The sequence below is a fragment of the Mytilus galloprovincialis genome, chromosome 5 (assembly GCF_965363235.1).
Source record: "Mytilus galloprovincialis chromosome 5, xbMytGall1.hap1.1, whole genome shotgun sequence".
NCBI lineage: Eukaryota > Metazoa > Mollusca > Bivalvia > Mytilida > Mytilidae > Mytilus > Mytilus galloprovincialis.
This window is the reverse complement of record NC_134842.1, coordinates 59,306,254-59,450,432: the sequence shown is the minus strand read 5'-3', so window position 1 is coordinate 59,450,432 and position 144,179 is coordinate 59,306,254. Positions and strand designations below refer to the sequence as shown.

At 30.0% G+C, this 144,179-nt stretch overlaps 1 protein-coding gene across 4 annotated transcripts; it reads right to left on the bottom strand.

Moving 5' to 3' along the window:
• Positions 1-54,106: 54,106 nt before the first annotated feature.
• Positions 54,107-137,479, bottom strand: LOC143076154 (uncharacterized). Of its 4 annotated transcripts, XM_076251832.1 has the most exons (10): positions 137,311-137,476; positions 135,363-135,690; positions 131,599-131,778; positions 118,636-118,928; positions 113,318-113,350; positions 90,014-90,082; positions 59,956-59,988; positions 59,514-59,558; positions 57,367-57,869; positions 54,107-56,344 (listed from the first exon to the last, which is right to left on the bottom strand). In XM_076251832.1, the coding sequence occupies exons 1-10, from the start codon at positions 137,319-137,321 to the stop codon at positions 55,944-55,946; spliced, it is 1,896 nt and encodes a 631-aa protein (XP_076107947.1). In that variant the 5' UTR covers positions 137,322-137,476; the 3' UTR covers positions 54,107-55,943. The 4 variants fall into 4 exon arrangements, with proteins under 4 accessions (XP_076107947.1, XP_076107948.1, XP_076107949.1 ...); XM_076251833.1 differs by lacking the exon at positions 59,956-59,988 and having other exon boundaries at positions 137,311-137,475; XM_076251834.1 differs by lacking the exon at positions 54,107-56,344 and having other exon boundaries at positions 57,686-57,862; positions 137,311-137,479.
• Positions 137,480-144,179: the final 6,700 nt, after the last annotated feature.

Here is a 144,179-nt window from a genome sequence, read left to right as displayed (position 1 = left end):
GTTGAAAATTAATTGTTGAAATCGAATGTAGAATTTTGAAAAATGTAGTTGCAAGTTAAAAATCGAATGTTAATAATGTGTGAAAATATATGTCAAAATTTGAAAACCTTTGTTAAAAATTGAGAATTAAATGTTGAAAACTAATTTTTAATGTTTCAGGTTGAAAACAAATCTTCCATGTTAAAAAAATGAATGTTGAAAACAAATGTTGAATTTTGAAAACCATTGTTGAAAATTGAAATTCGAATGTTGAAAACTAATTTTGAATGTTGGAAACTAATTTTGAATGTTTGAAACTAATTTTGTATGGTTTGAAACTAATTTTGTATGGTTTGAAACTAATTTTGTATGGTTTGAAACTAATTTTGACTGTTTGAAACTAATTTTGTATGGTGTGAAACTAATTTTGACTGTTTGAAACTAATTTTGTATGGTGTGAAACTAATTTTGACTGTTTGAAACTAATTTTGTATGGTTTGAAACTAATTTTCATGAATTTTGAAAAGGACTGTTAGATGATAAAAACAAATTTTGAAAGTTGAAAATCGAATGTTGAAAGTTGAAAATTGATTGTTGAAATCGAATGTAGAATTTTGAAAAATGTAGTTGCAAGTTAAAATTTGAATGTTAATAATGTGTGAAAATATATGTCAAAATTTGAAAACTGTTAAAAATTAAGAATTAAATGTTGAAAACTAATTTTTAATGTTTCAGGTTGAAAACAAATCTTCCATGTTAAAGAAATGAATTTTGAAAACAAATGTTGAATTTTGAAAACCATTGTTGAAAATTGAAATTCGAATGTTGAAAACTAATTTTGAATGTTGGAAACTAATTTTGTATGGTGTGAAACTAATTTTGAATGTTTGAAACTAATTTTGTATGGTTTGAAACTAATTTTCAATTTTGAAAACGAATGTTGAATGATGAAAATTGAATGTGGAAAAGGACTGTTAGATGATAAAAACAAATTTTGAAAGTTGAAAATCGAATGTTGAAAGTTGAAAATTAATTGTTGAAATCGAATGTTGAAAGTTGAAAATTAATTGTTGAAATCGAATGTAGAATTTTGAAAAATGTAGTTGCAAGTTAAAAATCGAATGTTAATAATGTGTGAAAATATATGTCAAAATTTGAAAACCTTTGTTAAAAATTGAGAATTAAATGTTGAAAACTAATTTTTAATGTTTCAAGGTTGAAAACAAATCTTCCATGTTGAAAAAAAAAGAATTTTGAAAACCATTGTTGAAAATTGAAATTCGAATGTTGAAAACTAATTTTGAATGTTGGAAACTAATTTTGTATGGTGTGAAACTAATTTTGAATGTTTGAAACTAATTTTGTATGGTTTGAAACTAATTTTCAATTTTGAAAACGAATGTTGAATGATGAAAATTGAATGTTGAAAAGGACTGTTAGATGATAAAAACAAATTTTGAAAGTTGAAAATCGAATGTTGAAAGTTGAAAATTAATTGTTGAAATCGAATGTTGAAAGTTGAAAATTAATTGTTGAAATCGAATGTAGAATTTTGAAAAATGTAGTTGCAAGTTAAAAATCGAATGTTAATAATGTGTGAAAATTTATGTCAAAATTTGAAAACCTTTGTTAAAAATTGAGAATTAAATGTTGAAAACTAATTTTTAATGTTTCAGGTTGAAAACAAATCTTCCATGTTAAAAAAATGAATGTTGAAAACAAATGTTGAATTTTGAAAACCATTGTTGAAAATTGAAATTCGAATGTTGAAAACTAATTTTGAATGTTGGAAACTAATTTTGAATGTTTGAAACTAATTTTGTATGGTTTGAAACTAATTTTGTATGGTTTGAAACTAATTTTGTATGGTTTGAAACTAATTTTGACTGTTTGAAACTAATTTTGTATGGTGTGAAACTAATTTTGACTGTTTGAAACTAATTTTGTATGGTGTGAAACTAATTTTGACTGTTTGAAACTAATTTTGTATGGTTTGAAACTAATTTTGACTGTTTGAAACTAATTTTGTATGGTGTGAAACTAATTTTGACTGTTTGAAACTAATTTTGAATGTTTGAAACTAATTTTGTATAGTTTGAAACTAATTTTGTATGGTTTGAAACTAATTTTGTATGGTTTGAAACTAATTTTGACTGTTTGAAACTAATTTTGTATGGTGTGAAACTAATTTTGACTGTTTGAAACTAATTTTGAATGTTTGAAACTAATTTTGTATAGTTTGAAACTAATTTTGTATGGTTTGAAACTAATTTTGTATGGTTTGAAACTAATTTTGACTGTTTGAAACTAATTTTGTATGGTGTGAAACTAATTTTGACTGTTTGAAACTAATTTTGTATGGTGTGAAACTAATTTTGACTGTTTGAAACTAATTTTGTATGGTTTGAAACTAATTTTCATGAATTTTGAAAAGGACTGTTAGATGATAAAAACAAATTTTGAAAGTTGAAAATCGAATGTTGAAAGTTGAAATTGATTGTTGAAATCGAATGTAGAATTTTGAAAAATGTAGTTGCAAGTTAAAATTTGAATGTTAATAATGTGTGAAAATATATGTCAAAATTTGAAAACTGTTAAAAATTAAGAATTAAATGTTGAAAACTAATTTTTAATGTTTCAGGTTGAAAACAAATCTTCCATGTTAAAAAAATGAATTTTGAAAACAAATGTTGAATTTTGAAAACCATTGTTGAAAATTGAAATTCGAATGTTGAAAACTAATTTTGAATGTTGGAAACTAATTTTGTATGGTTTGAAACTAATTTTGTATGGTTTGAAACTAATTTTGTATGGTTTGAAACTAATTTTGACTGTTTGAAACTAATTTTGTATGGTTTGAAACTAATTTTGACTGTTTGAAACTAATTTTGTATGGTGTGAAACTAATTTTGACTGTTTGAAACTAATTTTGAATGTTTGAAACTAATTTTGTATGGTGTGAAACTAATTTTGACTGTTTGAAACTAATTTTGTATGGTTTGAAACTAATTTTCATGAATTTTGAAAAGGACTGTTAGATGATAAAAACAAATTTTGAAAGTTGAAAATCGAATGTTGAAAGTTGAAAATTGATTGTTGAAATCGAATGTAGAATTTTGAAAAATGTAGTTGCAAGTTAAAATTTGAATGTTAATAATGTGTGAAAATATATGTCAAAATTTGAAAACTGTTAAAAATTAAGAATTAAATGTTGAAAACTAATTTTTAATGTTTCAGGTTGAAAACAAATCTTCCATGTTAAAAAAATGAATTTTGAAAACAAATGTTGAATTTTGAAAACCATTGTTGAAAATTGAAATTCGAATGTTGAAAACTAATTTTGAATGTTGGAAACTAATTTTGTATGGTTTGAAACTAATTTTGTATGGTTTGAAACTTATTTTGTATGGTTTGAAACTAATTTTGACTGTTTGAAACTAATTTTGTATGGTTTGAAACTAATTTTGACTGTTTGAAACTAATTTTGTATGGTGTGAAACTAATTTTGTATGGTGTGAAACTAATTTTGACTGTTTGAAACTAATTTTGTATGGTTTGAAACTAATTTTCATGAATTTTGAAAAGGACTGTTAGATGATAAAAACAAATTTTGAAAGTTGAAAATCGAATGTTGAAAGTTGAAATTGATTGTTGAAATCGAATGTAGAATTTTGAAAAAATGTAGTTGCAAGTTAAAATTTGAATGTTAATAATGTGTGAAAATATATGTCAAAATTTGAAAACTGTTAAAAATTAAGAATTAAATGTTGAAAACTAATTTTTAATGTTTCAGGTTGAAAACAAATCTTCCATGTTAAAAAAATGAATTTTGAAAACAAATGTTGAATTTTGAAAACCATTGTTGAAAATTGAAATTCGAATGTTGAAAACTAATTTTGAATGTTGGAAACTAATTTTGTATGGTTTGAAACTAATTTTGTATGGTTTGAAACTAATTTTGTATGGTTTGAAACTAATTTTGACTGTTTGAAACTAATTTTGTATGGTTTGAAACTAATTTTGACTGTTTGAAACTAATTTTGTATGGTGTGAAACTAATTTTGACTGTTTGAAACTAATTTTGAATGTTTGAAACTAATTTTGTATGGTTTGAAACTAATTTTGTATGGTTTGAAACTAATTTTGACTGTTTGAAACTAATTTTGTATGGTGTGAAACTAATTTTGACTGTTTGAAACTAATTTTGTATGGTGTGAAACTAATTTTGACTGTTTGAAACTAATTTTGTATGGTTTGAAACTAATTTTCATGAATTTTGAAAAGGACTGTTAGATGATAAAAACAAATTTTGAAAGTTGAAAATCGAATGTTGAAAGTTGAAAATTGATTGTTGAAATCGAATGTAGAATTTTGAAAAATGTAGTTGCAAGTTAAAATTTGAATGTTAATAATGTGTGAAAATATATGTCAAAATTTGAAAACTGTTAAAAATTAAGAATTAAATGTTGAAAACTAATTTTTAATGTTTCAGGTTGAAAACAAATCTTCCATGTTAAAAAAATGAATTTTGAAAACAAATGTTGAATTTTGAAAACCATTGTTGAAAATTGAAATTCGAATGTTGAAAATTAATTTTGAATGTTGGAAACTAATTTTGTATGGTTTGAAACTAATTTTGTATGGTTTGAAACTTATTTTGTATGGTTTGAAACTAATTTTGACTGTTTGAAACTAATTTTGTATGGTTTGAAACTAATTTTGACTGTTTGAAACTAATTTTGTATGGTGTGAAACTAATTTTGACTGTTTGAAACTAATTTTGTATGGTGTGAAACTAATTTTGACTGTTTGAAACTAATTTTGTATGGTGTGAAACTAATTTTGACTGTTTGAATTTTATTTTGACTGTTTGAAACTAATTTTGTATGGTGTGAAACTAATTTTGTATGGTGTGAAACTAATTTTGTATGGTTTGAAACTAATTTTCATGAATTTTGAAAAGGACTGTTAGATGATAAAAACAAATTTTGAAAGTTGAAAATCGAATGTTGAAAGTTGAAAATTGATTGTTGAAATCGAATGTAGAATTTTGAAAAATGTAGTTGCAAGTTAAAATTTGAATGTTAATAATGTGTGAAAATATATGTCAAAATTTGAAAACTGTTAAAAATTAAGAATTAAATGTTGAAAACTAATTTTTAATGTTTCAGGTTGAAAACAAATCTTCCATGTTAAAAAAATGAATTTTGAAAACAAATGTTGAATTTTGAAAACCATTGTTGAAAATTGAAATTCGAATGTTGAAAACTAATTTCGAATGTTGGAAACTAATTTTGTATGGTTTGAAACTAATTTTGTATGGTTTAAAACTAATTTTGTATGGTTTGAAACTAATTTTGACTGTTTGAAACTAATTTTGTATGGTTTGAAACTAATTTTGACTGTTTGAAACTAATTTTGTATGGTGTGAAATTAATTTTGACTGTTTGAAACTAATTTTGTATGGTGTGAAACTAATTTTGACTGTTTGAAACTAATTTTGACTGTTTGAAACTAATTTTGTATGGTGTGAAACTAATTTTGACTGTTTGAAACTAATTTTGTATGGTGTGAAACTAATTTTGACTGTTTGAAACTACTTTTGTATGGTTTGAAACTTATTTTCATGAATTTTGAAAAGGACTGTTAGATGATAAAAACAAATTTTGAAAGTTGAAAATCGAATGTTGAAAGTTGAAAATTAATTGTTAAAACGAATCTTGAAAGTTGAAAATTAATTGTTGAAATCGAATGTAGAATTTTGAAAAATGTAGTTGCAAGTTAAAAATCGAATGTTAATAATGTGTGAAAATATATGTCAAAATTTGAAAACCTTTGTTAAAAATTGAGAATTAAATGTTGAAAACTAATTTTTAATGTTTCAAGGTTGAAAACAAATCTTCCATGTTAAAAAATGAATGTTGAAAACAAATGTTGAATTTTGAAAACCATTGTTGAAAATTGAAATTCGAATGTTGAAAACTAATTTTGAATGTTGGAAACTAATTTTGACTGTTTGAAACTAATTTTGTATGGTGTGAAACTAATTTTGACTGTTTGAAACTAATTTTGTATGGTGTGAAACTAATTTTGACTGTTTGAAACTAATTTTGTATGGTGTGAAACTAATTTTGACTGTTTGAAACTAATTTTGTATGGTGTGAAACTAATTTTGACTGTTTGAAACTAATTTTGTATGGTTTGAAACTAATTTTGACTGTTTGAAACTAATTTTGTATGGTGTGAAACTAATTTTGACTGTTTGAAACTAATTTTGAATGTTTGAAACTAATTTTGTATAGTTTGAAACTAATTTTGTATGGTTTGAAACTAATTTTGTATGGTTTGAAACTAATTTTGACTGTTTGAAACTAATTTTGTATGGTGTGAAACTAATTTTGACTGTTTGAAACTAATTTTGAATGTTTGAAACTAATTTTGTATAGTTTGAAACTAATTTTGTATGGTTTGAAACTAATTTTGTATGGTTTGAAACTAATTTTGACTGTTTGAAACTAATTTTGTATGGTGTGAAACTAATTTTGACTGTTTGAAACTAATTTTGTATGGTGTGAAACTAATTTTGACTGTTTGAAACTAATTTTGTATGGTTTGAAACTAATTTTCATGAATTTTGAAAAGGACTGTTAGATGATAAAAACAAATTTTGAAAGTTGAAAATCGAATGTTGAAAGTTGAAATTGATTGTTGAAATCGAATGTAGAATTTTGAAAAATGTAGTTGCAAGTTAAAATTTGAATGTTAATAATGTGTGAAAATATATGTCAAAATTTGAAAACTGTTAAAAATTAAGAATTAAATGTTGAAAACTAATTTTTAATGTTTCAGGTTGAAAACAAATCTTCCATGTTAAAAAAATGAATTTTGAAAACAAATGTTGAATTTTGAAAACCATTGTTGAAATTGAAATTCGAATGTTGAAAACTAATTTTGAATGTTGGAAACTAATTTTGTATGGTTTGAAACTAATTTTGTATGGTTTGAAACTAATTTTGTATGGTTTGAAACTAATTTTGACTGTTTGAAACTAAGTTTGTATGGTTTGAAACTAATTTTGACTATTTGAAACTAATTTTGTATGGTGTGAAACTAATTTTGACTGTTTGAAACTAATTTTGAATGTTTGAAACTAATTTTGTATGGTTTGAAACTAATTTTGTATGGTTTGAAACTAATTTTGACTCTTTGAAACTAATTTTGTATGGTGTGAAACTAATTTTGACTGTTTGAAACTAATTTTGTATGGTGTGAAACTAATTTTGACTGTTTGAAACTAATTTTGTATGGTTTGAAACTAATTTTCATGAATTTTGAAAAGGACTGTTAGATGATAAAAACAAATTTTGAAAGTTGAAAATCGAATGTTGAAAGTTGAAAATTGATTGTTGAAATCGAATGTAGAATTTTGAAAAATGTAGTTGCAAGTTAAAATTTGAATGTTAATAATGTGTGAAAATATATGTCAAAATTTGAAAACTGTTAAAAATTAAGAATTAAATGTTGAAAACTAATTTTTAATGTTTCAGGTTGAAAACAAATCTTCCATGTTAAAAAAATGAATTTTGAAAACAAATGTTGAATTTTGAAAACCATTGTTGAAAATTGAAATTCGAATGTTGAAAACTAATTTTGAATGTTGGAAACTAATTTTGTATGGTTTGAAACTAATTTTGTATGGTTTGAAACTTATTTTGTATGGTTTGAAACTAATTTTGACTGTTTGAAACTAATTTTGTATGGTTTGAAACTAATTTTGACTGTTTGAAACTAATTTTGTATGGTGTGAAACTAATTTTGTATGGTGTGAAACTAATTTTGACTGTTTGAAACTAATTTTGTATGGTTTGAAACTAATTTTCATGAATTTTGAAAAGGACTGTTAGATGATAAAAACAAATTTTGAAAGTTGAAAATCGAATGTTGAAAGTTGAAATTGATTGTTGAAATCGAATGTAGAATTTTGAAAAAATGTAGTTGCAAGTTAAAATTTGAATGTTAATAATGTGTGAAAATATATGTCAAAATTTGAAAACTGTTAAAAATTAAGAATTAAATGTTGAAAACTAATTTTTAATGTTTCAGGTTGAAAACAAATCTTCCATGTTAAAAAAATGAATTTTGAAAACAAATGTTGAATTTTGAAAACCATTGTTGAAAATTGAAATTCGAATGTTGAAAACTAATTTTGAATGTTGGAAACTAATTTTGTATGGTTTGAAACTAATTTTGTATGGTTTGAAACTAATTTTGTATGGTTTGAAACTAATTTTGACTGTTTGAAACTAATTTTGTATGGTTTGAAACTAATTTTGACTGTTTGAAACTAATTTTGTATGGTGTGAAACTAATTTTGACTGTTTGAAACTAATTTTGAATGTTTGAAACTAATTTTGTATGGTTTGAAACTAATTTTGTATGGTTTGAAACTAATTTTGACTGTTTGAAACTAATTTTGTATGGTGTGAAACTAATTTTGACTGTTTGAAACTAATTTTGTATGGTGTGAAACTAATTTTGACTGTTTGAAACTAATTTTGTATGGTTTGAAACTAATTTTCATGAATTTTGAAAAGGACTGTTAGATGATAAAAACAAATTTTGAAAGTTGAAAATCGAATGTTGAAAGTTGAAAATTGATTGTTGAAATCGAATGTAGAATTTTGAAAAATGTAGTTGCAAGTTAAAATTTGAATGTTAATAATGTGTGAAAATATATGTCAAAATTTGAAAACTGTTAAAAATTAAGAATTAAATGTTGAAAACTAATTTTTAATGTTTCAGGTTGAAAACAAATCTTCCATGTTAAAAAAATGAATTTTGAAAACAAATGTTGAATTTTGAAAACCATTGTTGAAAATTGAAATTCGAATGTTGAAAATTAATTTTGAATGTTGGAAACTAATTTTGTATGGTTTGAAACTAATTTTGTATGGTTTGAAACTTATTTTGTATGGTTTGAAACTAATTTTGACTGTTTGAAACTAATTTTGTATGGTTTGAAACTAATTTTGACTGTTTGAAACTAATTTTGTATGGTGTGAAACTAATTTTGACTGTTTGAAACTAATTTTGTATGGTGTGAAACTAATTTTGACTGTTTGAAACTAATTTTGTATGGTGTGAAACTAATTTTGACTGTTTGAATTTTATTTTGACTGTTTGAAACTAATTTTGTATGGTGTGAAACTAATTTTGTATGGTGTGAAACTAATTTTGTATGGTTTGAAACTAATTTTCATGAATTTTGAAAAGGACTGTTAGATGATAAAAACAAATTTTGAAAGTTGAAAATCGAATGTTGAAAGTTGAAAATTGATTGTTGAAATCGAATGTAGAATTTTGAAAAATGTAGTTGCAAGTTAAAATTTGAATGTTAATAATGTGTGAAAATATATGTCAAAATTTGAAAACTGTTAAAAATTAAGAATTAAATGTTGAAAACTAATTTTTAATGTTTCAGGTTGAAAACAAATCTTCCATGTTAAAAAAATGAATTTTGAAAACAAATGTTGAATTTTGAAAACCATTGTTGAAAATTGAAATTCGAATGTTGAAAACTAATTTCGAATGTTGGAAACTAATTTTGTATGGTTTGAAACTAATTTTGTATGGTTTAAAACTAATTTTGTATGGTTTGAAACTAATTTTGACTGTTTGAAACTAATTTTGTATGGTTTGAAACTAATTTTGACTGTTTGAAACTAATTTTGTATGGTGTGAAATTAATTTTGACTGTTTGAAACTAATTTTGTATGGTGTGAAACTAATTTTGACTGTTTGAAACTAATTTTGACTGTTTGAAACTAATTTTGTATGGTGTGAAACTAATTTTGACTGTTTGAAACTAATTTTGTATGGTGTGAAACTAATTTTGACTGTTTGAAACTACTTTTGTATGGTTTGAAACTTATTTTCATGAATTTTGAAAAGGACTGTTAGATGATAAAAACAAATTTTGAAAGTTGAAAATCGAATGTTGAAAGTTGAAAATTAATTGTTAAAACGAATCTTGAAAGTTGAAAATTAATTGTTGAAATCGAATGTAGAATTTTGAAAAATGTAGTTGCAAGTTAAAAATCGAATGTTAATAATGTGTGAAAATATATGTCAAAATTTGAAAACCTTTGTTAAAAATTGAGAATTAAATGTTGAAAACTAATTTTTAATGTTTCAAGGTTGAAAACAAATCTTCCATGTTAAAAAATGAATGTTGAAAACAAATGTTGAATTTTGAAAACCATTGTTGAAAATTGAAATTCGAATGTTGAAAACTAATTTTGAATGTTGGAAACTAATTTTGACTGTTTGAAACTAATTTTGTATGGTGTGAAACTAATTTTGACTGTTTGAAACTAATTTTGTATGGTGTGAAACTAATTTTGACTGTTTGAAACTAATTTTGTATGGTGTGAAACTAATTTTGACTGTTTGAAACTAATTTTGTATGGTGTGAAACTAATTTTGACTGTTTGAAACTAATTTTGTATGGTTTGAAACTAATTTTGACTGTTTGAAACTAATTTTGTATGGTGTGAAACTAATTTTGACTGTTTGAAACTAATTTTGAATGTTTGAAACTAATTTTGTATAGTTTGAAACTAATTTTGTATGGTTTGAAACTAATTTTGTATGGTTTGAAACTAATTTTGACTGTTTGAAACTAATTTTGTATGGTGTGAAACTAATTTTGACTGTTTGAAACTAATTTTGAATGTTTGAAACTAATTTTGTATAGTTTGAAACTAATTTTGTATGGTTTGAAACTAATTTTGACTGTTTGAAACTAATTTTGTATGGTGTGAAACTAATTTTGACTGTTTGAAACTAATTTTGTATGGTGTGAAACTAATTTTGACTGTTTGAAACTAATTTTGTATGGTTTGAAACTAATTTTCATGAATTTTGAAAAGGACTGTTAGATGATAAAAACAAATTTTGAAAGTTGAAAATCGAATGTTGAAAGTTGAAATTGATTGTTGAAATCGAATGTAGAATTTTGAAAAATGTAGTTGCAAGTTAAAATTTGAATGTTAATAATGTGTGAAAATATATGTCAAAATTTGAAAACTGTTAAAAATTAAGAATTAAATGTTGAAAACTAATTTTTAATGTTTCAGGTTGAAAACAAATCTTCCATGTTAAAAAAATGAATTTTGAAAACAAATGTTGAATTTTGAAAACCATTGTTGAAAATTGAAATTCGAATGTTGAAAACTAATTTTGAATGTTGGAAACTAATTTTGTATGGTTTGAAACTAATTTTGTATGGTTTGAAACTAATTTTGTATGGTTTGAAACTAATTTTGACTGTTTGAAACTAAGTTTGTATGGTTTGAAACTAATTTTGACTGTTTGAAACTAATTTTGTATGGTGTGAAACTAATTTTGACTGTTTGAAACTAATTTTGAATGTTTGAAACTAATTTTGTATGGTTTGAAACTAAATTTTGTATGGTTTGAAACTAATTTTGACTCTTTGAAACTAATTTTGTATGGTGTGAAACTAATTTTGACTGTTTGAAACTAATTTTGTATGGTGTGAAACTAATTTTGACTGTTTGAAACTAATTTTGTATGGTTTGAAACTAATTTTCATGAATTTTGAAAAGGACTGTTAGATGATAAAAACAAATTTTGAAAGTTGAAAATCGAATGTTGAAAGTTGAAAATTGATTGTTGAAATCGAATGTAGAATTTTGAAAAATGTAGTTGCAAGTTAAAATTTGAATGTTAATAATGTGTGAAAATATATGTCAAAATTTGAAAACTGTTAAAAATTAAGAATTAAATGTTGAAAACTAATTTTTAATGTTTCAGGTTGAAAACAAATCTTCCATGTTAAAAAAATGAATTTTGAAAACAAATGTTGAATTTTGAAAACCATTGTTGAAAATTGAAATTCGAATGTTGAAAACTAATTTTGAATGTTGGAAACTAATTTTGTATGGTTTGAAACTAATTTTGTATGGTTTGAAACTTATTTTGTATGGTTTGAAACTAATTTTGACTGTTTGAAACTAATTTTGTATGGTTTGAAACTAATTTTGACTGTTTGAAACTAATTTTGTATGGTGTGAAACTAATTTTGTATGGTGTGAAACTAATTTTGACTGTTTGAAACTAATTTTGTATGGTTTGAAACTAATTTTCATGAATTTTGAAAAGGACTGTTAGATGATAAAAACAAATTTTGAAAGTTGAAAATCGAATGTTGAAAGTTGAAATTGATTGTTGAAATCGAATGTAGAATTTTGAAAAAATGTAGTTGCAAGTTAAAATTTGAATGTTAATAATGTGTGAAAATATATGTCAAAGTTTGAAAACTGTTAAAAATTAAGAATTAAATGTTGAAAACTAATTTTTAATGTTTCAGGTTGAAAACAAATCTTCCATGTTAAAAAAATGAATTTTGAAAACAAATGTTGAATTTTGAAAACCATTGTTGAAAATTGAAATTCGAATGTTGAAAACTAATTTTGAATGTTGGAAACTAATTTTGTATGGTTTGAAACTAATTTTGTATGGTTTGAAACTAATTTTGTATGGTTTGAAACTAATTTTGACTGTTTGAAACTAATTTTGTATGGTTTGAAACTAATTTTGACTGTTTGAAACTAATTTTGTATGGTGTGAAACTAATTTTGACTGTTTGAAACTAATTTTGAATGTTTGAAACTAATTTTGTATGGTTTGAAACTAATTTTGTATGGTTTGAAACTAATTTTGACTGTTTGAAACTAATTTTGTATGGTGTGAAACTAATTTTGACTGTTTGAAACTAATTTTGTATGGTTTGAAACTTATTTTCATGAATTTTGAAAAGGACTGTTAGATGATAAAAACAAATTTTGAAAGTTGAAAATCGAATGTTGAAAGTTGAAAATTAATTGTTGAAATCGAATGTAGAATTTTGAAAAATGTAGTTGCAAGTTAAAATTTGAATGTTAATAATGTGTGAAAATATATGTCAAAATTTGAAAACTGTTAAAAATTAAGAATTAAATGTTGAAAACTAATTTTTAATGTTTCAGGTTGAAAACAAATCTTCCATGTTAAAAAAATGAATTTTGAAAACAAATGTTGAATTTTGAAAACCATTGTTGAAAATTGAAATTCGAATGTTGAAAACTAATTTTGAATGTTGGAAACTAATTTTTAATGTTTGAAACTAATTTTGACTGTTTGAAACTAATTTTGTATGGTGTGAAACTAATTTTGACTGTTTGAAACTAATTTTGTATGGTTTGAAACTAATTTTCAATTTTGAAAACGAATGTTGAATGATGAAAATTGAATGTTGAAAAGGACTGTTAGATGATAAAAACAAATTTTGAAAGTTGAAAATCGAATGTTGAAAGTTGAAAATTAATTGTTGAAATCGAATGTAGAATTTTGAAAAATGTAGTTGCAAGTTAAAAATCGAATGTTAATAATGTGTGAAAATATATGTCAAAATTTGAAAACCTTTGTTAAAAATTGAGAATTAAATGTTGAAAACTAATTTTTAATGTTTCAAGGTTGAAAACAAATCTTCCATGTTAAAAAAAAGAATTTTGAAAACCATTGTTGAAAATTGAAATTCGAATGTTGAAAACTAATTTTGAATGTTGGAAACTAATTTTGTATGGTGTGAAACTAATTTTGAATGTTTGAAACTAATTTTGTATGGTTTGAAACTAATTTTCAATTTTGAAAACGAATGTTGAATGATGAAAATTGAATGTTGAAAAGGACTGTTAGCTGATAAAAACAAATTTTGAAAGTTGAAAATCGAATGTTGAAAGTTGAAAATTAATTGTTGAAATCGAATGTAGAATTTTGAAAAATGTAGTTGCAAGTTAAAAATCGAATGTTAATAAATAATATGTCAAAATTTGAAAACTTTTGTTAAGAATTGAGAATTAAATGTTGAAAACTAATTTTTAATGTTTCAAAGTTGAAAACAAATCTTCCATGTTAAAAAAATGAATTTTGAAAACCATTGTTGAAAATTGAAATTCGAATGTTGAAAACTAATTTTGAATGTTGGAAACTAATTTTGAATGTTTGAAACTAATTTTGTATGGTTTGAAACTAATTTTGTATGGTTTGAAACTAATTTTGACTGTTTGAAACTAATTTTGTATGGTGTGAAACTAATTTTGACTGTTTGAAACTAATTTTGTATGGTGTGAAACTAATTTTGACTGTTTGAAACTAATTTTGTATGGTTTGAAACTTATTTTCATGAATTTTGAAAAGGACTGTTAGATGATAAAAACAAATTTTGAAAGTTGAAAATCGAATGTTGAAAGTTGAAAATTAATTGTTGAAATCGAATGTAGAATTTTGAAAAAGGTAGTTGCAAGTTAAAATTTGAATGTTAATAATGTGTGAAAATATATGTCAAAATTTGAAAACTGTTAAAAATTAAGAATTAAATGTTGAAAACTAATTTTTAATGTTTCAGGTTGAAAACAAATCTTCCATGTTAAAAAAATGAATTTTGAAAACAAATGTTGAATTTTGAAAACCATTGTTGAAAATTGAAATTCGAATGTTGAAAACTAATTTTGAATGTTGGAAACTAATTTTTAATGTTTGAAACTAATTTTGTATGGTTTGAAACTAATTTTGTATGGTTTGAAACTTTGTATGGTTTGAAACTAATTTTGTAATGTTTGAAACTAATTTTGACTGTTTGAAACTAATTTTGTATGGTGTGAAACTAATTTTGACTGTTTGAAACTAATTTTGTATGGTGTGAAACTAATTTTGACTGTTTGAAACTAATTTTGTATGGTTTGAAACTAATTTTCATGAATTTTGAAAAGGACTGTTAGATGATAAAAACAAATTTTGAAAGTTGAAAATCGAATGTTGAAAGTTGAAAATTGATTGTTGAAATCGAATGTAGAATTTTGAAAAATGTAGTTTGCAAGTTAAAATTTGAATGTTAATAATGTGTGAAAATATATGTCAAAATTTGAAAACTGTTAAAAATTAAGAATTAAATGTTGAAAACTAATTTTTAATGTTTCAGGTTGAAAACAAATCTTCCATGTTAAAAAAATGAATTTTGAAAACAAATGTTGAATTTTGAAAACCATTGTTGAAAATTGAAATTCGAATGTTGAAAACTAATTTTGAATGTTGGAAACTAATTTTGTATGGTGTGAAACTAATTTTGAATGTTTGAAACTAATTTTGTATGGTTTGAAACTAATTTTCAATTTTGAAAACGAATGTTGAATGATGAAAATTGAATGTTAAAAAGGACTGTTAGATGATAAAAACAAATTTTGAAAGTTGAAAATCGAATGTTGAAAGTTGAAAATTAATTGTTGAAATCGAATGAAGAATTTTGAAAAATGTAGTTGCAAGTTAAAAATCGAATGTTAATAATGTGTGAAAATATATGTCAAAATTTGAAAACCTTTGTTAAAAATTGAGAATTAAATGTTGAAAACTAATTTTTAATGTTTCAGGTTGAAAACAAATCTTCCATGTTAAAAAAATGAATGTTGAAAACAAATGTTGAATTTTGAAAACCATTGTTGAAAATTGAAATTCGAATGTTGAAAACTAATTTTGAATGTTGGAAACTAATTTTGAATGTTTGAAACTAATTTTGTATGGTTTGAAACTAATTTTGTATGGTTTGAAACTTTGTATGGTTTGAAACTAATTTTGTATGGTTTGAAACTAATTTTGACTGTTTGAAACTAATTTTGTATGGTGTGAAACTAATTTTGACTGTTTGAAACTAATTTTGTATGGTGTGAAACTAATTTTGACTGTTTGAAACTAATTTTGTATGGTTTGAAACTAATTTTCATGAATTTTGAAAAGGACTGTTAGATGATAAAAACAAATTTTGAAAGTTGAAAATCGAATGTTGAAAGTTGAAAATTGATTGTTGAAATCGAATGTAGAATTTTGAAAAATGTAGTTGCAAGTTAAAATTTGAATTATAATAATGTGTGAAAATATATGTCAAAATTTGAAAACTGTTAAAAATTAAGAATTAAATGTTGAAAACTAATTTTTAATGTTTCAGGTTGAAAACAAATCTTCCATGTTAAAAAAATGAATTTTGAAAACAAATGTTGAATTTTGAAAACCATTGTTGAAAATTGAAATTCGAATGTTGAAAACTAATTTTGAATGTTGGAAACTAATTTTTAATGTTTGAAACTAATTTTGACTGTTTGAAACTAATTTTGTATGGTGTGAAACTAATTTTGACTGTTTGAAACTAATTTTGTATGGTTTGAAACTAATTTTCAATTTTGAAAACGAATGTTGAATGATGAAAATTGAATGTTGAAAAGGACTGTTAGATGATAAAAACAAATTTTGAAAGTTGAAAATCGAATGTTGAAAGTTGAAAATTAATTGTTGAAATCGAATGTAGAATTTTGAAAAATGTAGTTGCAAGTTAAAAATCGAATGTTAATAATGTGTGAAAATATGTCAAAATTTGAAAACCTTTGTTAAAAATTGAGAATTAAATGTTGAAAACTAATTTTTAATGTTTCAGGTTGAAAACAAATCTTCCATGTTAAAAAAATGAATGTTGAAAACAAATGTTGAATTTTGAAAACCATTGTTGAAAATTGAAATTCGAATGTTGAAAACTAATTTTGAATGTTGGAAACTAATTTTGAATGTTTGAAACTAATTTTGTATGGTTTGAAACTAATTTTGTATGGTTTGAAACTAATTTTGACTGTTTGAAACTAATTTTGTATGGTGTGAAACTAATTTTGACTGTTTGAAACTAATTTTGTATGGTGTGAAACTAATTTTGACTGTTTGAAACTAATTTTGTATGGTTTGAAACTTATTTTCATGAATTTTGAAAAGGACTGTTAGATGATAAAAACAAATTTTGAAAGTTGAAAATCGAATGTTGAAAGTTGAAAATTAATTGTTGAAATCGAATGTAGAATTTTGAAAAAGGTAGTTGCAAGTTAAAATTTGAATGTTAATAATGTGTGAAAAATATATGTCAAAATTTGAAAACTGTTAAAAATTAAGAATTAAATGTTGAAAACTAATTTTTAATGTTTCAGGTTGAAAACAAATCTTCCATGTTAAAAAAATGAATTTTGAAAACAAATGTTGAATTTTGAAAACCATTGTTGAAAATTGAAATTCGAATGTTGAAAACTAATTTTGAATGTTGGAAACTAATTTTTAATGTTTGAAACTAATTTTGACTGTTTGAAACTAATTTTGTATGGTGTGAAACTAATTTTGACTGTTTGAAACTAATTTTGTATGGTTTGAAACTAATTTTCAATTTTGAAAACGAATGTTGAATGATGAAAATTGAATGTTGAAAAGGACTGTTAGATGATAAAAACAAATTTTGAAAGTTGAAAATCGAATGTTGAAAGTTGAAAATTAATTGTTGAAATCGAATGTAGAATTTTGAAAAATGTAGTTGCAAGTTAAAAATCGAATGTTAATAATGTGTGAAAATATATGTCAAAATTTGAAAACCTTTGTTAAAAATTGAGAATTAAATGTTGAAAACTAATTTTTAATGTTTCAAGGTTGAAAACAAATCTTCCATGTTAAAAAAAAGAATTTTGAAAACCATTGTTGAAAATTGAAATTCGAATGTTGAAAACTAATTTTGAATGTTGGAAACTAATTTTGTATGGTGTGAAACTAATTTTGAATGTTTGAAACTAATTTTGTATGGTTTGAAACTAATTTTCAATTTTGAAAACGAATGTTGAATGATGAAAATTGAATGTTGAAAAGGACTGTTAGCTGATAAAAACAAATTTTGAAAGTTGAAAATCGAATGTTGAAAGTTGAAAATTAATTGTTGAAATCGAATGTAGAATTTTGAAAAATGTAGTTGCAAGTTAAAAATCGAATGTTAATAAATAATATGTCAAAATTTGAAAACTTTTGTTAAGAATTGAGAATTAAATGTTGAAAACTAATTTTTAATGTTTCAAAGTTGAAAACAAATCTTCCATGTTAAAAAAATGAATTTTGAAAACCATTGTTGAAAATTGAAATTCGAATGTTGAAAACTAATTTTGAATGTTGGAAACTAATTTTGAATGTTTGAAACTAATTTTGTATGGTTTGAAACTAATTTTGTATGGTTTGAAACTAATTTTGACTGTTTGAAACTAATTTTGTATGGTGTGAAACTAATTTTGACTGTTTGAAACTAATTTTGTATGGTGTGAAACTAATTTTGACTGTTTGAAACTAATTTTGTATGGTGTGAAACTAATTTTGACTGTTTGAAACTAATTTTGTATGGTTTGACACTTATTTTCATGAATTTTGAAAAGGACTGTTAGATGATAAAAACAAATTTTGAAAGTTGAAAATCGAATGTTGAAAGTTGAAAATTAATTGTTGAAATCGAATGTTGAAAGTTGAAAATTAATTGTTGAAATCGAATGTAGAATTTTGAAAAATGTAGTTGCAAGTTAAAAATCGAATGTTAATAATGTGTGAAAATATATGTCAAAATTTGAAAACCTTTGTTAAAAATTGAGAATTAAATGTTGAAAACTAATTTTTAATGTTTCAGGTTGAAAACAAATCTTCCATGTTAAAAAAATGAATGTTGAAAACAAATGTTGAATTTTGAAAACCATTGTTGAAAATTGAAATTCGAATGTTGAAAACTAATTTTGAATGTTGGAAACTAATTTTGAATGTTTGAAACTAATTTTGTATGGTTTGAAACTAATTTTGTATGGTTTGAAACTAATTTTGTATGGTTTGAAACTAATTCTGACTGTTTGAAACTAATTTTGTATGGTGTGAAACTAATTTTGACTGTTTGAAACTAATTTTGTATGGTGTGAAACTAATTTTGACTGTTTGAAACTAATTTTGTATGGTTTGAAACTTATTTTCATGAATTTTGAAAAGGACTGTTAGATGATAAAAACAAATTTTGAAAGTTGAAAATCGAATGTTGAAAGTTGAAAATTAATTGTTGAAATCGAATGTAGAATTTTGAAAAATGTAGTTGCAAGTTAAAATTTGAATGTTAATAATGTGTGAAAATATATGTCAAAATTTGAAAACTGTTAAAAATTAAGAATTAAATGTTGAAAACTAATTTTTAATGTTTCAGGTTGAAAACAAATCTTCCATGTTAAAAAAATGAATTTTGAAAACAAATGTTGAATTTTGAAAACCATTGTTGAAAATTGAAATTCGAATGTTGAAAACTAATTTTGAATGTTGGAAACTAATTTTTAATGTTTGAAACTAATTTTGACTGTTTGAAACTAATTTTGTATGGTGTGAAACTAATTTTGACTGTTTGAAACTAATTTTGTATGGTTTGAAACTAATTTTCAATTTTGAAAACGAATGTTGAATGATGAAAATTGAATGTTGAAAAGGACTGTTAGATGATAAAAACAAATTTTGAAAGTTGAAAATCGAATGTTGAAAGTTGAAAATTAATTGTTGAAATCGAATGTAGAATTTTGAAAAATGTAGTTGCAAGTTAAAAATCGAATGTTAATAATGTGTGAAAATATATGTCAAAATTTGAAAACCTTTGTTAAAAATTGAGAATTAAATGTTGAAAACTAATTTTTAATGTTTCAAGGTTGAAAACAAATCTTCCATGTTGAAAAAAAAAGAATTTTGAAAACCATTGTTGAAAATTGAAATTCGAATGTTGAAAACTAATTTTGAATGTTGGAAACTAATTTTGTATGGTGTGAAACTAATTTTGAATGTTTGAAACTAATTTTGTATGGTTTGAAACTAATTTTCAATTTTGAAAACGAATGTTGAATGATGAAAATTGAATGTTGAAAAGGACTGTTAGCTGATAAAAACAAATTTTGAAAGTTGAAAATCGAATGTTGAAAGTTGAAAATTAATTGTTGAAATCGAATGTAGAATTTTGAAAAATGTAGTTGCAAGTTAAAAATCGAATGTTAATAAATAATATGTCAAAATTTGAAAACTTTTGTTAAGAATTGAGAATTAAATGTTGAAAACTAATTTTTAATGTTTCAAAGTTGAAAACAAATCTTCCATGTTAAAAAAATGAATTTTGAAAACCATTGTTGAAAATTGAAATTCGAATGTTGAAAACTAATTTTGAATGTTGGAAACTAATTTTGAATGTTTGAAACTAATTTTGTATGGTTTGAAACTAATTTTGTATGGTTTGAAACTAATTTTGACTGTTTGAAACTAATTTTGTATGGTGTGAAACTAATTTTGACTGTTTGAAACTAATTTTGTATGGTGTGAAACTAATTTTGACTGTTTGAAACTAATTTTGTATGGTTTGAAACTTATTTTCATGAATTTTGAAAAGGACTGTTAGATGATAAAAACAAATTTTGAAAGTTGAAAATCGAATGTTGAAAGTTGAAAATTAATTGTTGAAATCGAATGTAGAATTTTGAAAAAGGTAGTTGCAAGTTAAAATTTGAATGTTAATAATGTGTGAAAATATATGTCAAAATTTGAAAACTGTTAAAAATTAAGAATTAAATGTTGAAAACTAATTTTTAATGTTTCAGGTTGAAAACAAATCTTCCATGTTAAAAAAATGAATTTTGAAAACAAATGTTGAATTTTGAAAACCATTGTTGAAAATTGAAATTCGAATGTTGAAAACTAATTTTGAATGTTGGAAACTAATTTTTAATGTTTGAAACTAATTTTGTATGGTTTGAAACTAATTTTGTATGGTTTGAAACTTTGTATGGTTTGAAACTAATTTTGTAATGTTTGAAACTAATTTTGACTGTTTGAAACTAATTTTGTATGGTGTGAAACTAATTTTGACTGTTTGAAACTAATTTTGTATGGTGTAAAACTAATTTTGACTGTTTGAAACTAATTTTGTATGGTTTGAAACTAATTTTCATGAATTTTGAAAAGGACTGTTAGATGATAAAAACAAATTTTGAAAGTTGAAAATCGAATGTTGAAAGTTGAAAATTGATTGTTGAAATCGAATGTAGAATTTTGAAAAATGTAGTTGCAAGTTAAAATTTGAATGTTAATAATGTGTGAAAATATATGTCAAAATTTGAAAACTGTTAAAAATTAAGAATTAAATGTTGAAAACTAATTTTTAATGTTTCAGGTTGAAAACAAATCTTCCATGTTAAAAAAATGAATTTTGAAAACAAATGTTGAATTTTGAAAACCATTGTTGAAAATTGAAATTCGAATGTTGAAAACTAATTTTGAATGTTGGAAACTAATTTTGTATGGTGTGAAACTAATTTTGAATGTTTGAAACTAATTTTGTATGGTTTGAAACTAATTTTCAATTTTGAAAACGAATGTTGAATGATGAAAATTGAATGTTGAAAAGGACTGTTAGCTGATAAAAACAAATTTTGAAAGTTGAAAATCGAATGTTGAAAGTTGAAAATTAATTGTTGAAATCGAATGTAGAATTTTGAAAAATGTAGTTGCAAGTTAAAAATCGAATGTTAATAAATAATATGTCAAAATTTGAAAACTTTTGTTAAGAATTGAGAATTAAATGTTGAAAACTAATTTTTAATGTTTCAAAGTTGAAAACAAATCTTCCATGTTAAAAAAATGAATTTTGAAAACCATTGTTGAAAATTGAAATTCGAATGTTGAAAACTAATTTTGAATGTTGGAAACTAATTTTGAATGTTTGAAACTAATTTTGTATGGTTTGAAACTAATTTTGTATGGTTTGAAACTAATTTTGACTGTTTGAAACTAATTTTGTATGGTGTGAAACTAATTTTGACTGTTTGAAACTAATTTTGTATGGTGTGAAACTAATTTTGACTGTTTGAAACTAATTTTGTATGGTGTGAAACTAATTTTGACTGTTTGAAACTAATTTTGTATGGTTTGACACTTATTTTCATGAATTTTGAAAAGGACTGTTAGATGATAAAAACAAATTTTGAAAGTTGAAAATCGAATGTTGAAAGTTGAAAATTAATTGTTGAAATCGAATGTTGAAAGTTGAAAATTAATTGTTGAAATCGAATGTAGAATTTTGAAAAATGTAGTTGCAAGTTAAAAATCGAATGTTAATAATGTGTGAAAATATATGTCAAAATTTGAAAACCTTTGTTAAAAATTGAGAATTAAATGTTGAAAACTAATTTTTAATGTTTCAGGTTGAAAACAAATCTTCCATGTTAAAAAAATGAATGTTGAAAACAAATGTTGAATTTTGAAAACCATTGTTGAAAATTGAAATTCGAATGTTGAAAACTAATTTTGAATGTTGGAAACTAATTTTGAATGTTTGAAACTAATTTTGTATGGTTTGAAACTAATTTTGTATGGTTTGAAACTAATTTTGTATGGTTTGAAACTAATTCTGACTGTTTGAAACTAATTTTGTATGGTGTGAAACTAATTTTGACTGTTTGAAACTAATTTTGTATGGTGTGAAACTAATTTTGACTGTTTGAAACTAATTTTGTATGGTTTGAAACTTATTTTCATGAATTTTGAAAAGGACTGTTAGATGATAAAAACAAATTTTGAAAGTTGAAAATCGAATGTTGAAAGTTGAAAATTAATTGTTGAAATCGAATGTAGAATTTTGAAAAATGTAGTTGCAAGTTAAAATTTGAATGTTAATAATGTGTGAAAATATATGTCAAAATTTGAAAACTGTTAAAAATTAAGAATTAAATGTTGAAAACTAATTTTTAATGTTTCAGGTTGAAAACAAATCTTCCATGTTAAAAAAATGAATTTTGAAAACAAATGTTGAATTTTGAAAACCATTGTTGAAAATTGAAATTCGAATGTTGAAAACTAATTTTGAATGTTGGAAACTAATTTTTAATGTTTGAAACTAATTTTGACTGTTTGAAACTAATTTTGTATGGTGTGAAACTAATTTTGACTGTTTGAAACTAATTTTGTATGGTTTGAAACTAATTTTCAATTTTGAAAACGAATGTTGAATGATGAAAATTGAATGTTGAAAAGGACTGTTAGATGATAAAAACAAATTTTGAAAGTTGAAAATCGAATGTTGAAAGTTGAAAATTAATTGTTGAAATCGAATGTAGAATTTTGAAAAATGTAGTTGCAAGTTAAAAATCGAATGTTAATAATGTGTGAAAATATATGTCAAAATTTGAAAACCTTTGTTAAAAATTGAGAATTAAATGTTGAAAACTAATTTTTAATGTTTCAAGGTTGAAAACAAATCTTCCATGTTGAAAAAAAAAGAATTTTGAAAACCATTGTTGAAAATTGAAATTCGAATGTTGAAAACTAATTTTGAATGTTGGAAACTAATTTTGTATGGTGTGAAACTAATTTTGAATGTTTGAAACTAATTTTGTATGGTTTGAAACTAATTTTCAATTTTGAAAACGAATGTTGAATGATGAAAATTGAATGTTGAAAAGGACTGTTAGATGATAAAAACAAATTTTGAAAGTTGAAAATCGAATGTTGAAAGTTGAAAATTAATTGTTGAAATCGAATGTAGAATTTTGAAAAATGTAGTTGCAAGTTAAAAATCGAATGTTAATAAATAATATGTCAAAATTTGAAAACTTTTGTTAAGAATTGAGAATTAAATGTTGAAAACTAATTTTTAATGTTTCAAAGTTGAAAACAAATCTTCCATGTTAAAAAAATGAATTTTGAAAACCATTGTTGAAAATTGAAATTCGAATGTTGAAAACTAATTTTGAATGTTGGAAACTAATTTTGAATGTTTGAAACTAATTTTGTATGGTTTGAAACTAATTTTGTATGGTTTGAAACTTTGTATGGTTTGAAACTAATTTTGTATGGTTTGAAACTAATTTTGACTGTTTGAAACTAATTTTGTATGGTGTGAAACTAATTTTGACTGTTTGAAACTAATTTTGTATGGTGTGAAACTAATTTTGACTGTTTGAAACTAATTTTGTATGGTTTGAAACTAATTTTCATGAATTTTGAAAAGGACTGTTAGATGATAAAAACAAATTTTGAAAGTTGAAAATCGAATGTTGAAAGTTGAAAATTGATTGTTGAAATCGAATGTAGAATTTTGAAAAATGTAGTTGCAAGTTAAAATTTGAATTATAATAATGTGTGAAAATATATGTCAAAATTTGAAAACTGTTAAAAATTAAGAATTAAATGTTGAAAACTAATTTTTAATGTTTCAGGTTGAAAACAAATCTTCCATGTTAAAAAAATGAATTTTGAAAACAAATGTTGAATTTTGAAAACCATTGTTGAAAATTGAAATTCGAATGTTGAAAACTAATTTTGAATGTTGGAAACTAATTTTTAATGTTTGAAACTAATTTTGACTGTTTGAAACTAATTTTGTATGGTGTGAAACTAATTTTGACTGTTTGAAACTAATTTTGTATGGTTTGAAACTAATTTTCAATTTTGAAAACGAATGTTGAATGATGAAAATTGAATGTTGAAAAGGACTGTTAGATGATAAAAACAAATTTTGAAAGTTGAAAATCGAATGTTGAAAGTTGAAAATTAATTGTTGAAATCGAATGTAGAATTTTGAAAAATGTAGTTGCAAGTTAAAAATCGAATGTTAATAATGTGTGAAAATATGTCAAAATTTGAAAACCTTTGTTAAAAATTGAGAATTAAATGTTGAAAACTAATTTTTAATGTTTCAGGTTGAAAACAAATCTTCCATGTTAAAAAAATGAATGTTGAAAACAAATGTTGAATTTTGAAAACCATTGTTGAAAATTGAAATTCGAATGTTGAAAACTAATTTTGAATGTTGGAAACTAATTTTGAATGTTTGAAACTAATTTTGTATGGTTTGAAACTAATTTTGTATGGTTTGAAACTAATTTTGACTGTTTGAAACTAATTTTGTATGGTGTGAAACTAATTTTGACTGTTTGAAACTAATTTTGTATGGTGTGAAACTAATTTTGACTGTTTGAAACTAATTTTGTATGGTTTGAAACTTATTTTCATGAATTTTGAAAAGGACTGTTAGATGATAAAAACAAATTTTGAAAGTTGAAAATCGAATGTTGAAAGTTGAAAATTAATTGTTGAAATCGAATGTAGAATTTTGAAAAAGGTAGTTGCAAGTTAAAATTTGAATGTTAATAATGTGTGAAAATATATGTCAAAATTTGAAAACTGTTAAAAATTAAGAATTAAATGTTGAAAACTAATTTTTAATGTTTCAGGTTGAAAACAAATCTTCCATGTTAAAAAAATGAATTTTGAAAACAAATGTTGAATTTTGAAAACCATTGTTGAAAATTGAAATTCGAATGTTGAAAACTAATTTTGAATGTTGGAAACTAATTTTTAATGTTTGAAACTAATTTTGACTGTTTGAAACTAATTTTGTATGGTGTGAAACTAATTTTGACTGTTTGAAACTAATTTTGTATGGTTTGAAACTAATTTTCAATTTTGAAAACGAATGTTGAATGATGAAAATTGAATGTTGAAAAGGACTGTTAGATGATAAAAACAAATTTTGAAAGTTGAAAATCGAATGTTGAAAGTTGAAAATTAATTGTTGAAATCGAATGTAGAATTTTGAAAAATGTAGTTGCAAGTTAAAAATCGAATGTTAATAATGTGTGAAAATATATGTCAAAATTTGAAAACCTTTGTTAAAAATTGAGAATTAAATGTTGAAAACTAATTTTTAATGTTTCAAGGTTGAAAACAAATCTTCCATGTTAAAAAAAAGAATTTTGAAAACCATTGTTGAAAATTGAAATTCGAATGTTGAAAACTAATTTTGAATGTTGGAAACTAATTTTGTATGGTGTGAAACTAATTTTGAATGTTTGAAACTAATTTTGTATGGTTTGAAACTAATTTTCAATTTTGAAAACGAATGTTGAATGATGAAAATTGAATGTTGAAAAGGACTGTTAGCTGATAAAAACAAATTTTGAAAGTTGAAAATCGAATGTTGAAAGTTGAAAATTAATTGTTGAAATCGAATGTAGAATTTTGAAAAATGTAGTTGCAAGTTAAAAATCGAATGTTAATAAATAATATGTCAAAATTTGAAAACTTTTGTTAAGAATTGAGAATTAAATGTTGAAAACTAATTTTTAATGTTTCAAAGTTGAAAACAAATCTTCCATGTTAAAAAAATGAATTTTGAAAACCATTGTTGAAAATTGAAATTCGAATGTTGAAAACTAATTTTGAATGTTGGAAACTAATTTTGAATGTTTGAAACTAATTTTGTATGGTTTGAAACTAATTTTGTATGGTTTGAAACTAATTTTGACTGTTTGAAACTAATTTTGTATGGTGTGAAACTAATTTTGACTGTTTGAAACTAATTTTGTATGGTGTGAAACTAATTTTGACTGTTTGAAACTAATTTTGTATGGTTTGAAACTTATTTTCATGAATTTTGAAAAGGACTGTTAGATGATAAAAACAAATTTTGAAAGTTGAAAATCGAATGTTGAAAGTTGAAAATTAATTGTTGAAATCGAATGTTGAAAGTTGAAAATTAATTGTTGAAATCGAATGTAGAATTTTGAAAAATGTAGTTGCAAGTTAAAAATCGAATGTTAATAATGTGTGAAAATATATGTCAAAATTTGAAAACCTTTGTTAAAAATTGAGAATTAAATGTTGAAAACTAATTTTTAATGTTTCAGGTTGAAAACAAATCTTCCATGTTAAAAAAATGAATGTTGAAAACAAATGTTGAATTTTGAAAACCATTGTTGAAAATTGAAATTCGAATGTTGAAAACTAATTTTGAATGTTGGAAACTAATTTTGAATGTTTGAAACTAATTTTGTATGGTTTGAAACTAATTTTGTATGGTTTGAAACTAATTTTGACTGTTTGAAACTAATTTTGTATGGTGTGAAACTAATTTTGACTGTTTGAAACTAATTTTGACTGTTTGAAACTAATTTTGTATGGTGTGAAACTAATTTTGACTGTTTGAAACTAATTTTGTATGGTGTGAAACTAATTTTGACTGTTTGAAACTAATTTTGACTGTTTGAAACTAATTTTGTATGGTGTGAAACTAATTTTGTATGGTGTGAAACTAATTTTGTATGGTTTGAAACTAATTTTGACTGTTTGAAACTAATTTTGTATGGTGTGAAACTAATTTTGACTGTTTGAAACTAATTTTGTATGGTGTGAAACTAATTTTGACTGTTTGAAACTAATTTTGTATGGTTTGAAACTAATTTTCATGAATTTTGAAAAGGACTGTTAGATGAGAAAAACAAATTTTGAAAGTTGAAAATCGAATGTTGAAAGTTGAAAATTAATTGTTGAAATCGAATGTAGAATTTTGAAAAAGGTAGTTGCAAGTTAAAATTTGAATGTTAATAATGTGTGAAAATATATGTCAAAATTTGAAAACTGTTAAAAATTAAGAATTAAATGTTGAAAACTAATTTTTAATGTTTCAGGTTGAAAACAAATCTTCCATGTTAAAAAAATGAATTTTGAAAACAAATGTTGAATTTTGAAAACCATTGTTGAAAATTGAAATTCGAATGTTGAAAACTAATTTTGAATGTTGGACTCTAATTTTTAATGTTTGAAACTAATTTTGACTGTTTGAAACTAATTTTGTATGGTGTGAAACTAATTTTGACTGTTTGAAACTAATTTTGTATGGTTTGAAACTAATTTTCAATTTTGAAAACGAATGTTGAATGATGAAAATTGAATGTTGAAAAGGACTGTTAGATGATAAAAACAAATTTTGAAAGTTGAAAATCGAATGTTGAAAGTTGAAAATTAATTGTTGAAATCGAATGTTGAAAGTTGAAAATTAATTGTTGAAATTTGAAAAATGTAGTTGCAAGTTAAAAATCGAATGTTAATAATGTGTGAAAATATATGTCAAAATTTGAAAACCTTTGTTAAAAATTGAGAATTAAATGTTGAAAACTAATTTTTAATGTTTCAGGTTGAAAACAAATCTTCCATGTTAAAAAAATGAATGTTGAAAACAAATGTTGAATTTTGAAAACCATTGTTGAAAATTGAAATTCGAATGTTGAAAACTAATTTTGAATGTTGGAAACTAATTTTGAATGTTTGAAACTAATTTTGTATGGTTTGAAACTAATTTTGTATGGTTTGAAACTAATTTTGTATGGTTTGAAACTAATTTTGACTGTTTGAAACTAATTTTGTATGGTGTGAAACTAATTTTGACTGTTTGAAACTAATTTTGTATGGTGTGAAACTAATTTTGACTGTTTGAAACTAATTTTGTATGGTTTGAAACTTATTTTCATGAATTTTGAAAAGGACTGTTAGATGATAAAAACAAATTTTGAAAGTTGAAAATCGAATGTTGAAAGTTGAAAATTAATTGTTGAAATCGAATGTAGAATTTTGAAAAATGTAGTTGCAAGTTAAAATTTGAATGTTAATAATGTGTGAAAATATATGTCAAAATTTGAAAACTGTTAAAAATTAAGAATTAAATGTTGAAAACTAATTTTTAATGTTTCAGGTTGAAAACAAATCTTCCATGTTAAAAAAATGAATTTTGAAAACAAATGTTGAATTTTGAAAACCATTGTTGAAAATTGAAATTCGAATGTTGAAAACTAATTTTGAATGTTGGAAACTAATTTTTAATGTTTGAAACTAATTTTGACTGTTTGAAACTAATTTTGTATGGTGTGAAACTAATTTTGACTGTTTGAAACTAATTTTGTATGGTTTGAAACTAATTTTCAATTTTGAAAACGAATGTTGAATGATGAAAATTGAATGTTGAAAAGGACTGTTAGATGATAAAAACAAATTTTGAAAGTTGAAAATCGAATGTTGAAAGTTGAAAATTAATTGTTGAAATCGAATGTAGAATTTTGAAAAATGTAGTTGCAAGTTAAAAATCGAATGTTAATAATGTGTGAAAATATATGTCAAAATTTGAAAACCTTTGTTAAAAATTGAGAATTAAATGTTGAAAACTAATTTTTAATGTTTCAAGGTTGAAAACAAATCTTCCATGTTAAAAAAAAGAATTTTGAAAACCATTGTTGAAAATTGAAATTCGAATGTTGAAAACTAATTTTGAATGTTGGAAACTAATTTTGTATGGTGTGAAACTAATTTTGAATGTTTGAAACTAATTTTGTATGGTTTGAAACTAATTTTCAATTTTGAAAACGAATGTTGAATGATGAAAATTGAATGTTGAAAAGGACTGTTAGCTGATAAAAACAAATTTTGAAAGTTGAAAATCGAATGTTGAAAGTTGAAAATTAATTGTTGAAATCGAATGTAGAATTTTGAAAAATGTAGTTGCAAGTTAAAAATCGAATGTTAATAAATAATATGTCAAAATTTGAAAACTTTTGTTAAGAATTGAGAATTAAATGTTGAAAACTAATTTTTAATGTTTCAAAGTTGAAAACAAATCTTCCATGTTAAAAAAATGAATTTTGAAAACCATTGTTGAAAATTGAAATTCGAATGTTGAAAACTAATTTTGAATGTTGGAAACTAATTTTGAATGTTTGAAACTAATTTTGTATGGTTTGAAACTAATTTTGTATGGTTTGAAACTAATTTTGACTGTTTGAAACTAATTTTGTATGGTGTGAAACTAATTTTGACTGTTTGAAACTAATTTTGTATGGTGTGAAACTAATTTTGACTGTTTGAAACTAATTTTGTATGGTTTGAAACTAATTTTCATGAATTTTGAAAAGGACTGTTAGATGATAAAAACAAATTTTGAAAGTTGAAAATCGAATGTTGAAAGTTGAAAATTGATTGTTGAAATCGAATGTAGAATTTTGAAAAATGTAGTTGCAAGTTAAAATTTGAATTATAATAATGTGTGAAAATATATGTCAAAATTTGAAAACTGTTAAAAATTAAGAATTAAATGTTGAAAACTAATTTTTAATGTTTCAGGTTGAAAACAAATCTTCCATGTTAAAAAAATGAATTTTGAAAACAAATGTTGAATTTTGAAAACCATTGTTGAAAATTGAAATTCGAATGTTGAAAACTAATTTTGAATGTTGGAAACTAATTTTGTATGGTGTGAAACTAATTTTGAATGTTTGAAACTAATTTTGTATGGTTTGAAACTAATTTTCAATTTTGAAAACGAATGTTGAATGATGAAAATTGAATGTTGAAAAGGACTGTTAGATGATAAAAACAAATTTTGAAAGTTGAAAATCGAATGTTAATAATGTGTGAAAATATATGTCAAAATTTGAAAACCTTTGTTAAAAATTGAGAATTAAATGTTGAAAACTAATTTTTAATGTTTCAGGTTGAAAACAAATCTTCCATGTTAAAAAAATGAATGTTGAAAACAAATGTTGAATTTTGAAAACCATTGTTGAAAATTGAAATTCGAATGTTGAAAACTAATTTTGAATGTTGGAAACTAATTTTGAATGTTTGAAACTAATTTTGTATGGTTTGAAACTAATTTTGTATGGTTTGAAACTAATTTTGACTGTTTGAAACTAATTTTGTATGGTGTGAAACTAATTTTGACTGTTTGAAACTAATTTTGTATGGTGTGAAACTAATTTTGACTGTTTGAAACTAATTTTGTATGGTGTGAAACTAATTTTGACTGTTTGAAACTAATTTTGTATGGTTTGAAACTAATTTTCATGAATTTTGAAAAGGACTGTTAGATGATAAAAACAAATTTTGAAAGTTGAAAATCGAATGTTGAAAGTTGAAAATTGATTGTTGAAATCGAATGTAGAATTTTGAAAAATGTAGTTGCAAGTTAAAATTTGAATGTTAATAATGTGTGAAAATATATGTCAAAATTTGAAAACTGTTAAAAATTAAGAATTAAATGTTGAAAACTAATTTTTAATGTTTCAGGTTGAAAACAAATCTTCCATGTTAAAAAAATGAATTTTGAAAACAAATGTTGAATTTTGAAAACCATTGTTGAAAATTGAAATTCGAATGTTGAAAACTTATTTTCAATGTTGGAAACTAATTTTTAATGTTTGAAACTAATTTTGACTGTTTGAAACTAATTTTGTATGGTGTGAAACTAATTTTGACTGTTTGAAACTAATTTTGTATGGTTTGAAACTAATTTTCAATTTTGAAAACGAATGTTGAATGATGAAAATTGAATGTTGAAAAGGACTGTTAGATGATAAAAACAAATTTTGAAAGTTGAAAATCGAATGTTGAAAGTTGAAAATTAATTGTTGAAATCGAATGTAGAATTTTGAAAAATGTAGTTGCAAGTTAAAAATCGAATGTTAATAATGTGTGAAAATATATGTCAAAATTTGAAAACCTTTGTTAAAAATTGAGAATTAAATGTTGAAAACTAATTTTTAATGTTTCAAGGTTGAAAACAAATCTTCCATGTTAAAAAAAAGAATTTTGAAAACCATTGTTGAAAATTGAAATTCGAATGTTGAAAACTAATTTTGAATGTTGGAAACTAATTTTGAATGTTTGAAACTAATTTTGTATGGTTTGAAACTAATTTTGTATGGTTTGAAACTTTGTATGGTTTGAAACTAATTTTGTATGGTTTGAAACTAATTTTGACTGTTTGAAACTAATTTTGTATGGTGTGAAACTAATTTTGACTGTTTGAAACTAATTTTGTATGGTGTGAAACTAATTTTGACTGTTTGAAACTAATTTTGTATGGTTTGAAACTAATTTTCATGAATTTTGAAAAGGACTGTTAGATGATAAAAACAAATTTTGAAAGTTGAAAATCGAATGTTGAAAGTTGAAAATTGATTGTTGAAATCGAATGTAGAATTTTGAAAAATGTAGTTGCAAGTTAAAATTTGAATTATAATAATGTGTGAAAATATATGTCAAAATTTGAAAACTGTTAAAAATTAAGAATTAAATGTTGAAAACTAATTTTTAATGTTTCAGGTTGAAAACAAATCTTCCATGTTAAAAAAATGAATTTTGAAAACAAATGTTGAATTTTGAAAACCATTGTTGAAAATTGAAATTCGAATGTTGAAAACTAATTTTGAATGTTGGAAACTAATTTTGTATGGTGTGAAACTAATTTTGAATGTTTGAAACTAATTTTGTATGGTTTGAAACTAATTTTCAATTTTGAAAACGAATGTTGAATGATGAAAATTGAATGTTGAAAAGGACTGTTAGATGATAAAAACAAATTTTGAAAGTTGAAAATCGAATGTTGAAAGTTGAAAATTAATTGTTGAAATCGAATGTAGAATTTTGAAAAATGTAGTTGCAAGTTAAAAATCGAATGTTAATAATGTGTGAAAATATATGTCAAAATTTGAAAACCTTTGTTAAAAATTGAGAATTAAATGTTGAAAACTAATTTTTAATGTTTCAGGTTGAAAACAAATCTTCCATGTTAAAAAAATGAATGTTGAAAACAAATGTTGAATTTTGAAAACCATTGTTGAAAATTGAAATTCGAATGTTGAAAACTAATTTTGAATGTTGGAAACTAATTTTGAATGTTTGAAACTAATTTTGTATGGTTTGAAACTAATTTTGTATGGTTTGAAACTAATTTTGACTGTTTGAAACTAATTTTGTATGGTGTGAAACTAATTTTGACTGTTTGAAACTAATTTTGTATGGTGTGAAACTAATTTTGACTGTTTGAAACTAATTTTGTATGGTGTGAAACTAATTTTGACTGTTTGAAACTAATTTTGTATGGTTTGAAACTAATTTTCATGAATTTTGAAAAGGACTGTTAGATGATAAAAACAAATTTTGAAAGTTGAAAATCGAATGTTGAAAGTTGAAAATTGATTGTTGAAATCGAATGTAGAATTTTGAAAAATGTAGTTGCAAGTTAAAATTTGAATGTTAATAATGTGTGAAAATATATGTCAAAATTTGAAAACTGTTAAAAATTAAGAATTAAATGTTGAAAACTAATTTTTAATGTTTCAGGTTGAAAACAAATCTTCCATGTTAAAAAAATGAATTTTGAAAACAAATGTTGAATTTTGAAAACCATTGTTGAAAATTGAAATTCGAATGTTGAAAACTTATTTTCAATGTTGGAAACTAATTTTTAATGTTTGAAACTAATTTTGACTGTTTGAAACTAATTTTGTATGGTGTGAAACTAATTTTGACTGTTTGAAACTAATTTTGTATGGTTTGAAACTAATTTTCAATTTTGAAAACGAATGTTGAATGATGAAAATTGAATGTTGAAAAGGACTGTTAGATGATAAAAACAAATTTTGAAAGTTGAAAATCGAATGTTGAAAGTTGAAAATTAATTGTTGAAATCGAATGTAGAATTTTGAAAAATGTAGTTGCAAGTTAAAAATCGAATGTTAATAATGTGTGAAAATATATGTCAAAATTTGAAAACCTTTGTTAAAAATTGAGAATTAAATGTTGAAAACTAATTTTTAATGTTTCAAGGTTGAAAACAAATCTTCCATGTTAAAAAAAAGAATTTTGAAAACCATTGTTGAAAATTGAAATTCGAATGTTGAAAACTAATTTTGAATGTTGGAAACTAATTTTGAATGTTTGAAACTAATTTTGTATGGTTTGAAACTAATTTTGTATGGTTTGAAACTTTGTATGGTTTGAAACTAATTTTGTATGGTTTGAAACTAATTTTGACTGTTTGAAACTAATTTTGTATGGTGTGAAACTAATTTTGACTGTTTGAAACTAATTTTGTATGGTGTGAAACTAATTTTGACTGTTTGAAACTAATTTTGTATGGTTTGAAACTAATTTTCATGAATTTTGAAAAGGACTGTTAGATGATAAAAACAAATTTTGAAAGTTGAAAATCGAATGTTGAAAGTTGAAAATTGATTGTTGAAATCGAATGTAGAATTTTGAAAAATGTAGTTGCAAGTTAAAATTTGAATGTTAATAATGTGTGAAAATATATGTCAAAATTTGAAAACTGTTAAAAATTAAGAATTAAATGTTGAAAACTAATTTTTAATGTTTCAGGTTGAAAACAAATCTTCCATGTTAAAAAAATGAATTTTGAAAACAAATGTTGAATTTTGAAAACCATTGTTGAAAATTGAAATTCGAATGTTGAAAACTAATTTTGAATGTTGGAAACTAATTTTGTATGGTGTGAAACTAATTTTGAATGTTTGAAACTAATTTTGTATGGTTTGAAACTAATTTTCAATTTTGAAAACGAATGTTGAATGATGAAAATTGAATGTTGAAAAGGACTGTTAGATGATAAAAACAAATTTTGAAAGTTGAAAATCGAATGTTGAAAGTTGAAAATTAATTGTTGAAATCGAATGTAGAATTTTGAAAAATGTAGTTGCAAGTTAAAAATCGCATGTTAATAATGTGTGAAAATATATGTCAAAATTTGAAAACCTTTGTTAAAAATTGAGAATTAAATGTTGAAAACTAATTTTTAATGTTTCAGGTTGAAAACAAATCTTCCATGTTAAAAAAATGAATGTTGAAAACAAATGTTGAATTTTGAAAACCATTGTTGAAAATTGAAATTCGAATGTTGAAAACTAATTTTGAATGTTGGAAACTAATTTTGAATGTTTGAAACTAATTTTGTATGGTTTGAAACTAATTTTGTATGGTTTGAAACTAATTTTGACTGTTTGAAACTAATTTTGTATGGTGTGAAACTAATTTTGACTGTTTGAAACTAATTTTGTATGGTGTGAAACTAATTTTGACTGTTTGAAACTAATTTTGTATGGTGTGAAACTAATTTTGACTGTTTGAAACTAATTTTGACTGTTTGAAACTAATTTTGTATGGTGTGAAACTAATTTTGTATGGTGTGAAACTAATTTTGTATGGTGTGAAACTAATTTTGACTGTTGGAAACTAATTTTGTATGGTTTGAAACTAATTTTGTATGGTTTGAAACTAATTTTGACTGTTTGAAACTAATTTTGTATGGTGTGAAACTAATTTTGACTGTTTGAAACTAATTTTGTATGGTGTGAAACTAATTTTGACTGTTTGAAACTAATTTTGTATGGTTTGAAACTAATTTTCATGAATTTTGAAAAGGACTGTTAGATGAGAAAAACAAATTTTGAAAGTTGAAAATCGAATGTTGAAAGTTGAAAATTAATTGTTGAAATCGAATGTAGAATTTTGAAAAATGTAGTTGCAAGTTAAAATTTGAATGTTAATAATGTGTGAAAATATATGTCAAAATTTGAAAACTGTTAAAAATTAAGAATTAAATGTTGAAAACTAATTTTTAATGTTTCAGGTTGAAAACAAATCTTCCATGTTAAAAAAATGAATTTTGAAAACAAATGTTGAATTTTGAAAACCATTGTTGAAAATTGAAATTCGAATGTTGAAAACTAATTTTGAATGTTGGAAACTAATTTTGTATGGTGTGAAACTAATTTTGAATGTTTGAAACTAATTTTGTATGGTTTGAAACTAATTTTCAATTTTGAAAACGAATGTTGAATGATGAAAATTGAATGTTGAAAAGGACTGTTAGATGATAAAAACAAATTTTGAAAGTTGAAAATCGAATGTTGAAAGTTGAAAATTAATTGTTGAAATCGAATGTTGAAAGTTGAAAATTAATTGTTGAAATCGAATGTAGAATTTTGAAAAATGTAGTTGCAAGTTAAAAATCGAATGTTAATAATGTGTGAAAATATATGTCAAAATTTGAAAACCTTTGTTAAAAATTGAGAATTAAATGTTGAAAACTAATTTTTAATGTTTCAGGTTGAAAACAAATCTTCCATGTTAAAAAAATGAATGTTGAAAACAAATGTTGAATTTTGAAAACCATTGTTGAAAATTGAAATTCGAATGTTGAAAACTAATTTTGAATGTTGGAAACTAATTTTGAATGTTTGAAACTAATTTTGTATGGTTTGAAACTAATTTTGTATGGTTTGAAACTAATTTTGTATGGTTTGAAACTAATTTTGACTGTTTGAAACTAATTTTGTATGGTGTGAAACTAATTTTGACTGTTTGAAACTAATTTTGTATGGTGTGAAACTAATTTTGACTGTTTGAAACTAATTTTGTATGGTTTGAAACTAATTTTCATGAATTTTGAAAAGGACTGTTAGATGATAAAAACAAATTTTGAAAGTTGAAAATCGAATGTTGAAAGTTGAAAATTGATTGTTGAAATCGAATGTAGAATTTTGAAAAATGTAGTTGCAAGTTAAAATTTGAATGTTAATAATGTGTGAAAATATATGTCAAAATTTGAAAACTGTTAAAAATTAAGAATTAAATGTTGAAAACTAATTTTTAATGTTTCAGGTTGAAAACAAATCTTCCATGTTAAAAAAATGAATTTTGAAAACAAATGTTGAATTTTGAAAACCATTGTTGAAAATTGAAATTCGAATGTTGAAAACTAATTTTCAATGTTGGAAACTAATTTTTAATGTTTGAAACTAATTTTGACTGTTTGAAACTAATTTTGTATGGTGTGAAACTAATTTTGACTGTTTGAAACTAATTTTGTATGGTTTGAAACTAATTTTCAATTTTGAAAACGAATGTTGAATGATGAAAATTGAATGTTGAAAAGGACTGTTAGATGATAAAAACAAATTTTGAAAGTTGAAAATCGAATGTTGAAAGTTGAAAATTAATTGTTGAAATCGAATGTAGAATTTTGAAAAATGTAGTTGCAAGTTAAAAATCGAATGTTAATAATGTGTGAAAATATATGTCAAAATTTGAAAACCTTTGTTAAAAATTGAGAATTAAATGTTGAAAACTAATTTTTAATGTTTCAAGGTTGAAAACAAATCTTCCATGTTAAAAAAAAGAATTTTGAAAACCATTGTTGAAAATTGAAATTCGAATGTTGAAAACTAATTTTGAATGTTGGAAACTAATTTTGAATGTTTGAAACTAATTTTGTATGGTTTGAAACTAATTTTGTATGGTTTGAAACTTTGTATGGTTTGAAACTAATTTTGTATGGTTTGAAACTAATTTTGACTGTTTGAAACTAATTTTGTATGGTGTGAAACTAATTTTGACTGTTTGAAACTAATTTTGTATGGTGTAAAACTAATTTTGACTGTTTGAAACTAATTTTGTATGGTTTGAAACTAATTTTCATGAATTTTGAAAAGGACTGTTAGATGATAAAAACAAATTTTGAAAGTTGAAAATCGAATGTTGAAAGTTGAAAATTGATTGTTGAAATCGAATGTAGAATTTTGAAAAATGTAGTTGCAAGTTAAAATTTGAATGTTAATAATGTGTGAAAATATATGTCAAAATTTGAAAACTGTTAAAAATTAAGAATTAAATGTTGAAAACTAATTTTTAATGTTTCAGGTTGAAAACAAATCTTCCATGTTAAAAAAATGAATTTTGAAAACAAATGTTGAATTTTGAAAACCATTGTTGAAAATTGAAATTCGAATGTTGAAAACTAATTTTGAATGTTGGAAACTAATTTTGTATGGTGTGAAACTAATTTTGAATGTTTGAAACTAATTTTGTATGGTTTGAAACTAATTTTCAATTTTGAAAACGAATGTTGAATGATGAAAATTGAATGTTGAAAAGGACTGTTAGATGATAAAAACAAATTTTGAAAGTTGAAAATCGAATGTTGAAAGTTGAAAATTAATTGTTGAAATCGAATGTAGAATTTTGAAAAATGTAGTTGCAAGTTAAAAATCGAATGTTAATAATGTGTGAAAATATATGTCAAAATTTGAAAACCTTTGTTAAAAATTGAGAATTAAATGTTGAAAACTAATTTTTAATGTTTCAGGTTGAAAACAAATCTTCCATGTTAAAAAAATGAATGTTGAAAACAAATGTTGAATTTTGAAAACCATTGTTGAAAATTGAAATTCGAATGTTGAAAACTAATTTTGAATGTTGGAAACTAATTTTGAATGTTTGAAACTAATTTTGTATGGTTTGAAACTAATTTTGTATGGTTTGAAACTAATTTTGTATGGTTTGAAACTAATTTTGACTGTTTGAAACTAATTTTGTATGGTGTGAAACTAATTTTGACTGTTTGAAACTAATTTTGTATGGTGTGAAACTAATTTTGACTGTTTGAAACTAATTTTGTATGGTTTGAAACTTATTTTCATGAATTTTGAAAAGGACTGTTAGATGATAAAAACAAATTTTGAAAGTTGAAAATCGAATGTTGAAAGTTGAAAATTAATTGTTGAAATCGAATGTAGAATTTTGAAAAATGTAGTTGCAAGTTAAAATTTGAATGTTAATAATGTGTGAAAATATATGTCAAAATTTGAAAACTGTTAAAAATTAAGAATTAAATGTTGAAAACTAATTTTTAATGTTTCAGGTTGAAAACAAATCTTCCATGTTAAAAAAATGAATTTTGAAAACAAATGTTGAATTTTGAAAACCATTGTTGAAAATTGAAATTCGAATGTTGAAAACTAATTTTGAATGTTGGAAACTAATTTTGAATGTTTGAAACTAATTTTGTATGGTTTGAAACTAATTTTGTATGGTTTGAAACTAATTTTGACTGTTTGAAACTAATTTTGTATGGTGTGAAACTAATTTTGACTGTTTGAAACTAATTTTGTATGGTGTGAAACTAATTTTGACTGTTTGAAACTAATTTTGTATGGTTTGAAACTAATTTTCATGAATTTTGAAAAGGACTGTTAGATGATAAAAACAAATTTTGAAAGTTGAAAATCGAATGTTGAAAGTTGAAAATTGATTGTTGAAATCGAATGTAGAATTTTGAAAAATGTAGTTGCAAGTTAAAATTTGAATTATAATAATGTGTGAAAATATATGTCAAAATTTGAAAACTGTTAAAAATTAAGAATTAAATGTTGAAAACTAATTTTTAATGTTTCAGGTTGAAAACAAATCTTCCATGTTAAAAAAATGAATTTTGAAAACAAATGTTGAATTTTGAAAACCATTGTTGAAAATTGAAATTCGAATGTTGAAAACTAATTTTGAATGTTGGAAACTAATTTTGTATGGTGTGAAACTAATTTTGAATGTTTGAAACTAATTTTGTATGGTTTGAAACTAATTTTCAATTTTGAAAACGAATGTTGAATGATGAAAATTGAATGTTGAAAAGGACTGTTAGATGATAAAAACAAATTTTGAAAGTTGAAAATCGAATGTTGAAAGTTGAAAATTAATTGTTGAAATCGAATGTAGAATTTTGAAAAATGTAGTTGCAAGTTAAAAATCGAATGTTAATAATGTGTGAAAATATATGTCAAAATTTGAAAACCTTTGTTAAAAATTGAGAATTAAATGTTGAAAACTAATTTTTAATGTTTCAGGTTGAAAACAAATCTTCCATGTTAAAAAAATGAATGTTGAAAACAAATGTTGAATTTTGAAAACCATTGTTGAAAATTGAAATTCGAATGTTGAAAACTAATTTTGAATGTTGGAAACTAATTTTGAATGTTTGAAACTAATTTTGTATGGTTTGAAACTAATTTTGTATGGTTTGAAACTAATTTTGACTGTTTGAAACTAATTTTGTATGGTTTGAAACTACTTTTGACTGTTTGAAACTAATTTTGTATGGTGTGAAACTAATTTTGACTGTTTGAAACTAATTTTGTATGGTGTGAAACTAATTTTGACTGTTTGAAACTAATTTTGTATGGTGTGAAACTAATTTTGACTGTTTGAAACTAATTTTGTATGGTGTGAAACTAATTTTGTATGGTGTGAAACTAATTTTGTATGGTGTGAAACTAATTTTGTATGGTGTGAAACTAATTTTGACTGTTGGAAACTAATTTTGTATGGTTTGAAACTAATTTTGTATGGTTTGAAACTAATTTTGACTGTTTGAAACTAATTTTGTATGGTGTGAAACTAATTTTGACTGTTTGAAACTAATTTTGTATGGTGTGAAACTAATTTTGACTGTTTGAAACTAATTTTGTATGGTTTGAAACTAATTTTCATGAATTTTGAAAAGGACTGTTAGATGAGAAAAACAAATTTTGAAAGTTGAAAATCGAATGTTGAAAGTTGAAAATTAATTGTTGAAATCGAATGTAGAATTTTGAAAAATGTAGTTGCAAGTTAAAATTTGAATGTTAATAATGTGTGAAAATATATGTCAAAATTTGAAAACTGTTAAAAATTAAGAATTAAATGTTGAAAACTAATTTTTAATGTTTCAGGTTGAAAACAAATCTTCCATGTTAAAAAAATGAATTTTGAAAACAAATGTTGAATTTTGAAAACCATTGTTGAAAATTGAAATTCGAATGTTGAAAACTAATTTTGAATGTTGGAAACTAATTTTGTATGGTGTGAAACTAATTTTGAATGTTTGAAACTAATTTTGTATGGTTTGAAACTAATTTTCAATTTTGAAAACGAATGTTGAATGATGAAAATTGAATGTTGAAAAGGACTGTTAGATGATAAAAACAAATTTTGAAAGTTGAAAATCGAATGTTGAAAGTTGAAAATTAATTGTTGAAATCGAATGTTGAAAGTTGAAAATTAATTGTTGAAATCGAATGTAGAATTTTGAAAAATGTAGTTGCAAGTTAAAAATCGAATGTTAATAATGTGTGAAAATATATGTCAAAATTTGAAAACCTTTGTTAAAAATTGAGAATTAAATGTTGAAAACTAATTTTTAATGTTTCAGGTTGAAAACAAATCTTCCATGTTAAAAAAATGAATGTTGAAAACAAATGTTGAATTTTGAAAACCATTGTTGAAAATTGAAATTCGAATGTTGAAAACTAATTTTGAATGTTGGAAACTAATTTTGAATGTTTGAAACTAATTTTGTATGGTTTGAAACTAATTTTGTATGGTTTGAAACTAATTTTGTATGGTTTGAAACTAATTTTGACTGTTTGAAACTAATTTTGTATGGTGTGAAACTAATTTTGACTGTTTGAAACTAATTTTGTATGGTGTGAAACTAATTTTGACTGTTTGAAACTAATTTTGTATGGTTTGAAACTAATTTTCATGAATTTTGAAAAGGACTGTTAGATGATAAAAACAAATTTTGAAAGTTGAAAATCGAATGTTGAAAGTTGAAAATTGATTGTTGAAATCGAATGTAGAATTTTGAAAAATGTAGTTGCAAGTTAAAATTTGAATGTTAATAATGTGTGAAAATATATGTCAAAATTTGAAAACTGTTAAAAATTAAGAATTAAATGTTGAAAACTAATTTTTAATGTTTCAGGTTGAAAACAAATCTTCCATGTTAAAAAAATGAATTTTGAAAACAAATGTTGAATTTTGAAAACCATTGTTGAAAATTGAAATTCGAATGTTGAAAACTAATTTTGAATGTTGGAAACTAATTTTTAATGTTTGAAACTAATTTTGACTGTTTGAAACTAATTTTGTATGGTGTGAAACTAATTTTGACTGTTTGAAACTAATTTTGTATGGTTTGAAACTAATTTTCAATTTTGAAAACGAATGTTGAATGATGAAAATTGAATGTTGAAAAGGACTGTTAGATGATAAAAACAAATTTTGAAAGTTGAAAATCGAATGTTGAAAGTTGAAAATTAATTGTTGAAATCGAATGTAGAATTTTGAAAAATGTAGTTGCAAGTTAAAAATCGAATGTTAATAATGTGTGAAAATATATGTCAAAATTTGAAAACCTTTGTTAAAAATTGAGAATTAAATGTTGAAAACTAATTTTTAATGTTTCAAGGTTGAAAACAAATCTTCCATGTTAAAAAAAAGAATTTTGAAAACCATTGTTGAAAATTGAAATTCGAATGTTGAAAACTAATTTTGAATGTTGGAAACTAATTTTGTATGGTGTGAAACTAATTTTGACTGTTTGAAACTAATTTTGTATGGTTTGAAACTAATTTTCAATTTTGAAAACGAATGTTGAATGATGAAAATTGAATGTTGAAAAGGACTGTTAGATGATAAAAACAAATTTTGAAAGTTGAAAATCGAATGTTGAAAGTTGAAAATTAATTGTTGAAATCGAATGTTGAAAGTTGAAAATTAATTGTTGAAATCGAATGTAGAATTTTGAAAAATGTAGTTGCAAGTTAAAAATCGAATGTTAATAATGTGTGAAAATATATGTCAAAATTTGAAAACCTTTGTTAAAAATTGAGAATTAAATGTTGAAAACTAATTTTTAATGTTTCAGGTTGAAAACAAATTTTCGATGTTAAAAAAATGAATGTTGAAAACAAATGTTGAATTTTGAAAACCATTGTTGAAAATTGAAATTCGAATGTTGAAAACTAATTTTGAATGTTGGAAACTAATTTTGAATGTTTGAAACTAATTTTGTATGGTTTGAAACTAATTTTGTATGGTTTGAAACTAATTTTGTATGGTTTGAAACTAATTTTGACTGTTTGAAACTAATTTTGTATGGTGTGAAACTAATTTTGACTGTTTGAAACTAATTTTGTATGGTGTGAAACTAATTTTGACTGTTTGAAACTAATTTTGTATGGTTTGAAACTAATTTTCATGAATTTTGAAAAGGACTGTTAGATGATAAAAACAAATTTTGAAAGTTGAAAATCGAATGTTGAAAGTTGAAAATTGATTGTTGAAATCGAATGTAGAATTTTGAAAAATGTAGTTGCAAGTTAAAATTTGAATGTTAATAATGTGTGAAAATATATGTCAAAATTTGAAAACTGTTAAAAATTAAGAATTAAATGTTGAAAACTAATTTTTAATGTTTCAGGTTGAAAACAAATCTTCCATGTTAAAAAAATGAATTTTGAAAACAAATGTTGAATTTTGAAAACCATTGTTGAAAATTGAAATTCGAATGTTGAAAACTAATTTTGAATGTTGGAAACTAATTTTTAATGTTTGAAACTAATTTTGACTGTTTGAAACTAATTTTGTATGGTGTGAAACTAATTTTGACTGTTTGAAACTAATTTTGTATGGTTTGAAACTAATTTTCAATTTTGAAAACGAATGTTGAATGATGAAAATTGAATGTTGAAAAGGACTGTTAGATGATAAAAACAAATTTTGAAAGTTGAAAATCGAATGTTGAAAGTTGAAAATTAATTGTTGAAATCGAATGTAGAATTTTGAAAAATGTAGTTGCAAGTTAAAAATCGAATGTTAATAATGTGTGAAAATATATGTCAAAATTTGAAAACCTTTGTTAAAAATTGAGAATTAAATGTTGAAAACTAATTTTTAATGTTTCAAGGTTGAAAACAAATCTTCCATGTTAAAAAAAAGAATTTTGAAAACCATTGTTGAAAATTGAAATTCGAATGTTGAAAACTAATTTTGAATGTTGGAAACTAATTTTGTATGGTGTGAAACTAATTTTGACTGTTTGAAACTAATTTTGTATGGTTTGAAACTAATTTTCAATTTTGAAAACGAATGTTGAATGATGAAAATTGAATGTTGAAAAGGACTGTTAGATGATAAAAACAAATTTTGAAAGTTGAAAATCGAATGTTGAAAGTTGAAAATTAATTGTTGAAATCGAATGTTGAAAGTTGAAAATTAATTGTTGAAATCGAATGTAGAATTTTGAAAAATGTAGTTGCAAGTTAAAAATCGAATGTTAATAATGTGTGAAAATATATGTCAAAATTTGAAAACCTTTGTTAAAAATTGAGAATTAAATGTTGAAAACTAATTTTTAATGTTTCAGGTTGAAAACAAATTTTCGATGTTAAAAAAATGAATGTTGAAAACAAATGTTGAATTTTGAAAACCATTGTTGAAAATTGAAATTCGAATGTTGAAAACTAATTTTGAATGTTGGAAACTAATTTTGAATGTTTGAAACTAATTTTGTATGGTTTGAAACTAATTTTGTATGGTTTGAAACTAATTTTGTATGGTTTGAAACTAATTTTGACTGTTTGAAACTAATTTTGTATGGTGTGAAACTAATTTTGACTGTTTGAAACTAATTTTGTATGGTGTGAAACTAATTTTGACTGTTTGAAACTAATTTTGTATGGTTTGAAACTAATTTTCATGAATTTTGAAAAGGACTGTTAGATGATAAAAACAAATTTTGAAAGTTGAAAATCGAATGTTGAAAGTTGAAAATTGATTGTTGAAATCGAATGTAGAATTTTGAAAAATGTAGTTGCAAGTTAAAATTTGAATGTTAATAATGTGTGAAAATATATGTCAAAATTTGAAAACTGTTAAAAATTAAGAATTAAATGTTGAAAACTAATTTTTAATGTTTCAGGTTGAAAACAAATCTTCCATGTTAAAAAAATGAATTTTGAAAACAAATGTTGAATTTTGAAAACCATTGTTGAAAATTGAAATTCGAATGTTGAAAACTAATTTTGAATGTTGGAAACTAATTTTTAATGTTTGAAACTAATTTTGACTGTTTGAAACTAATTTTGTATGGTGTGAAACTAATTTTGACTGTTTGAAACTAATTTTGTATGGTTTGAAACTAATTTTCAATTTTGAAAACGAATGTTGAATGATGAAAATTGAATGTTGAAAAGGACTGTTAGATGATAAAAACAAATTTTGAAAGTTGAAAATCGAATGTTGAAAGTTGAAAATTAATTGTTGAAATCGAATGTAGAATTTTGAAAAATGTAGTTGCAAGTTAAAAATCGAATGTTAATAATGTGTGAAAATATATGTCAAAATTTGAAAACCTTTGTTAAAAATTGAGAATTAAATGTTGAAAACTAATTTTTAATGTTTCAAGGTTGAAAACAAATCTTCCATGTTAAAAAAAAGAATTTTGAAAACCATTGTTGAAAATTGAAATTCGAATGTTGAAAACTAATTTTGAATGTTGGAAACTAATTTTGTATGGTGTGAAACTAATTTTGACTGTTTGAAACTAATTTTGTATGGTTTGAAACTAATTTTCAATTTTGAAAACGAATGTTGAATGATGAAAATTGAATGTTGAAAAGGACTGTTAGATGATAAAAACAAATTTTGAAAGTTGAAAATCGAATGTTGAAAGTTGAAAATTAATTGTTGAAATCGAATGTAGAATTTTGAAAAATGTAGTTGCAAGTTAAAAATCGAATGTTAATAATGTGTGAAAATATATGTCAAAATTTGAAAACCTTTGTTAAAAATTGAGAATTAAATGTTGAAAACTAATTTTTAATGTTTCAGGTTGAAAACAAATCTTCCATGTTAAAAAAATGAATGTTGAAAACAAATGTTGAATTTTGAAAACCATTGTTGAAAATTGAAATTCGAATGTTGAAAACTAATTTTGAATGTTGGAAACTAATTTTGAATGTTTGAAACTAATTTTGTATGGTTTGAAACTAATTTTGTATGGTTTGAAACTAATTTTGACTGTTTGAAACTAATTTTGTATGGTGTGAAACTAATTTTGACTGTTTGAAACTAATTTTGTATGGTTTGAAACTAATTTTCATGAATTTGAAAAGGACTGTTAGATGATAAAAACAAATTTTGAAAGTTGAAAATCGAATGTTGAAAGTTGAAAATTGATTGTTGAAATCGAATGTAGAATTTTGAAAAATGTAGTTGCAAGTTAAAATTTGAATGTTAATAATGTGTGAAAATATATGTCAAAATTTGAAAACTGTTAAAAATTAAGAATTAAATGTTGAAAACTAATTTTTAATGTTTCAGGTTGAAAACAAATCTTCCATGTTAAAAAAATGAATTTTGAAAACAAATGTTGAATTTTGAAAACCATTGTTGAAAATTGAAATTCGAATGTTGAAAACTAATTTTGAATGTTGGAAACTAATTTTGTATGGTGTGAAACTAATTTTGAATGTTTGAAACTAATTTTGTATGGTTTGAAACTAATTTTCAATTTTGAAAACGAATGTTGAATGATGAAAATTGAATGTTGAAAAGGACTGTTAGATGATAAAAACAAATTTTGAAAGTTGAAAATCGAATGTTGAAAGTTGAAAATTAATTGTTGAAATCGAATGTTGAAAGTTGAAAATTAATTGTTGAAATCGAATGTTGAAAGTTGAAAATTAATTGTTGAAATCGAATGTAGAATTTTGAAAAATGTAGTTGCAAGTTAAAAATCGAATGTTAATAATGTGTGAAAATATATGTCAAAATTTGAAAACCTTTGTTAAAAATTGAGAATTAAATGTTGAAAACTAATTTTTAATGTTTCAAGGTTGAAAACAAATCTTCCATGTTGAAAAAAAAGAATTTTGAAAACCATTGTTGAAAATTGAAATTCGAATGTTGAAAACTAATTTTGAATGTTGGAAACTAATTTTGAATGTTTGAAACTAATTTTGTATGGTTTGAAACTAATTTTCAATTTTGAAAACGAATGTTGAATGATGAAAATTGAATGTTGAAAAGGACTGTTAGATGATAAAAACAAATTTTGAAAGTTTAAAATCGAATGTTGAAAGTTGAAAATTAATTGTTGAAATCGAATGTTGAAAGTTGAAAATTAATTGTTGAAATCGAATGTAGAATTTTGAAAAATGTAGTTGCAAGTTAAAAATCGAATGTTAATAATGTGTGAAAATATATGTCAAAATTTGAAAACCTTTGTTAAAAATTGAGAATTAAATGTTGAAAACTAATTTTTAATGTTTCAAGGTTGAAAACAAATCTTCCATGTTAAAAAAATGAATGTTGAAAACAAATGTTGAATTTTGAAAACCATTGTTGAAAATTGAAATTCGAATGTTGAAAACTAATTTTGAATGTTGGAAACTAATTTTGACTGTTTGAAACTAATTTTGTATGGTGTGAAACTAATTTTGACTGTTTGAAACTAATTTTGTATGGTGTGAAACTAATTTTGACTGTTTGAAACTAATTTTGACTTTTTGAAACTAATTTTGTATGGTGTGAAACTAATTTTGTATGGTGTGAAACTAATTTTGTATGGTGTGAAACTAATTTTGTATGGTGTGAAACTAATTTTGTATGGTGTGAAACTAATTTTGACTGTTGGAAACTAATTTTGTATGGTTTGAAACTAATTTTCATGAATGTTGAAAAGGACTGTTTGATGATAAAAACAAATTTTGAAAGTTGAAAATCGAATGTTGAAAGTTGAAAATTAATTGTTGAAATCGAATGTAGAATTTTGAAAAATGTAGTTGCAAGTTAAAAATCGAATGTTAATAATGTGTGAAAATATATGTCAAAATTTGAAAACCTTTGTTAAAAATTGAGAATTAAATGTTGAAAACTAATTTTTAATGTTTCAAGGTTGAAAACAAATCTTCCATGTTAAAAAAATGAATTTTGAAAACCATTGTTGAAAATTGAAATTCGAATGTTGAAAACTAATTTTGAATGTTGGAAACTAATTTTGTATGGTGTGAAACTAATTTTGAATGTTTGAAACTAATTTTGTATGGTTTGAAACTAATTTTCAATTTTGAAAACGAATGCTAAATGATGAAAATTAAATGTTGAAAAGGACTGTTAGATGATAAAAACAAATTTTGAAAGTTGAAAATCGAATGTTGAAAGTTGAAAATTAATTGTTGAAATCGAATGTAGAATTTTGAAAAATGTAGTTGCAAGTTAAAAATCGAATGTTAATAATGTGTGAAAATATATGTCAAAATTAGAAAACCTTTGTTAAAAATTGAGAATTAAATGTTGAAAACTAATTTTTAATGTTTCAGGTTGAAAACAAATCTTCCATGTTAAAAAAATGAATGTTGAAAACAAATGTTGAATTTTGAAAACCATTGTTGAAAATTGAAATTCGAATGTTGAAAACTAATTTTGAATGTTGGAAACTAATTTTGAATGTTTGAAACTAATTTTGACTGTTTACAACTAATTTTGTATGGTTTGAAACTAATTTTCAATTTTGAAAACGAATGTTGAATGATGAAAATTGAATGTTGAAAAGGACTGTTAGATGATAAAAAGAAATTTTGAAAGTTGAAAATCGAATGTTGAAAGTTGAAAATTAATTGTTGAAATCGAATGTAGAATTTTGAAAAATGTAGTTGCAAGTTAAAAATCCAATGTTAATAATGTGTGAAAATATATGTCAAAATTTAAAAACCTTTGTTAAAAATTGAGAATTAAATGTTGAAAACTAATTTTTAATGTTTCAAGGTTGAAAACAAATCTTCCATGTTAAAAAAATAAATGTTGAAAACAAATGTTGAATTTTGAAAACCATTGTTGAAAATTGAAATTCGAATGTTGAAAATTAATTTTGAATGTTGGAAACTAATTTTGAATGTTTGAAACTAATTTTGTATGGTTTGAAACTAATTTTGTATGGTTTGAAACTAATTTTGACTGTTTGAAACTAATTTTGTATGGTTTGAAACTAATTTTGACTGTTTGAAACTAATTTTGTATGGTTTGAAACTAATTTTCAATTTTGAAAACGAATGTTGAATGATGAAAATTGAATGTTGAAAACGAATGTTGAATGATGAAAATTGAATGTTGAAATCGAATGTAGAATTTTGAAAAATGTAGTTGCAAGTTAAAAATCGAATGTTAATAATGTGTGAAAATATATGTTACATTTGAAAACCTTTGTTGAAAATTGAAATTCGAATGTTGAAAACTAATTTTGAATGTTGGAAACTAATTTTGAATGTTTGAAACTAATTTTGAATGTATGAAACTAATTTTGTATGGTTTGAAACTAATTTTGTATGGTTTGAAACTAATTTTGACTGTTTGAAACTAATTTTGTAAGGTTTGAAACTAATTTTGACTGTTTGAAACTAATTTTGTATGGTTTGAAACTAATTTTGTATGGTTTGAAACTAATTTTGAATGTTTGAAACTAATTTTCAATTTTGAAAACGAATGTTGAATGATAAAAACAAATTTTGAAAGTTGAAAATCGAATGTTGAAAGTTGAAAATTAATTGTTGAAATCGAATGTAGAATTTTGAAAAATGTAGTTGAAAGTTAAAAATCGAATGTTAATAATGTGTGAAAATATGTTAAATTTGAAAACCATTGTTAACAATTGAGAATTAAATGTTGAAAACTAATTTTTAATGTTTCAGGTTGAAAATAAATCTTTCATGTTAAGAAAATGAATGTTGAAAACAAATGTTGAATTTTGAAAACCATTGTTGAAAGTTAAAAATCGAATGTTAATAATGTGTGAAAATATATGTCAAATTTGAAAAACATTGTTAAAAATTGAGAATTAAATGTTGAAAACTTATTTTTAATGTTTCAGGTTGAAAACGAATGTTTCAGGTTGAAAACGAATGTTTCATGTTAAGAAAATGAATGTTGAAAACAAATGTTGAATTTTGAAAACCATTGTTGAAAATTGAAATTCGAATGTTGAAAACTAGTTTTGAATAATGGAAACTAATTTTGAATGTTTGAAACTAATTATGTATGGTTTGAAACTAATTTTGTATGGTTTGAAACTAATTTTGAATGTTTGAAACTAATTTTCAATTTTGAAAACGAATGTTGAATTTTGAAAACATTGAATGTTAAAAACAAATGTACATGTATGTTTATTGATGCAAATCAGATAGCGTATAGAGCTTCCGTTTACTTGAGTAAAGGGACAGTGTCGACACTTGTTATCGTAAAGAACCGTGTTGCACCTTTGAAATTAATACCGAATTAGAATTAATAGCTGCAGTGTTCGGAAAACGACTCTCAAAAGATGTAATTGAAAACTTAGGCATTAAAAGAGTAGTGTTTTGGAGCAATAGTCAAATAGTTTTACTTTTCTCATCAAAACCATTAAACAAGTTTTTAAAAATCGTGTAAGTGTTCTTTAAATATTACTGAAACTCACGAATGGAAATATATATGAACCCACAGAAATGAACCCATATGACCTACAAACAGGTGGAATTACTGTCGCAATTTGAAGATTCAACAGTATGAATGAATGGACATCAGCAGATACCGGACGAGCGACATGTTGAGATAAGCACTCATCTATTCAATTTCACAGAAACAGTGAGACACAATATTGACAAATCTACAGAAACTTTTGACTGTTAAATGAATACGTCTTGAACTACGTAATTAACTGTCTAAAAAAACCGACCATATCGACGTAGAGTTCACAAAGTGACAGGAAGCTCAAGAGAATTTTAACAAAAGAGGATATTTCTTTAGCTATAAAGTTATAAACTCATGGATCAAAAATACCCACCAACAACAATGAAGGTCCGTGAAACTAAAACATATTTCATTGATTGGGAAACTAAATCACTACCGCTTGTGCAACAGTAACGTTTATATATATATATACAAGTTATTGTATAGAATGCAGTCAGGCTTTCGTGTAAACCATTCTTGTCAAACTGCGTTAACAGCTTTAATAGATAAGTGGCTTAAAGCCATTGATGATGGCGATCTTGTTGGAGCAGTATTTCTAGATCTAGCAAAAGCCTTGGATCTTCTCAATCATGAACTGCTTATTCAAAAATTAAACAAATACAAATTTGCTTATACTTCATTACGTTGGTTTACATCATATTTGGCTGACAGATATCAGAAAGTATCTATTTCAAATACATTATCAGACGTACAAAAACAAAAAACGGGTGTACCTCAAGGATCCGTATTAGGACCGGTGTTGTTTTTAATTTTTATTAATGATCTTCCTTTGTCTAATCCTAATCATAACACCGATTTATTCGCTGATGATAGCACCATATCAGTCATTGGACAAAACAAAAATTGCATCAGTCAAAAACTTAATACGGTTTTACAAGATATTTTTCGCTGGTGTGATGACAATAAAATGGCTGTAAATGTATCTAAAACGAAAGCTATATGCATTGGATCTAAACAAAAGCTTTCTGTTACATCAAATGAAAACATTAATCTTGCTTTAAATGGACAACAAATTATAGAAAGTACATGTGAAAAGGTTCTAGGTGTTTTTATTGATGCATCTCTATCTTGGTCTTCTCATATCGATTATATAATCAAAAAAGTTAACTCTTCTTTAGCTTTACTAAAAAGGATAAAGAAATATTTAAATCACAAAGCTAGACAAATGTACTATAACGCTTACGTTTTACCTCACTTAGATTATTGTTGTTCAATATGGGGAAACTGTAATAACTTTCTATTAGATAGTTTACTAAAACTGCAAAAAAGGGCAGCAAGAATAATTTTAGACGAACATGATTACACCAAACCTTCAAGAGAATTATTTCACGAATGTACCATTGTGCCAATCACACAAAGAATACTTTATCACAAATCATTACTAATGTATAAGGCAAAACATGGCTTAGCTCCAGAATATATGTCCAGTCTTATTGTATCAGCTTCTGCAAACCAAAAATATAATACAAGATTTTCATCCTCAGATAATTTTATTATTCCAAAACCAAATACACAGTTGTATAAGTCTAGTTTCTCGTACACTGGACCAAAAGTGTGGAATTCTCTTCCTAATTCAATAAAGAAATCAAATACAGTATCCGAATTTAAACATAAATACAAATCTATGTACTTTTAACATTACCATCATATTTGTACTGTAATGCCATATCATAATTGTTATTGTATTTTAAATTGTATCTAATCTTTATTTATCATTATTATTGATGCATTGTTTATTTTTAATGTAATGTTTATTTTTAATGTATTAAGAGAGCCTTATTGAAAATTGCTGTAATCCAAATGAGTTACTCTCTCTAAATAAAGATATTATTATTATTATTATTATTATATATATGAAAATGGAATCATACGATTTAAAAGCAGAATACCAAATTTATCTCTTGAAGAAAACGGGAAGTTTCCTTTTTTACCGTATAGCGGGTTATTTTCGCGGGGTGTAAATTCTTGCTTATTTTCGCGGATAGAACAAAATCGTCAAAATAAATCCCGGCAATTTTTAAATGTACATGCAAAGATATTAATAAAAGCTTTGAATCCGCCAAAATAATTCCCGCTTAAATATTTCGTATACCTTATTCAATGAAAATTGCGAAATTTGACACTAGCGAAAATAACCCGTTATACGGTATTACTCAAGAACCACAAAATTACAGATTTTGTTATAACGGACGCACATAAAATAAATCTACACGAAGGAGTCGGACAGACAATTACACATGTAAGACAATCATACTGGATACCAGCAAATCGATGTGTGAACAGTGTTTTACGTAAATGCGTACAATGCCAATAAAAAAGTGGTTAACCGTATAAAAGACCGGAACCACCATCGCTACCAAATGATCGAGTAAAAAACAACATATTATTTTGTACAACTGATATAGATTTTGCTGGACCTCTTCACCCCAATGATACATCAACACAATGGAAGGTATAAATATGTTTATTCAAATGCACATATATACGATCTATACATTTGGAAATTGTAGCTGATTTGCCATTACTCTCTTTTATCTAAGCATATTTTGGCAAACACTATTTATTCCGATAATGCGCCTAAACCCGAGCCGCAGCAAACGAACTACAAATGTATAAAGTTAGCTGAATTTGCAAAACAACTGGAAATTCATTCCGAAAAGAGCCCCGTGGTATGGCGGAAAATGGGAACATCTAATTGGTTTAACCAAAATGACATTAAAGAAAGCTGTTAGTATGGCACTTGTCAGCGAACAATCTTTGACAACATAACTCACGGAGATTGAAACTATAATAAACAATCACCCACGTATATATATATATATATATCTTCAGACTTAAGGTTGCATTTCTGTAAATATTGACAATGCAATTTCCCATAGGAACTCCTTTTACGGCTTAAACTGTATCACTTTTACTATGAAGTTTTGAAAAAAATCTTACCCTAGAATTGAAACTTCATATGCACTACAATTGTTTTCAAAGGTCAAAATATAGGGATGTGCGGCATATTTTTAACGTTTATATGCCCTGAACTTTCCAGAGTTTAAACTAACACTTATTTTCTTAACTACCCCCTACCTCGAATGAAGGGTTACCACAGGTTTCAATGTAAACAAATGCACATGTATATTTACTGGTAACATTCCCAAGTTATGTCTCTATGAGATGGGACACGGAGAGCATAACTGGGAATCAGTATGTAAACAAAATTAATTTTCTATGAATATTCTAAATCTCCCCCAAAAGAGGCGTGGTTTGCGAAACAGCTGTATTTACAAAGTGCAACTTTAAGGTATCCCCAATCATTAACGCCATCTCATCTTTTATATTGAAGGATTTTTTGGATAGCAGAGATCCAAAATGACATACACAACGCGAATATTCAAGACCTTAACACGGTCATAGAAAACAAACTATTTGAGAGAAAAGGACTTATATTAAACCATGTTGCAAAACGTTGTTCTAACGAATATCTTACCAGATTAAGTGAATATATTCGAGCCACAGGAAAACTTAATGGATAAGTGAATATCGGTGATGTAGCTGAACTAGAAAGTGAATTACCACGACTTTTATGGAGCAGGGCCAACGGTAATACATAGTTGGGGATTAGAATCAACAATAACTACGGTATCAAATCAGATCAGGGCCCACCAAAATACTTTTAAGGGGGTTGTAGAACATTTTTGTAATTGACGGGGTTCAAAATAGATGTTTATTTTTTTTTATGTGTTTATCGAAATACATTGTCTCGGCAAGCCACACCTGCTGCGTACAGCAAATTTATTTACATGATATGGCTCAATGTAAGGTAATAAATCAGAGCAGACTTCTGAAATGATTTTTTTGGGGGTTAGAACCTTCTGGGAATTGCAGGCTTCAAAGTTGATATTATCATATTTGTTTTACGTGTCCAACCGTGTATTCTTTCGGCAAGCATCGACAGCTCCATACGGCAAAGTTCACCAACGGATATGGTTCAAATGAAAGGTAATAAATCACAGCAGACCCCACGGAAATGAGTTTTTTATGGGTTAGAACCTTCTGGGAATTGAAGGGGTTCAAAGTTGATATTATCATTTTTTACGTGTCCATCGTATATTCTTTCGGCAAGCTTTGACAGCTCCATACGGCAAAGTTTGCCACCGGACATGGCTCAAATGAAAGTTAATAAATCACAGCAGACCCCACTGAAATGACTTTTTGGGGGTTAGAACCTTCTGGGAATTGAAGGGGTTCAAAGTTGATATTATCATTTTTTTTACGTGTCCACCGTATATTCTTTCGGCAAGCCTCGACAGCTCCATACGGCAAAATTTGCCACCGGACATGGCTCAAATGAAAGGTAATAAATCAGAGCAGACCCCACTGGAATGATTTTTTTTTTTTGGGGGGGGGGGGGTTAAACCTTCTAGGAATTGAAGGGGTTCAAAGTTGATATCATTAAATTTTCTTACGTGTCCACCGTATATTCTTTTGGAGGCCTCGACAGCTCCATACGACAAAGTTCGCCACCAGACATCATGGCTCAAATGAAAGTTAATAAATCACAGCAGACCCCACTGAAATGATTTTTTGGGAGTTAAAACTTTCTGGGAATTGAAGGGGTTCAAAGTTGATATCATTATTTTTTTTTACGTCTCCACCGTATATTCTTTCGGCAAGCCTCGACAGCTCCATACGACAAAGTTCGCCACCAGACATGGCTCAAATGAAAGGTATAATGAATCATAAATAAAACAAAAATGCAATCTAACCATTTATTTATTTGTTTATAATCAATTTACGTCGGAAGCTTATCAGATTATCAAGTTGAAATCTTTGAAAATACTTTCCTTTGAGGGTCCAGATAGTTCGAAAATTGTTAAAACGAACATCTTTCAAGATAGATGGGTTTGGGGGAGGGGTGGGGGTCTTAATTTAAATCCATTGAATTGTTTGAAAATTTGTCAAAATGAAGTTTATATCATGCTTTTTTCTCAAAAAAATAATAAAAAGTATGGGTCACCGTGTTTTTTTTTCACAATACGGGTAGAATAAAATTGTCAGATTTTGTATAGGCTGTGCATAGAAAACCCAAGCACATGGGGGATAAAAAGAAAACTACATCATATAATTTTATAATGAAATAGGAGACTATAGCACTAATAATATGCTTGCAGATAAGAAAATGAGATAATGGGGTCACGGTACTCATTTTCTTGCTACATAATAAAAATAAGTAAATTCACAACACATTCTGTAACAAAAGTTATTTTATCGAGTTAACTTCCCTTGTATCTGAGTTATCTGCCCTTATACGGCAAATGTTAAAAAAATGAATAAAACGAAAATAATCTGATCTTTGTAAAATACAGCCGTAAAAATGATAAAACACCTGTTTTTCTATATTAAAATTTAAAATTTTACACATGAATTACATATTACTCTCTAAATTTGCACATTTCATTAAGAATCTTAACCGATTGTTATCTGCTTTTACAAAATCCAAGATGGAGGAAGACCCCCTTTCTTCCTTAAAAATGATATCAGCTACAGACCACAATTAATTCCACTATCAGTTCTTTATAAAATTTTGTCTCATTAAAAAAATTGCACCATGCGTTTTTGTCAAATCTTTTGTGTGTGTAATGTATAGGACTAGTCCAAAAATTTATCCAAAATTTAGAACGATTGAAGCAATCACTTTTACAAATTTAGCCAATACACATCTATACCCCTATTGACAAATCAAGAGATGTTCCGAAAACTGTATTACCTTTTTGCACTTGGCTTATCACTCTTTCCATATCAAAATCAGTTTAAATACAAGATCCAAAAATGTATTTCACCTCTTCTTTCATTTCCACCCCATAAAAACTAAGAAATCACTGAGAAAGGCAATTAGAAAAAATAAGAATAAATACACTTTAATTAAAGGAACTATATTCGTCGGACAACGAAACGCGGGATCATTCATTGTTGTCTTGGGCCTATCGACGTTACCTGCAATGTTCTTTCCCAAGAACTATAAAGATTATTATATACAGTTTGTTATGGAGGCATGCATCTAGTACTAATATATTCTTCCTATTTTACTAAGATAATTTACAGAATAATTCAATATATCTACATTCTATCAAGCTTTTTAGAAAGACAGAGGCAAACAGGTAGAGTTAAGATAACACGCACTAACATATGAAAATAAAACTCTCTTAATTTTCAATATATAAACAACAAGTAATTTTGATTTATTTAGATGCCTGAGCCGAAAATTCCCCACTTTTGTCAGCTTCTGTGACGTTTTTCCCTTTGAAATCATCATCCGTCAGCGCACGCCCCGCTTTGTGAACACGAGTCATGATTTTTGTTGTCCATTTAGTATTGATGCTTTGCATGGATTTATCTATGGCAGCTAAAAGAAACGTAAACATATTACTTTGTTCTTGAGTCTCTGGCATATCAAGCCAAAACTGAAGAAGTCTGTGAAGAAAACCAGTGGTGTGAACTTTAAACTCTTCTTCTAAACCAATTATCACGGCAGTCGGTATTTTTAGCTCTCTGCCGAATTGCCCAACTTCGTGCAACTTATTTGTTAAATGTTTGGAAAGAACAATCAAACTGCTGTCGGCAAAGAACTCAGAATCTCCTTCTGCAAATCAAAAAAGATAAATATAATTCATGTCAAAAACTAAAGAATTTTCTTTAAGAACAAACAATATCAAAAGAATTCTCTATATAGAATCTGCAACCATACCACATTTCTCTTCTTAATATAGATGACTTAATGTTGTGAGAGTACATCTCTGAAATTACAGAATAAGCTTTGAAGTTCACCCAATTAACATGTGACTAGGTTATCCGATACAGAATATCAGTCTAACAACTGCAACATATAAAAGAGACTACATAGTTATAATACTTCACGACTGCCAAAAAGCCCAGCGGCTCTGTAAGGTAGTCCTGTCTCTCCCTTGGATATATATTGCCCAAATAGTAAACAAAATTTAGCACAGGCAACAAAATAGATATAACAAAACCTCTATATAAACATTTTTGCTTCGGATTGTTTCATTTCATTTCATTTGTCCGTATTCTAAATCAAAGCTTAATTCACATAAGCGTTTCAAAGAAAACTATATATTTGATAAAAAAAATTGTTTTGGAACTTCAAAGGAACATATCTTCATGGAAAGTTTGTCGTTAATTTATGCAGAGGTTAGTAAAAAAGATCTGCCACTCAGACCAATTTGACTTTTTTTTTCTGAAACCATATTATATTTTTCGTTAGAAACCAAAATAACTACATTTGATTAGTATATATTGAATAGAAAGGAAAATGGCACAAATGTATAGCAACGCTAAAACAAAACAGACACGGCGTAAATATCTATACGTTTGGTTCCATTCTGTTCGGAGGTTCTCAAGAAGAAGAGATAACGTCCGGAAACTCTTTTCACAAAATATCTTAAAAATACTCGTAAGTTTAATTAAATTGTTCGCTAGTTTCTTTTTAGAAAGAGTCACAGACGCTTGCAAAAGGTGCAAACTGATGACAAAAGCTGATATGATATCCTTGGACCAAATGAGTTTAAAAAGGGAAAAAAATGCTTTCTTTAACTTATAATTTAAAGTAAAACAATATAGTTTACAATGATATCATTCCAGCATTACCTTCGACCGGTTTGTTAGGAATTTTCAGTTTTGACAATTTCAATAGTGGTAGGTTGGTTTGATGAATTCGTATCTTTACAAACTTGTCTGACGTTAGGTCGAACTGCATGTTTTCAAAAGCTCCAATACGTCCACCTTTTGGTAGATCGATTGCCAACAGAGCAAAATTTGTGTCAAAAGATCCTTTGTACACGAAAGTATACTGTGGTTGAATTTCAGCTTTGACAACATAGTTTAGACGAAGTCGTTCATCTTCGTGAATCTGAACAGTTTTAGATCGACAATCAGTAATTTCTGTAAATTGATGTTCATGTGCTCTTTTCTGTTTCATTGCTGAAATTTTGTATTCTGGGATGCATTCTACTCTGATAGCAAACTTGAAGTTTGATTCTTTCCGTGCAAAAATCAGTATGTTACAAACGTGGTGAATGTTCATTAGAATTTTAGCATCGTCTCTAATCTCTCGGTGATTTATACCAGGCTTAATCCATGCAATCTGAAAACTGACAAAGGCTTAAATTATAACTCTCAGAAGAAGTGTGTTATATAATAGCCGTTGATAATCTGTAAAGCAAACAGCCAACGTGTAATTTGTATATATGTTTCTTGCTTTGTAGTACACAAATAGAAAAGGATGCCTTTGTGTTGCCGAACATATTGGCATATCTGCACGCAATAAGATATTTGCTATTAAGGGGGCTCGCGGGTCTAAATCAAAATTTTATTTTGGAATAGGATTTTGCTATATTTTTCTATAAATGAACTTTATCTTATTCTCAATAAAAGAAGGAAATAAAAAAATTGGATCACCGTTAATTTACGCTCACAATCTGCCTTGGAAATAAGCATACATTTTTGTAAAGGTACGTTTATTCTGTTGAACTAATAGGAGAAATAGAGGTAAGAATTGCCACTTCTTCTATTTCCACAAAATTTTCCGGAAACGCAGTTGATAAATTTAGAAGCCAGGTGCCTTTCTATTATGGGATTGGGTTTTTTTATTATAAGAAGGTGCTTTTCTATTATAAGTAGGTACTGTTTTTATTATAAGAAGGTGCTTTTCTATTATAAGTAGGTGCTTGTTTATTATAAGTAGGTTCTTGTTTATTATAAGAAGGTTCTTTTTTATTATAAGAAGGTCCTTTTTTATTATAAGAAGGTCCTTTTTTATCATGTGATGATTGTTTCCGTGATTAACCGGAAGCGTGGCGTGTGACATGACTTGAAAACAAAGACGGGCAAATTGCTAATAACATATGAAAAAAGGGACACCTTCATATAATACAAAAGCACCAAAACATAATAAAAAAGCACCTTCTTATAAAAAAAAGCACCTTCTTATAATAAAAAAGCACCATCATATAGTAAAGAAGCACCTTCATATGGTGAAATATCCACAGCATATGAGGTATGGAGTTGTCATTTGTTTATTTATGTATCATTTTCATTTTGCTTAGTTTCTTTTGTTACCTATTCTGACATCGTCTGTGTCAAGTCAGGAGCCCTTGGCCTTTATTAATCTTGTATGTTTTTTGATTTTGGTTCATGTATATGTTTTTTTGAGTTTAGTACGGCGTCCATTTTTTTATGGACCAGCTGGAGCCCATCTCCGGGTGCGGAATTTTCTAGCTGCGTTGAAGGCCCATTGGTGGCCTTCGGCTGCTATCTGCTCTTTGTTAAGGTTGTTATCTCTCTGACATTTTCCCTATTTCCATTCTTAATTTTATCTAAATCCATTTTTATTTGTTATTTCATTACTTTGATATTATTAACTGTACTGTTATACAATGTATGCATTATCATTGCCATTAAAGATTTGGTGGGGTTAGTGTTGCATAGTCTTTAGTTTTGTATGTTGTGTCTTGTGTATTATTGTTTGTCTGTTTGTCTTTTTCTTTTTTATCCATGGCGTTGACAGTTTATTTTCGATCTGTGATTTTGAATGTCCCTCTGAAACTTTCGCGCCTCTAGTCTCATTTGCAATCATACCAAAACCCTTTTTTTTTATATGATCTGTATAATGTACTGGTCAGAGGTGACGATGGCAAATCATTCATAGAAATTGAACCTTAGAAATATTTTAACATACAATTGAGAATTTAAAAACGGGGAATTGTTTATGCACATTGATTTAACAAAAATATTACCCTTCTTTGGCAAATTTCATTCCTGCTTTCTGCTCGCCCATTTTCCTAAAAAGAAAAAAAGTAACATTTTGGTATTCGATACTCGGTACTATAAAGCGATACTTGAGTAATAGAGTACTAGTAGACATCCATGAAATAAGCACAACGACATGGCTAAAAAAGAAAAAGACAAAACGACAAACAACAGTATACAAAAAACAACACAAAAATATAAGTCTTTTTCTTTACAATGAGGAACATCTCATTCGTAGAAAAAAGCAAAACGTTTAATTAAAAAAAGTATAACCTTATTTTTTTTTCTGATGTTCACTTCTATTGCTTTGATGACATATGAAGGAGCTTTTTTTCAGAAAGTGTGTGACATGAGCACTAAATCAAGGGATTTAATCAAGATGAAAGTTTCAAATGAATGTTAATTTGTATATTTAAACAAAATACGTACAATTCATTTCCCCCTTTAGCACCGCTAACACCCCTATAAAACAGAGAAAAACTTTGTCTGAGGAAGTTGAAGCCTTAGTTTCTAAGAATATCTAGTACATGTGGCATCGTTAAAGTCCACAATTCCTCTAAAGTCCACAATACCGCTAAAGTCCACAACAATTTTCCGCTAAAGTCCACAACGCCGTTAAAGTCCACAAAATTTCCGCTAAAGTCCACAAAATGACCTCCGCTAAAGTCCACAGAAAAACACCATTAAAGTCCACAATAACAAGTTCCGCTAAAGTCCACAAAAAAGCACCGTTAAAGTCCAAACAATTTTTTTTTATTATCAAAAGATCAATTTTCTGTTTTAACACCCAATATTATAGATATAATTAAAAGCATGGACTTTTGTTCTTAGAAAGTATATCTTGTCCGCATAAATTATATTTTGATGAATGAAAAGATTATATATATATAGTATTACTAAATCACCAAAAATGTGATCTTTGCATGTTGCGATTTTCTATCAATAAAACAGACAACATTTCTGAAAAGTTATCTAGCTATTATGCATTTTTTTTTTATTCTTAAGTAAACATCTGTTCATCCACAAGAAACTCCGACATAGCGTTCTCTTTATGTATATGCTGGAGACATGATTTGGAGCCTATATTTGACATTTAACTATCCTTTTGCAAATATCTATAAAACATAAGTAAGATTTCCATTCAGTGTCTGTTAGGCTCCACAGCAGCCAAAACTGTCCGTAAATCTCAAAGATAAACTTTGAACCACCATGTTCTTGTTTGAAATCAAAATAATGATAAAGAATACCACACATTCATGCACTTTGTGGTGCTCAGCAGATTTCCATCACTCATTGGTTTGCATGTTTGTTTTGTTTTCAAATTGGAAAATGAATTTGTTTCAGAATGAAAGATGAATTGAATAAATTATACGCGGATGTGGTTCTGTATTGTGAATTATCCATGAGGAGTACAAGTATAAACTAGATGTGTCAAAGCGACACGAATGGCCCGTCCCAAAAAGTTGAAAAATCTGCACAAAATCTGGAGCCGTATAGAAAAAAATCTGTATAACTGTGATTTTCAATAATTTATCAAAGTCCAAAGCCCATAATTTCAGCAAAAATTAGCGGAGCAGAACGAAACTTGATCTGTAACTCATCATGATTAACTCACATACCAAAAATCAGCCCAATATCTAAAGGCGTTTTGAAAAAAAAGTCCGTATAACTCTGATTTTCAACAATTTCTCAAAGTCCAAAGCCCGTAATTTCGGCAAAAATTAGTGGAGCGGAACGAAACTTAAACTTGATCTGTAACTCATCATGGTTAACTCACATACCAAAAATCAGACCAATATCTGAAGGCGTTTAGAAAAAAACTTCGTATAATGGTTTGTTGCGGAATGACGGAATTACGGAATTTCGGAATTACGGAATTTCGGAATTTCGGACAAGGTAAAACTATATGGCACCGACAACTCCGTTGCGGGGCCATAAAAAATATTTCAACTATGCTATATGTATATATGTTCCAGACAATATGAGTATTTGAACCGTACGCGTACGGTGTGGACCATATAAGTATACCTTCAAATGTATGCTCGTACCGTATGAGTATACTCGTACCGTATGAGTATACTCGTACCGTATGAGTATACTCGTACGGTTTATTACGAGGTCGACCATACATGTGCATTTGTCAAATTAATCAAGAGTCAAAAAATGAAATAAAGATTTTAACCAAATAAAACAGTGACGCTACATTTTTAAGTATGAAATTGAGTTCAAATGCTAAAATTGCAATTGAAGTTATGGAAGTACATACATTATATAAAAAAGAAGATGTGGCATGATTGCCAATTAGACAACTATCCACAAAAGACCAAAAAGACACAGACATTAACAAGTATAGGTCACCGTACGGCCTTCCACAATGAGCAAAGCCCATACCGCATAGTCCGCGCTAAAAGGCCCGATAAGACAATGTAAAACAATTCAAACGAGAAAACTAACGCCCTTATTTATGTAAAAAAAAATGAACGAAAAACAAATATGTAACACATAAACAAACGACAACCACTGAATTACAGGCTCCTGACTTGGGACAGGCACATACATAAATAATGTGGCGGGGTTAAACATGTTAGCGGGATCCCAACCCTCCCCCTAACCTGGGACATTGGTATAACAGTACAACATAAAAACGAACTATTTAAAATCAGTTGAAAAAGGCTTAACTCGTCAGATGGACAAAAATACAAGTGGACGTGGCCCGGTTCTTATACATCCCGACACAGAAAGACACAATGAACAGATCTGAGAGTACTCGGAGTTATCTGACAGCTAGTTCAAAGCCCCTAACAACTAATTGAATAATCATGCAACTAAGACTAAACTATCAATCCGTACACATCCATGTATATTTTGGAAGATACGTTCTTTTAGAACATTTAGGAACGTTGTACTTCAAAAACCGTCAAGCCAGTAAAGTATAATGTTCAGAAGTATTTGTCACCTACAATTAGTTGTTATTTATATCATGAAAATCTACGGGTTTTTTTCATAACAAATATTTAGGGACTATTTCATCTAAAATTTTAATCAAAATTAGTACCAATAGAAGCAGAACTCTCATAGGTTTATTTGTTTATTTGGTAATATATTCATTTTGAAGCATTAATTATCAATTTCTGATGATACAAAGTTTATATTTTATCAAAAAAATTTATTTTGCACCAGGAGAAAAACAAAACTTATCGAAGAAAAGTATGACCAAATAAACAAATATATTACATTATATATTCAGACAGTTCTGCGCCTTTCAACAAATCGTTTTTGAAAATCCAACTGTGAATGCCGCCAAATGTAATTTTTTTTTGCATTCACTTGCCGATGTGTTGAGAAATCCAGAACTAATTAAAATAAGTGTCTATGAGCATTGGGGTGTGTGGATATAGGATAAAGGCAGGGTGGGGATATAGAATAAAGGCTAGAGGACGTTCATCTTGCATTGACCCCAAACACCAACAATTGTTGAACTATCCTATAGTCATATTGATTGATAAAATGTACGTCACATCAAAGTTCACGGTATCGCTTTCAAAGTTAATTTCCTTTCTTTATTCTGTTTTAAAGATACTTTTTTAGTATTTTGAAAAGGCTAAATGGAAGACTAGTTCGAAGTTTTAAGCTGAAACTTTTACGAATTATATAATCCTTTACTGAAAAAAATCAGCCTCCTGCGAACTTGCTGCAAGTACGCTGCAGGTCTGCTGCAAACAATTTACCATGCAAATGAGTGTTCGCTGCAGACCTGCTGCAAACATTTAGATGTAAATGAGTGTTTGCTGCAGACCTGCTGCAAACATATTTATGCATAACTTCAAATCTTTCTCCTGCGCAGACCCGCTGCGTGTTTGCTGCAGACCTGCGGCAAACATGTTTATTCAAATCAATCTTTCTCCTTCGTGTTTGCTGCAAACTTGCAGGAACTACATATATACGTTATACAATTAAACAATGTCATGTTTTGTACACATCATATCATCTATATTACACAGTAAATTCTGAAAAAGGTATGTCACATTCTTACATACAATAATTAATTACTTTATCACTTGAAAAATTATCATAGCATAAGGTTATACCTTTTAATATCTTTTAAAAAAAAATAAATTAATTCTAAGTACGTTCTCAAATGAATTACATGCATGAATCTAAAATTCAAAAAAAGGTTTACTTGAAATTTATTTTATTTTAATAAAATTTTATTTTATTTAAGGTCCGATATGTGTGAAAGTATGGTTCGGCTACGTAATATAACCTGTGATATCGAAAAACGTTAATTGTATTTCTTTGGTAAACTTTGTAAAACAAAACACTCTTTTCTTGCAAAACAAATTTTTCTACAAAGACTTTTTTCGTGCCTGTTAGACGGACGAAACCATATTGGATTCATTCCGGACATATTTGAAATTCTAAGTAAATACAATCTGTATGAATTTCTTATTAACTACATTAGTGATGGCAACTTTCCTGAAAAACTACCATGGAAACGTATTGTTGTGAATGCAGTTGAATCGAAACATGATAATGACTGGCTGATTCGCACTAATTCAGACAATGACTTCAAGAGATTTAAATATATACATAAATCCATATATGTGGCTCATGTATGGAAATTCCCGACGAACAGCTCCGAAATTCGCACTGCATTGTTTATCGGAAAATTTATATCTACCGCTCCAAACCACGTTTCCAAATCTTGTGAAATTTGCGACCGTCCATTCACTGACGTTTTCGTACATGCATGCTTGGCTGTACGTGCACATCAAATATGTACAGTACTTGGCTAGACTTAATAAAAGAAAACTTTTCTCTCGATTTCTATGTATCCAGTGTGAATGTAGTGATGAATCGTTATTTATAATTTGTCTAAAAAAAGACCCTTTAACTGCGCTCAGTGATTCCGACTTAGATTCATTTAAGCGACTTTGCTACGTCCATGTAATAAAATCTGCATCCGAATACAATCAGCAATTGAATTATATAGTATAGTGTTAGCACATGTTATATCGACAGCTCGCAACATAAACTCTTTTACACTAAGGCTTGTGTGGCACCGTTAAAGTCCACAATTCCTCTAAAGTCCATAACACCATTAAAGTCCACAACAATTTTCCGCTAAAGTCCACAACATGACCTCCGCTAAAGTCCACAAGAAAACGCCGTTAAAGTCCACAATAATAAGTTCCGCTAAAGTCCACAAAAAAACACCGTTAAAGTCCACACATTTTTTTTATAGATAAAAAACATCATTTTTAAAAAGTTCGTAAATTCGTTAGTTATTGATTTATTACACTATAATTACTGCATTATTCAAGTACTGTTTTTTCTTTTTCTTCTTATTCTTTGTATATAATCACTTTTTGACGTACACAATGATTATGTAACCAATGTACAAATCGAACGTGCCTCCTAATCTATAACATTTGAACGGCATTCATTCGGACAGCAATCTTAATTATAACATTAAACAAAACAAATATTAACTAAAGGAATCCCATAAGGTCTCCTGTCACAAAACTTTCAACCAACGTTTTATGTTAGTAATTTCGGAGTTGGTTATAGAAAACAACGAAAATAATGTGCTAAAATTTTCAGAACGGAAAAATGAAGTCAGTATGATAAATTCCAAATAAAAAAGAAAACATTCCATGCTTTAAATTATATTTTTATCGATTAGTATCGGATATCGATGCGTTGAATGTGTGTCTACTATTATTAAGGACTAGTATAAAAACCTTCAAAAAGATTAAAAACAAGATTAGTTTTTCGAAAACATCACCATAATGTCAAATTCCTTTGCAAAATGAACCTTTTGATATTTTTAACTTTAAAGTAAAGAGTAATGTACAAATCATCAAAATAAATCGATGGTGGTCTACCAAAATTTCACAGCATCGCTAATTTGACGTTCGCTATAATATTAAAGGCAGCGTAACTATTTTTGCGTTATGGTGATTTTGAAACGCATCTATTTTACGAAGAAAATACATACATATGAATTTGTATTATATTTCTGATTTATCTACGTTGAAATGCGTTCCTCTTTTCAATATAAACATTATTTTTTTTTTCTCAATAAAACCTAATTTGAGTACATTCCAATGAGACAGCAACTCAACAATAAATATAATATATATTTAAACCACTCTTCTGGAGACCAAAGTGGAAATTTAAATATTACTTGCATCATATTACTAATACTAGTTGTATAACATTAATATCAGTTAATAGGATATTGATTAGGTTTTGACTTGTAATGAATTTACGCAAACTTTGGCACAATAGTACATGTGTTGTATTGTTTCAACACTGTTCCAGGTTAGGGAAGGGTTTGGCGCCAGTAATGTGTTTAACTTCGCCACATTCTGTATGTACCTGTCCAAGTCAGGAACATGTAACTCGTTGGCTGTCGTTTGTTTCTGTATATCATATTATTAATTAATTACACTGTTATTGGACTTAATATGATGAAAACTGCCTATGCAATATAATGTGTAAACTGGGCCAATACAGAATAACTCGGCCAATATAGATTTTTTTCTGTATTGGCCGAGTTATTCTATATTGGCCGAGTTGACACAAGTGCAGGATTTCGGAACGTCTCTAGATTTTACATCGAAAGTCACGATAAACACAAACTGAAAGTAAACAGTTGTTTTGAAGACGCAGTTGTCATTTAAGGCCAAGTTCGGATGGAACTAGAGTTCTGACTAGAGTTCCATATGAACGGTAAATAATTTTGAAGAGTAAGGTCTCTAGATTACCGGAAGTACAAGGCCCCTACTCTGAATATGTTTACATTCAAATTTGATTGGATTGACGTCATAACATCCGGGATATCGAGTCGATCTCTAGAAACCCTGCCACAACCAGGGTTCCTCGAGTGTTAATGGCGGAAAAGCTTTATCCAATCAAAACATGTGTTATATATGACCATGTCAATTCAATCTACTCTAGATATCCATCCGAACTTGGCCTAGCTATCTTCAACATGCTGAAAATGTCAGTATGGCAAACATTTCAGGCGAAAGACGGTCACATTCATTTAAAAGATATTTTGAAGGCAGACGATAGAACTATTTCAGGTTTGGGGAACGAGTAGATTATCACAAAGTTCATTTCTTGACGACCTCATAATTTCACGATTGTACACATCGATTTTAAATTAGTTTCTGCGTAACACATGCAATGGCAGTACCTTTCCAATTACTATTTATGTGTTGCGTCTAAATTTAAGTTGTAACACTTTATAGTGACTGAAAAGGGTAGAAAAATTCATCAGATGAGAAAATGCTGAAGACACCTGAATCTAATAAAAAGAAACAAACTGAGATTTGGATAGTTCCACTTCAAGGTAAAAATATTTATCTCTTTTGAAATGAAATTAAAAAAATATTGTAACACTTTAGTTAATTAATAAAGATATTATTACGTGTATTTCTGTATTGGCCTTGTTATTGGTCCTCGGTCAGCTGTATTGGCCTTCGGCTTCGCCTCAGGCCAATACAGCAAGCCTCGGCTTCGCCTCAGGCCAATACAGCAAGCCTCGGACCAATAACAAGGCCAATACAGAAATACTTACGTAATAATATCATATTATTTTCCCGTTTATTGTTATGTAAATATATCAGGCCGTTACTTTTCTCGTTTGAATTGTTTAACATTTTTTTAAAATTTATTTCGGGGCCTTCTATAGCTTTCTGTGTAATAGTTGTTAAATTCTCTAATAGAGATGGAATTGGCTCATCGGCAATTATACCATATATTTTTCTATCAGTTCAATAATTTCCGAGGCCTGGTTTGCCGAGCGATCTAAGAAGTATATCTACAGTAATCACTAGAATGTCAACACTGAGGTTTTAATTCGATGAACCCCGCTTGAGGCAAATGCGTTCGACTCCAATCCTTATCAACTACTTCGTTATTGTTCCGCACTCCCTTATTTAAAACAACAAAGTGTTGTCTAATACCTGTCACTCACTTCATTTGAACTTTGATGGAGAGTTGTCCCATTGGTAATCATACCACATCTCCTTATTTTCATATTGACTGCTTACTTATGGTGTCCGTACTTTGTACTTTGTATTGTGTACTATGTATTTGTTTTCGATAAAAAAAAAATTATACATACAAGTCAATAGTTGTTTAACTTGGTAAAGTGTTTTAATCACATGCAAAATTAATCAAAGAGTAACACGTATAAACTCACAAAACGCTAAATTTGACAGTAACCAATAAAATTGTATTGAAAAGAACAGAAACATAATGATTCCTTGAAAGTTAATAATTCGTTAAAGTTTCAGCTCAAATCTTCATACTAGACTTCCATTAGGCTTTTCAAAACACTAATCAAAGTACTGAAATACTGAACATCGGATGTCCGGAGGTTCTTGTGAATGATCAAAAGCACTTGTCTCTGAGTAAAAAAAAAAAACCACATCTCTATACCTGAAACTGAGGTTAAAGTACAGAGATGTATTTTTTCTGAGACAGGTTCGTGCGTGGATGATGTATAAATGACTGGAAATTCAACCTCATTCTAAAAGATTGGATATGAGTAGGCATTCATATTTTTCGTATATAAAACAAACTTCCATGCAGAGTAACCGGTCCTTGCGGGGATTGCCGCAAAACGTTCTTGAGATATTCTTCCACATGCGTCCAAGTTTACACAATTTTCGGTATGTGTGCATATATATTATCAATGATTTTTTACTTATACATATATAGCTAACGACAAAACATTTTCATATTATTAATATATGTTCTAAACAAAAATATTTGTATCAGTATTCATTGAAGAGATGTATTTATAACAAACGATAAGGAATGTTACTTTTGCAAACCTTTATGTCTGCGTATTTATCATGTTTATAGATCGGTTACAAACCCAAAACGAAAGTAACGTAATGGAAATCTATGCTATAGCAATACATCGGAATGCCCTCACGGCCATCGCGATGTAAAAAAGTATTTTAAAGGAGAAAAAAGAAAGGAGATTAACTCTGAATGCGATAACATTGATGTGACGTACATTTTATCAATGATTATGATTATAATTATATGATAGTTTCACAATTGTTGGTGTTCGGGTTCAATGCAAGATGAAAGATCATATACTCACACCCTCCGATGCTCATATACATATATTTTTATTAGTTCTGGATTTCTCAAAGCACAAATAAATCGGTCAGTGAAAAAATGTAAAAATCATAAAAAAATTTATTCAAAACTACATATGACGGTATTTATAGTTGGATTTTCACAAAACATTTGTTTAAATACGCAGACTGTCTGAATAGATATTTGTTTATTTAGTCATAATTTTCTTCGGTTATTTTTGTTTTTCTCCTGATTCAAATCAACTTTTTGGATAAAATATAAACCTTTTGTTACATCATCAGAAATTGATAATTAACGCTTCAAAATAATTATATTACCAAAGAAACAAATAAACTTATGAGAATTCTGCTTCCATTAGTACCAATTTTGATTAAAATCCTACATGAAATAGTTTTTTTATGAAAAAACGCAGATTTTCAATTTTTTTTTTATGAAAAACGTAGATTTTCATGATACAATGATGATATATGTAACAAAAAATTGTAGTTGACACATCCTTCTGACCATTTACTGGCTTGACGTTTTTTTCTTTTAAAGTTTTGAATATTCTAAAAAAAAGTATACGTATCTTCCAACATTATACATGTATGTACTTCCAATAACTTCAATTTCAGTGAGCATTTGAATACAAATTCCATATTTAATACAGGAGATTAACTGATAAAGTTACAATGTAGCGTCACTTTTGTATTCATATAAAGTTTTTATTTCATTTCTAAACTACTGATATTTGCCGTGACAAATCAACCCATGTGGTCCAAATACACATGTATGATCGAGCTCGTACCTAGACCGTACGAGTATACTCATACGGGCCGAGCATATATGTTTAAGTTTACTTATACGGTCCGGACAGTACGCGTACTCATATTATCTGAAACATATATACATGTAGCATTGTTAAAATAAAATATTTTATACTTTTACTCATCATGGAAAATACATAATCTGCGTATAATTTATTCAATTCATCTTCAACGCATTTTGGAACAAATACATTTTCCTTTTAGAAAACAAAACAAACATGCAACCAATGAGTGATGGAAATCTGCTGAGCACTACAAAATGCATGAATGTGTTGAATTCTGTATCATTATGTTGATTTCAAACATCATTAGAAAATCATGGTTTAAAGTCTATTTTTGAGACTTACAGACCATTTTGGCTGCTGTGGAGCCTCACGTACACTGAATGGATTTCTTTTTTGTATGTTTCATATGTTTGCAAAGAAAATTTCAATGTCAAATATAGGCTCCAAGATATATCAGTGTCTCCATCATATAAGTAAAAAGAACGCTATATTGGAGTTTCTTGTGGATGTACAAATGTTTGCTAAAGAATACAAAAAGCGCACCATAGCTAGATAACTTTTAAGAAATATTGTCTGTTTGATTGATAGAAAATCGCAATACAAAGATCCGATTTTTAGGGATCAAAATCAGATACTGTTATCTTTTCATTGATCAAAAATATAATTCAAACTGATAAGAAATACTTTCCAAGAACAAAAGTCCATGGTTTTTATTAGATCTATACTATCAGGAGTAAAACAAAAAGCGAATTGATTTTTTTATATTAAAAAAAATGTTTGGACTTTAACGGTGCTTTTTTGTGGACTTAAGCGGAACTTCTTATTGTGGACTTTAACGGCGTTTTTTTGTGGACTTTAGCGGAGGACATTTTGTGGACTTTAGCGAAAAGTTTATGGACTTTAGCGGCGTTGTGGACTTTAGCGGCAATTTGTTGTGGACTTTAGCGGTGTTGTGGACTTTAGAGGAATTGTGAACTTTAACGGTGCCACAGCTTGCACTATATATTAACACTTTCATTTATATGTAAATATAACGCATTGTTCATAACTTTATTATTTTTATTTTCTGTTATTAATGTATTAATTTATTGTTCATGAAAATGTAGTTCATGTAATCTCTATAAAGAGGAAATAAAGATATGAATGAATGAATTAATTAATTAAGATTGTCACAAAATTCAACTAGACTTAAAACAAAAATAGTTAGTAAGTTATATCTCTAAGCATTTGAGGGAGTACTGTATATTGCATGGTTACTTATTAGAAAATGTACATGTATTTTTAACCTTCCATGCAGATATCTGTGGAGGGAATGAAGTTCGCAAGTTAACATTCTATGATGAATTTGTACTTACAAATAATGTCTTTGAAAACTTATCTTGCAATTTTTCAAATTATTATGCCTCCCTGAACACTAAATAACATCACCAACATTTTCAAGTTGCAAATCTTTCTTGCAGGAAATTACCAATAGGCATGCTCAGTCGTTTTATTTAGTTTCTTGCAATGCTCTTGCAAACATATAAAATTGTCAAAGATTTCTGCAATCTAGCTGCGAACATCCCTTATATTCTAGTTTTTCCTGCAATCTTACTGCAAACATATTTGTTTCTGCAGACTTGCCACAAGCTTGCAGCAAAAAGCTGCAATGTTTGCAGGAGGTTCCCAGCTAGCTGCAAACATCTGCAAACATTATTCAAAGGGTTCCTGTAAGCTTTTTGTTTGCAGCAGACTTGCAGGAAGTTTGCAGCAGATCTGCTGCAAACATTTCAGTTCTGTAAGGGATATCAAATAAAATTGAGAATGGAAATGGTGAATGTGCCAAAGAGACAACAACCCGACCATAGAGCAGACAACAGGAGAAGGTCATCAACAGGTCTTCAATGCAACGAGAAATTCTCGCACCCGGAGGCGTTCTTCAGCTGGCCCCCAAACAAATATATACTAGTTCAGTGATAATGAACCCCATACTAAACTCCAAATTGTACACAAGAAACTAAAAGTTAAAATAATACAAGACTAATAAAGGCCAGAGGCTCCTGACTTGGGACAGGCGCAAAAATGCGGCGGGGTTAAACATGTTTGTGAGATCTCAACCCTCCCCTATACTTATAGCCAATGCAGAAGTAAACGCATAACAATACGCACATTAAAATTCAGTTCAAGAGAAGTCCGAGTCTGATGTCAGAAGATGTAACCAAAGAAAATAAACAAAATGACAATAATACATAAATAACATCAGACTACTAGCAGTTAACTGATATGCCAGCTCCGGACTTCAATTAAACAGATTGAAAAATTATGTCTTCATCATATGAATATCAGGCACAATCCAGAATGTTTCTGTTGTTTTCAATACAATTTTATTGGTTACTGTAGAACAGATTTAGCGTTTCGTGAGTTTGTAAATATAAATCTTGTGAGTAATTGTACATGGGATTAAAACATTTTACCAAGATAAACAACTGGTGTATGCATATTTTCAATCCCCATTTATGGACATTGGTTTACTCGTTTGAATGGTTTTACACGTGTAAGAGGGGCAATAGGGGGTCCGTTAACATGTTAACAACACCTCGATTTTGGCAAAAACAGTAAACAAAAAATGCAAAAAATGCTGATAACAGTTAACAAACAGGGTTGAAAACACTGAAAACAGCTTAAATTGATCTCAGATAACAGTTAACAACACCTTAAAAAGGCCCATAACAGGTTAACACAAAAGGTATGCTTTTTTGTGGACTTTAGCGGAACTTGCTTTTGTGGACTTTAACGGCGTTTTCTTGTGGACTTTAGCGGAGGTCATTTTGTGGACTTTAGCGGAAAGTTTGTGGACTTAAGCGGCGTTGTGGACTTTAGCGGAAATTTGTTGTGGACCTTTAGCTAAAGTCCACAACGCCGTTAAAGTCCACAAACTTTCCGCTAAAGTCCACAAAATGACCTCCGCTAAAGTCCACAAGAAAACACCGTTAAAGTCCACAATAACAAGTTGCGCTAAAGTCCACAAAAAAGCACCGTTAAAGTCCACACCATTTGTTTTTTATTGTTAAAAATATATTATTCGTTATTTTTATCCCGTTCGTACAAAACAAAGCATGGACCTTTCTTCTCGGTAGTATTTTTTTTTATCAGTTTGATACATGAAAAAAGGACAGTATCTGTACATGATTTTGTTTCATTAACTTTGATCTTTGTATTATGATGATGATGGCCAATTTGGACAATCATTTCCAAAAAGTTTGTAAATTCGTTAGTTACTATTACTGCATTCTACAGGTACTTTTTTTCTCTTATTCTTTGCATATAATCACTTTTTGACATAATTAATGTACAAAGCAAAGGGGGCTTCTAATCTATAACATTTGAACGGCATTCATTCAGGCAACAATCTTGTATATCATAAACAAAAAAATACTTAGTTTATGAATTCCCAAAGGTCTCCTGTCGGAAAACTTTTAATCAACGTTTAACGTTATTAATTTCGGTGTTCGTTATAGAAAACAACGAATAATAATGTGTTATGATTTTCAGAACGGAAAATGAAGCCAATATGATAAATTCTAAATAAAAAAGAAAATGTTTTAAGCTTTAAATTATATTTTTATCGATAAGTATCGGATATCGATGCGTTGAATTGGTGTCTACCAAAATTTCACAATAAAACTAATTTGATCGATATAGGAAGATGTGGTATGAGTGTCAACGAGACAACTCTCCATCCCAGTTAAAATTTATAAAAGTAAACCATTATAGGTCAAGGTACGGCCTTCAACACGGAACCTTGGCTCACTATGACTGAACAGCAAGCTATAAAGGTCCCCAAAATTTACAAGTGTAAAACCATTCAAACGGGAAAACCGATGCCCATAAATGGGCCTTAAGAATATACATACACTAGTTGTTTGTCTTGGTAAAGTGTTTTAATCACATGTAAAATTACTCAAGATTAATATGTATAAACTCACAAAACGCTAAATCTGTTCTACAGTAACCAATAAAATTGTATTGAAAAGAACAGAAACGTTCTTTGATATTATATAATTCGTAAAAGTTTCAGCTTAAAACTTCATACTAGTCTTCCATTTAGCCTTTTCAAAATACAAAAAAAGTATCTTTAAAAGAGAATAAAGAATGGAAATTAACTCTGAAAGCGATACCGTGAACTTTGATGTGACGTCCATTTTATCAATCAATATCAGTCTATGGAAGAAGCGAATCGATAAAAGCTTTTCTTATATCAACGAGCGATATTGTCTTATATCAACGAGTTGCATTGTGGGAAATTTCAGACGAATGTTAGCATTTGTACGAAGAAAGGCAGATTTCTCGATATAAAGTAATAACTCTTTTCTTAAAACAGGGTGACATTTAACATGACATACGTCTGCTGTATAATTTCCATGAACTATTTTATGTAATAACAAGCAAGGTGTATTTAAACGAGAAAATTGAATTGTTGAATAAATGAAACATAAATACACGATTTATCATTTGTAGATGTACATATTCAATAAATATCATGTAGCAAATTCAGTGGAATGCAACTGAGATGAATTCAATTGTTTACTAAACCAAAATCACCTATAAGTCAAAGATACTGCTATATTGTCTTATATCAATGCGATGTTTGTCTTATATCATAGCGATATTTTTTTAATATAAAAAAATTATGAATGCGATACTTTTCTAATATAACTGCTATAGTTTTCTAATATAAAATGAATACGATGAAACGTCACAATGCATGTCAAGAAAACCGCAAACATAATTCACAATCTTAGTTCATGACCGGCTTAATGTTTTTGGATTAGTATCACTAAAATTACGAACCTGTAACAAAATTAACGCTTACATGAACTTATCATTTCGAAAATGTTGCTTGACCCTATTGATAGTTGAAAGTGTTAACATTATATAGGGCGATCTATAAATTTTCATTATTATTATTATTATTTTTTTTTTGCCGATCAATGCATTTGAATGGGGACATATGGTTGGACCCCCCTTTATCCTGGGTTTGGAACCCCCTTTTGAAAACGGTTGGATCCGCCCTTGAGGTCGTCACACTGCTATAGCCTATCCACATGGGTAATATCGAAAAAAATATCATTTCTTAAAAGAAAAAAACATTCATTCAAACAATCCAATCCAATACAGCTCCAAATAACAATGAACAATCAAATGGTAAAATATTCCAAACAAATTAAAATGTACAAATGCTGATGTCCCGAACTTTGAATATACCAACTGAGTAGCCTCAGACTATAAATTGAACAACTTCAGATACAACGAAAATTAAAAATCTTGTGAAACAGAAAATGTATTTATTATCAACATTGAAAAAAATATTGAGAAGAAAAACAGTTCTTTTTGGATATCAAAGACATTCCCCGTTGTTAAATCGATATCTCTATGAACATAATCAGCTCGCCGCGTGGACGCTCTTTTACGGATTTAGCTATACTTTTTGAACCTTTTGGATTATAGCTCTCCATCTTTTATATAAGCTTTGGATTTCAAATATTTTGGCTACGAGCATCACTGAAGAGACATGTATTGTCGAAATGCGCATCTGGTGCAGGAAAATTGGTACCGTTAATGTTATTACTACCACTGGGTCGATGCCTCTGCTGGTGGACTGTTAGTTCCCGAGGGTATCACCAGCCCAGTAGCCAGTACTTCGGTACTTGCATGTAAATACGGATGTTTTTGTGTTATTAAAATTTGCTGTAACAAATTGTTAGAAATTATTATAAATTAAGGAATGCATCTCCTTCATGCAAAGCTCTGATTCCTTTCACGGATTTGGCTATACTTTTTGGACCTTTTGGATTATAGCTCTTTATCTTTTATATAAGCTTTGGATTTAAAATATTTTTGCTACGAGCATCACTGAAGAGACATGTTTTGTCGAAATGCGCATCACGTGCAGGAAAATTGGTACCGTTAATGTTTTTACATCGCGACGACCGTGAGGACATTCCGATGTATTGTTGCCACAGAGATTTGACCTTAGTTTTTGACTAGTAACCGATCGTATAAATACTCGAACATTTCTTAGTGCAAAATAATATTCCGTATCGTTTGTTATAAATTAATTTCTTTAATGAATACTAAAAAAAATGTTTAGAAAACAAATAAATAAGATGTAAATGTCTGTTGACGTTAGAAATAAACTCATCATAGATACCAGGACTAAATTTTGTATATACGCCAAACGCGCGTTTCGTCTACAAAAGATTCATCTTTGTCACAAGTTAGTTTCATTGTTATCAATAAAGAAAGTCTTCCATGCGTGCGTTGCAAGCATATCAGATATATATTATTTCGGTGCCTTCATTATAAAATTTGCTAAATGTTATATATGTGAACAATAATTTTGATACTTAGCTATTTGATTACGACATTGTTTATTAAACCCCATCGGTACTGGCATTTTCAAATTTTGAAAATGGTGGATTGAACCTGGTTTTATAGCGCTTAACCTCTCACGTGTATGACAGTCTCATCAAATTCTGTCATATTTACAACGATGCGTAAACAAAACAGATATAATGGGTAAAATTGTCAAAATATGGGTACAGCAGTCAAATATAAATACTAATAAGTACTAATATTGATATAACAAAAACACCGCTATGATATTTTAAAAGTATCGCATTGATATTAGAACTTATAGCATTTGTAAATTTATGTATATAAGAAAAACACAGCACTTTTACACGAACATAAACGTTTGCTTCTTACTATTTTCTGAATGTATATTTAGACTCAACTGTTGTTTATATTTGAACAACAAGTTTTAAAGTTAGTATTTTCTTAATTTTTCGTTGCCGAAAACAACATTTTCCGCATGGAATGTCCGCATATTTACAATTGATATTAGACAATATCGCTATGTGATATAAGAAAAGTTTTTATCGATTCGCTTCTTCCATAGACTGAATATGGCTATATGATAGTTCAACAATTGTTAGTGTTCGGGCTCAATGCAAGATGAACGTTCCTATCGCCTTTATTCTATATCCACACCCTCCAATGCTCATAGACACATATTTTTATTAGTTCTGGATTTTCACAAACCATTTGTTGAAAGGCGCAGAATTTTCTGAATACATATTTGTTTATTAAAATTTGGTCATATTTTTCTTCGGTTAGTTTTGTTTTTCTCCTGTTTGAAATCAAATTTTTGGATAAAATAAAAACTTTGTGTTAAATCATCAGAAATTGATAATTAACGCTTCAAAATAGAAATATTACCAAATAAACAAATAAACCTATGAGAGTTCTGCTTCTATTGGTACCAATTTTGATTATAATCTTACATGATTAATATTTGTTATGAAAAAAAACCCGTAGATTTTCATGATATATATATAACATCAAATTGTAGGTGACAAATACTTCTGACCATTATATTTTACTGACGGGTTTTGAAGTAACGTTCCAAAATGTTCTAAAAACTTATCTTCCAAAATATACATGTATGTACTTCCAATAACTTCAATTGCAATTTGAGCATTTGAACTCAATTTCATACTAAAAAATGTAGCGTCACTTTTGTATTTGGTTAAAGTTTTTATTCCATTTTCTGACTCTTGATAAATTTGACAAATGCACATGTATGGTCGAGCTCGTACTAAACCGTACGAGTATACTCATACGGTAGGAGCATACGTTTAGGTATACTTATATGGTCCAGACCGTACCCGTACGGTTCAATTACTCATATTGTCTGGAACATATATACATGTAGCATTGTTGAAAAAAAATGTACTTGTACTCATCATGGATAATACACAATACAGAACCACATCCGCGTATAATTTATTCAATTCATCTTTCATTCTGAAACAAATTCATTTTTCTTTTTGAAAACAAAACAAACATGCAAACCAATGAGTGATGGAAATCTGCTGAGCACCACAAAATGCATGAATGTGTGGTATTCTTTATCATTATTTTGCTTTCAAACAAGAACATGATGGTTCAAAGTATATTTTTGAGATTTACGGACCGTTTTGGCTGCTGTGGAGCCTAACAGACACTGAATGGACATCTTACTTATGTTTTATAGATATTTGCAAAAGAAATTTAAATGTCAAATATAGGCTCCAAATTATGTCCCCAGCATATACATAAAGAGAACGCTATGTTGGAGTTTCTTGTGGATGAACAAATGTTTACAAAAGAATAAAAAGAGTATACTAGCTAGATAACTTTTCCGAAATGTTGTCTGTTTGATTGATAAAAAATCGCAACACAAAGATCAAATTGTTGGTGATAAAGAAAATACTATAATCTTTTCATTCATCAAAAATATAATTTATGCTGACAAGATATACTTTCTAAGAACAAAAGTCCATGCTTTTAATTAAATCTATAATATCAGGTGTAAGAAACAGAAAATTGATCTGTTGATAATAAAAAAAAATTTTTGGACTTTAACGGTGCTTTTTTGTGGACTTTAGCGGAACTTGTTATTGTGGACTTTAACGGTGTTTTCTTGTGGACTTTAGCGGAGGTCATTTTGTGGACTTTAACGGCGTTGTGGACTTTAGCGTAAAATTGTTGTGGACTTTAGCGGTGTTGTGAACTTAAGAGGAATTGTGGACTTTAACGGTGCCACATAGCTTGTTTTTTTTTTCCATTGTACAAATTATTACATGTACAATATTTTTGAACATGTTATAACCTGTACAAAATTGCAACGTGTACACGACATATACACAGTTACGTATATGAAGTATCTAATGATGTTCAAGATTTGGGAGTTTTAAATCGACTCTTCTGTTTATACTTTAAAAAGTAAAATCACAAAAATCCTGAACTCCGAGGAAATTCAAAACGGAAAGTCCCTGATCAAACAGCAAAATCAAAAGCTCAAACGCATTTAATAAATGGACAACAACTTTCATATTCCTGACATGCATTTTATTATGTAGTAAATGATGGATTACTGGATCATTGCGGCTGTCATTATTAGCACGCGCAAACCCCTTAATATAAGTTCGTCAAAAATCCGCGAAGTTCCTGTGACAGTTTAGTGATATTCTATTAAGAGGAGCAAATCCGCTAAACTCTCAGTGCTGGAGGGGATACTTTGGATGACAGCTTTGGGAAGAAAGGTACTGATGTCTTTTGTTTATCTGTAATTTTACAGTAAGGTCTGTTGATACGACACCGTCCTTTATAAATGTAGTTGCGTCCAAAAAAGACTCAGAAATTTCAAATGTGAAATTAATTGACTGGTGTTTACTATTACAGACTAGGGGAATAGCTCTGGTAGCATAGATGGAGGCGATTACATACGGACACAGAAAAAAACATCAGCTTCCCTTTCTACATTTTTTAATCAAACAAAGATGACGTCACAAACAAAAATACAAACTACTGGCAAAAGGGGGACAACTCTCTCTTATGCTGAGTTCACACGTAATTCGAATTCGATTCGCATTAACTAACTCGAATTAGTTTAATTCGCTTTCGAAACGTATAATTATAACGGCCTTCATCCTTATCACACACAACTTCAAATAGACTGTCCTTATACAAACTAAAACGTAAGCTCCGCCCGATCAGTTGAAATAACATTGGTAATAACATTGCACCTTTGATAAAATCATCCATTTTTTGTTGAGATTCAATCCATTTCAAGTCAACATCATCGGTTAAACGATTAAGACAGAGGTTTTAAATAAAGATATTGAAATGATTGGTTTATCTAATTTTCCCATGAAAATAATGATGTAAGACGGTGCCCTTTTCGTCCCCATCGCTGTCCCGTTTATAATGAATGTTCCCCATCTAAAGTGAAATTGTTGCATTTCATAACCAGGGCATACAGCTCGGCTAAACATTCGGTAGGTGGTTCTAAAATGTTGCTCGTGTCCCATATTTCCTCGCACAATTGTATTCCGTGATCATGATGTATACTATCTTTTTACACAACGAGGTGATATCTAAAGTGACAAGGAGTGTTTTCGGTGGAAGAAGATTCATGGATTCCATTTCACGAAGGTAATCTGTGGTGTCTTGAATATGAGAAGGAAGATTTTTTACTTCTTAAATAGAAGTCTACAAAGTCCGAGATTTTATTACTCGGGTGGCCGTTTTCAGATCCAAAAGTCTACCAGCGTTGTTAACCTTGTGTATTTGGGAAGAAGATACAATCGATCAGTCTTAGGGTTCTTTGGTTTTAAATATTCGATCATATCCTTATATCACAGGAGTTTGAAATCCTATCAATAAGGGGGTAAAAATATACCAAAAGTCGACTATCACAGTAGAGCTTCTCTCGAAGAGAGAAGCGACAGGAATGCAACGCATTTTCCTACTTTTTTTTAAAACGGACGTTTTGGGTCGGAATAAACGCTATCCGTCGATTGCAAAACATATTTTTACTTCAATTTACCATTTAAACTTCTTTGCAGGTCATTAATTATTCATTTACAGCTTATTTTGACGTCCAGACAGGACTCCAGATTTTCTGTAACTCCATGAACGGAAGTCCTAATAGAATGAGGATCGCACTGAATATATGCAAATGAGGTATTCTTATTAATCAAACAAACAATCGTAATAAATTATACAGATTTATTAGGCACTTGCTAGTAAATAATCCTAAATTATTATGATGGCAAACTATTTAAAAACCCGGTCCTTTTATTAATTTAGATTGTTCTATTAGCCAAGGGAAATAACTCATCTGAATAAAAGGTTTAAAAAAACGCGGGAAATTTAGACTACTCTTTATCCATGAAGGGAAAAGTATTTAAAAAAATCGGGGATATGAATTTAAAAATTGTTATTAAAGGGAAAACATATATATCTTTAAAATACAATTAAATATGCACAGAAATTAAATATTGAAAAAAATATGAAAAAGATTTCAGTAACCTTTGACTTTTTAGGCTTTAAGATAACCACGTCTGTAAATTGCCCAAATATTTTTTTGTCAAGCCTACTCTGAGCAGAAAAATAAAAAAAATATAAATGGTTGAGATATAAAGGTATTGGTTGAGTCTTTCTGTCACAATGTTGAGACTTTCTGGCTGCGCTGTACTATTCGAGTTTACCTTTTTTTACGGTTAACCTGATTTATGTTTTCTGTCTGTGGTAAATCTAAATACACTCAGATACAATTTTAAGCATTGCCGATAGAAAAATGCATGCCTTACAAATATAAATAAGATTATTTTACAATGGTTATTTATTAATATGATTTGGATGAATTCGATTCCTAACAGACATCAAAATTTATTTAATGCCGAAAATGCGTTCATTTATAAAGAAATAAAATAGTTAAAAACTAAACAATCGAACAGGACCCCTTTTCTAGGTTTATTTCATCGTACACATTATTTCAGGTAAAAGGTGGTGATAACTTAAATATGAGTAAAAGATGTCATTTTTGTCATTATAATACTTATCACAAAAAAAAGATGATTCGATTTAAAAATTGCTTTGTAAGTACTATAAGGGAGCTACCATTTGATTTTTATGGGGGGGGGGGGGGGGGGGGGGCTAGGATGAAATTTGAAAAAAAAGGCAGGATGAGACACTTTGCGAAAAAAAAAGGCAGGATGACAATTTAGGTATAAAAAGTCAGGATAAACTAATAAAAAAAAAAGGCAGGACCGAATAGAGTGAAAAATAAAAAGGCAGGACAGAGATTACAACTAAAAAAAAATGCAGGACAAAATTTTTCATCCTAGCACCCCCCCCCCCCCTATAAAAATCAAATGGTAGCTCCCTAAGTGACGTCAAACTTAGTGTAATCACAGGTGTTGTATTGAAATAATGAAAACTTAGATGTTTGTTCACAACTGTATTCAGGGCAAATCCTTAATATTTGGTAATATTCAGTAACATTTATATTATAACCCGGGCCCCGTCACACTAGGCCGTGATCGCACTACGATCTCTAAAAATATAATGCTATTGGCGATCGTAGTGCAGTATGGTCGTGTTACGGTCTTGATGAGGTCTTGGTTTTCGTGTTGAGAGTAGCCAACTTTTATTAATTTAAACATGTTCAAAACAATCGTGATGCGTTCGTGGCGAAATCAGGTCGCAGTTCTGTTCTAGTCGTAGATTTTTTTAGTCTCGATTACCCAGACGCATATTTAAATATATTTACTTTGAAAAATAAAGCGGCTGAATGATCGAAACTAAGATTTTTTTAGCCGTGGAACTCTCAGGATCAGTTCCAGGTTGAACTGTGTAAATCGATTCTAGGTATAGAACTTACCAATGACCAAATCAGTTCTTTGTTAGAACTGTTCTAGCTAGAACTGTCTTAAAAGTGTCAGGAGATAGTTCCACATTAGTCCGCTAGAACAGTTCTCCTGAAGTCAGATTATGACAGTTAGGGGTAATCTCCATTGTATGTACATCTCCTTTGCAATTTTTTAAATGAGAATAACTTTTGATGAAATGAATGAATTTAATGATTATCCATTTCTGAATATTAATTCAGTTTTCTTTTGAAATATTTTAAAACTGGATTCGACGTAGGTAAATTGTGGGAGATAGTTAGTTTGAACTCTGGCCTGGTCAACTTAAATTCTGAAAAAAAAATGTGTGTGTCTATGCTAAGCATGCGATATCTGCTATAAACTGTGGTCACACCTTACCAGATAGCTCGAACTAACGCAGAAAGGATAAACAAAAGTTTTACATTTACAAAATTTTTGCATCCGTTAGGAGTCCGCGATGTAATGACCAAATAAAACGGACGTGTAATATGCCGAAAAATGGGGTGGAATAGGAATAAGACAAAAAAAAATATGTCAGAATAAAAAGCCAATAATTTTGCCTGATCATGATTAAGAAGTTGAGCCAAAAATATTAATGATACCAAAGAAAACTAACATACCAATAATTGATTTTTCTTACGCGATTTGTTTTCAATTTGTATGTATCCGTTTTATTATCAATGTTCTTTCTGTGGTACGATTGCCAATGATACAACTCTCCACAAGAGACCAAAATAACACATAAAGTAACAACTAGAGATCGCCGTACGGCCTTCAATAATAAGCAAAGCCCATACTGCATAGACAGCTATAAAAGGCCCCGAAATGACAATGTAAAACAATTGTAACGAGAAAACTAACGGCCTTATTGATATATAAAGAAAAAATGATCGAAAAACAAATATGGTACACATAAAAAAATATATAAATTCTAGCCCTGGAGATGTCAATTACAACATTATTGACGTTAAAGATTCTGTGCAAAACTGCATCTCAAACGCTAGACTAAATCTCCAGCGTTAGAACTTTAATACTAGTACTTAAAACACAGCTATTTACTATTTAGACTCTATTACAACCAAAGGTCTCTTTAGAAGCTGCTGTGATAACTACAGACAAGATTAAAATGACTGTTGAAATGCCAAACAATATACGGCAAGTTTATGAATTTTGACAGTTGTATATGTAATTGATACTAAGCTACACAAGGTCATGTTTTTCTCTGACTGTTTATGACGTCTTTACACTAAATTCATTGGATGTTGGATGTGTACGGATTGATAGTTTAGTCTTACCTGCATGATTTTTTTATTAGTTGTTAGTGGCTTTGAACTAGCTGTCAGATAACTGCGAGTACTCTCAGATCTGTTCCTATTGTCTTTTTGTTGTCGGGATGTTCAAGAACCCGGCCACGTCCAATTGTATTTTTGTCCATCTGATGAGTTAAACCTTTTTCAACTGATTTTTATAGTTCGTTCTTATGTTCTTATGTTGTACTGTTATATATACCACTGTCCCAGGTAAAAAAGGGGGGGGGTGGATTCCGCTAACATGTTGAACCCCTCCACATTATTTATGTATGTGCCTGTCCCAAGTCAGGAACCTGTAATTCAGTGGTTGTCGTTTGTTTATGTGTTAAATATTGAATCATATTTGTTTTTAGTTATTTTATTTATTTTTTTATAAATAAGGCCTTTAGTTTTCTCGTTTAAATTGTTTTGCATTGTCATATCGGGGCCTTTTATAGCTGACTATGCGGTATGGGCTTTGCTCATTGTTGAAGGCTGTACGGTGACCTATGGTTGTTAATGTCTGTGTCATGTTGGTCTCTTGTGGACAGTTAGTTGTCCCATTGGCAGTCATACCACATCTTCCTTTTTATAGTTGAAAATTTCATTCACCAGAAGATCTCAACATTGTTCCAGAATATCTCAACCGATACCAGAAAATCTCAACATGACATACTTGATAACATATTTAGCATAATGAAATTATATTAGTAAAGAAAAAGAACAAACTATAATTTTATGTTTATAATGTTTTAGAAAAATACTAATTTACTAATATATATGCTAGTTTATCAATGATATCACTGTCATTTTGTCAATAGCAGACTGCGCTGGCCATATTTACCTGCTAGAGAAAAGTCATTACGATGTCATTTTAAATACCATTCATTTGTGTTATACACGAGACAAACTGTACTTCAAATATCTCTGGCATGACATTCTCCGATTTTACAAAAAACGCATTGATTTTCAGTAATTTGACGAAAAGTCGACCTACCCTGTGTTTATTTTGAATATTTTGAACCAGAATAGCTCAACAGGAAGTGCCAGAATACTTTTTTCCGTCTCAACATTTGGTTGAGATTAGATGGTTTACAAGGCGTGCAGTGGTTCCGAACGTTTAGGACAGGTGCAAAAATGAGGTGGGATTAAACATGTGAGATCTTAACCCTCCCCTATATACCGGTAACTCTAGCCTATGTAGAATAAAGAAACGCATACGATTGAAAAATGACGTTCATCCTCAACTGTATCAGCTTTTTTATAAAAAAAAAAAAAAAAAAAAAAAGAAAATAATATATATATATATCAGCTGTACAATATAAACAGTAGCGCTAAGATCTTGCAATACGATTTTTTTTAATAACTGGCATTTTCAATTCCTAATCTAATGGGTGAGCACTGATTCTTGAATACGTATGTAGTGCCTTTCTTAAAATCATGCATAGTAGTTTAGTGGTTGTCTGTCATATTTGTTTTTTGTCAATAGTTTTGTTGTAATTCATCAGTCCTACCTCTCCCCCAACCAATATAAAATAGGCATGTTATTCTAAACTTTGAAATGAGCTCAGGATATAAAACCAGTACAAACATATTGAGTGTCATATCTCAGACTATGTCTGATCGATCTTTATTGGAATTGGTGTGTGCTGTCTCCGTATTTCGTGGATTCACATTCCCAAACATGATATTCATAAAATCGCACGGGTGGTGTCTTGGTAGAAGCTTGAATTGCTCATCTTTTTGGAGCACATAGTTCGTCCTATTTCTCGTCTTATTTTTAGGACCTTGGTTTGTACTTGTCTCTTTGTTTTTTCATTTTGACTGACGCTACTTTATTCGCTAATTCCGCGACTAAATTTATTTAAATAAAACTCATATGAGAGATACATGTACAAGGGGTAGAAAATTTTGCGACCGAAGAGGGCGGGTAGTGTTATCCAACTCTGATATATTTATTTATGTAGTTCTTAGTAGTGAAACCTCACGCCCCTGATATGCCAAAGGGGGAAACTGAAGATCTATAGTGATAGATCAAGACAAAAAAAAAAACAACAACGAACTAGAACTAGAACAGCTCAGAATGACAGTTGACATGCAGTGGCGGATCCAGCTGGGGGGGGGGGGGGGATTGAATTCCCATTTGTTCATGCATATTACTTTGCATGTGCATTTTTTCTTTTTTTGGAAAGTTGCCAGAGGCGGATTTAGGGGGGCAGGGGTCCCGCCCCCCCCCCTTTTTTGAGAAAAAAATTTGGTTGCTTATATAGGGAATCACTGAGGCGTGACGAAATCGGGCCCCCTCTTAGGCAGCCAGTGGGCCCCCACTTATGAAAATTTCTGGATCCGCCACTGGTTGCTAAATATTCTAAAGCAATTGTCCTCCCATATTATGTTTACTTCCGATATCTTCAATTTCATTTATTTCAATTGTAATTGAACTTCAATCTAATGTGACGTAATGCAGTGTTTATGATGATGAACTTTTCATTTCATTGTTAACTATACATAAATTTACTTCAAATTTCTTTGTCAATGGAAACCAAACTGGTCGGAATAAGTGTGTGTGTGTGTATGTTTAAATTTTTTTCATCAATGATACTTTTTGTGAGAGCTGGGGACATACCTCTTTTAGTAGAATATCTTTTATTACATAGAATTTTCTGAATCTTCTCTGCTGTTCAGTAGGTTTCTCACTCCGTTTTTACAAATGTTTTAATAAAAAAAAAAAAAAAAAAAAAAAAAGAAAAAAAAAAAAAAAAAAAGCTGTGCCATGGACGCATGATACGTCCGTCGCGTTTTCAAATATGAGAGTGTTGACCCTAGGACATTTAGGTTAAACAACTTGTGAGAATTGGATATCACTTGATATCGACTCTAGCTCGTTATTTAATTCAATGAGTAATAACAACTCGGCGAAGGCTTGTTTATTATTATATTGAAATTATATAACTCGAGTTGTTATCAAGCGATATCCATTATCACTCGTTATGTAATCTTTAAATAATTTCTCAATGTCATAGAAAAAAAATGTATGAAAAACTAAAGGGAGGTTAACTTAATCTATATAGACCAGTCACCGTAGTTTCATGAAAACTCATCAAAGCACTTTAAGAAATATTTTAAAATCACCCCTTTTAAGTTCACCTGGACCAAAAGGGTCAAGTGAACTTTTCTCACTTGGCGTCCATTGTCGCCTTCCATTAAATTTTACAAAAATCTTCTCCTCTGAAACTAATTGACCAAGTTCTTATAGAAAGAAATAACTTTAAACAGCAAGAATATAATATGTGAAGTAAGATCCACAAACACTTCACCATCACCGAAACAGAGACTTTTGTAATGAATTCTATTTTTTTTCTTTAATGTTGAAGAGTGTCCTTTGTTTTATATGCACTGCAGCACATAGACCAAGGTGAGCGACACAGGATATTTAGAGCTTCTAGTTTGTTTAATAAAACCCCATAACTTGAGGTTACAGCTTTTTAGGGTTATTATCCGACATGCTGATGACGGACAAACGGACGGACGGACGGACAATAGTATACCATAATGTCTCGCCTTCTTTACTAATCATTGATATTATGTTGATAGTCCTAAGTATAAAGCTTTATTACAACGGTCACATAAACTTAACATTAACCAAGGTAGCTAAACAAAGACCAATGAACCATGAAAATGAGGTCAAGGTCATTGAACCATGCCAGGCAGACATGTACAGCTAACAAAGCTTCCATACAACAAATATAGTTGACCTATTACTTATAGTTTAAGAAAAACAGACCAAAACACAAAAACTTAACACAAAAACTTAACACTCAGCAATGAACCGTGAAAATGAGGTCAAGGTCAAATAAAACCTGCGCGATTTACATATAGATCATAAAATATTTCCATACACCAAATATAGTTGACCTATTGCATATATTATTAAAAAAAAAAGATCAAAACTCAAAAACTTAACTTTGACCACTTAACCATGAAAATGAGGTCAAGTTCGAGATGACATCTGCCAGCTAGACATGTACACCTTACAATCATTCCATACACCAAATATAGTAGACCTATTGCATACAGTATAAGAAAAACAGACCAAAACGCAAAAAAACTTAACTATAACCACTGAAGCATGAAAATGAGGTCAAGGTCAGATGACAACTGCAAGTTGGACATGTACACCTTACAGTCCTTCCATATACCGAATATGCAAGACCTATTGCTTATAGTATCTGAGATATGGAATTGACCACCAAAACTTAACCTTGTTCACTGATCCATGAAATGAGGTCAAGGTCAAGTGAAAAATGTCTGACGGCCATGAGGACCTTGCAAGGTAAGCACATACCAAATATAGTTATCCTATTACTTATAGTAAGAGAGAATTTAACATTTCAAAAAATCTTAACTTTTTTTTCAAGTAGTTACTGAACCATGAAAATGAGGTCAAGGACATTGGACATGTGACTGACGGAAACTTCGTAACATGAGGCATCCACATACAAAGTATGAATCATCCAGGTCTTCCACCTTCTAAAATATAAAGCTTTTAAGAAGTTAGCTAACGCCCCCGCTGGATCAGTATCCCTATATCGAGCTTTCTGCGACAAAAGTCGCAGGCTCGACAAAAATCAGCAAGTTTGGAATTTTATTGGGTATTACGTTTACTGGTTTATATACCAATTTATTTAACAGCTGCATGTATACAAGATATAGGTCTGGTAAATCCAACCCAAACCAATGTTTAAAATTAAATGGTATGCCTTTGACTTCAACTGAAGCGTATTGCTGGTACAAATATATGTAGTATATAATAATTCTATTGGTTTATACAAATATACGAAACATATATTTCTCGTTTGTATTTATGAACTTGTCGGTAGACCAAACTTTTAAAGCAACATTTATAGTATATTTACTCGAGATCTGAAGCATAATATGAATGAAATTATCAGGCTTTCTATACCATTATCAAATTAGAATATGCCTAATAATATAAATAATATCACGGAATAAGAGTATAAATGCAAAATGAAATTAGCTACATGGATTTCATTCAGAATTCATACCACAACGATGATCTTGAGAGGATAATCTTTTGTATTTTTATACAAAAACTAATATATATATATAAAATCTACTTCCAATCTGTTATCGTTAAGACCTGGAAAGACCACCATTGTAAATATAGTTCAAATCGATCAGAAATTTTGCAGTCTCAACATTGAAAATTGGTAATAAGCATACTGACAACGATAATCATAGTCAACCTAATAATAAAATTGAACTCTTGGAATCCACTGCTCTATTTCCTGATTACTTTAAATCAGCTTGCACAATGAAATATTAACCACAGAACCTGTTTGCTCAATATTATTCAAATTATTCTAGTTTGTGAACTGTTATGATCTGTTACTTTTGTATTTTGTTATTAACAAAGGTGTTAATGCCATGCATATCAAATAAAATTATAAACTGACATCGTACTGCATAAGACAGATTATCCTGAATTATGATACAGATTGACCAAAAAGAAAAAAAACATTGACAACCCAAAAAATGTATTACTGAATAAGCAAAAATCAACACATGTTTATTAAAAACAAACCATGAATGCCTTCAGAGTTATTGTTGAAAAAAAAACCTTTTATATAATTATATGATGAAATATACAGAAAAAAATGGACAGGAAAGTTCTGATTTTTCTCGTGTAATCATACAAATATAGGTTGATTAACAAAACAAAAAGATGTATACGGACAAATGCATTTAAAAAAGGTTGGAACAAATTGTTAGGTCTGATTAATAATCAGTTGGAACGATTGGACCATTGACTAGGTACGAACTGACCTAATTTGGGACGAGCTGGATAGGGACGAGTCTGACTGAATGAATTGACCTCATTTGCATATATTCAGTGCGATCCTCATTCTATTAGGACTTCCGTTCATGGAGTTACAGAAAATCTGGAGTCCTGTCTGGACGTCAAAATAAACTGTAAATGAATAATTAGTGACCTGCAAAGAAGTTTAAATGGTAAATCGAAGTAAAAATATGTTTTGCAATCGACGGATAGCGTTTATTCCGACCCAAAACGTCCGTTTTAAAAAAAGTAGGAAGATGCGTTGCATTCCTGTCGCTTCTCTCTTCGAGAGAAGCTCTACTGTGATAGTCGACTTTTGGTATATTTTTACCCCTTATTGATAGGATTTCAAACTCCTGTGCTTATATATGTGGCTGTCATTGTGCATGGTTTGTAACGCAGTGATAATTTTGTCACTAAACTTAGAAGTAGGATCAGAGTCAAGCTTCTTATATAATCTCTCATCAGAGAGCCGACATCCTGCTTCTGCCATGTAGTTAGTTTTGTCATTATAATAACGACACTTCCCTTATCTGCTGGTTTTATCACAAAACCATATTGGTTTCTCGTCGATTGTACTGTTTTCTTGTCAGAAACGGTGTTATAAAATATGAAATATATAAAACCAGTATTTTTTGTTAGCTAGATGAAGAACATCCAATTTGATTTTGTCGATAACTTTTTACAGTGTAGAAGATTTGCTAGGTTTTGGAATCGTTAAACTCTTCTTTGAAAGCGCAAATTCTGATTTCTTCCTCCGAGTCAAAACTGTCGGAGTCTTCCTCGGTGTCATTTGGTTTGTCACCAAAATAATCTTTAATTCTGAGGGTTTTGGCAAAAATACTCAAGTCATCTTCCAATTTCATATTATCTTTGTTACTGGGCGTTGGGCAAACATTAAAACCCTTAGATAAAACTTTAATTTCATCCTCAGTTGACAAATTGACAATCTTGTTGTTGATATTTACCGAAATTTGACATTAATTTTGAAATCTACGGCTGTGATGCTTTTTGATTGATTTGAAGGTCTTTTCAAAGAGTGATTAATTTGCACACCATCGGATTTAGTTTGAATAAGAAACGAGCCATTAAACAATCAATAGGACACACAATATTGTCTTGATCACTTACTTACCTTTTCTCAGAGCTTTCTTTAGATACCGGGATTGTTTTTCTTGGTGTTGTACCAGGAACAAAGTCTAAACTATGAAAATAAAATTAAAATGACTTATTAACTACAAGAATGATCTAGCATAAAATTGTAAAATTGGTTTTCTAGACTGTACATTTGACAAATTTATAAGTAAATATCGAGAAAATATAAAATCGTATACGAATGTGACGAATACATAAGTTTTTGAAGGAGAATTTCTCACTATTACAAGAGAACAGCCTTTTTTCACTTTTCTATACATAAACATTAGTCATAATTGCAAGACTGCATGGACTGAAACATATGTTTTTATAAATCAGTTTTACTTATAAAATTTGCTTATTTTAAATCAATTTCCCGCCAAATACGATAATTTTCTCTACATTACTGTCTATACATGGTAATTTGATTCTTGACAGCACTGAGATTTTTCTAACCCAATGCAGCAGTTTTACGCACAAAGTTTTGGTCTTCAATGCTTCTCAATTTCGTGTTTGATTTGGGGTTCCAACTGAGTCCCACTGATTAGTCTTGTGTAGAATTAACGCAGATCTGGCGTACTAAATTATAAGCGTTACTTAAATTCTCCGTAGATGAACTGCAAAATTATTAAGAAACTAAGGTTCCAACTCTTTCAGACGACACATTTGACCTTAGATCAATTTGTCCTTTTAAGTCTTCCACATCCCTGGCTTTCAAAATGTTTTAGTTTTAAGCATCCTTAAAAAAGGAGGTCGAATGCTTCACCTTTTTGCATAAGCTGCAAGAAGTCTTTTAACCGAAACAGAATATGAAAGACAAAATTCAGAATGAATGAATGAATCTTTATTGCATTAGCAACAACATTGCTTTAGCATAATACCAGATATATACATATATGATAAATATGACAGAGTACAGAGATCAATTAAATAAATTAGATAATGCAGAGATAACTTATAATAATATGAATAACATATTAACTGATAATTTGCAATCTTAGTTTCCATGCAGCTTTAAGAAATGCTAATACTAAAACATGAACGACAGAGGTTTACATCTAAACAATGGTATTTGATATATTTATAAAACCATCGTGGAATAACCCTTACTCGGGTTGACCATTTTGGATATTCATCTCCTCAGCGGGCCATAATTGTTTTATTATACCGAACGAACATATTACTATTGAAAGTAAAATATTGTAACAGATTGTCAAAACAGTTACGTTAGAAAACTATTTTGTGTCTATTGACATTTCGCGTATGTACATCAACGTTTGACTCATTTTGTAAAATAAAGATGGCCCTTTAAGGGCCGTTTACAAGATATCGACACTACATGCATTTTCAAGTCTTGTATGGTCTTGTTTCGTCGTCACTTGATAGACTTCTTTAATAAGAAATAAAATTCTTGAACTTTCAAAGCGGTTTGTGTTTGTACCGGCCAACAAAGCAGCCAACAATGTGGTGGTGGTATGCCGTAAATACTACACAAACGTTTTTAAGAATGAATTTTTGAATTCATCTACATTCAAGTCCATACGCTCCACAGAGAGTCATATAGTAAACAAACATATCATAACCACATCACAGCTAAAGACTTAGAACTTCTGAACATTTGAAGGTGCCTACTATGTATTTATTACCTAAATTACACACAAAAAATAAAAAAAAAAAAAAAAAAAAAAATATCGTTTCATCGGCCTCTATTAAGTGTTCTACAACTAATCTTTCAGTGCTTATAATAGTTATCAAAAGTACCAGGATTATAATTTTATACGCCAGACGCGCGTTTCTAATAACAAGCTTCCTTAACTGCTACCAAAGAGCTTATCATAAACTATTGTAATAAAATATATGAAAATAGTGGAATTAACTATTTTTGGAGTGAAAAAAAATCTTTGAATGTTTTAGATAAATTACGTGATTTTGATGGTCCTTTTGATTCTGTTGACAGTTTTGACTCTTCTACTTTTTATACTACACTTCCACACAATTTTATCAAACAAAAGTTTTCCTATTTAATGAAATGTTCGTTTGGTAAATCTGAATGCAAATATATTTCCTGCAACAAATTTAAAGCCTTCTTCTCTAACGAGAAAGGTAAATATGCTAGATATACTTACTGGAGGTGTGATGAGATGATTGAAGATGTTAATTTTCTGCTAGTTATGTTCGTTTCGGCAACACAGTAAATCGACAGGTTGTAGGTATTCCTATGGGCACTAATTGCGCCCCGTTAAAAGCAGACTTGTTTTTGTAATGTTATGAATCACAGTTTATTACCAAACTCAGTAAAGAGCCATCTAAATTGCATCTCTATACTGTTAAACGAGAAGAACTCATTTTGTGTGTTGCTTCTCTTCCTTCCGCAATAAATTAATCATGCCTCTGTGTCCTATAGGTACCACGCGTACTCGCATTTTTCATCCATTCTTATGATTATTCAGTTTGGGATCTTTTGGGAGAAAAACGAGAAAAAAAAATGGCATCCGGATATTGTTTCAGTCATGGGACCGACTTTTAAGTCAAAGGTAGCACTCCACAGTTAGGTGTGTAGTTTCGCATTTTGGCCCCTGCGGATTTTTCAAATATGAGAGCTAGTGTGCAATAAAATTCATTTTTGGATAGCTAAGTATTAAAATAGCCTTTGTATTGGGTTTATATGACATCAAGATTATGTAATGTATGTAATAAAGGCTGTTTTCTGTATGACAGTCCGTATTTGCATGTCCCTACCATACTTTGGTCCGGCAATTATTGTAATGTTTTTTCCGGTAAGCGGAAGAAGGGATCCCGTAGACCGCCCTACGTCACGAATCATGAATTATGCATATTCTATTTATAGGCTATTTTTAAACGATTCGGAAAATACTAATGCTAAAAATAGAATTTTCTTAACATGTAAAACTATCTTAAAAAAACGATGCAAAATCATTAACTTTCATGGAGCGTGGTAGAGGGTTATTTTCGTGGTACGTGATTGGTTTATTTCACGTTCAACGTGTTTTTACTTTTTTATTTTACGTTCAGTCGTGCAAAACAGCGAGGTGTTCAACATGCTCTGCTTATGTAAATTTTATACGTGCTTCGATCGTGATTCAAATGCTTATTTTGCGTGCTCAGTATTTAAAAAAAAAAAAACAACACTAGACAGGGATCGTGACGTCAACATGGACAAGAACGAAATTGATATAATTTTGTTTCCGTGATGAAATGATAAGGCGTTAAGACCAATGATGTTGTTCCTTTATTTGCATTTTTAAAGTTAAGAATATCTTTATATATCTTTATATACTTTTTTAAAATCTGTAGATTATTTATATCATAAATGTGTACACACTAAATAGGAAATATTAAGTAAAACAGAGAGTTCATATATACAAGAGGACAGTGACTCAGTCACAAAAGGTTCACCTTAATATTTTTCGTGAAACGTTCATGACAGAAATTATTTCACGTTCAACGTGAAATGGTGTCTTAAATAGGAAAATGTTCCGCATTACAGTAGCATATATCATTGTGCCCTCATTACGCAAATACATATTCCTTTTTAAGATATATATGATATTTCACATATATATGACACACAGTAGTGGTGCCTTAATTATGTTGTAAAGACTTGCAAATGTCCCATGCACGTGATCCCATGGCTTTGAATATACTATGGCGTTAATAATATTTTTATTATCTGCTAAATAGAGTACTTTGATGTAGGCAAATTGAAAAAAACATGTAGCTAACACGTTCTTAGAAACGAGACATTACCTTTACGGGGTGTGAGGGGGTGGTGATAGTGGGGGTGGGGGTGGTGTGCTGGTCTTCGTTTCCCCTGTTATTTGTTTATAATGAAGCTACATGTTCTATTAGGGCGTTCTACGGGATCTTCTGGGCGGTCTACATGATCCCCTGTTGTCTGAACCTTATATTTCTAGTTATAGAACATTCTTTAGGATCTCCTGTATTGTTTGTTTATCATGTATATAGCAAAGGACGTTTTACAGGATCCCCTGTTGTCTGAACATTATATATAAACTATAGAACGTTCTATAGGATACTCTATTGTTTGTTTTTGAAGTATCTAATAGAGGAATTTTTACGGGATCCCTTGGTTGGTCTGTGTGATCCCCTGCTTTTTCAACATTATATATCTACTACAAGACGTTCTAAAGTATCCCCCGTTGTTTGTTTTTCAAGTATATACTATAGGGCGTTCTACACGATCCCCTGGTCGGTCTACGGGATCCCCTGTTTTCTCAACATAATATATCTACTATAAGACGTTCTATAGGATCCCCTATTGTTTGTTAATCAAGTATATACTAAAGGGCGTTCTACAGGATCCCCTGGGCGGTCTTCAGGATCCCTTGTTGTCTGAACATTATATATCTACCAAAGGTCGTTCTATAAGACCCCCTGTTGATTGTTTTTCATGTTTATACTATAGGGCGTTCTACAGTATCCCCTGGGCGGTCTACAGGATCCCCTGTTGTCTTTACATTATATATCTACTATAGGACGTTCTATAGGATCCCCTATATTGTTTGTTTATTATTTATATACTAAAGGGCGTTCTACTGGATCCCCTTGACGGTCTACAGGATCCCCTGTTTTCTCAACATAATAAATTTACTATAAGATGTTCTATAGGATCCCCTATTGTTTGTTAATCATGTATATACTAAAGGGCGTTCTAAAGGATCCCTTGGGCGGTCTAAAGGATACCCTGTTGTCTTTACATTATATATGTACTAAATGGCGTTCTATAAGACCCCCTGTTGATTGTTTTTCATGTTTATACTATAGGGCTTTCTATATGATCCCTTGGGCGGTCTGCGGGAAACTTTGGGTGGTCTGCAGAAATCTCTGTTTTTCAACATTATATATGTAATATACGTTCTATAAGACCCCCTATTGATTGTTTTTTCATGTTTATACTATAGGACGTTCTAAAGGATCACCTGTTTTCTCAACCTTATTTATCTACTATAAGACGTTCTATAGGATCCCATGTTGTTTGTTAATCATTTATATACTAAAGGGCGTTCAATTGGATCCGCTAGGCAGTCTACAGGATCCCCTTTTGTCTGAACATTATATATTTACTATAGAACATTCTACAGGATCCCCTGTTGTTTGTTTATCATGTATATACTAAAGGGCGTTCTACAGGATACCATGGGCGGTCTACAGGATCCCCTGTTGTCTTTACATTATATATCTACTATAGGACGTTCTATAGGATCCCTATATTGTTTTTTTATTATTTATATACTGGAGGGCGTTCTACTGGATCCCCTTGGCGGTCTACAGGATGCCCTGTGGATTGTTGTTTTATGTTTATATTATAGGGCTTTCTACAGGATCCACTGGGCGGTCTAGAGGATCCCCATTTGTTTAAAAATATATATCTACTATAAGACGTTCTAAAGTATCCCCCGTTGTTTGTTTATCATTTATATACTATAGGGCGTTCTACAAGATCCCCTGGGCGGTCTACAGGATCCCCTGTTTTCTGAACATAATAAATCTACTATAAGACGTTCTATAGGATCCCCTATTGTTTGTTAATCATGTATATACTAAAGGGCCTTCTAAAGGATCCCTTGGGCGGTCTAAAGGATACCCTGTTGTCTTCACATTATATATGTACTAAATGGCATTCTATAAGACCCCCTGTTGATTGTTTTTCATGTTTATACTATAGGGCTTTCTATATGATCCTTGGGCGGTCTGCGGGAAACTTTGGGTGGTCTGCAGGAAAGTCTGTTTTTCAACATGATATATGTACTATACGTTCTATAAGACCCCCTGTTGATTGTTTTTCATGTTTATACTATAGGGCTTTCTATATGATCCATTGGGCGGTCTGCGGGAAACTTTGAGTGGTCTGCAGGAATCTCTGTTTTTCAACATGATATATGTACTATACGTTCTATAAGACCCCCTGTTGTTTGTTGTTCAGGTTTATACTATAGGGCGTTCTACAGTATCCCCATGGCGGTCTGCAGGATCCCCTGTTTTCTCAACATAATATATCTACTATAAGACGTTTTATAGGATCCCTTATTGTTTGTAAATCAAGTATATACTAAAGGGCGTTTTACATGAACCCTTGGGCGGTCTTCAGGATCCCCTGTTGTCTTTACATTATATATGTACTAAATGGCGTTGTATATATAAGACCCCTGTTGATTGTTTTTCATGTTTATACTATAGGGCTTTCTATATGATCCCTTGGGCGGTCTGCGGGAAACTTTTGGTGGTCTGCAGGAATCTCTGTTTTTCAACATGATATATGTACTATACGTTCTATAAGACCCCCTATTGATTGTTTTTTCTTGTTTTTTTATATAGGACGTTCTAAAGGATCACCTGTTTTCTCAACATTATTTATCTACTATAGGGCGTTCTATAGGATCCCATGTTGTTTGTTAATCATTTATATACTAAAGGGCGTTCAATAGGATCCCCTAGGCAGTCTACAGGATCCCCTTTTGTCTGAACATTATATATTTACTAAAGAACATTTTACAGGATCCCCTGTTGTTTGTTTATCATGTATATACTAAAGGGCGTTCTACAGGATACCATGGGCGGTCTACAGGATCCCCTGTTGTCTTTACATTATATATCTACTATAGGACGTTCTATAGGATCCCTATATTGTTTGTTTATTATTTATATACTAGAGGGCGTTCTACTGGATCCCCTGGGCGGTCTACAGGATCCCCTGTTTTCTCAACATAATATATCTACTATAAGACGTTTTATAGGATCCCCTATTGTTTGTTAATCAAGTATATACTAAAGGGCGTTCTACAGGATCCCTTGGGCGGTCTTCAGGATCCCCTGTTGTCTTTACATTATATATGTACTAAATGGCGTTGTACATTTAAGACCCCCTGTTGATTGTTTTTCATGTTTATACTATAGGGCTTTCTATATGATCCCTTGGGCGGTCTGCGGGAAACTTTGGTTGGTCTGCAGAAATCTGTTTTTCAACATTATATATGTAATATACGTTCTATAAGACCCCCTATTGATTGTTTTTTCATGTTTATACTATAGGACGTTCTAAAGGATCACCTGTTTTCTCAACCTTATTCATCTACTATAAGACGTTCTATAGGATCCCATGTTGTTTGTTAATCATTTATATACTAAAGGGCGTTCAATTGGATCCGCTAGGCAGTCTACAGGATCCCCTTTTGTCTGAACATTATATATTTACTATAGAACATTCTACAGGATCCCCTGTTGTTTGTTTATCATGTATATACTAAAGGGCGTTCTACAGGATACCATGGGCGGTCTACAGGATCCCCTGTTGTCTTTACATTATATATATACTATAGGACGTTCTATAGGATCCCTATATTGTTTTTTTATTATTTATATACTAGAGGGCGTTCTACTGGATCCCCTTTGCGGTCTACAGGATGCCCTGTGGATTGTTGTTTTATGTTTATATTATAGGGCTTTCTACAGGATCCACTGGGCGGTCTAGAGGATCCCCATTTGTTTAAAAATATATATCTACTATAAGACGTTCTAAAGTATCCCCCGTTGTTTGTTTATCATTTATATACTATAGGGCGTTCTACAAGATCCCCTGGGCGGTCTACAGGATCCCCTGTTTTCTGAACATAATAAATCTACTATAAGACGTTCTATAGGATCCCCTATTGTTTGTTAATCATCCCCTGTTTTCTCAACATAATATATCTACTATAAGACGTTTTATAGGATCCCTTATTGTTTGTAAATCAAGTATATACTAAAGGGCGTTTTACATGAACCCTTGGGCGGTCTTCAGGATCCCCTGTTGTCTTTACATTATATATGTACTAAATGGCGTTGTATATATAAGACCCCTGTTGATTGTTTTTCATGTTTATACTATAGGGCTTTCTATATGATCCCTTGGGCGGTCTGCGGGAAACTTTTGGTGGTCTGCAGGAATCTCTGTTTTTCAACATGATATATGTACTATACGTTCTATAAGACCCCCTATTGATTGTTTTTTCTTGTTTTTTATATAGGACGTTCTAAAGGATCACCTGTTTTCTCAACATTATTTATCTACTATAGGGCGTTCTATAGGATCCCATGTTGTTTGTTAATCATTTATATACTAAAGGGCGTTCAATAGGATCCCCTAGGCAGTCTACAGGATCCCCTTTTGTCTGAACATTATATATTTACTAAAGAACATTTTACAGGATCCCCTGTTGTTTGTTTATCATGTATATACTAAAGGGCGTTCTACAGGATACCATGGGCGGTCTACAGGATCCCCTGTTGTCTTTACATTATATATCTACTATAGGACGTTCTATAGGATCCCTATATTGTTTGTTTATTATTTATATACTAGAGGGCGTTCTACTGGATCCCCTGGGCGGTCTACAGGATCCCCTGTTTTCTCAACATAATATATCTACTATAAGACGTTTTATAGGATCCCCTATTGTTTGTTAATCAAGTATATACTAAAGGGCGTTCTACAGGATCCCTTGGGCGGTCTTCAGGATCCCCTGTTGTCTTTACATTATATATGTACTAAATGGCGTTGTACATTTAAGACCCCCTGTTGATTGTTTTTCATGTTTATACTATAGGGCTTTCTATATGATCCCTTGGGCGGTCTGCGGGAAACTTTGGTTGGTCTGCAGAAATCTGTTTTTCAACATTATATATGTAATATACGTTCTATAAGACCCCCTATTGATTGTTTTTTCATGTTTATACTATAGGACGTTCTAAAGGATCACCTGTTTTCTCAACCTTATTCATCTACTATAAGACGTTCTATAGGATCCCATGTTGTTTGTTAATCATTTATATACTAAAGGGCGTTCAATTGGATCCGCTAGGCAGTCTACAGGATCCCCTTTTGTCTGAACATTATATATTTACTATAGAACATTCTACAGGATCCCCTGTTGTTTGTTTATCATGTATATACTAAAGGGCGTTCTACAGGATACCATGGGCGGTCTACAGGATCCCCTGTTGTCTTTACATTATATATATACTATAGGACGTTCTATAGGATCCCTATATTGTTTTTTTATTATTTATATACTAGAGGGCGTTCTACTGGATCCCCTTTGCGGTCTACAGGATGCCCTGTGGATTGTTGTTTTATGTTTATATTATAGGGCTTTCTACAGGATCCACTGGGCGGTCTAGAGGATCCCCATTTGTTTAAAAATATATATCTACTATAAGACGTTCTAAAGTATCCCCCGTTGTTTGTTTATCATTTATATACTATAGGGCGTTCTACAAGATCCCCTGGGCGGTCTACAGGATCCCCTGTTTTCTGGACATAATAAATCTACTATAAGACGTTCTATAGGATCCCCTATTGTTTGTTAATCATGTATATACTAAAGGGCCTTCTAAAGGATCCCTTGGGCGGTCTAAAGGATACTCTGTTGTCTTCACATTACATATGTACTAAATGGCATTCTATAAGACCCCCTGTTGATTGTTTTTCATGTTTATACTATAGGGCTTTCTATATGATCCTTGGGCGGTCTGCGGGAAACTTTGGGTGGTCTGCAGGAAAGTCTGTTTTTCAACATGATATATGTACTATACGTTCTATAAGACCCCCTGTTGATTGTTTTTCATGTTTATACTATAGGGCTTTCTATATGATCCCTTGGGCGGTCTGCGGGAAACTTTGAGTGGTCTGCAGGAATCTCTGTTTTTCAACATGATATATGTACTATGCGTTCTATAAGACCCCCTGTTGTTTGTTGTTCAGGTTTATACTATAGGGCGTTCTACAGTATCCCCATGGCGGTCTGCAGGATCCCCTGTTTTCTCAACATAATATATCTACTATAAGACGTTTTATAGGATCCCCTATTGTTTGTAAATCAAGTATATACTAAAGGGCGTTTTACAGGATCCCGTGGGCGGTCTTCAGGATCCCCTGTTGTCTTTACATTATATATGTACTAAATGGCGTTGTATATATAAGACCCCCTGTTGATTGTTTTTCATGTTTATACTATAGGGCTTTCTATATGATCCCTTGGGCGGTCTGCGGGAAACTTTTGGTGGTCTGCAGGAATCTCTGTTTTTCAACATGATATATGTACTATACGTTCTATAAGACCCCCTATTGATTGTTTTTTCTTGTTTTTTATATAGGACGTTCTAAAGAATCACCTGTTTTCTCAACATTATTTATCTACTATAGGGCGTTCTATAGGATCCCATGTTGTTTGTTAATCATTTATATACTAAAGGGCGTTTAATAGGATCCCCTAGGCAGTCTACAGGATCCCCTTTTGTCTGAACATTATATATTTACTAAAGAACATTTTACAGGATCCCCTGTTGTTTGTTTATCATGTATATACTAAAGGGCGTTCTACAGGATACCATGGGCGGTCTACAGGATCCCCTGTTGTCTTTACATTATATATCTACTATAGGACGTTCTATAGGATCCCTATATTGTTTGTTTATTATTTATATACTAGAGGGCGTTCTACTGGATCCCCTGGGCGGTCTACAGGATCCCCTGTTTTCTCAACATAATATATCTACTATAAGACGTTTTATAGGATCCCCTATTGTTTGTTAATCAAGTATATACTAAAGGGCGTTCTACAGGATCCCTTGGGCGGTCTTCAGGATCCCCTGTTGTCTTTACATTATATATGTACTAAATGGCGTTGTACATATATGACCCCCTGTTGATTGTTTTTCATGTTTATACTATAGGGCTTTCTATATGATCCCTTGGGCGGTCTGCGGGAAACTTTGGGTGGTCTGCAGGAATCTCTGTTTTTTAACATGATATATGTACTATAAGTTCTATAAGAACCCCTGTTGATTGTTTTTTCATGTTTATACTATAGGGCGTTCTAAAGGATCACCTGTTTTCTCAACATTATTTATCTGCTATGAGAAGTTCTATAGGATCCCATGTTGTTTATTAATCATATAATACTAAAGGGCGTTCAATAGGATCCCCTGATCGGTCTACAGGATCCCCTTTTGTCTTTACATTATATATCTACTATAGAACGTTCTATAGGATCCCTGATATTGTTTGTTTATTATTCATATACTAAAAGGGCGTTCTACCGGATCCCCTGAGCGGTCTGCAGGATGCCCTGTTGATTGTTTTTTTTATGTTTATACTATCGGGCGTTCTACAGGATCCCCTGGGCGGTCTATAGAATCCCCTTATGTTAAAAAAAATATGCATCCGAGATAGGAAATTCTATAGGTTCCCCTGTTCTTTGTTTATTATGCATATATTATAGGGCGTTTATGATCCCTTGGGCCGTCTGCAGGATCCCCTGTTTTCTCAACATTATATATCTATCATAGGACGTTCTATAGTATCCCCTGTTGATTGTTTTTCATGTTTATACTATAGGGCTGTCTATATGATCCCTAAGTCGGTCTGCGGGAAACTATGAGTGGTCTGCAGGAATCCCTGTTTTCAACATAATATATTTACTATAGGACGTTCTATAAGACCCATTGTCGATTGTTTTTCATGTTTATACTATAGGGCGTTTTAAAGGATCACCTGTTTTCTCAACAGTATTCATCTACTATAAGACGTTCTATAGGATCCCATGTTGTTCGTTTATCATTTATATACTAAAGGATGTTTAATAGGATCCCCTAGGCAGTCTACAGGATCCCCTTTTGTCTGAACATTATATATTTACTGTATATAGAACGTTCTACATAATCCCCTTTTGTTTGTTTATCATGTATATACTAAAGGGCGTTCAATAGGATCCCCTGGGCGGTCTACAGGATCCCCTTTTGTCTCTACATTATATATCTACTATAGGACGTTCTATAGGATCCCCTATATTGTTTGTTTATTATTTATATACTAAAGGGCGTTCTACCGGATCCCCTGGGACGTTCTACAGGATGCCCTGTTGATTGGGTTTTTTTTTATGTTTATACTATCGGGCGTTCTACAGGATTCCCTGGGCGGTCTACAGAATCCTCTTTTGTTAAAAAAAATATGCATCTGAGATAGGTTCCACTGTTCTTTGTTTTTCATATTTATACTATAGGGCGGTCTACAGAATCCCCTTTTGTTAAAAAAAAATATGCATCTGAGATATGAAATTCTATAGGTTCCCCTGTTCTTTGTTTATTATGTATATATAATAGGGCGTTTTTGATCTGTTGGGCGGTCTGCAGAATGCCCTGTTTTCTCAACATTATCATCAATCATAGGACGTTCTATAGGATCCCCTGTTGATTGTTTTTCATGTTTATACTATAGGCCCATATACATGATCTCCTGTTGTCTGAGCATTATATATTCTTCAGGATCCCCTGTTTGATTTGTATGCATCTAGGATAAAACCTTCTATAGGTTCCCCTGTTTTTTAAACATGTATCTACTTTACGTATATACTAGAGGGTGTTTTATAGGATCCCCTGTTGTGTAATAGTCGTGTATCTGCATGCTGAAGGGCGTTCTATAGGATCTCCGGGGCGGTCTTTAGAATAACCTGCTGTTTGTTCATTATGTTTCTAGTATACGACGTTCTTTAAGATCCTCTGGGCCGTCTATATGTTCCCCTGTTGGTTGGTATTGTTTAATAATCGTGAATCTGCTATAGGGCGCTCTTTAAGATCCCCGGGTCGGTCCATAGAATCTCTAGGTCGGTCTATAGGAGCCCTGTTGTTTGTTCATAATGTATCTATTGGAGGGCGTTCTATAGGATTCCCTGTGGTTTAATAATTGTGTATCTGCTAAAGGGTGTTCTATAGGATCCCGTTGTTAAGTAATCATGTATCTACTAGGGAGCGTTCTATGGGATCCCCTGTTGGGTCTATAGGATCACCTGTTGTGCAATATGCGTGTATCTGCTATAGGGCGTTTTGTAGGATCCCCAGGGCGGTCTATAGGATCCCCTGTTCGTTGTTCATGTATCTATAACAGGGTGTTCTATACGATACCCTGGGCGGTTTATAGGATCCCCGGGTCGGTCTTAGGATCCCTTCTTGTTTAATAGTCGTGCATCAGCTATAGGACGTTCTTTGTTATCCCTTTCAAAGGGGGCATATTATATTTTTAATGTTCGTTTCTTTTTTTTTTTCATTTCGTTTATAATATATCTTCTTAAGTGTATAATATATCTTATTGAATTAATAAGATATCTTATAAAGTATAAACCCTATCTTTTAAAGTTGATAAGATATCTTATAAAGAATAAATTATATAAAATATCTTATATATTATATATTATATGAGATATCTTGTATATTATATATGAGAGAGAGATTTTATATATCATTTGAAATATCTGATATATTATATGAGCTATCTTGAAGTTAGAATAAATAGTTCTGAGGATCATACAAATTGTTGACACCTACTTTGTATATTGAATATAAATATCATGGTTCTATGCTCAGGAATACTAGACTGATATACAAAAAACATAAAAAAAAAATACTGTTGACCAGTATTTATAGTAATCGAGACCATCTTGGACCATCCCCTTATTAAAAAGCACAACTTTATATAATGGTTTACATTATGCCATAATTCCATAAAGATGAATGTGTCTATCCTTTTCCAAGAATTTGTCGGGACAATAAAGTTATGGGGAAAAAGAAAAGAAAAAGAAGAAAAACAACCAATAACAATATGCCCCCCTCGACCTTTGAAAGGGATAACATAGAACGCCCTATAGCAGATGCAAGGTTATTAAACAATATGGGATCCTATAGACAGACACAGGGATCCTATAGAACGCACTATAGAATATGTGCGTTTATTAAACAAAAGGGGATCATATAGACCCCCAATGTATAAACAATGGGGGATCCTATATACAGACCCGGGGATCCTATAGAACGCACTATAGAATATGCGCGATTATTAAACAAAAGGGGATCTTATAGACCGCCCAGGGGATCGTATAGAACAACCTGTTATAGATACATGATGAACAACAAACAGGGTATCCTATAGACAGCCCAGGGGATCGTATAGAACAACCTGTTATAGATATATTATGAACAAACTGTTAACAACAGGGGATCCTATAGACCGCCCCGGGGATCCTTTAGAACGCCCTATAGCAGATACACAATTATTAAACAACAAGGGATCATAAAGAACGCCTATGGGAGCATATATATATAACGCCCTCTAATAGATACATGATGAAAAAACTACAGGGCTCCTATAGACCGACCCTGGGATTTTATGGAACACCCTCTAGAAGAAACATGTTGAACAAACAACAGAGGATCCTATGGACCGACCCGGGGATCCCAAAGAATTCCCTATAGCAAATATGCGATTATTAAACAATACGGGGTCCTATAGACCGCCCAGGAGATCCTATAGAACAACCTGTAATAGATTCATGATTAACAATCAAAAGAAGATCCTATAGACCACCCCGGGGAACCTATAGAACGCCCTATAGCAGATACACGATTATAACACAACAGGTGATCCTATAGACCCAACAGGGGATCCCATAGAACGCTCTCTAGTAGATAAATATAGTGAATACATGATAACCAAACAATGGGAGCCTATAGACCGCCCCGGGGATCCTATAGAACGCCCTATACAGATACAAAACTATTAAACCACAGGGGAACATATCGACCGCCCATGGGCGCATATATATAACTCCCTCTAATATATACATAAAAAACAAACAACAGTCTAACCTATAGAACGTCCCATAGTAGATATATAATATTCAAACAACAGGGGATCCTGTAGACCGCCCAGGGGATCCTGTAGAACGCCCCTTAGTATATACACGATAAACATACAATAGGGGATCATATAGAACGTTCTATAGCAAGTATATAATGTTCAAACAACAGGGGATCCTGTAGAACGCCCTTTAGTATATACATAATAAACAAACAATATATGGAATCCTATAAAACGTTCTATAGTAGATATATAGACAAAAGAGGATACTGTAGAACGCCCTATAAAATAAACACGAACAACACCAACAGGGGACGCTATAGAACGTCCTATTTTAGATGTATAACGTTGAGAAAACAGGAGATCCTGAAGACCGCCCCAGGAATCATAAAAGCCTTATAGTATATACATGAAAAACAAACTACAGGGGGACCTATAGAATTTCCTTTCTCAGATGCATAATTTTTAACAAAAGAGGATCCTGTAGACCGCCCTGGGGATCCTGTAGAACGACCTATAGTATAAACATTCAAAACAATCAATAGGGGGTCTTACAGAACGTCCTTTGGTATATATATAATGTCCAGACAACAGGGGATCGTGTAGACCGCCCAGTGAATGAACAACAAACATCAGGGGATCCTATAGAACGTCTTATAGTGGATATATAATGTTGAGAAAACAGGGGATCCTGTAGACCGCCCAGGGGATACTGTAAAACGCCCTATAGTATAAACATGAACAACAAACAACAGGGGACCCTATAGAACGTCCTATAGTAGATATATTATGTTGAGAAAATAGGGGATCCTGTAGACCGCCTAGGGGATCCTGTAGAAAGCCCTATAGTATACACTTGAAAAATAAACAACAGGGGATCCTGTAGAACGTCTTATAGTAAATGAATAATGTTGAGAAAACTGGGGATCCTGCAGACCGCCCAGGGGATACTGTAGAAAGCCCTATAGTATAAACATGAACAATAAACAACAGGGGACCCTATAGAACGTCCTATAGTAGATATATTATGTTGAGAAAACAGGGGATCCTGTAGAACGCCCTATAGTATACACTTAAAAAACAAACAACAGGGTATCCTGTAGAACGTCTTATAGTAAATAAATAATGTTGAGAAAACTGGGGATCTTGCAGACCGTCCGAGGGATCCTAAAACATGAACAACAAACAACAGGGGGCCCTATAGAACGTCATATAGTAGATATATAATGTTGAGAAAACAGGGGATCCTGTAGACCGCCTAGGGGATCCTGTAGAACGCCCTATAGTATAAAATGAACAACAAACAACAGGGGGCCCTATATATAGAACGTTCTATAGTTGATATATAAAGTTGAGAAAAAACGGGATCCGACAGACCGACCAAGGGATCCTATAGAAAATCTTATAGTATAAACATGAAAAACAATCAACAGGGGGTCTTATAGAACGTCCTATAGAAGATATATAATGTTAAGACAACAGGGGATCCTGCAGAATTTCCTATCTCAGATGCATAATTTTTTAACAAAAGAGGATCCTGTAGACCGCTAAGGGGATACTGTAGAACGCCCTATAGTATAAACATGAACAACAAACAACAGGGGACCCTATAGAACGTCATATAGTAGATATATAATGTTGAGAAAACAAGGGATCTTGTAGACCGCCTAGGGGATACTGTAGAACGCCCTATAGTATACACTTGAAAAACAAACAACAGGGGACCCTATAGAACGTCTTATAGTAATAAATAATATCGAGAAAAGAGAAGATCCTTTAGACCAACCAAGGGATCCTATAGAAAGCCTTATAGTATATACATGATAAACATACAACAGGGGAACCTATCGAAAGTATTATCTTAAATGCATAATTTTTATAAACAGGGTATCCTGTTGATCGATCGCTCAGGTATTCTGTAGAACGCCCTATAGTATATATTTAAAAAATAAACAACAGGGGAACCTTTAAAAGGTCCTATCTTAAATGCATAATTTTCATAAACAACAGGGCACCCTGTAGCCCGTTCAGGGGATCATGTAAAATGCCCTATAGTATAGACTTGAAAAATAAACAACAGGGGATCCTATAGAACGTCTTATAGTAAATAAATAATGTTAAGAAAACAGGGGATCCTGCAGACTGCCCAGGAGATACTGTAGAACGCACTATAGTATAAACATGAACAACAAACAACAGGGGCCCTATAGAACGTCATATAGTAGATATATAATGTTGAGAAAACAGGGGATCTTGTAGACCGCCTAGGGGATCCTGTAGAACGCCCTATAGTATACACTTGAAAAACAAACAACAGGGGACCCTATAGAACGTCTTATAGTAATAAATAATGTCGAGAAAAGAGCAGATCCTTTAGACCAACCAAGGGATCCTATAGAAAGCCTTATAGTATATACATGATAAACATACAACAGGGGAACCTATCGAAAGTATTATCTTAAATGCATAATTTTTATAAACAGGGTATCCTGTTGATCGATCGCTCAGGTATTCTGTAGAACGCCCTATAGTATATATTTGAAAAATAAACAACAGGGGAACCTTTAAAAGGTCCTATCTTAAATGCATAATTTTCATAAACAACAGGGCACCCTGTAGCCCGTTCAGGGGATCATGTAAAATGCCCTATAGTATAGACTTGAAAAATAAACAACAGGGGATCCTATAGAACGTCTTATAGTAAATAAATAATGTTGAGAAAACAGGGGATCCTGCAGACTGCCCAGGAGATACTGTAGAACGCACTATAGTATAAACATGAACAACAAACAACAGGGGCCCTATAGAACGTCATATAGTAGATATATAATGTTGAGAAAACAGGGGATCTTGTAGACATCCTAGGGGATCCTGTAGAACGCCCTATAGTATACACTTGAAAAACAAACAACAGGGGATCCTATAGAACGTCTTATAGTAGATAATTATGTTGAGAAAACAGGGGATCCTCTAGACCGCCCAGGGGATACTGTAGAACGCCCTATAGTATAAACCTGAACAACAAACAACAGGGGATCATATAGAACGTCATATAGTAGATATATAATGTTGAGAAAACAGGGGATCCTGCAGACCAACCAAGTGATCCTATAGAAAGCCTTATAGTATATACATGATAAATAAACAACAGGGGAACCTTTAGAAGGTCCTATCTTAAATGCATAATTTTCATAAACAACAGGAGACCATGTAGACCGACCAGGGGATCATATAGAACGCCCTATAGTATAGACTTGAAAAATAAACAACAGGGGATCCTATAGAACGTCTTATAGTAGATACATAATGTTGAGAAAACAGGGGATCCTGCAGACCGCCCAGGGGATACTGTAGAACGCCCTATAGTATAAACATGAACAACAAACCACAGGGGGCCCTATAGAACGTCTTATAGTAGATACATAATGTTGAGAAAACAGGGGATCCTGCAGACCGCCCAGGGGATACTGTAGAACGCCCTATAGTATAAACATGAACAACAAACCACAGGGGGCCCTATAGAACGTCTTATAGTAGATATATAAGGTTGAGAAAACAGGGGATCCTGTAGACCGCATAGGGGATCCTGTAGAAAGCCCTATAGTATAGACTTGAAAAACAAACAACAGGGGATCCTATAGAACGTCTTATAGTAGATAAATAATGTTGAGAAAACAGGGGATCCTGCAGACCGCCATGGGGATACTGTAGAACGCCCTATAGTATAAACCTGAACAACAAACAACAGGGAATCATATAGAACGTCATATAGTAGATATATAATGTTGAGAAAACAAGGGATCCTGTAGACCGCCTATGGGATCCTGTAGAACGCATATAGTATACACTTGAAAAACAAACAACAGGGGATCCGGTAGAACGTTCTCTTAGCCTAGTAGATACATCAAAAACAAACAATAGGGTATCCTATAGAACGTTCTATAGTTTATATATAATGTTGAGAAAATAGGGGATCCCACAGACCGACCAAGGGATCCAGTAGAGAGTCCTCTAGTATACACATGATAAACAAACAACAGGGGATTCTATAGAACGTTCTCTTAGATTGGTAGATACATCAAAAACAAACAATATGGTATCCTATAGAACGTTCAATAGTTTATATATAATGTTGAGAAAACAGGGGATCCCACAGACCGACCAAGGAATCCAGTAGAGAGTCCTCTAGTATACACATGATAAAAAAACAACAGGGGTTACTGTAGAACGCCCTATAGTATAAAAATGAACAACAAACAACAGGGGGCCCTATAGAACGTCCTATAGTCGATATATAAGGTTGAGAAAACAGGGGATCCTGTAGACTGCCTAGGGGATCCTGTAGAAAGCCCTATAGTATACACTTAAAAAACAAACAACAGGGGATCCTATAGAACGTCTTATAGTAGATAAATAATGTTGAGAAAACAGGGGATCCTGTAGACCGCCTATGGGATCCTGTAGAACGCCCTATAGTATACACTTGAAAAACAAACAACAGGGGATGCAGACCGCCATGGGGATACTGTAGAACGCCCTATACTATAAACCTGAACAACAAACAACAGGGGATCATATAGAACGTCATATAGTAGATATATAATGTTGAGAAAACAAGGGATCCTGTAGACCGCCTATGGGATCCTGTAGAACGCCCTATAGTATACACTTGAAAAACAAACAACAGGGGATCCGGTAGAACGTTCTCTTAGCCTTGAAGATACATCAAAAACAAACAATAGGGTATCCTATAGAACGTTCTATGGTTTATATATAATGTTGAGAAAATAGGGGATCCCACAGACCGACCAAGGGATCCAGTAGAGAGTCCTCTAGTATACAAATGATAAACAAACAACAGGGGATTCTATAGAACGTTCTCTTAGATTGGTAGATACATCAAAAACAAACAATAGGGTATCCTATAGAACGTTCTATAGTTTATATATAATGTTGAGAAAACAGGGGATCTAACAGACCGACCAAGGGATCCAGTAGAGAGTCCTCTAGTATACACATGATAAACAAACAACAGGGGATTCTATAGAACGTTCTCTTAGATTGGTAGATACATCAAAAACAAACAATAGGGTATCCTATAGAACGTTCTATAGTTTATATATAATGTTCAGACAACAGGGATCTGGAGAACACGCCCTTTAGTATATACATTATAAACAAACAATATGGGATCCTATATATATTTTTTCCCAAAATTACAGGGCCCATAAAGGGCATAAAATCAGATACAATTGATTTACATAATTGGTAACAACAACAATTATAGAGGCATATACATATATATTTGGAATATAAGCATTGGTCAGAATCAAGCCAAAAACCACATATATATTGTGAATAAAAGAATAATAAAATTACATTATATATGTATTTATTCTCAAATTGTTTACTTGACTTAGTGTCAGTGTTCATACCTGATCTCCTTAATTCAAAACAGTCACCAATATAACAGCCCAGTTTTTCCATAGAGTAACATTTTCTTGGGTCAAGAGCCATAAAAATTTAGAAGATTTATTTAAATTTTCAAAATAATAACAATTGTTAGAAATGTCTTGGAAAAAATCTTCCCTTTGAATATCATAAAGAGGGCATTCTAATAAAACATGAAGCTCATCTTCAACTTTACCGAATGAGCAATTAGAACAAAGACGCTCAGATCTTTCTATATGTTTTTTTGAATATCTGTTTGTCTCAATTTTTAAATGAGCGCTTATTCTTAATTTACAAATTGACTGTCTTTTTTTGAAGTCCTGTAATTCTAAATATTTTTCTTTTTTAAAACATTTTTTCCCTTTTTCGGAGTTAATGGTTTGATGCTTCAGTTTATTCCAAAATATGAAAGAACTTTTACATAGTTTATTTTTAACATACTGACATAAAAAACCAATTGATTGGTCAATTTGGTAATTCAATCTCTTTCTGAATATAATCTATACTATAGAATACCATGTATTTACATTAGAACTATGTTACTGTATGTTTACAACATATAAATGCATCAAATAATAATCCTTCTTTCAAACGTTCCAGTCTATGACAATATTTTAACATTGATAAAATTATAGTAAAATACATAGGAAATCTACCAATCTCTGACATTACAGCTATATTACTTGACTTTCTGTTTACACCAAGAATATATTTCATTAATTTGGTATGAGCTTTTTCAGAAGAATCCTGACCAAAACTTGTTCCTATAGAGAACGTTCTATACTATAGTAGATATATAATATTCAGACAACAAGGGATCCTGTAGAACGTCCTTTAGTGTATACATGATAAACAAACAATATAAGGGATCCTATAGAACGTTCTGTAGTAGATATATAGGACCAGATATATAAGGTTCAGACAACAGGGGATCATGTAGAACGACCAGGGGATCATGTAGAACGCCCTAACCATGCTAACAGTAGCTTTATTGTAAACAAGTAACAATGGTTCATAATAGAACGTCCAGCTATAGTAGAATGGTCAGACAACAGGGGGTCAGATTACAGATTCGTTTCTTTAAACGCTAAGTTAAAGCCTTAGTACGTGTAACATGTTTAACATGTGTAAGCTACATCTTTTTTTTCAATTTGCCTACATAAAAATACTCTTTTAAACGGATAATAAAAATATTAACTCCATAGTATATCCAAAGCCATATGGGACCACGTGCATGTGACATTTGCAGGTCTTAACAACATAATTAAGGCACTAAATACTACTGTTGATCATGATATCTATATGAAATGTATCATGTGTATTTTAAAAAGGAATCTGTATATATATTTGCACAATGTATATATGCATGATAATTATGCTACTGTAATGCGGTACATTTTCCTTTTTTTTCATGTGATAAAAAAATCAATAAAGCAAATAATTCACCGTGTTTCATGAAAGTTAATGATATTGAATCGGTTTTTTTAATAGTTGTACATGTTGAGAATATTCTATTTTTAGAATAAGTATTTTCAGAATCTTTATAAATAGCCTATAAATAAAATATGCATAATTCGTGAATCGTGACGTAGGGCGGTCTACGGGATCCCTTCTTCCGCTTACCGTTTTTTCCAACTTTTTATCGCACGAACTTTGTGATTGGATTTTACGAAAAAATGAGGCGAAAGACACCCATTTTTAATTTGATAATTAGGAAGATTTATGAAAACAGTTTCTAAAAAGGTATCACTCAAAGGCATTAAAATTCTAGTTTGATCCAAATTTTGGGGGGATATGTGACATGTCCACCCCCCTTTTTGCAATAGTTTTATGGTAAATAAATGCAGAATGTTGCCATGGATACACATAAAAGGAATTAATTTTCACTCTTTTAACTTTTGAAAATCAAATCTATGGAATATACTGATTACATACATATGCACATGTACAACACAAACTGTTAGGTTAATGTATTAGAAATCCAGGAATAGGAGATGATAAAACATTTTGTGGCTCATTTTTAATTTTATTTTCTAACTGTGGAGTGCTACCATAGACAAGACTTCCGGTTATAAACTTTAAACCTAAATTTCATAATTACTAGGGGACAGGACTATTATTTTCCCGTTATTCTGCATGTATACTATAATTATACTCCTATAATATATAGATACTCTATATATAATATAACAGTGATCGGCGTGGAGAAGAAACTTGGAATTGATACTTAATAGCAAATACACTTTATTTATAAAATCTTTTACAAAAATTCTTCAACCAAGCTCTAAATGCCTGCAATTTCGCGGGTGTGCTCTAGTAATTGATAAATCCAACAACACTTACCGTTATCTTGACGTTATTTTTTCGTTTAATAATCAAGATTTTTCTTAATACATACTGCCGAAATTTACTCAAAGGAACTTACTTTAAATAAATCAAATTTAAACGGTAATAACTGTCCTTTCCTAGATTTAGATATTTCGGTTTTACACGGGAAACTCCACACTAAAATTTACGACAAAAGAGACGATTTTTCGCTCCCTATTGTTAATTTTCAATTTTTGGTTGGTGATGTTCCTTTGACACATTCTTACGGCGTATATATTTCACAACTCATTCGCAATGCCCGTGTCTGTTGTGACGTGTTTTAATTAAACGAACGTAATCTATGTGTTACTGGTAAATTATTAAGCCAGGGATTTCGTTGCCAAAAATTACTTAAAAGTTAAACCTTTACTAAATTCTTCCATAGATATAACGATTTGGTTTTGAACTTTTTTCTAACTGGATATCACATCCTCATTTTTACGGAAATGTTGTTTACTGTGGCCGGAAATTTAGAAACGATCCTTTAAATAAACTTATTCTAAAAGGTTACCATTCAACACTGTAATTAGATCATTGAACATTGATATTATTCGTATTACTGTTGATTTTATTATCAGTAAATTAATGCGGTATGGGCTTTGCATTGTTGAAGGCCGTACGGGACCTATAGTTGTTAATTTCTGTGTCATTTAGTCTCTTGTGGAGATTTGTCTCATTGGCAATCTTCTTTTTTTTTATATATATATTCGTAAATATCAATATAACAAGAATCGGTAGACTTTTATTTCATTTTTATATTCCAGTGATCCTTTTACTTACCCTGCATGTTCTGGTTTCATTGTTGATTGCTTCCTGCAACAGAAAGTCAGGGTTTTGGTTATTGTTTTATGTCTCAAAATTACATAAAAACAAGTCATTCAACTAAATTTAAAGACAATACCAATGTTTTTACTCGTAAGCAATGAATAAATAAGGGAGCAAATAATGACGTCAAAGGGAGCAGAATGCAATACATCAGGTTGTACAGATGCTTGAAAACAATCGCGTATTGGTCATTATAAAAAAAAAAACATGCACATTTTGATGAAGGAATATTTGGAAAAATGATGTCATTGTTTAAAACATTTTAATGTGTGCCTCTATTCTAAAGTTTGGTAGCGACTATATTCAGAAATATGCAATGGGAAAAATGAAGAGTTCCTTCAATTTTAAAATTAGGTCGTCCTTTAATAGAATCGTGTCAATGGTGTTACCAATTTAAAACATGCATTTAAGATCTAAATATTATTGTTAAATATCAAACAACTGCTCCAATTTGATGTTATGGTTTAAATTACTACTTATAAACATTATTCATGTAGTTATGCATTGTGTTTAAACATAAATTTCAGAATAAATTGTTGTATAAAAGTTAGCTGTCCTAATTATTGCCGTTTTTTATACTAAAAAATACCCTTAAACTGAATAAACGTAAAATGTCGAAGACTTCAAATGATAAGATAACGCCTATCCTTCGTATACAACCTTTAACTCCAATAACACAAAAGTATCACCATTGACAACAAATTCCAAATTTCCAATTTTTCTTTTATTAATAATAATATTTCAGTACTTATTAAGTACTAAACACAAAACAAAGACCAAGCAAAAGAAAAAGAAAAAAAAATTCTTATGCTAAAAAAATCTCAAATTATATAACATAACATCAATAACTAAATATGTCAATAGTGTTACTGAATAGTGTCATTTGTGGTACCAGCCTACACCAGTTTTTGAAAACTTTGTACATGTAATACACGATACTTTTAAAACATTGTTAAATAAGTATTGTTTTTCATAAATAATATGATGTTTCGCTTGTTACACATGAAAGAAACACAAAAAAATGCTGATTGTCATAATATATGCAGTGGTGTTACTAAACTGGTCAATGGTGTTATTTTATGAAAGTGGTTTCACCATTGACAGTACGACCAATGATTTAAAGGTGTATTCTAAGATTTATTTACAAAATAGGTGCTCCATTCCCCTATTTTATATGTTGTTCCTAGTGCATGTTTCTACAATCAATATATTTCATAATTCAAAGTTCAAGAATTTAAAAAAAAAGAAGATTTTTATAAGGATACACCTTGGACACTATGTACATTTACGATATAGCTTTTACTTACTTTTAAGATTTTTTCACTAAATTTCAACATAAACATTTGTTTTCTTTTGAATAAAATGCTTAAAGGTAACATTGCTCAGGGAGAAACTATTGTAAATGCTAAAATATAGCGAAAGATAACTCTTACCCTACCAATTTGTCGTTTGGTTACACCATTGATTTTTTATTATAAAACCAACATACACCTCTCAAATCATTAAATAAAATGTTTGTATGTATCAAAATGCAATAAAAAAATGACAAATCGTAATAACAAACGATATGAATAATAGTCCTATTTCAGGTCTGAAAGGATTTATAGTAAAAAATAACAGTTCATTCTGGCTATATCCAAGGGTTTAAGAAAACATTAAGGATGTTTTTATAACATTGTATACTGTAAACTGTATATACTGTATCACAAGACATTCATATCTAACATATACAAGCGTTATTTTGATATACTTTCAATGTCTTTAACTTAAGGATGTACACCTCTGAGAAGCCAAAGATTTCTAGAATTAAACTTTTTTTTTTATCTGGTTTTTGGGTTTATATGACTGACTGTAAAGAAATAAATGGTGGAGTAAAAGCCACACGGTGGTGCACTACTTTGTTTGCTACGGCCCTTTGAAAGTACCCGATTTTGATGATTTTCCCATTTTTCATCAATTTTTAGCTATTTTTGGGCTATTATCGTGAGAAAAATAACAGTTCAACAATTAAACTTTTGTTCATACTTTCAATAAAGATGATGTGGACCAATCTGAATAAATTTAACTTAAAAAAAACTATAGATCGGTGTTAATATAAGAAAGTTTTATCATATTTTGATGTTTTTTTGTGTCAAATTTACCACGCTGTCAATTTTGTAAATTTGTGACTTTTCTGATTTTTAAGAACAGAATGCATATTATTTCATCTTTTTTGTTATAAATGATTGAAAAAATACATATCTAAGAAATTTGAAAAGACAAAAATGATATGGGATGTACATGATTCTTGTAAAATTATTTTTTGTCCCCCCTCAACCATTTTCTCAAAATTGTGGCTAAAAAGACTGACTTGATTGGTCGTTAAATTTGAAAACTGAATCACTCAAAAACTATTTATTGTAAATATATAATTTTTTCACAGAGTTATGTTTGATTATAATATTTTAAAAATTCATTGATATTTTGTACTTCTATCACATGTTTTGCAAATAATTTCAGAACGAGATTTCAACGAGACTGAAACGTCAGAAGAATACATCCTTAATAAGACCAAATAACATCGTTTTGCATGGTTTTTTTTTATAATGACCCGTATGCGCTATAAACGACATTTGTAAAAATATTAAATGTATAAGATGGGAAAGGGTCTTTAAATAAAGGCAACAGTAGTATATCGCTGATCGAAAGTCATAAACCGATTGAAGGAAAACAAATTCGGGTAACAAACTTAAACCGAGGGAAACACATCAACTATACACGCTATAAGAGGAAAAGAACGAAACGACAGAAACCCTGAAGTGCAACAAAAAACAAACGACAATGCAACACACAGAGAAACGAACTATAATATTACAACAGCCTTAAACATCTCTATATGGTGAACATTTGTTTTTTGTGCAAAATTTCTTGCGTGTTTTAATTAGTAAGAATGAAAATGCAGTAAACAAAATTGTTACTGTGTTTTTTCTTTTATGTGAGGTAAATAGCCAAATACCTAAGTTTTGGCAAAATTCCTCTAACAAATTTTACAAAAGAGGTAATTGGTGCACACAACAAAATTTGGGGCCAGAAATATGGAAGATTTTGGTGTAAAAAAAAGTGCAAAATATTATATAAACAATCTCTATATTGACTTGACTTTAATCCTCAATTGACAGAACTGTTCCAATCCAATTAGTTATAATGCTATAAGATATAACTTAATTGTTCAGTTGATGAAATCAAATATCTTTCAATTACAGTTGATGAAATGGAATATCATCTAATTCATTTTCAAGACTTGATTTTGAAACTCTTAACTATCAAAGTTGAATCTACTGACAAAATATTTGTATTCCTCTCCTCAGATATGGACTTAAACGCAGCCTTTCAACTCATTTCCTCATTATTTTATGTCAAGATGACATATTTTTTAGGACCCTTGATTCTGACGGCTACAGACGAATCTACTGACAAAATATTATTTTTCCACGAGTTGTATCTCAGATATGGACTCTAACGCAAACATCAGTCACTCTTATGTGCAGATTTCGAAAAAGAGAAGGCTAATTCCGATAAAAGGCTTTACTCGCACCCGAGAAGTGGAAAGGGATTAATATAAGTTGCAATAACTTTTTTCAAATCCACTATAAATACATGTAAATATGTTTAAACTACATAGATGGACTTTGACTTTATGATGGACAGATGAAACACTAAATCCCTTGACCCCAACTTCGTTTGAAAAAAGATATAAAAATGTTAAAGCAAACAAATATCAAATTATTCATCTCAGTAAAGGTTGAAAAATCCTAGACATAATGTTTTCATTTCTATTTGCTTTTCGTGAAATATAAAAGTATCCACAAACAGTCATAAAAATAGGAATGTAGCTTTGTATGATATTTAACCATGAATTCTGCTGAAACCAATGCGAAGGGTTAACTTGAACTTATCATTTCGTTTGATGTGTTTGGACTTTTGATTTTGCCTTTTGATTTTGGACTTTCCTTTTTTAATTTTTCTCGGAGTTCAGTATTTTTGTGTTTTTACTTTTTACTACCAGTTATAAGGAATATTTATCATTTGAATGCCTCATGGTGACTTGAAGATGAAGGACAATAGTAAACACGTTCCATATTTGGGTTTTACCATGTACTGATATTAACTGTCTTACGTACATTTACTCCATATCTCCTTCATATTTGCATTTGGTTTACGACAGACTAAAAAGCTGCTTTATACTACAACTCAAAACCAGAAAGCTTCAGACAGTATAGCAAATTGTTCTTTTCGTAACAACTGACAAATCTTTGACAAAATGTTTTCATTTAAATCTGTTTGGTTGCAGTAAAATTGCAATGTATTAACAAACACCAAGTGGATATTTGAGAGGTTTGAAATCACTTTCAGTTTCTGAAACATGTTACCTATAAAAACTCCCGACTGAGATCGTTTTCGTTGAAAGTAAAGATATCTTTATTATGATTATTTTCTAAATGATGAAAACTGTATATACTATAATCAAATTAAAAATAGAATAAAATGAGAAAATAACTATATTTCCCATGTTCCGATGACGAGTCTGTTGTAAGAACATGGTACCTTGTTTACATGTCTAAAAATAACCTGGTTTGGGAAATCCCCAAATACGGGTCACGCATTCTGAACATTCATTGTTATAAATATTTGGCATCTTCCTCTTACACAAAAATTAATAAAAAATGTATTTATTTCAATTACCTAAAATCTTTTATTTTCATATACCATGTATACCTCGGAAAATAATAATGTAGATCCATAGAAACTCGTGTAACAATCTCAAACCCATATTATATAATAGGACCGACTTAGGTGCACAATTTCAGTATGTTTGAAACCTTACAGTGAAGTGTCAATGAAATGGGTTGAAAACTGTACGAGTTAACTACACAAAATTGGGAGCGTCTTTTGAAAATTAAATCAAAATTCAAAAAATGGAGATCCAAATCAGCAAACAATTCAACGGAAGCAGGTGAACATAAGTTGTACGCACGACTAATGTATAGGATCATTGAACTACACAACATAGACCTGTATTCCCTTTTAAACACTCAACTCAGTGCCCGAAATAGCAGTACTAATAGTCAAGTTTTGAAAAGTTATCAAAAGGAAAACAACATTCATTGTATGTCTCTGCAGTTTTTTTTTTTTATCAAACAGATGATAAATATTAGAACTTACAACATTTTGCTGAACACATGAAGTTACATAAGAAATTGAACGAATTCTAAGATTAGCCACCAATCACTTACATTTTAAATTTGTTGACTGTAATCATGACATTGTCTTCATTATCCTCCACAACAATGTCTCCTTTTTCTGGATCGAAGATATGAGGCTCGTCATCTAACCACCATATAACAACCATCTTATCACCACTTCTACCAGCTGTGTTTGGTTTTGGAAGTCTTATTTTAAATGGTTTTAAAATATTTTTGGGATTGAATCTATCGACGGCAAGAGACGGTGTCATGTTGCTTATTGGCTGAATTGCTGGTTTCTCTGCCAGTTTGTATGTCAGATATTCTGTGTTTGGGTCTTTTGTCTGCAGGTGAAAAATAGTATATACTTTACAATGTAGATCATATACCATAGCAACACAAACTCCTAGCTGTGGAAAGACAATGAATACTATATAATTTGGTCCAAAATATAATACAAATAAAAGTAACCATATATGATCTTTATCATGCTAATAGTTGGGCAGATTTAAACAATACATCATGTACTCTCGACAAAAGCAATTATCTCGGAATAGAGTTAAAGTAATATGAAACGAGTAACTGGTTATCCAATTCTTGAACCAATGCATGTATATATCATAAACTTAGTTTCTGTGCACGATTTTTATCATTTTTAACGCAAAGATATCGTATAATTGTCATTTTTTTTCTCTCTGTCTGTTATGATTTAACAAATATGGCGGCTCATTAATTGCCGTGTTTTAAAGCCGAAGTTTATTGATTATCACCTTATAGTAAACAATCAACAAATAAGCATGGATATCAAGCACGTGTATAACGTATACAATCAGAAAATATTTTATTTTTAATGACAGATCCACGCGTATTTCGATCACCGGATTTTTACGAGGAGGTCACGCTAAGGTCACTTGCATATACGGAAAATTGTCGGCGAATTGCTTCCAGCAATTAAAATAACGTAGACTTCTTATAAATGTGGACAAATTATAGAATTTTCTTCAGAAAAAAGTATATGTACATAAGTTTTATAATGCAAACTATCCATTTAGTTATAAAAATCATATGCATCATTTTTTTTTTTATTTGAGGTTTCACATGACTTGAAGATAATAACATAATATGTATATATCATGAAGAAATGGCTAAATCTAAATATAGGAGGTAGACGATATCGGTCAATCATTGTAGAACACGAGTGGCCTAAGTACATAAAAATCCTGAAAATACCAGATAACAAAAATGTTACACTATAAACTTTAACATTGGAAAGTCTTTAATGTTTTTGGCTTCTGTCCGTTCGCAACATTAAACACCATTTCGAATGATATCAATCACAGAGCTGCAGTTTTTTATTTTGACACACGAAATGGAACCTTATAAAACTGATTGAATATCATCGTGACGAAAAGTTTATGAACAGTCATACGCCATCATCACGTTGTCATATTTTTCATCTTCTTCATAATTATTATATTACTGTTGTTGATATACTGGTGGCAAATGATTATACTTTACTAATTCAAGAATACGTTAGACAGTGTGCAGTTGTTCTAACACGAGAGTTAATCGGATCAATAAAATTAATATCTGGTAAGCCGAAGCCAAAGCCAAACCCGATTACTTTTATTGACCCGATAAATTCCGTATTAGGATAATTGCACACGGTGTAACGAATTTATCCTGATTTTGTTCATATTACATATTATTACATTAAAATTCAATTATGCTTACAATATCGACCAAATATATTTCGATAGTTCATCTAAAACTGTGAAAAATGAAAAATATTAGGACTCAAATTATTTCTTGTTATTAGGTCAATGGCATAAGGGAGATAATTCCAATTGACGTAATACAAAAGTGTACCGAAATTTATTAGGACAATATCAGTCAAACGAATTGCGAGAAATTACTCTAAATTTAAATCTTCCTCATCTTTCTTTGGTTAGATAATATATATTAAATGAAAAGAGAACGCTAAGTGCATACATATTTGACAACAACAACAGACCACATATATAACTAAAACACGGCTAAAAAACGGCTAAAAAACAATATTAACAAAACATGTTATTGATGTTTCTTTTCGAAATTTATCCCTGAAACTACCTAATTTCTATCCGTTTCGTCATATTCTATAATGTAGCCGTTTATGACGTCTATATAAGGATTTCCACTTTTACATAAAAACAAATACAAGAATATATTGTTATAATAAGCCATGGTATACTTAGTCAAGACAATGTACGTGTGAACGGGAACTGTTAAACTAACGCAGTTATTTTATCTACCAGGTGTAACAGATAAAATTGAGAATGGAAATGGGGAATGTGCCAAAGAGACAACAACCCGACCATAGAAAAAAACAACAGCAGAAGGTCACTAACAGGTCTTCAATGAAGCCAGACATTCCCGCATCCGGAGGCGTCCTTCAGCTGGCCCCTAAACAAATATATACTAGTTCAGTGATAATGAACGCCATACTAATTTCCAAATTGTACACAAGAAACTAAAATTAAAATAACACAAGACTAACAAAGGCCATAGGCTCCTGACTTGGGACAGGCGCAAAAATGCGGCGGGGTTAAACATGTTTGTGAGATCTCAACCCTCCCCTTATACCTCTAGCCAATGTAGAAAAGAAAACGCATAACAATACGCACATTAAAATTCAGTTCAAGAGAAGTCCGAGTCTGATGTCAGAAGATGTAACCAAAGAAAATAAACAAAATGACAATAATACATAAATAACAACAGACTACTAGCAGTTAACTGACATGCCAGCTCCAGACTTCAATTAAACTGACTGAAAGATTATGATTTCATCATATGAACATCAGGCACAATCCTTCCCGTTAGGGGTTTAGTATCATACCATCATAATATGAGAAGAACATAACCCGTGTCATGCCAACTAGTTCCGATGCAAAGACCCTATAAGTGAATCCATATTAACGCCAACATATGCAATCTTTAATGACCTGACAACAGTATCGTAACTATATCCCTTCTTAATAAGTCTATTCAAAGGTTTTGTTAGTTTTTGAGGTGAATACTGACACATTTGTGCTTTATAAAGAATATTTCCATAAAAAAATTGGATGTGAAATACCTGAACGTATAAGAAGTCTGCATGTTGAGCTATATTTACAAATGATGTCCTTATACCGATGATAAAATTTAGTAAATGTTTTGACTAGTTTGTGATATCGAAAACCCTGGTGTAATAATTTTTCAGTAATACATACATTTCTCTCGTTAAAATCTAAAACATTGTTACATACACGAGCGAATCGTACATGTTGAGATATATAAACACCGTGAGATCAAGATGGTGACAAGGGAACGTCACCATCTAAAAATGGCTAATTAACGATAGGAAATGAAAAATCATCTCTTTTATCATTAATTTTAGTATTCAGCTTTCCGTTAGTGATATAGATATCAAGATCGAGGAAAGGGCAGTGGTCATTGTTAGTATTAGCTTTATTTAAAGTAAGTTCAACAGGATAAATTTCTTTAATATACATACTGAAGTCGTCATTATTGAGAGCCAAAATATCATTCAAATATCTAAAAGTATTATTAAATTTGTTTATCAGATATTGTTTCGATAGGTCTTTGCTTATTTTTGTCATAAATTGTAACTCATAGCAATACAAAAACAGGTCCGCAATAAGTGGTGCACAGTTAGTCCCCATTGTAATTCCGATAATCTGACGACATACGGAATCCCCAAAGCGAACAAAAAATGTTGTCTAGTAAAAATTCAAGGGCATATATAGTATCAAAGCATGTCCAATTGACATAGTTTTTTTTGTTTATTGCTACTAAAAAATGACTTAAAAGAGTTTGAACATATATATTCACATTCTGATTTTTTAAATGCCCATTTAATTAGGTGTGTGAATTTTTTCTTAATGAGAATGTGAGGCAATGTGGTATACAGGGTAGAAAAATCAAAACTTTGAACAGATTCAATATCACCAATATAAGCATGCAATTTATCAAGTACTTCCAACGAGTTCTTGACACTCCAAAAGTAATTAATTCCACTATTTTCGAAGGCCTTATTTGAACAATTTATTATCAGGTTTTTAATTTTACCAAGTGTGCTGGTAAGAAGAATAGACAATTTAGTAGTGGAACAATGGCTTGAAGACGAAATAAATCTATATTTGTAAGGTGTTTTGTGTAGCTTCGGAAGCCAATACATAGTTGGGACTTTCATTGTATTTGGCTCTGCTTGTAAAGCGGTAGCTAAAAGTTTATGTTTGTTACAGATGTCGTTTTCTGAAAATGAAGTCAGTTGGAATGTTGGTGAAATGGTGATTTCTTTTTTTCAGAACCTCAATGTAAAATTTACGTCAAACAATAATAATATTATTAGCAGCTTTATCGGCCGGGACAAAAACAAATTTCTTGGCTAGTTCTTTTAGTTTATGTTTGATACGAGAATTATTGTGGTTATTGTTAATAGTAAAATGTTCTTTAAAATGTTGAATACGTATATCAACTATCTTCATTACTGAATTAAAAAAAGAGTCCAAAGAGAGTCTGTGTAAGAATCAGGCAATTTGCAAGAATTCCATAACCGTTTCGGATAAAAAAAATCCTCGCCTCCAATAACAACTATAAGAAGAGAGGCGAACGAAAAAAATTGAACTACAAGTAAAAGTGCAGGTACAGCAAGATCCATTATGTACAAAAAATTAGGAGAACTAAAGGACCATAATGACAATAAGCTAGCCGAATTCAAAGCAGCAATCCGTTACAAACAACCCGAAAAACATAATGGGCCGCATGACCAAGGGAAAAGATACAGGGACAATTCATATAATTATTAATTATAATAATATGGAAATTTGTTATGTTGTCATTGGATTTTTCTATTTCTTGTTTAATAAAACAAGTGTTAATCTGTCATCTTAATTGGATTTTAATGTTTTTAGTAGCACTTCTACCACTCCTCATTACAGATAAGTAGAGTTATGCATGTTAATTAAGGTATCAATATATTTGAAAACATATGTTTACTTTCCAAATACTGACATATTGGGTCAGCTGAGGTCAACATCATGATTTATCATTAAGTAGATGTACGATAAAATGTGTGCATTCAGTTTCTATTTGTCTGTGATTGCAGACAGCTGGTTTTCCCATTGTGGTTTGTTTTAGACGTAAAAGTTATAATTGTGATCGCATTTATAACTATCAGATTGGCAATCGTCAATATTAAGAATGGTTCGCAGATTTAAAAAGAAAGTAAAAACTGTTAAACAAAAAATAAGAAAACTCGATCGGGTTTCTAGAAAGAAAAGACAAAAAAAAAAGCACAGGATTATTAAGCTAAACAATATGTATATAACTTGGCCAACTGTCAATTGACAGACGAACAATACATAGTTCTAGGTAAAGGTTTAAAATTTATACCTATGCCTAAGAAGTGTAATATAGGCAGAACTGTAATGGCAGACTTCAATGAATTTGCCAGAGAACTTAGATGTCGTTTTCATTTTGGCAATACAGAAAGTCGGGGAATGCATCCGTTCCGACAGAAATCATTTGATGAACCAACACCTGCTTGCTTTGAACTTGAAAATTATCTAGATCTAACAAAGTTTTAATTATCTAATCTTGATTTCCGAAATAACTACTACAATTTCACTAAAGAACAACAACTAGGATTACGATCTTTGAAAAATATGCAGGATATTATTTTCTCCAAGAGCGACAAGGAAGGTGCAATTGTAATATCTAAAAAGACACACTACATTAAAGAAGGGTTAAGGCAGTTAAACTCTATCCATTACACGGAGATACAAGAACCTAATCTATTACTGATTAAAAATAATATACAAACACAAATCAGCAAGATGTTTGACAATGGTGAGATTGATGGGATAACTCTTGATTTTTTCCGTGGCTCATCGAAAGAGGGACCCAGATTGGGTCGTCTTTTTCTCCTTCCTAAACTTCACAAATTAAGTGAACTTGTTATTCAAGGGATAACAAAACAAACAATGACAGTAAATGAATTACCCCCATGCAGACCAATTATTTCTCAATGTAACTCTGTCACCGAAAGGGTTAGCAAATTTATTGATTACTTTTTGATACCTATAGTTAAAAGACAGAACAGTTACATTAGAGATAGTGGGGATTTCATAAATAAAATAGAAAATTTAAGGCCTGATCGGGATTGCCTCTTAGTTTCTTTTGACTGCACCAGCATGTATACAAACATGGAGTTCAATGAACTCATTCATTCTGTTGGACGGGCTTATAACAATTCCATTCATTTCAATTCAAAGTTTTATTGCCATGTAAACTTTACAGTTTGTGACATATAATAACAAAAACAAATAAAGGCAATAACTAAGTAACTCAATATATATACACAAATTCAGGTAAATATTGAAGGGTTCCCTGTCCTCAGTTCTATTGACTTTTTTTTATAAAGGATCCTAGTTTATTCACTTGTGTTGGTGTTGTTTGTTTAATTATATATATAACTTTGTCATTGAGATTAGCAAATGAATTACTTTCTCTGTTAATGCAATTAAAGTATGTTAATCTAATATTTGAATTATGAGAACAATTTATTAAGAAATGTTTCTCATCATCTAGTACTTTGCATTTTTTGCAAAGTCTCTCTTCGCGAGGAATTTTAAAATTCTTTTCAATTAATAATGAATGGTCACTGATTCTAAGTTTTGTAATTAATTTTCTAAATTCAAAGTTTGAGTTAGAGAGGTAAGGTTTGATCAATAGATTTCGATCAAGTCCTTTTTAAAAATTTAATTTACTATTATCATCAATAGATTTCAACTTATCCATCAACAGGTTGTTGTAGTATGAGTTTATTTGGGGTTTAATATAGCTTTTAATATTTTTTAATTGTCTTAAATTATCACAGGTTTTTAGTCTATCTATATCAATGTTAGATTCAGAAAGAATATCTTTTGCAAAAGTGAACCATGAATAGGAGCCACTAGAATCCAAAGTTTTAGTTAATTGAAAAGATTCATGTAATAAGGGATTCAAATTTGAGGTGAAAAGCCTTGCTAAATACATAATAGTTTGGGTTTTTATATGACATTCAATAGGCAGTCTTCCCAATTCGTTCCTTGTACCAAATGTTAGTGCCAAGGGTAAACTTGCAATAACCAAGATGCAAGTTTTCTATTTGAGTCTTGTCAATAAAATTAAATGGGTCCACAATTTTTCCAGAAACCAAAGCTCTTTTTTTAGCTTTGTAATATGTTATATATGAGTCCAAATATGTTATTTCAGAATTATAAGTTAATATAGGTCTCACTAAGGTGTCAAATAAGACACCTAACTTATTTGACACTCATTTGACACTCTGATAGGAAGGCTGCCAAGAGAATTAGTATATGTTTTAATAGAAAACAAAACCTTTTTTGCCTTTTTTGTTAATTCAGCTACATACTATGACTGAGATTATCATTTGATTTAATCAGCAGACCCAAGTAAGGATATTCCATAATATTCTCTATTTTTTTGCTTTTATATACAAGTATAGATGTTTCAGGCTTTTGCTTTGTTGTTGAAAAGACCATACTTTTTGTTTTATTTATGTTTTGAGAAAGCTGCCAGTTTTCACAAAACATGGACACTTTATTTAGACTATTTTGGAGACCCTCCGTAGATTCTGATAGTAACAGCAGATCATCAGCAAACAGGAGGGAGCCTAGTTTACTATTTATAAGCTCCAATGGACTTGAGTTGTCATCTTCCAAAGCTTTAGTGATATCATTTATAAAAATATTGAACAAAGTAGGACTTAATGAGTCCCCTTGTTTCACACCTCTAGTAATGTCAAAATAGTCAGAAATGTGATCTTTATATTTTAAAGAGGATTTGTATTTAAATATTGTTGTTTTATTACCCTGTAAAAAGACTTTCCTTCTCCCATTTTGCCTAATTTATATAAAAGGGCTGTCCTCCATACAGAGTCAAATGCCTTTCTTAAGTCAATGAAGCATGCATATATTTTTTTGTTATTTTTGTGTATATATTTATTAATTAAAGATTTTAATATGAAAATACTGTCAACAGTTCTGTGGTTTTCTCTGAAGCCCAATTAACAGTTATTCAGCTAACATTGCAGTAAAAGAAGATTATCCGATAAAATTACCTGGCTGTGAAACAATTAGATCGTTAGTAGCCACAGTGTTGAAAAACAATTTTTTGAAGTTATCAATGAAATTATTGAAAAATATAAGTATAAAAATAAGTTCTTATATTACGGAAGGTATAGAGATGATGCGTTTATAATAGTTCATTCATCACGAGAAGAGGTTGAGGAGTTTTTTAAAATAGCAAATGATCATCACCCTTTATTAAAATTTACTTATGAAATTTCAAACGAAGAAATTATTTTTCTCGATACAGTCGTACATAAAGGGTTGAGGTTCAGGAACACCGGTATCCTTGATATAAAGAGCTACACCAAACCTACTAATACGTTTCAATATTTAGATAGTACGTCTATGCATAACCCAACAGTCTTCTCCGGATTTATAAAGGGGAAGCTATTCGCCACCACCGAAACAACAGCAACACGCAATATTTAAAAGATACACTTTGTAAATTCAAAGGCCATCTTAAGCAAAGGGGATATAAGGACCATGAAATACTTCGTAACTGTGAATCGGCTCTCAATATCGAACGACCAGAGTTACTCCGCTTTAAACAAGAACCAGACAAGCAGATACCACTAGTATTTGTAACTGTTCCGGACCATATGAGTATTTGGACCATACGCGTATGGTCACGACCATGTGCGTATACTCATATGGTCGGACCATATAAGTATAATACGCGTTTGGCTGTTAACGGGCCGGACTATATATGAGTATTTGGACCATATAGGTATTTTTTTTTAAATTACATTATAAAAGTTTCAATAATACAAAAACTTTATCTAAAAAACAATGATGGTTACATGACAATGTATTATTTTAAATACTACGTAAAAATTAAATATTGATGCCATAGTTGGTTTTCATTGCTAATTACATTCTTGCATGTAGGCTTGGGTGACATTTACTTCCACATGGTATCATATATTTTTTGCATTTGCAAGTCTTGGTTGTGCATGATCCTTTTAGTTTACACCTTTTGTTTGCGAGTGAAAAGTTAGCCTTTTTGTAGCTGCTTACAGTGATACCAAGGTCTTGGGCCATTCCGATATTTCTACGGTGTTTTTAAGAAGCTCTAGATCTCAAATATCGTAACATGATTATAATACACCATATTCACAAGACAACTTATATAAACTATGTTATTTTCCAGTGATTCTTGTGTGACAGTTCATTAAGAAATTTTTGGAATTTATTTTTTAAGTCGACATATTGCCGTTCACTCGTAATAACAAATCGGTAATGACCATCGGTATTAATGACCATCGGTATAAAATGTGTTTATTATAGTTTTGACAAGGAAGTCAAATTAACTATATGTGAAACTTCTCATTTTTATTTAGCTAATATTTTTATTATAACATAATAATAAAATTACCTATATGATAGCTAGCGTCTTTTCAATGAACGGTCATACCATATAAAGAGTTTAGAAGTATTAAAAGTAAACTGTAACAGGGTGTTAATTACCCGGACCATACGAGTACGGTCTTGACCATACGCGTATGGTCGGACCATATGAGTATATACCCGTATAAATAAAGCTTTACGAAAACATTATGAAAAACTAGTTCGCAATGCGAAATGTAGGGAGCTATTTCCAAAACCACCAATGGTGGCATATAGTAGACATCGGAACTTAAAAGAAATACTGACTAGATCGGTAGTCAAAGCTTAGTACAATATGAAGGATTGGGTCAGGACCCCTGATGAAGCACCCACCCTTCATATGAGCCACGGAATATTATAGAGTTTGTCCTATTCTGTACTGCAGAAACACGATGTGTTGGGTCCTGGAGAATAGGCAAACTGTACTTCCAGACATTCAACACCAATTTTTAAGTTTTTTTTAATACAAGGTCTGTCGTTTATGAGTGTCTGGTATTTCGAGATATCTCTAGATATTTTTTTTCTCAAATTACTGAGCTAGCTCACCTTTTCTGTTAATTTCTAGTGCATTTCAACCAATTATATCAAGAACAGAAAAAAGAAACAAAAGCTATATTTTATTTCTCGTGCTTCGTTTTTCCCGATTTTTATTTTCTTATCGATTTTTGGGCGATTTATTTTTTATCTTTTTCGTGTCCATGATATAGAAAAATCGTATATATACAAATTGACCATTGTTGTATGAATAAAGTCGCGTGCATTTAAATGATAAATCAACTCGGCTAGACATGAACTTGAGACATATCTGCACTGATACGTGATGTCATTGAGTAATAAATAAATTTGGTGTATTTACTGTCTTCTGATTGGTTAATATTATTAGTTTTATTTTCAATGTTGTCAATTTTTATGGCGACACGCCCACTCTGACTTTGTGTATTCATACGCCAACAAGTGTGTACGTTGTTATTGTTAATATAAATAATATAAAAAGTTCTTTGAGCCTTATTTTTGATAGACATTTATCTATAATGAATGGCAATAATTTATTTTGAATTTATTGACCCATAAAATTAATTTTATGGTACAATAAATTCAAAATAAATAATAGCCATTCATTAAATATTTTCGAGTATCAAGATCATAATCTTACAAAATATTCACTAGAAGGCTGTAAGGTCAAAGACCTTTAAAGAAAAGTACAAATTGCTGAAAACATCGTTTATACAACTATAACAACGTTTTGTACACGTAAAAGTAGTTTTACTCATTTACTATTTATTCATTTATTTCATATTCTCAAAAATAAAAAAAAAATTGGTGAAGACAAATTACTGATATTATGAATAACGGCAGCAAATCGCGAACTTAAATCCATGCGCGTCAATGTATCAACGAAATGTATGCGAATTAATTCATACAACTTTCCCAACGTTTTGTACGCGTAAATGAAGTTTTAATTACTTATTTATTTTACTTCATATTTTTATCCAAACAAAATCCTATCAGTTACGGAAAATTGCAGATAAAAAGAATAATGATATTATATTTGTTGATGATACTGACTTCATCAGCTCGAATATCAGCTCGTCCTAGAAGTATCAAAAACCATAGCTCGCGAGCTGGTATTTGAACAAATGAAGTCGGTATAAAAAAAAATCTATATGTACAAAGTCCAAACTCCATACAGCGTTATCTTTCGGGTCATACTTCCCTTTCTCTACAAAGAAGCGTAGCCAGATGTCACCACTGTTTCGGAGTTTGGTACCAAGTCCTGTCCATGCCGATTTAGAAAAATATTTTGCATTAAGATAAACGCGAAAATATACAAATTGAAGATTGTTGTTCAGTTGTATGAATGAAGTCGTGTGTTTTACAATGACACATATTGACGCGGATGGACATTAACACACGACGATGCTGCACTAATTAGTGACGACATTGTTTATATTTTCGAGTATCAAGTCCTGTTTGTAATCTTAAGGGAAAACGGTACTATTTATTCTGCCATAGGCGACAATACTAACAATTCCTAAAACCTGGATTAAACAGTTATGTGTGGTGTTAGTACTTTATTAATCTATTTTAAAAATTAAAGCCAAATAGTATCATGACCAATTTCCAACGGAGGTTGTTTATGTTATCCATGCTCACCGTCATTTTACAACAAATTTTTGAAATTTTGGAAGCCTTTTCGAATAATTCTCTAGAAAATATTTCAATAGGTTTTAAAATTTATATTGTAAATTTACACACTGCAGTTATCCATAGATAATTAAAAAAATATATTGTACCCTTATATCCAATCACAGCGCTCCTAATTTGACTTCCTTCACCTGCCTTGGTTACACAAAAGGCCAACCTAATGCTGGGAAAATGTAATACTACCGTTTTCCCTTTAACAAATATTCACTAGTAGATATTCCAAGATAAGAGATCATCAAAGGAAAGTGTACAACATAACAACTATCACAACTTTTTTGAAGAGGAAAAGAAGTTTTACTTCCTTTTTCATTTATTTTATATTTTTCAAATAAAAAACACTATTTGAAAACAAATTATTAGTTCGAATATGAGCTCGCCCCAACAGGATCGTATTATATTCTTGCTTATAAAGTTGGTATTACAAACAAATAATTATGAGGGGTTCCAGGGAACCCTTTGTCTCGCCGATTGCCGATGTCGATATAAAAGTTTAATGTTGACTTAAAAATTAAGGAATTGAAAAAAAGAATGTTGCTTTTTCTTGGTCTTGTAGATAAGCTTCTTTCATAACAATCTATGAAGGTTTATAAATTTAACATGTCCCAGACTGTCAATAAATGTTAATTGTAAAAAAAAATTAGGTCCATCGATCAGAAAAATACAGAAAAGAAAATCCATTTTCAAAAGTATGCTTCAGCTGCAATTGTTTGCACCTGCCGATGTCAGGAATCTGATGTTTAGTAGTTGTCGTTTGTTGACGTTTCTCATATTTTATATAAATTCTCCATTCAAGCCACAATTTGTAAAAGTAAACTATAATAGGTCAAAGTACGGACTTTAAACACGGAGCTTTGGCTGAAACCGAACTGCAAGATATAAAGGACTAAAAAAAAAGAATAGTGTTAAACCATTCAAACAGGAAAACCAACGGTCTAATCTAAATAAAAAAAAACGAGAAACGAGAAACACGTATGAAAAACATCAACAAACGACAACCGCTGAACACCAGGACAGATGCAAACAAATGCAGCGGGTTTAAACGTTTTAAAAGGTAACAACCTTCACCCTTACCTGAAACAATAATTTTATATCAAAACATAGAAAGACACACTATAAAATATCAATTGAAATGTCTTCACTCATCAAAAGACATATAAACGAAAACTAGTGAAAACAATGTAGTTTTGTTGTGTGTATATAAGGCTATTCGAGTTAAAACCCTCTCTTTTGTTATACTTAAAAATACCTCAACCATCATAAGTTCCTCATGTGTAAGCACCATTTCCGGAACAAACATCTGTATTCTATAGTCATTACTAGCTGTGTAGATTCCGCCGGTCGGACCGCAAGTAAACTCTGTTTTTTGTGGATAAGATAGGATACAGCACGTGTCGATGGCGGTTGTGCTGAAGCACACATATCCAAGCTGTGAAAGACGACATATGTAATACATGTATTCAAAGGAGAGGGATGACATCATTTATGACTTGCAATCTATTTCATGAATCATACAGTTTCATTTCTATTATTTAGATATTTACGAAAAAGAAGAGCACTACGACATATCACATCTAATATGTGACCTGTAAAACCACAAAAACACCGATCGCAGAGGAAAATTCCAAACGAAAAGTAATGAATCATATGGAAAAATCAAAATCTCAAACATATCAAACGAATGGATAACAACTGTCATATTCCTGACTTGGTACAGGCATTTTCTTATGTAAAAAAATGGTCGATTGAAACTGATTTTATAGCTGGATAAACATCTCACTTATATGACAGTCAAATAAAATTCTATTATATTGACAACGATGTAATTGGCAAAACCTTAATGTGTTTTGGTCCTCAATGCTCTTCAACTTTGTACTTTATTTGGCCTTTTTAAATTGTTTGGATTCGAGCGTCACTGATGAGTCTTTTGGAGACGAAACGCGAGTCTGGCGTTAATACAAAATTTAATCCTGGTATCTATGATGAGTTTATTTACAACCACTGGGTCGATGCCACTACTGGTGAAGTTTTAATTCCCCGAGGGTATCACCAGCTCAGTAGTCAGCACTTCTGTGCTGACATGAATTATCATTGATATGGTCATATTTATAAATTAACTGTCTACAAAATTCTGCATTTTTGAAATACTAAGGCTTTTCTACCTCAGGAATAAATGACCTTAGCTGTATTTGGGAAAACTTTTATTCACTCGATTTATGACTATTGTAAAACGGAATACTTGTGTGGCCTTTATTTACGAAACAAAACACAACAGACACCCAGCACAACCTCTTCTCCGCGTCAGTCTTGACGATTATGTAGCGAGTAAAGATCCAAGGCTATCCAGAGTTTTTTTTAATAATCAGTATTAAAAACTGTATTATATCAAAGTATGACTTTCTTTGTGATATTATTGTGTCTGTGGGACACAAATGATGCCCCCCTACAGATGCAAATTGTTATTTTGAAATACACAAAGGTGAGCATAGGAGCACATATAGGTCTTGTATTGTATACTGTATGAGGAGTTACTCAGAAACCCTATGCAAGAAAATACTCCAAAAATTACAAAGTTCAACTACATTCCAAAAGAGAAGCTATTCATAAAAATTAAACACTGACCACACGCACACTTTCAATATATGTAAAAACAGCCAGAAAACTGAAATCTTCCTAACATAACTGTAGGAGGAGTTATCCAGAAACATTATGCACCTCTTAAGCAAGTACATACTAAATAAATACAAAGTTCAACTCTCCCAAAAGATGAAATATCAATAAACAAGAATGTGTCCAAAGTACACGGATGCCCCACTCGCACTATCCTTTTCCATGTTCCACGGACCTTGAAATTGGGTAATAATCTAATTTGGCAGTAAAATTAGAAAGATTATACTATAGGGAACATATGTACTAAGTTTCAAGTTGATTGGACTTCAATTTCATCAAAAACTACCTTGACCAAAAACTTTAACCTGAAACTCCCACTTTCATTTTCTATGTTTAGTGGACTGTGAAATTGGGGTCAAAGGTCTAATTTGGCTTTAAAATTAGAAAGATCATATCATAAGCAACAAGTGTACTAAGTTTCAAGTTGATTGGACTTCAGCTTCATCAGAAACTACCTTGACCAAAAACTTTAACCAGAAGTGGGACGAACGGACGGACGAACGAACAGACGAACGAACAGACGGACAGACGCACAGACCAGAAAACTTAATGCCCCTCTACTATCGTAGGTGGGGCATAAAAATCAAAACCCTGAACACATGCACACCTTCAATGTATATACAAGCAGACAGCAAAGTGAAAACTTCCCACCATTCACACAGTAGGATCAGAAAACTAGAATATGCACTCGTTTCAAGATTTTTCAAGTGTGTCGAGATTTTTGCCAAAAGAATCGTCTGCGTTCATTTTAAGATGTACATGTGCATTCGGAACAAAATGAATTTTAAGTCACATGTCAACCTTTTCATAGTCACAAGCCTAACAAATTGTACAAAAGTAAACAAATGCTATAAAATATTTCCAACATTACCAAATTCTATTAACAACAAAAACAAACAAATTAAGAAAAAGGACTTCTTTACATTTTACAGATTTTAATCGCTTCTTGATTATCCGTGCCAAGTACAAGCAAAACGTTTGGGTTAGTTACTACTTAGTCGAGATCGAATTAAGACTAAGTTAGTAGTAATCGAAAATATGTTTTATTGTTGTTAATTAGTGGATCTCGCCAGACCCGTCTCACACACAAGTTATTGAAAATAAATTTCACCAACTTGTTTTAAACTAGTCATCTAAAATTTTCAAAATAAATTATTTGTCAATCTGATACTTTTATACTGCGTGAGTACTAGGATTCTTGCAACCATTTGAATTTCCAGAGTTTTCATACATGTTCGTATTATTCAATCTTCAGTTTATTTATCTGATTTTATGTGCTGTCTTATGTTGTTTTGAGTGTACTTTTTTATTCTGTGGTTAGTCAGCACTTCGGTATTGATATGAGTATCAATTATATGGTCATTCTTTTAAAAAAATTTTTTTTTTATAAATTTACCGTTTGAAAAACTATGAATTATTCTAAAAACTAAGGATTTTCTTATAGATAATCTAAGCTGTATTTGGCACAACTTTAATTTTGGGTCATCAACTTTATACTTGTTTTTTCTTTCTGACTATTTTGATCTGAGCCCCACTGATTAGTCTTATTTAGATGAAATGCGCGTCTGGCATATTAAATTATAAGCCTGGTAACTTTGATTACAATCAGTATGTCGAAATGTATTATTGTATTGTTTATTTCGTTGTCCTCAGTGTTCTTGCATTTATTTTTACTATAGTCATGTCATGTTATGGTGTCATTTTAGCGTTATATTTAAAATTGCAATAAAAGCGCGAGGTTTGGCTTGCCACAAAACCAGGTTCAATTAACCATATTATCTTAAAATTTCCCGTACCAAGTCAGGAAAATGACAATTGTTATCATAAAGTTCGTTTCTGTGTGTGTTACATTGTCGATTTTTTTTGTTGCACTTAAGTGTTTCTGTTGTTTCGTTGTTTTTCCTCTTATAAGTGATTTTTCGTTGTTTTCCTCGGTTTTAGTTTGTAACCCGGATTTATAGCATGTAATTCAGTGGTTGTCGTTTGTTTATGTGTAACATATTTGTTTTTCGTTCAACCTATAGTTGTTAATTGCTGTGTTATTTTTGTCTCTTGTGGAGAGTTGTCTCATTGGAAATCATACCACATCTTCTTTATTTTATATTGTGTTATCTCAATCGATTTATGACTTTTGAACAGTGGTATACTACTGTTGCCTTTCTTTAGTGTTGTCTATTAGGTTCATTCAGCTGGGATTTTGACAAAAATTGTGTGATAATCTTTGTCTTCTTTGGGATTGTTTTGGACTAATATTAATGTACATTATAATATAACTATATACATATCAGTTTTATATTCCCCTGAAACATAGTCGTGTTTGGTACTCTTGTATTCTTTACTAACCTTAAGCCATGCTTTCTTATAAGTTGGTTGTTTATCTGCTATCACAACAGCTTTGTATACTCTATTTTCTTCTGCCTTCCCTTCATCAAGTTTAACCTTAACCCATATCTTTTCCTCCTCGCCATCTGGAAAGCGAAATGCCTGGTTGCTGATATCGTAAATTGAACTGACCAAATAGTCATTTTCAGCTGGATGAAATACTCTACCTTCTCGAACTATCTTTCTTGCATCCCATTTAAACACGCGAAAGTTTTGAACATCCTCAGTCAACAAACGTTTTGGTAGCTCTAATTCCAAGCCTTCACCAATATCAATATGTCTAATGTTTCTGAAATTTATTTTTCTGATCATTTAACAAATTAAAAATATGTCAATACTATCATAGAAGATCTTATACTTTTTGGTTGATTAATTATAATTTCATAGTAATTCCAGATATCAAATGAAAGGTTATCTCACGAAAAATAAAACCATTCTCTACCATAAACCCATGCAATTGACTATTAAAACGTCACTTAGAATCAGCTTTCACAACACAAAAAAAAATGCCAGCCAGTTTTTCTGTACAGTATTGCCATTTTGGGCATACTCTTGGTAGTAATTTTGATGATTCATTACCTGTACTATAAAGTAAAACAATTTAAGCATACACTTTAAGATGCATTTACTATTCCCAAAATGTCAGAAAATGAGATTTTCTTTATGTTGTGGTTTAGATAATATTTCTACTCAAATTAAAATTTTGATGTCAACGTAAAGTATGTGACAAATATTTTGAATTTTTCAATAGAAACTTTTTTTTGTGAAAAATGAAGGGAAAAAAGCCAGTGTTACGGCTTATTAAAATCTGGAGATTATCATGTTAAAACAATTGACTGACTGAAATATCACAAATAAGTAAAATAATTGAAATACATGTTATTGATACTTCATTGAATATTTATCTTTGAAAGGTTTGATTCCAAATAGTCAGTCTGGTTTAAGAAACAACACAAAACATTTTAATTGAGTAATGGCTCAAATACCTCGTATTAGTTATATGTGGTCATAACAGTACCAGAATCTATAGACAAAACGGAACGATTTCAATTTTGAAATTTTCAATTTGCCCAACATTAGTAGCAATATACAAACTTCATCTGCATATAGGATATATAGATTCCACAACTGCAACAAGTGTATTACGAGATTTTTCCACTCGAGACAGTTAATTTTTTTATATTTAAAGCACGAGGCTTGCCGATCTTTTTAAATAATTAAAATTTAACTGTTGAGAGTGGATAAATATCGTAATACACGAGTTACAGTGGTGGAATCTGTTTCTCTTATGATTTTTATCCTTCCTTTTCAAAGATTTGAGGAAACTTGTGTACTTTTAATGTGACACCATCAGGCATGGTCGCCTTTTTTCATGACGTCACAATAGAAAAATTCATAAGAAAACAAGAAAATTTAACCAATCATTTGCCGAGAACAGATTTTTCACCAGTAAGGAGAAATACTTTTCTCACACCGGGCAGGAAAATAGCACAAAAATTAGGAAAAAAATTTCCATCCAAACTCATTCGGAATTCAAGATCTTGCAGCTGCTACCCAAACTTTACAAAACGTCATCAGTGTCAAAGCAGAAAGCTGAGGGTTTATGTCTAAGAACTTTCGTTTTAAAAAAAAAATAAAATCATCGGAAGATACCAAGACCTTGTTGAACAATATTCCGTATCAACTACACAAATACATTCAATACATGATGGTCTTGAAATAAAGATTATAGGTACTGACGTGGGTTATCATCTAAAATACGTGTTATACTGTTCTTTTATTTGTATTTAATCTTATACATCTTACATCGTTAATTATTATTTGTCATCTTTCCTTTCTTACAATTATGTCAATATTTTATAAGCAGACACATATCGTTTAAAAACAGGTTTGTTTAAAATATACTTACTCGTTTGCCATATTCTGAATTATCGCAATATTGTTATTGACAATTTACTAGTTATTTACAAAATATTGAATTCAATTTCAACTTTGAATAGTTTCCTTCACACTGCGATAATTTCCAATGCTTCTACTTCATTGAAACGGAACATCTAAATAAATAGACGATAATAAGAAAACAAAAGTAACTAAGTAAGCGTTCAATCGCTACCTAAAGAATTGAATCTATGTGATTTTTAAAGCAGTTTTTAACACTTATATTTGATCTTGAAATATGTCCCACTACTCATAGTTCAAAAATATTGATCTATGTTTATGTCTATGTTAAAAAGCTTTCTAAAGCCATTTGCAAGACACATTAATACAATTTAAATATTTAATTTTATTCATATATTAAACGAATTGGATGTGTAATGTTTTAAATCTACACTTTTGAACTAAAACATATATAATCGTTGTTCTCGTCCTTTTGTCTACTTTTCCTGTGACGTGTTATTTCGATTTGTTTATTCAAGTTATTAAGATAAAATATGACGTATGTCCTTCGTTTTGAATTGAATTTAAAACAAAGAAGACGAGGTTAACGTAAACAATATCTTGTTCATTAATAAAAACAAATTATACGTGTTCAGTTCATTTAACAGTTCTAAAACAATAGAACATTTATCGCTTGTTATATGTATATATAAATTTTATTAATGAGTATTTATGAAAATATTTTTACAAACATAGACGTTTTACAGCAACAGCGGGAGAAATGTGAATGCTTCTCAAATCCTATCTTTAGAAAAACGAATTATTTCAGAGGAGTGTCCATTATGAACTTGCACTGCACTATCATTAGAAAAGTATAATAGAACGATGAACATAAATGAAAATTTGCCTGTAAAATTGGTATGATTATCTACATAATATATGATAACAAACAAGATTATACTGAAAACAAATGCTTATATCACAACAATATAATAACTATTACGGTGAGGTTGAATTCCCAATCTTTTATTCATCATCCACACAAGAACTTGTCTCGGAAACAAAAATCAGATTTATGTTCCTAACCTAACCTTCAGGTAATGAGATATGATTTTTTCTGGGACAAGTGCCTGTAACCAGCTACCAGACTTTATCAGTGAGATAAGCGCGCCCGTCAGGGTGAGAGCTGATATCCGAGCTGATGAAGTCAGTACAAAAATGCCATTATTCTATTTTTCATAACTGTACTCTTTGGGTTGAGTATATGAAGTAAAATGAAATAGTTAGAACAAGAATGTGTCCAAAGTACACGGATGCCCCACTCGCACTATCCTTTTCCATGTTCCACGGACCTTGAAATTGGGTAATAATCTAATTTGGCATTAAAATTAGAAAGATTATACTATAGGGAACATATGTACTAAGTTTCAAGTTGATTGGACTTCAATTTCATCAAAAACTACCTTGACCAAAAACTTTAACCTGAAACTCCCACTTTCATTTTCTATGTTTAGTGGACTGTGAAATTGGGGTCAAAAGTCTAATTTGGCTTTAAAATTAGAAAGACAATATCATAAGCAACAAGTGTACTAAGTTTCAAGTTGATTGGACTTCAGCTTCATCAAAAACTACCTTGACCAAAAACTTTAACCTAAACGGACGGACGAACGAACGAACGAACGGAGCCACAGACCAGAAAACATAATGCCCCTCTACTATCGTAGGTGGGGCATAAAAACACCAATTTACACGTAAAAACGTTGGGACAGTAAATGAAGTTGTGTGCATTTCATAAAATAAATTGACGCGGATGAATTTGAGCACGCTACATTCTGCATTGATATTAGCCGTCATTTCCATATTTTTTCAAGTATCAAGTCCTGTCCAATATCTCAAAAATATTAGTCATTAAGACGAAATTCAAAATGTACAAATTGCCTATGAAGACAATTGTTAAGGCAGCAAGGAAAGGGAAAAGTATACAAAATGCTGTTATTGACAAATATACGGAAGAAAAATGCAATTTGCCATGTTATAAAGGAGTGCATCTAGAATCGTAAGTTACTCACTGCCCAAATTCGAACTCTATTTTATATTTTTTATTCTTATCGTAGGATATAGAACAAAGTTTGGGAACAGAGGAAAATGCCGACTCATCCGGAATTTCAAGTAAAACGAGTTCCAGACAACGAGACTCAACTATATTAGAAAATCGTATAATATAAAAAATCAAAACATAACTGGAAAAAACACCGATCTCAGCATTCTATTTTGAATTTAGCTTCATACTGAGTTAGAAATGGTAGGTCTTTCATTTCCGCGTGTTTGGTAATTCAAGAAATCTATAGATATCATTTGGTAAGAATGATAGCAAATTACAGAGTTGTCTCCCCTTAATTTGTAATTTCTAGTGCATTTCAACCAAATTGTATCTTGAAATAAAAAGGGAAATGAACGTGCACCATTATTCATTTTGAATTTAAATTAATGTAAGCTTAAGGGGGCTCGCGGGTCTAAAGTTTTTGCTGAATTTTTTATACCCGCGAGCCTCCTTAAGCGTGGTTTTTGTCACGTTTTCACCACTTCCTGTTTCTAAGGCAAATTTGGCACTTAAATGTACAAATGTATAGATGGTTATTTTTTTTTATTTGATGATACATCAAATAACAATATTTAACCCATTTTTAAAGTTCCTGCATCCGAAGTGTTTTCCTTGTTTACATTAATCAGGAACGCGTCTTTCTACACTCGCAAGTGTAAAATCTACGTATACATCTTACTATTTATCAAAATGTCTAAATCTTAATTTTTTTAAAGGTTTAATTCGTACGATTTAAAGAAAACAATTGTGAAACGCTACCTACAGTGTGAATAAATATGAAGAAAAGTTAAGGTAAACTTGTACACTTGTCATTTTAGGACCCTTTTTAGCTTGCTGTTCGGTTGATCTTTTTAAAAGAAGGCTGTTTGCGTTTGTTTGCAAGTATTTTTCGATTAGCCCTTTCGTAATTAATTTTACAACACGTTATGTGTAGAATTTTTAAATGATTTTCTAACAGAAATTTTTATTGAATAATTGTGTTTCATCTGCAAACGTTCAATTTGGTTTCTCAAATAGCTCCCAATTTCCCCCAGCAATATGATGTATTGACTGTCTTTTTCTGTTCTTATCACACAGACTAAGGGCTATGCCTGGTATCTAATTACATATATATTTTTCACTTCCGTTTTTGTACTTGTTTTTGTTAATATTTCTTTTTGAGATAGTTAAACTCTTTCATTTGGGATTTATAATGTGTCTTATTATGTTGTAATTTTATACTACTGTATAAAGCAAGTGGGAAGGTTGGTGCTCGTGGTGCTAGGTAAAATGTTTAAATCCAATGTATGCATTTGCACCTGTTCTAAGTCAGGAACCTATTGTTCAGTGGTTGTCGTTTGTGGATGTGGTTCAAAGGTGTTTCTCGTTTCTCGTTTTATATATAGTTGAGAACGATGGATTTCCTACTTGAATTGTTTAACACTAGTAATTTTGGGCCCCTATATAGCTTGCTGTTCGGTGTGAGCCAAGGCCCCGTGTTGAAGGACATACTTTGATTTATAATGGTTTACTTTTTACACATTACGACTTGGATAGATGACTTGTCTCATTGGCATTGATACTACATCTTCTTATTTCTATAAAAAAAAAATCAGTAGGGGTTCCGCGGAACCTTCGGTCTCGCCAATAATTGTTTCTGTCAGTGTTTAAGTGTTATGTTGACTTAAAAGTGAGTCTATTTATCAGTAAAATACAGAATTTAAATAAAAACTTTTTTTTTTAAATTGCTATTTCTTGGCCTTAGATTAGCTTACGTCCAAGTTTCATATTTAATTTAATCCCGGACTGTATGTAAGTGTTAACTTATTCACTTATTAGTCCACCTGTTAGAAATACTGAAAAGGAAAATATATTTTTGAAAATTTGCATCAGAAATTATCTCTTAATCATAAAAAAGCTTCTGTTGAAAATTGTATCAATAAAGAAAGAATGAACAAATCATTTAGAGTGAAACACACTTTAACCCTAGTATCTTCTTTTAACTGAAAAAGTAAAAATAAATATTTTCATAATTTCCCCCTGGGTACTGTATTTTTGTCATAAACAAGCTTCTGTCTAAATTTCATAAAATTGCAAGAAGGTTTGACAAAGTTATTGATGACTGATTAAACCTCAAATTGAATCTGAATATTAACTGCAAAAAGAAAACTTAGTCCATTTATCAGGAAAACATGGATGTTTTTCATATTATCTTACAACATATACGTTTCTGTGCAGACCTATGGAAGTAGGTTCTTTAAATTGAACACTTGAACACTTTTTTAAGATGTGGTATGATTGAAATGGGAGAACTATAGTTTAAATTCAACAAATAAGATAGTCGATAAGATAAATTCGTTACATAGTGTGTTTGTGACCTAATACGATAAATACGGGGTCAGTATCTCTGAAAATAACTTGTTTAACGGAATGAAATGTCTGATTTGTAAAATTTCTCTTTTTTTCTCCGGATTAGGCTATTAATAAATAAAGTTCTATTTTATATGTGGTAGATTAAATTAAAATATAAGAAAAGGCAATTCTTACCTTTCATACCTTCAGTTTCATTGATAAAAATAATATGGCTTGGCCGGTGTCCAGTTAAAGGTCAACTAATAACAACTTAATCTGGTCAAATTGCGTACGATTCAATAACAATGACAGACACTAAAATCTAGTAAAAGTCTGAAATGGCCGATATCTGTACCCGACTGTATTGATTTTAACTCGACCACTCTCAATTGGTCTGACTTTTACTTGACATTACTCGACCCCAGTCTGAACAATACTCGACTGTACTGAATACCCTTATCTTTGCCATTGAAAATAGTCTGAACTATTACTCGACCAGTCTGAAACAGTCTTAACCCATTCCCGACCTGTACTCGACCTATTTTTCCAGTCTAAACCATACTTAAAGCTAGGTTCACACTGCCGATCAGATCAACTCGATGATCCCGATTGTCCAAATTTCCACGACCAAGCGTGACCAAATTCTTGATCGGGCCAGTTAGCGACTTCTACCCGACTGCTATCCTACTATACAAGAACCATTCACGACTCATTGATGACTGCATCACGACTCCAACCCGACCACTAATTGAATACATATTCGATAACTCCGACCAAATCCACGATCTCTACACGATCTTTACTCGACTAGCTAGACCAAATCAACTATACTCGATCTCAACCTGATCTCGGCCAGACCAGATCTACTTGATCGTATAGGGGTCGTAGGGATAGTCGGGCATTGGTCGGGAATGTACAATTCAGTATAAAGACGTCTAATTTTTAATATCACCCGCTGCAGCGGAGGAGGCATTTTAATGTGTTAAAAGTGTTACCCTTGTCCGTCCGTCAGTACGTATACGTACGTCCCAACAATCAGTTTTCGTTCTCTAATTTTATGTTGGCTCAACCAAATTTTCTGAAACGCAATACCCTAAAACATAGATGAAGTGCTATAATTTAAGTGGCGTCACTTTTACCGTTCTTGGGTAATGACTCTTTATAACGTAATATGCAAGCTTGGGCATTATCTGCGTTCTATGCATGGACACATTCCCCGTTTATTTGGTTAAATTCAGTAGTTCACAGAAGGTCTGAGTTAAATTATAAATTCAAAATATCTATATGGATGTAAAGCAGTTGGATTGTTTGGCAAGGTGGTTAGAGCTCAGATAGACAGGTTAATAGCTGTGATGGAACTTGAAAGAGAGCATAGAAGACGAATAAAAAGGGGTAGAAAGCAAAGGGTGCCGATAAATCGAGGTGATGCAGTCGCTTACACTGCGATCACTGTGTGGGTAGTATAAATTGTTATCACAAAAATACTGAACACCAAAGGAAAGATTAAAATGGAAAGTTTCTAATTAAATGTTAAAATGAAAGTATGAGAGAATTGCAGGAGCTGAACAAGAGGACCCTAATGGTTATAAACACTTCTTGAAAGTAAATAGGACGCTGATTAGTTATGGGAAATATACTGCTCTTTTCTTCAAAATAACATTTGTCACTGGATTAGTTCTGATGTTAGATAGCAATATACATAAATTTTACCATCCCCTTTTCCTTGCTTTCTTACAAATCAAGCATACAGTTTGCGTCATATGTGCAAATGTTTGTAATCAGCATTTTCCAAAGATCTGATACCCAGTAGTTGAATACTCAAGATAATTCTTTTTGGTGTATCCATGGCAACAACCTGCTTGTTTTACTAATTATATTGCAAAAAGTGGATAAAGATGTGAATCATTTTCCCAAAAGTTGGCCCAAAACAAAATTTCAATCCCCTGGAGGATACCTTTTCTTATCTGTTGGCATATATATCTATCGCGAATTCAAATAAAAATCATTTATCTTTCGTTTCATTTTTTTTTTTTTTATAAAATTGTGTCAAAAAGCGTATGAAAAAAAATTGTTTGTAAACATTCGACCGTACGGTGGGAAAATATGTATTAATTTCTTTGTCATTTGGTGTCCTGTGGAGAGTTGTTTCATTGGCAAATTGACCACATCTTTTTACTTTTTTATACTACAAAAATTTCTGGACATACGGAAAACATGGAAAGTCAAACAAAAAAAGCCCATCAAACAGATAAAATATAATATTGATGTTCTTAAAAACGAACTTTGAAGCCTAAATTATTCATAAACTGTCTAATAATGAATTTTAATGCACAATTACTTTCATTTTTGAAAAATCCTCTGGGGCCAAAATGCAGGATCTTCTTCCTCTCCGAAACACGTGAGATCATTTCCAGTTTATTGGGTTTCGTGTTGCTAAGTTTTTAGTTTTCTTTGTTGTGTTATGTAGA

Excerpts from the sequence above, each read along its gene's own strand:
- LOC143076154 (XM_076251832.1), bottom strand. Across the intron at positions 90,083-113,317 it reads ATGAAACCAGAACATGCAGG|TTTAGACTTTGTTCCTGGTA; the intron begins GTAAGTAAAAGG and ends TTATTTTCATAG. Across the intron at positions 57,870-59,513 it reads ATGAAATTTGCCAAAGAAGG|TTTTCAGATTGCATGGATTA; the intron begins GTAATATTTTTG and ends AGCCTTTGTCAG.